This window comes from Zootoca vivipara, chromosome 4 (genome assembly GCF_965207765.1).
Source record: "Zootoca vivipara chromosome 4, rZooViv2.hap1.1, whole genome shotgun sequence".
Lineage (NCBI taxonomy): Eukaryota > Metazoa > Chordata > Lepidosauria > Squamata > Lacertidae > Zootoca > Zootoca vivipara.
This window is the reverse complement of record NC_142587.1, coordinates 26,734,640-26,878,222: the sequence shown is the minus strand read 5'-3', so window position 1 is coordinate 26,878,222 and position 143,583 is coordinate 26,734,640. Positions and strand designations below refer to the sequence as shown.

Genomic DNA, 143,583 nt, shown 5'->3' with positions numbered 1-143,583 from the left:
CCCCAAAATGCTTTTTGCAACTTGCCGTAATATTAGTACTGTAATAAAAAATTGCATCCTGGTTTTGATGTATCCTGAAGGTGGAGGTGCCACCGACATGGTGAAGAGAGGGGACATCTGCAAGACCCTCAAATCAGGAAGCAGGTGGCTCACAGTTTAACCGGGGGAAACGCAGCTGAATTTTCATTTGTGCAGGGTAACGGGTTTCCTATCGCAGGCTTGACTGAAGTCGTTTGGTTTTCCTTCATTTAACTTGTACGCCCTCTGCTGATTCTCTTGCAATAAAGCAAGGGAGAAAGTGCAGGGTTTATGGGTGTGGAGGACTCCCTGGTCCTGAATGGGGTAACTGTGCCCCTGAAAGACCAGGTGCGCAGCCTGGGAGTCATTTTAGACTCACAGCTGTCCATGGAGGCACAGGTCAACTCCGTGTTCAGGGCAGCTGTTTATCAGCTCCATCTGGTACGCAGGCTGAGTCCTTACCTGCCCAGTGACTGTCTCTCCAGAGTGGTGCATGCTCTAGTTATCTCTCGCTTGGACTACTGCAATGCGCTCTATGTGGGGCTACCTTTGAAGGTGACCCGGAAACTACAACTAATCCAGAATGCGGCAGCTAGACTGGTGACTGGGAGCGGCCGCCGAGATCACATAACACCGGTCCTAAAAGACCTACATTGGCTCCCAGTACGTTTCCGAGCACAATTCAAAGTGTTGGTGTTGACCTTTAAAGCCCTAAACGGCCTCGGTCCGGTATACCTGAAGGAGCGTCTCCACCCCCATCGTTCTGCCTGAGGTCCAGCTCCGAGGGCCTTCTGGCGGTTCCCTCATTACGAGAAGCCAAGTTACAGGGAACCAGGCAGAGGGCCTTCTCGGTAGTGGCACCCACCCTGTGGAATGCCCTCCCACTAGAGGTCAAAGAGAACAACAACTACCAGACCTTTAGAAGGCATCTCAAGGCAGCCCTGTTTAGGGAAGCTTTTAATGTTTGATGGATTTCTGTATTTTAGAATTTCTGTTTTTTTGGAAGCCGCCCAGAGTGGCTGGGGGAACCCGGCCAGATGGGCGGGGTATAAATAATAAATTATTATTATTATTATTATTATATATATATAGCAAATAGAGCCTTCAAACAGAATGTGAAAACGTATCACCAGTTCCACATTATGCTATATCTGTATAGTGCACGTAGCCACAATTAGGGCTTTTTTTCAGCTGAAACTCGTGGAAACTCAGTTCCAGCACTTTTCAGCTGGGTGTCACTGCCATTATAAGAGAACAAGGGAGGCGTTCATGGTGAGTTCCAGCACCTCTTTTTCTAGCACCTCTTTTTCTAGAAAGATGCCCTGTGCGTATTTTTTCAGTAGAAAGTCCTTTGTCCTCAGTGGAGATTCCTCCCTAGTAAATACATTTAGGATCACTTGCTGCCCTAACTGTATATGTACTAAAGGGAAAAAGAAAAGAAAAATATAATAATAATTTATTATTTATACCCCGCCCATCTGGCTGGGTTTCCCCAGCCACTCTGGGCGGCTTCCAACAGAAAAATAAAACACAGTGATCTATTAGACATTAAAAGCCTCCCTAAACAGGGCTGCCTTCAGATGTCTTCTAAAAGTCTGGTAGCTGTTTTTCTCTTTGACATCTGATGGGAGGGCGTTCCACAGGGCAGGCACCACTACCGAGAAGGCCCTCTGTTTAGTTCCCTGCAACTTGGCTTCTCGCAATGAGGGAACCGTCAGAAGGCCCTCGGTGCTGGACCTCAGTGTCCGGGCAGAATGATGGAGGTGGAGAAATATGTGTTTGCTTTAGGCAGTAAATTAGCCTGTCGAAAACATGAATATGCAGAAAGTCAGCCTTTGTATAACTACATTATGTTTGATTATGATACCAGATCACCACTTGTTATTTTGAAAAGAAAAAATGGTCAATATGTGTATAATCTAAGGTTGCATCCAGACTGTATCTTGTGCAATGTATTAACTGCCCCACAAGCAACTCCAGGTGAATTCTCACTATGGTATAACCTCCCTGTAAAGGAATCGGAACAAATGATTGACACAGACCAGACGCTGCCTCATAAGCTTTGTGCATGCAAATCAGGATGAATGCTTAATAAACAGATCATCTGGGAGGAACCCTAAGTTGGATATCACGGCATGTATTAAAGATGTAGATACATAGTGCACCCTTTGGCCATGATCCAGGGGTGCATATGGATCTGTCCGCATGTGCTTTGCTGTTTATGGGGCTGTTTATTCCCAGTGAACTTCTGGGCTTTCTCAAAACATGGAATGGCATAAGAAGCTGGTGGATGACAACTAACTTCCATAAACAGTGATGCACTATTGCTTGTGGATCTACACAGCACCCTGTCGGTTTGGGGAGGCCTGACTGCTCAGCAGTGTTGTCGGAAATGACTGAAACCTTGATCTCAGCCTCAGGCTGTCAAAGGCAAGAAGATATTTATATTCTGCAGGTTAAACGGCAAGTGTCATGTATTCCGCATAGCTTTAGGAATTCAGTATCTGAGCCAGGAGTCTTCTCCCATTGATTGATGGCCCTTTGTCACTCCGTTTTCTGGGTTGTGACCCCTAGAGACTCCAAAATGAACTTAGCCAAACGTAACAGCATCCCTTGCTCAGTGAAGCAGGGATGCAGGGCTGGGAAAACCAAGCGGCTCTGTCAAATATAAAGTGCTTTGCTCAGAATGATCTGTCAGAGTTTCAAAGCTTCTGACAGGTTCCATATTCAAACCATAAGCGAGAACTGTTGATGAATGCTGACAAAGCTATCCGGGGGCACTTCATCAGTATTAGAAAACAAATTTACATATTAATACTCTTAAACGCTATTTTATAATAAGCCTCCATCTTCTGAAGTGAACAAAGAGGAAATCCACGAAGCAGCCATATTATCATTACACGGAAAGGCTAGATAAGTATACTCTTATAAGCTTAGTGCCTGCTGTCCTCTGAGCAGCTTTAAAAGAGCAGTTTTAATTGTATATAAATTGCTGCCACGTTGATACAGGATATGATAGCAGCAAAGAATGATGTGGGTTGCATTTCTTAGTATACATTAAACCTGTTTTATATGCCAAAATGATTCATTTATGCAGTGTGGGTTCACTGACCTCCTCTGAGGGTAAACAAAGTGCTACTGTGACATAGTGGTCGCATAAGGAACCTAAGGTACCTAAGGAATAAAGCAAATAGAAGATCTCCTTCTTAACCTTCTTAACCACATTTGTTTTCTGACCTTTCTCCAAAGAGCTTGGTGTATTATTAGCTCCCATTAATATAGCATCTGAACTGGCAACTAAAAAGGCAGGCTTGCTCAAAGGCGAAGGAAAACATGTTGCACCGGTTGAGGAGAAGCTGTCAGAAGAAGAGAGAACCTAGTTGTTGCATCTTGGTGGACATGAACCCAGAGGAGATTATTCATGTGTGCGATACTGTTGCCACAGTGCTAAGAGTCACATCTCTTTGGACTCACTTCAGGGAGCATCCCTTGTTTCGAGGAAGTAGAGATGCATAGCTGCCAAGTACCCTGTTTTCCCCGGGAAACCCCTGATTTTTCATACCATTTGCCGGCGGTCCCCCGTATCACTTCGTCTCCCGTTATTCTCCCTTATATTCTCCTGCCGGTGGCCATTTTTTTTCTGCTTTGCCCATTTATGGGCAACGAAAATGGCCGGCGCCGAAAGTTGCGTCTACGCATGTCCGGAAGTGCGTAGACAGGACTTCCGGTGTCGATGGCGGCCATTTTTTGTGCCCAGAGATGGGCAAAGCGACACCGGAACTTCTACGCAACTTCCGGTGTCACGCGGCTGCCGGTCCCGGATTCTGCAGTCCAGGACTTGGCAGGTATGTGGAGATGTGTAAAAGCAGAGTGCTCTGCTCATTTATGTACTTCCACCTGAACTGTCCAGTTTCACGCGTAAGGACTGGTGAATGAATGATCACTGAATGAATCCTTGCCCCAAAGTCCTGCCCTGACAGCACCACTGCACTCCCGAAATTTCATCCACATATGCAAACCACCACATAATGGTGCACGTAAAGTGGTGGTCTTTACGGGTGAATGAACCATTTCAGATCTGAGAAGTAATTTCACCCAGATGTATTTTCAGGCAAGTGTGTACAGGATTGCCACCTTAAATGTTATGAATCGTTGATCTGATACCACAGCTAAGCTTGCATATGGCCCAAAGTCACTTTTCCATTCACATATTCAGCTGTCTGCCATCCAGCGTTAAAAAATCAAGAGAAGAGGAGGCATGTGCAAACAAGCCTCAACCCATAACAAGCCCAACCCAACTTTTCATGAAAAGACCAATGTTCCTTTTACAAAGTTCCTTTTACAAGTCATGCTCATGCTACTCCGATATTTCTCTCTCAGCTGGAACCCCATTAATATATTTTATGACTAGGTAAACCACTTGGGTTGCTGACTTGTTACACTGTTTTGCTATGTGCTCAAGCCTCTTTGAAAACACATTAATCACAATACTGGAACTGTTGCAGCAAAACTCGCACAACATCTTGAGCCCAAGGATGACATAGTAGGCAATGAACAACACTTCAGCACACATACAAAGAACTCATCAACCTTGACGCACTCAAAATAACTTTCCGTGGAATTTCTCGATTACAGTACTTCTCTAGAACACACAAAAACTTTGCAGGGATGCAGACAGCATCTTTAACCACATATTTCTTGATTTAAACACTGCAGCCTGCCATGCTGTATATACTTGGTGTCAGTTTTTCTTGTGGAGTGATACCTTGGTTTACAACTGTAATCCGTTCCGGAGGTCCCGTTGTAAACCAAAACAGGTTGTAACCAAAGATGCGCTTTCGCCAATGGGGCCTCAAAAAAAAAAATGGTTGGAATAAAAAAAAATGGGTTGTAATACAAAAAAAAATGGGTTGTAATACAAAAGGGGGGGCACACATAACCAAAGTACCACTGTATTTGAAAAATGTAGCCAGGAAGATGAACTCTGACATCTATACTTTAATCCAGAACGACTTCTTCCAGTAAAGCATTTTTGCTCTTATCTTCTGACACACAATGGCAGCATGTTGAACTTTCTGTGATATTCTGAAAATGTTTATTAGCATGTTATTGTTCTACAATAATATGGCATTGAAGCCTGTGATTGATTTGGGGACAGAAACAGCCTTGGTCACTGTTGGATGGATGACATTCTAGGACAGCCTTTCTCAACCTTGAGTTCCCAGATGTTGTTGGACTACCACTTCCATCAGTCCTGACTGTTGCCCCCTGCTGTCTATGGATATTGGACTTGCAGTCCAACAACATCTGGGAACCCAAGGTTGAGAAAGGCTACTCTAGACTTCCTGGTTGGTTGCGAGCGCCGGCGGCTGTGGGAGAGATTCCTCCCGGTCCTTTGAGGGGTTCTGGGGGGTCTGCAGAGCGCGCAGCCCCCCGAAACTTCGGATAGAGAGTTCCGAAGGCTTGGGGAACCCGGCAGTTGTCTTTTTTTTGCCTCCCTTCCCCCCGAAGAGCTATAATAAGAGTGCGAGAGCGGGAAGGTGGAAGGCACGGCACAGCGGGTACAGCGCTTTCCCTTAAAGGAGAAGCTCCGTTTACTGGCGGCGGAACAGCAACCAATCTCCTTCAAAATCTACAATATCAACATGGAACCATCTGGCCATTGTGAGTAATGAATCTAAAAAGCTTTTAACGTCTCTAATTTGGACGGATTTGGTCAAAGGGGAACCTAAAATTTATGGAGGTCGGGTTCTTCCCTCCCCCCTGTGGAAGATTGAAAGCAAAGACAGTGTCCGCAGCACTTTAACCATAAAGCTTTGTAACTTTATTTCTTGGACTTTGTACTATCTAAAAGAGAGCAGGGCTCTGGAAAATACCCTGCAGTGGACAGCAATATTAATACTTGAGACTGCTTGCTCAAACTGGAAGCGGGACTTCGTTCTGATCTCTCTAGCCGTTCGCCATTGTGACGGCATGAAAGAAACTTCTATATGAACTTCTGTTTACCCCTTGACAGGCTTTGATTTACCTGCAACCTTCCTTTGAGGACTTAAGGATGTTTCTTTTTCTATAAGACTATGCTACGTATCGACTTTTGAGCTATAAGTGACTGTATGAAATATTGTTCCTTTGCCTTGAATTATTTTAATGAGCCAGTTCCAGTTTCAATATTTAGGCAAGCATACAGAGACTGTGTTATAAGTTTGGAATTCTCATGCCAGCATTGACCTTGAAAAGACAGCTAGTTTGCACTTGTTTATATTTCTTCACTGATAAAAAGACATCTGGACTACTGGCGGTGAAAGAGCTCCTATTGACTGACTCGAAGTAATCTACTGAGTGGAATTTTCCGCTGAACGGCTTGCTCTTTCACTTGACTGAACGGCTTATATTCTACTTTGTTGTTTTGATTAAAAGACATTTGATTTGCTGGCTGAGACAGAGGGCTTAAGGCCTAAATTGGGATTACCATCTGAGTGGGAATTTTTACTGAACTGTGTGCTCTGAGATTGGATTGACAGGAAGTATGGCTGGAACAGAGACTGGCAAAGAGACTGGCAAAGGGAAGAAAAAATCATCCATCTCTGCTACTTTGGAGGAGCAAATCTTAAATGCTCTTGATCGAAACACGAAAGAACAGCAACGGACCACTCAGGAATTGCGGCAACTGCGGGAGGAAGTGGGAGCAATATCTAAGGATATTGCCCAGGTGAGAGCACAGGTGACTGGTGTGGAGAAGAGACTGGACCATCTCGAGGAAGAAAAAGTACCTGACTTGGAGAAGCAAGCCTATCAGACCCAGGTGGCTTTGGCTTTTGTACAATTACATCAAAGAGAAGGAAATCTCAGGATAAGAGCGTTCCCCAACATTGAGAAGAGTGATCTGAAAGAGGCAATAATTGAAGAATTTGTGAAGGCTTGGAATCTATCAAAGGAGGAGCTGGAAGGACAAATGATAAAAGCATACAGATTTGGAGCAAAACCAAAAGGAGGCAAGAAACTGGTTAGTGATTGCTTGGTGTCATTTCAAACAAGAGAACAAAGAGATAGAATTTTGAGCCTACACTACGAGAAAACCTTAAAGGTGCAAGAAACGCCAATAATAATTTTTAAAGATTTACCAAAATTCTTTTTGGACCTGAGATCCCAATATTCTGATTTGGTAGCTATCTTGAAGAGACAAGGGATCAATTATAACTGGGAGTTACCTGAGGGCTTGAATTTTCAATTCCAACAGAAGAAGATTAAGATCAGGTCAAACCAGCAGAAGAAAGAATTCCTTCAGAACTACGAGAGAGAGCTGTTAAGAGCTGGCTTAGCAACCTCCACCCCAGGCCAACCAGGACATCCGATTGAGTTAGATTCAGATTCTTTCTTGGGAGCAGGAGCTGCGTCAGCAATTTAAAGATGTCACTTAGGATTTTGTCTTGGAATTCGAATGGCTTGAATTCGAAATGGAAAAGGAATGAAGTTTATCATATTTTAGCAAAACAAAGACTAGATATAATATGTCTTCAGGAAACACACATCACAAGAGCACATCAAAGACTTTTACAGAATAATAAGTTTGGTGAAGAATTCATCTCTTCGGATGATGTTAAAAAGAGAGGTGTGGTGATTTACGTGAAAGAAAAACTAAAGCCAAAGTTAATATTTAAAGATGAAGAAGGGAGATACGTCGCTGTGGAAATTTTATCGCAAGGCGAGAAAATCTTAATTCTGGGAGTCTATGCACCAAATGACGGAAAATCGGAGTTTTTTAAGAAGCTATGTAATAAACTCTTGGACTATTTGGATTACAAATTATGCTTAATGGGAGACATGAATGGAGTGGTCTCTACATTAATGGACAGATCACAACGACAGTCCTGTAGTAAAGAAGGAAGACTGCCAAAGTCTTTCTTTGAGTTGATTGAAAATTTTGATCTGATTGATACTTGGAGATTGAAAAATCCTTTGGAAAAAGACCAGACATTTTTCTCAAATTCTCAACAATCGTGGAGTCGTCTCGATTACATATGGATTACAAGAGAGCTAGGACCAAGAATAAATAATGTTGAGATTTGCCCAAGAACTTGCTCTGATCATAATGCTGTACTACTAGATTTAAGGATATCTCTCCAGGGAACTTTCAGATGGAGAATGAATGATGCGTTGTTAAGAAATGAGAAAATAGTGGAGAAAGCCCAGAAAGCATTGAAAGACTATTTTGAGATAAATTTAAGGACTACAACTGAGAAAAAAATTGTTTGGGATGCCAGCAAAGCAGTGATGAGAGGATTTCTAATTCAACAGAATGCAATAAAGAAAAAAGAAGCTAATGCAAATAAAGAAAAGATTCTAAATCAAATGAAAGAAAAAGAAAAGAAATTGAGGGAAAATCCTAAAAATCAACAGATACAGAAAGAAATCAAAGCATTACAAGTTCAATTTTCTAAATTGATGAATCAAGAAATTGAATCCAAAATTAAATGGATGAAACAGAAATCCTTTGAGTCAGCAAATAAATGTGGAAAGCTACTGGCATGGCAATTGAAGAAGAGGCAGAAATTGAACACTATTGTAAGTTTAGTGCAAGATGGGAAACATCTGGAACACCCGGTAGAGATACAAAAATCTTTTCAGAAGTATTTTAAACAATTGTACAAACAAGATAATCAAAATAAAGAGGAAGTGGAGCAGTTTTTGGACAAATTTGGGCTGCATAGAATCCCAGAAGAGAATAAATCCCTACTTTCCCAACAGATATCAATGCAAGAAGTGGAATATGCTATACAACAAATGCAGTCGGGCAAGACCCCAGGACCGGATGGTTTGACTGATGCATATTACAAGATAATGAAAGATTGGTTAGTACAACCATTGAAAGATTTATGCAATGAAATTTTGAATGGAGGAGAGGCCCCCGAATTTTGGAAAGAAGCTTACATCACTCTGATACCAAAACCGGATATGGATAGAACGCAAGTTAAGAACTATCGCCCAATATCCTTACTTAATGTGGATTACAAAATATTTGCAAATATCTTAGCCTCCAGATTGAAAAGGGTTTTGAAAGACTTTATTCATCAAGATCAAGCCGGCTTCCTTCCGGGGAGGCATTTGAAAGACAATATTAGGAATATAGTTGACATTTTGGAAATGCTGGAGCAGAAGATAAACAAAAAAGCCATCTTTATGTTTATAGATGCGGAAAAGGCGTTTGATAATATTTCTTGGCTATTTTTTAAAAAAAAAATTAGGAAAAATGGGAATGGGCAGTGGTTTCTTGAATGGAGTAAAAGCAATATATTCAGATCAAAAAGCCAAGATAATCGTGAATAATATGGTGTCAGATGAGATTAGAATTGAGAAAGGTACAAGACAAGGGTGTCCTCTCTCTCCTTTGCTCTTTATATCGGTCCTGGAAGTCCTGCTTGACAGGATTAGAAAAGATGATGAAATAAAAGGTGTAACTGTAGGGAAGAGACAATATAAACTTAAAGCCTTTGCTGATGACTTGGTGTTAACTTTACAAGATCCAGAGTCCAGTGTACAGAGGGCTCTGGAAGTTATTCAAGAGTTCGGAAGGGTAGCAGGTTTTAAATTGAACAAATCAAAAACTAAAGTATTAGATAAAAATTTGAATAAGGAAGAGAGAGAGAAATTGCAAGAAATAACTGGTTTATCTTTTGTTAAAAAAGTAAGATACCTTGGTGTTGATATGACAGCAAAAAACCTAAACTTGTTTAAAGATAATTATGTGAAATTATGGAATGAAGTTAAGAAGGATTTAGAAACGTGGACCAACCTGAAACTGTCCTTGTTGGGCCGTATAGCAACGATTAAGATGAATGTATTGCCAAAGATGTTGTTTTTATTTCAATCATTGCCAATAATTGAAAAGTTGAGTTGTTTTAAGGAATGGCAAAAGGTGCTTTCAAAGTTTATATGGCAAGGGAAGAAGCCAAGAATTAAATATAAGATATTGACTGATGACAAACAAAGAGGAGGCTTCTCTCTACCTGACCTAAAAATTTATTATGAAGCAGCTGCCTTTTGCTGGTTGAAAGAGTGGTTCACATTGGAAAATGCTAATATTTTGGATTTAGAAGGTTATGATAATGTTCATGGTTGGCATGCATATGTGTGGTATGATAAGGTTAAGGCCCATGGAAGCTTTAAAAGACACATTGTCAGAAATTCATTGTTCAAGGTTTGGTCCAGATATAAAGATTTATTAGAAAGAAAAACGCCAAATTGGCTTTCGCCTCTGGAGGCCAAGGTTCGAAAAAGGTTAAATATGGAGACCGGTTGGCTGAAATATAGAGATTTATTGATTCAAGATGGAGACCAATTTAAATTAAAAACATATGAGGAGTTGAAAGGTAAATTGGATGATTGGCTCCAATACCATCAGATAAATGAAGCGTTTAAAATGGATAGAGAAATTGGTTTTCAAACTGAGAGGTCAAAGGTGGAAACAGAATTGTTAGAACCTAAGACGAAAATACTTTCGAGAATGTATAAATTGCTGCTAGAATGGCATACAAAAGATGAACAAACTAAAAATGCTATGATTTTGTGGGCAAAGGATGTGGGACATAATATTATGATGGAGGATTGGGAGAAGTTGTGGAAGGAAAATATTAAGTTTACTGCGTGTAGCTTATTAAAGGAGAATATAATGAAAATGATGTATAGATGGTACCTTACACCAGAAAAGTTAGCAAAGATTTACCACAACGATAACAAATGTTGGAAATGTAAGAAAGAAATAGGTTCATTTTACCACATGTGGTGGACATGTCCACTAGTGAATGACTTCTGGAATAAGATTTATAATGAACTTAAGAAAGTGCTAAAAGGCACATTTGTGAAGAAACCAGAGGCATTCCTAGTGGGCATTGTAGGGAGGGAGATTCCCAAGAGAAAGGTATCTTTTTTCATGTATGCCACTGCAGCAGCGAGACTTTTGATTGCTAAATATTGGAAGCAGCAAACGTTACCAACGATTGATGAATGGCAGATGAAGATGATGGAATTTATGGAATTGGCAGAGATGACCGGACGAATCCGCAACCAGGGAGAACAAGCAATTGAAGAAGAGTGGAAAGATTTTAAATTGTATTTAAAAAATCATGTTAAAGTAATATTTTAAGAATAGAAATTAGGTGGTAAATAAACCTGTGGATTAAGTGAAGAGGTTATTTTAAATTAGAAAATAAGAAATTTAGTATTAAAAGTGAATAATTAGAGGTAGAATTTGCTAAATTAGAAATGTGTTTGGGATACACAGGGACGGGAACCCAAGGAGGTCCCAATATACACTGTGATAAAGATAAGTTATACAGTTTCTTTTTATTCTCTTATTTTGTGTTGTTTCTTCTATGTTTTTTCTGATTTTTGTATTTTTGCTTTTTGAATTTGTATTTTCCCCACCCTTTCCAATTTTCTGTAACCCTTTTTCTACTGTGAAAATTAATAAATATCTATATACTAAAAAAAAAAGAGAAAGGCTACTCTAGGAATAGGAGGAACACGACACTGTTGGTTCACCTGGACCTCTCAGCAGCTTTCAGTACTGTTGGCCATGGTATCCAACTAAATCATCTCTCTGGGAGAGCCAAAAAGTTACGTTAGTGAGATTGTTTGAACTTGATCTGTGATCTTCATTGGTTAGAAGTGGCACACAAACTATCATTGCCTCATTAGCTTCACTTCACCAGAGAGTTCACGCTTCAACACATGATGCTAAAACAAAAGCTGGCACAGCTCTTGGTTGGGTAAGCAAATGGCTTCCCTATAGAAGCTGGAAGTTTTCATGCAGCGATACAGGAGTATTCCAGAAGGAATAACAGATGTGTTTCTTTTTTTAAAGGAGCATTTAACTGTTCCAGATGAAGTAACAATGTTTGCTAAATAGAGATAATGGAGAAGTCTCATCCTGAATGCTAGGAGCAGGGGAAAACAAATAAATTCCTCTTTTATCCATACGCTTGCTCTTTGCCTGTGCATGGATGAGAGACTTGGATACCGAACAGCCATCATTAGTCACAGTACATAGTGTGAATGTATATCTGGAAAAAGACAGAGAAGTTTTGGAGGACATTAAGCTATGCTATCTGGCCGACAGCCAAATAGCCCATTAATCTGGATCCTTTATTTGGGGTATTTTAAAGCACCTGTTCCAACTGAAGATCAGCATCTGGCATGGAACCTAAAAACAGCAGAGATCTTAATTATGACGGGGGGAGTGGTGTGATTGTTGTCTCTACCACCGAGAGAGCAGTATGAAGCAATTCTGCCCCATCTAATTGTATTTGTAATGCTGGGGGCAGGTGGACAATGACTAGTTACATTTAGAGAATATTCTTCCCCTTTCACTTAATTCCCCCCCCCCCAATTAGGACATTGACAAATATAGATGTTTCTCATATAGATGTAAAACAACAACAACCAGAGAGTAGACAATAATAAGAAAAATTTGAGGGGTTTCCCCCGCACACACTTTTGTGAGGGGTAAGCTAAAGGTAAAGGGGCCCCTGACCATCAGGTCCAGTCGTGTCCGACTCTGGGGTTGCGGCGCTCATCTCGCTCTATAGGCCGAGGGAGCCGGCGTTTGTCCACAGAAAGCTTCTGGGTCATGTGGCCAGCATGACAAAGCTGCTTCTGGCAAACCAGAGCAGCGCACGGAAACGCCGTTTACCTTCCCGCCGGAGCGGTCCCTATTTATCTACTTGCACTTTGATGTGCTTTCAAACTGCTAGGTGGGCAGGAGCTGGGACCGAGCAACGGGAGCTCACCCCGTTGCAGGGATTCGAACCGCCGACCTTCTGATCAGCAAGCCCTAGACTCTGTGGTTTACCCCACAGTGCCACCTGGGTCCAGTTTTGTGAGGGGTACATGGAACGAAAATGTACAGCACATATAATTAGAAACAGGGCCGTCTTAAGCATATCGGGCGCCCGGGCGCCGTGGTGCGAAGATCACTCTGGCGCGCCCCCCCGCCCCGTTTCCCATCGCAGCTGTCTCGCGGGCGCAGCGCGTAGCACCGCTGCAGCAGGTGCAGCCGCGCGGCGCCCCCTGGCGGCCCGGCGGCCCACCCAGCCTTGCCTTAGAACTGGCCCTGATTAGAAAAAAGTTGAGTTTTTGTTCACTTTTGTGAGGGGTGCATGGAACTAAAATGTACAGAACATATAATGATCAACCGAAGTTAGAGATCTCTGATCAATGGACATAAATATATGGGGACACTGGTGACTTATTAACTGTGCATTGCATACTAAATGTTATAAATCTGATCCAGATTTTGTGCCCAGTAATGTTTGGCTCATGGTGGAAGAATGGAAACAGGGAGATTCTTTTCACCTGTTCCTCTTTGCATTCAGCCCACTGTGCCCTTCAAAAATCTGCTCCTGAAACTGCAAGACTCTCCAGAATAGCATGAGCATGGGTGGGAGGCAGAAATGGGATGAGGTCATCATTAAAAATTACTTCCATTCCTGCAAAAGAAAGAAACCACTGGATTTCAGTGGCTTCCATGAACGGGAGGAATATTTCCATTTGCAGGAGAGTCACTTTGGACCCAAAACTTTATATTTATTATGTAGTATTTATATATCTATTTAGATGTATATTATGCATGCTACTAATAATAAAATACTTCAATTAAAATATTTTTAAGAGATGGGAAATCCAGATACCCATTTTTTGCAGGGGGAGTAGAATTTTATATTTAAAAAATGAAATGTGTTATTTTTTTAAAAGCATTTAAATACCTTCCACATTAGGGAAAGAAAAAATTGCACATTTGCCTCTATTTTACCTATCATCGGCTAGTTCTGAGTATGTTATACACACTTTTTATTACATAAACTAATCAGAGGCTTTGCATAATCTGCATTGACTGGTATTTTGTTTCCCTCTTTTATTCCTGAATAATTCTATAATTAAGGTAGAAGGGTTTATGCAACTTTCACGTAACCACCAGTGAGCAAAACCATTAATAAGTATGTTGAGGATATAAGGTACCGTATGTCATTCCTGTTGTCATTTGATAGTGCTTAGGTTCCTGGGAAACTGAGAAGAGCACCTGCTCTGAAAAACCGGTTTTCCTTTATATGATCTTACTGTGCTTCTGCTGACTTTAAATCTATTTCACAGGCTGAAAACCACAGTAGTTTAGGTTCACTCAAGGACCTGTGCATGCCCAGTAGGTTTTTAGACTCTTTCCCCCCTTGGGCAGCCATAGCTGATTAATCCTATCTACAGTGTACTACATCTACCTTTTTAGTCCTAAGGAACCAAAATACCACCTCAATTAAATCCTTAATTGTGAGGGGCAACCTAAGGGAATTATTTTGTAAAACCACATCCTAGAACCTCCAGGCAGATGGTGGTGTTTAGAGGATTGCTGGAGGTGGGGAGCTAACTTTTGGCAAAACCATCCCCCCCCTCTCTGTGTCACATACACACACTCTCAACCTGACCAGCTGCGACTGCTGCAGGCCATCAGGGGCAACAGGATTCCTGAGAGGGCTTTGAGGAAAGTGGGAAGGAATAATCTTATTGCCGTAATGTTTTCCCACAAAGTGGTCCTGGAGGTTTTCATGAAAAACTGCTGGGCAGGGAGGAAGCTAGACTACCTTCCTTCTCCCTCATCTCTTTGCCCAGAAACCCTTCAAGTTCTGCATCCAGCGCTTCCTTTCCACTCAGTGCTGGCAAAATTTGCTTCTGTCCCTTCAAGCTCCAGCACATAATGGGGGCCTGTCACCTGAGGGCTCCCCCGCCCCTCTTGGGGAAGGCACCATATTTGTTACTTTATTAAGGCCAGCACGTTCTGTGAATGTTTTATTACAAACACTCTTTCATTCCCACCCCCGTCTTCCCAGGTTTCAGAAACAAATTTCATTTTACTAATGGAAAACTGTTCTCCTACCTGCAGAAGGCCTGACCTTTCGCTTGGATTGTACATTTTTTCAAGTAACAATACATTACGGAGGCCGTGTACCGCTGAAGGGAGTGTGATGGGGTGCCGTGTTTCAAATGCTTGAGTCCTCAGAGAAAGCATTTGGGAAAGCTGTAGGAGCCTAATGAGGTTTATATCACCTGACCGCCATGCCGCCACCCCTGTTGACTGGAAAGACCGTGTTTTAATGAAGCAGCGCCTCCAACACCTGCAGAGCCGGAGTGAGATTTATTGTGAGTTCTGAGCGCTGACTCTTTATCCTGGCCTAGGAGGTTGCAGGAGGAAAAAGCCTTGGCAGCAGCACATACAGAAGACCAAAACAGCTGCCCTCACCACCAGCGGTGCTGTAAAGGCAGAATGGTGTGTGTGTGTGTGTGTGTGTGTGTGTGTGTGTGTGTTAAAATGTTGATTATATATAAAGTAACAGAGTAGTTTACAGCTAGGAAGCTAAATAACTTCTAGGTGATTTATAACTTTTCTCTGTAAAGACTATACAATGTCCAGACTCTTTATATTCAGAAGAACGTAACTTTCATACACAGGTGGCGCTGTGGGTTAAACCACAGAGCCTAGGGCTTGCCGATCAGAAGGTTCGCGGTTCGAATCCCCTTGATGGAGTGAGCTTCCGTTGCTTGGTCCCAGCTCCTGCCAACCTAGCAGTTCGAAAGCACGTCAAAGTGCAAGTAGATAAATAGGTACCGCTACAGCGGGAAGGTAAACGGCGTTTCCATGTGCTGCTCTGGTTTGCCAGGAGTGGCTTTGTCATGCTGGCCACATGACCTGGAAGCTGTATGCTGGCTCCCTCAGCAATAATGCGAGATGAGCGCCGCAGCCCCAGAGTTGGTCACGACTGGACCTAATGGTCAGGGGCCCCTTAAGCTTTACCTTTCATACACATAACTGAGAAGAATATATTTGCAATCTCATACTTATTCACTTTGTTCCTTATAGAGAGCTACTGCACAGGTTTCGGAATGTTCCTGAGTTTCACCTCCGAGAAACCATGACACAACACGGTCCTCAGCAGCATCCAGAGAAACCTCTCTCAATAGCCATTCTCCCTCACACACACACACACACACAGAGAGAGAGAGAAAAGCAGGAAAACAGTTAAAAATGACAGTCCCTGGAATAAGAGTCACAATAGAATGCCTAATTAATTAATGTCCTTCACCTCAGGCTGCAAAATGTCTTGGGCCAGCCATGCCACTGCCCACTATCCATGTCCCAGCATTTCCTCAAAAAAGGCTCCTCTGTCCTCCAACTGCAATTCAAAAGCCATCTTGTCCTGAGAGAAGAGGGATCCTGATTTAAGAATGTAGCACAAAAAGAATGGATTTTCAAAGATACCCCGCTGCTCTGGCTCATCTTTTCCGACGTAATGTATAATTTTTACTGATGCTTGAAAAGCAGTATATAAACGCATAAAATAAATGTGTTGGATGAGCTCAGTTCATCTTCACATCGAGCTGGGAAATTGCATTTAAAGCAATTAAGGCTGCAATCCTATATAAACTTTACGTCGGAGTAAGTCTCTTTGAACTAAATGGGAATTGACTAAATAGACATGCCAAGGATTGTCTGTGAACCAGTCAATAAGTTAAGGAAATGTTTAAAAGAATCAATGGGGATTTGAGCCTGGTCAACTTGGTCAACTTTGCCCTAAACCCACAACTCTCCATTGCACACACTGGCTTCACTGAGCATAGCTTGCCAAAACTTGGTTCACTGAGCATAGCTGCCAAGTTTTCCCTTTTCTCGCGAGGAAGCCTATTCAGCATAAGGGAATTTCCCTTAAAAAAAGGGAGGACTTGGCAGCTATGACTGAGTGGCTTTGAGCAGATCTTAATCTTTTAGTCTAACCTACCTCACAGGCTTGATGTGAGGATAAAATGACATGGTGCCCCCTGAGTGCTCTGAGCTGCTTGGAAGAAAGGTAGGATACAGATGAAGCGTTGATAACTTAAAATGCCACCACTATCTGGTGCTAACAAGTACCGGTAGTTTAGTGGTGTGATTCCTCCACTGACAATTAATCATGCTTGGCAGTGAAATTCTAGGCAGGTCTGCTCAGAAATAAGTGCCTCTAAATTCAGTGGGGCTTACTCCCATAAAAGGGTTCGATTCCAGGAAAGTAAGAACTTCTGCAGCAGAAATCAACAGAGTGCTTTCAGAAGCAGCCACTAGAGGGAGATTGGATTAGTATAGTACTGATGCTGCGGACAAAACACTGAGTTTGTAGGAAATACTACATCTCAACGTTTTAAACAAAGTAGCTTCTCTTACACGCTGCATACAGTGGAACCTCGGTTTATGAACACCTCGGTTTATGAATTTTCGGTTTATGAACGCCGCGGACCCATCTGGAACGGATTAATTCATTTTCCATTACTTTCAATGGGAAAGTTTGCTTCAGTTTATGAACGCTTCAGTTTATGAAGAGACTTCCGGAACCAATTACACCCATGCTTCAGTTTATGAACGCTTCAGTTTAAGTACTCCGCAGACCCGTCTGGAACGGATTAATCCACTTTCCATTACTTTCAATGGGAAAGTTTGCTTCAGTTTATGAACGTTTACTCCGTGGACCGTCTGGAACGGATTAATTCACTTTCCATTACTTTCAATGGGAAAGTTCGCTTCAGTTTATGAACGCTTCAGTTTATGAACAGACTTCCGGAACCAATTGTGTTCATAAACCGAGGTACCACTGTATTAGTGAAATTTAATAGAAGCAATGCAACAATTACAAAAACAAAACCAGGTAAACGAGTTTAGCAGCTGACCAATCCATAAAGAGGGCAAATCTTTTTTCAAATCAATCCCACGGTTTTAATTTCCTTTTGTTTGCCGAGATCAGAGAATTAAAACTACCGGTACAAGATCCTGGTTTCCCGATACTTCATAAATTGGAAGCCTGCCCAAGAACATTATAATTGAATTCATTTAATAAAGAAATAGAAGGTTCTAAGGTCACCTTTTCCCAGTATGTATTACTTTTAAAAGTTAAATATAGCTGAAACGATATATATATATATATATATATATATATATATATATATATATAGCAGTTTATCAACTTAAACACTGAAAATCAATAGATCTAATTAAAGTAAAAGCTTGCCATGGACGTGATGAGAGCTTTTTGGCATGACAGCACCATCAGTGGCATAATTTTTTTTTGCTCTTTCCTTCTCCTTCTCTTTCCATTATATTTATTGCACTTTTGTACTGACTGTTCTCTACAACCTCTTCTTTGACTATCTAGCTAAAATCCCTGTCAAGCTGTTCTTGTACTTCCACAGAGGTCAACCTGTGCTCAGAATAGCCCCATAGCTGCCAAGTTATCCCTTTTTTAAAGGGATTTTCCCTTATGCTGAATAGGCTTCCTCGTGAGAAAAGGGAAAACTTGGCAGCTATGAATAGCCCTGTCAGAGATCGAGGGTACCAGAGTCTGTTAGTGAATGGTAGAAATTAATAAACAGTAGTATTTAGGACCCAGGTGGCGCTGTGGTTAAACCACTGAGCCTAGGGCTTGCTGATCAGAAGGTCAGCGGTTCGAATCCCTGTGACGGGGTGAGCTCCCGTTGCTTGGTCCCAGCTCCTGCCAACCTAGCAGTTCGAAAGCACATCAAAATGCAAGTAGATAAATAGGAACCGCTATAGCGGGAAGGTAAACGGCGTTTCCATGTGCTGCTCTGGTTTGCCAGAAGCGGCTTTGTCATGCTGGCCACATGACCTGGAAGCTATACGCCGGCTCCCTCGGCCAATAATGTGAGATGAGCGCGCAACCCCAGAGTCGGTCACGACTGGACCTAATGGTCAGGGGTCCTTTACCTTTACCTTTACCTTTAGTATTTAGATAAATTTGGGATATGAGGGGGAAATACAAGCTGCAGAACTGAGCCAGGCAATATATTTCTAGGGTAGCTTGTGTTAGCTATGCTTATATTGTTGAAGCCTTCTGCTATATTTACTGTGATGAAACTGAAAAAAAGAGATACTGGATGGCAGGCTGAAAATCTTCTACAGAAAATGGAAGAATTTGAATTCATTTTCATGCTTCACATTTAGACACATTTGCTAGTCCCATTTCTTAAAGTTGGCAAGGCACTCCAAAGTTCACAACTTTCATTGAGCACATGTGCAAATATTTACATCTCACTGTTGCAGTTTGTATCAAACACTCAGGCATAGCTGCCAAGTTTTCCCTTTTCTCATGAGGAAGCCTATTCAGCATAAGGGAATTTCCCTTTAAAAAAGGGATAACTTGGCAGCTATGCACTCAGGTTAATTTTGACGAAATTGAACAGCAAGCAAAATTTACTTACCGGTAGGATACAAAATTGTCAAAAGAAAGCAGAGTATGAAAAAACAAAGCAATAATAAGACAGGACCTAAGGCCATAGACGAACTTTCTCCAAGAGACAAGTTTAGGGTAAATTCATTTATCCCTGTCATGGATATTCTTGCAGCCAACCTAGACAGAAAAGCAACAGTATATAGAAGTGTCATTGGCAATTTGTCATTTTTGGTGAACCTCCAAGCAACCAAGGAACAGATTCAGAATGGCGTCAAGATGTTGATGCATGTTGGTTATCCAAAGGATGTTGAGCTTAGTCTAGTTGATGAACCCTTGCACTTCCACCTGTACGTCAAACAAGCTAACCCTGAAAAAGAAAATTTCAGCCACAAAGATATGTACAGTGGTACCTCGGTTTATGAACACAATTGGTTCCGGAAGTCTGTTCATAAACTGAAGCGAACTTTCCCATTGAAAGTAATGGAAAGTGGATTAATCTGTTCCAGACGGTCCGCAGAGTACTTAAACTGAAGCGTTCATAAACTGAAGCTAACTTTCCCATTGAAAGTAATGGAAAGTGGATTAATCCATTCCAGACGGGTCCACGGAGTACTCAACCTGAAGCGTACTTAACCCGAAGCATGGGTGTAATTGGTTCCGGAAGTCTGTTCATAAACTGAAGCGTTCATAAACTGAAGCGAACTTTCCCATTGAAAGTAATGGAAAGTGAATTAATCCGTTCCAGATGGGTCCGCGGCGTTCGTAAACTGAAAATTCGTAAACCGAGGTGTTCATAAACCGAGGTTCCACTGTATCAGATAATATTCCAGGAGAAAATTCAGAGAACTTTTTCAAATGTGGACACAATTTTCAGATTGTCCTTGTGTTTAATGGTTACAAAGAGTTTAATGGTTACAAACTCTTCCTGTGTTTAACGGTTACAAACTGTACCGGTGAAAGATCATTTTTCTAGACTAAAAGGGATAAAGAATGTTCTACGGTCAACAATGTCCCAAGATCGATTGTCTTTATCTCTAAGCATTAACTGATAAGTTCACATCCAAAAGAGCTCAAAAAAAACTGTTCTGACTTTGTATACAGTGCAATGTAATAAGATAGCTATGATTGTCCTATGAATGTTCTCTGTGAAGATCTTCATTAATTCTTTTGTAGTTGTATTAAAGGTTATAAATTTACAAACAATCTTTTTATCAATGCTAACATTTCATCAATGTCATACTTTCACTGAGAAGATAAAAAATAGAATGAGGCTTTGTTTCTTGTGATCAGGTGCTATTAAGTCTGGGCCTCCCAAAGTCTTCTAGCTCAGGGCTTCCATTTGCTTTAATCCAGACCTGCTCCCAGGGTATGTGGCGCCGGGTGTGCCTTTCCTCAACATTGAGCAAAAAAACCGACAAGGATATCAAACATTATCTTTCTTTTATATTCACGCATTTCCATTCTGTTTAAACTAGGGATTAACGTATTATCTTGATGGTTGCATAACCAAGCATTGGATTTCCTCTTGAAGGTTCCAGGTAGAGAGAGGCGAACTGGCAGGTAAAGAGGAATGGTTATGTGCAAAAGCAAAATCTGTTGCACCCACAGCACTTACTGGCATTTCATTAGCACAAGTCCTATTTAACTCAATGGAGCTTCATGCATATTTTTCTCTCTCTTCTTTACCCCAGTTCCTTCCCTAATACCTTGAATATCTGATTAATTGCATTCTCCATTAGTTAATCTTTACACTGTGTGAACACTTTATTTGAGCACAGTATTTCGGTTGTCCAGATTAAGAGTTAGGTAAGCAGTATACAAGAGGGTCAATGCAAAATGCTGCAGGTCAATATTCACTGAAAATCTCAACAACTTTCTGAACGGAAGGCTCTTAGAGGAATTCTTATACTGAAATGAGATCCTTTTGCTCAAAATGTTTGTGTGTGTGGAGTTTCTAAGGGTGCATCCTCACAACGGTTTATTGAAGCATGCTGCCACTCATGGATGCAGTAACCCACAGAATTGGTATTTTCTGCCCAATCATAACCACTTTAACTCAGTAAGTTTTGACACATTCAGTGGGACTTACAGTGCAATCCAGCCAAACATAATAATTTTTAAATGGCATTAATTTCAGAGGAAAAATTCTGCACGTGCTTAAATCTCCCTTGCTGAAATCAACCCAACATTAAGGCTGCAGTCTTGATCTCCCTTATTAGTTAGTTCAGACCGTTTAACTTAGTGGGATGTCCGAATAAATATTGCATAGAATTTTGCTGCACAGTGATTGATTTTTGCTGCATCATGCTCTAACCGCCTGATAAGCAGATTTAGGGTTGCCGTTTTTTTAGTTAAGAGCACATAAGTTTAAGAACAGTATGTATATGTTTAAAGTGGGAGTGTAAGTTAATTTGAAATGAGCAAGAATTCAATTTGAAACGAAATAGTGGCAAGAAATGGAGAGGAGTCTGAAGTCACCATTTGTGGGAAATATTTCCATCTGGGGCATTAACCCATGAAGATAAGGTGAAGAGCAAAGTTCAAAAAGCTACAGCACATGACACCTCTGTTGCTATTGGCTCTTTCTGAAACACCTTCTTCTCCACCTCCTGTTCCACCTCCTTTTATTTCCCCATTCACAAGAGAAATTTAAGTTCTATCCAAATCCTCACACTACTCCTGTGTCCCTGTTAGGTGGTAAGAGTACTGTACTCCATCCCACAGTTGTGCCACCAACAGGCAGTTTCCAAGGACGTGGATTTTTCTTGTAGCTCCAAGGTTCAGAACAATACCTCGCTTTGAGAAAAAGACTACATCCCCTTTACAGGGCCAAGACATCCAGCTGAGGGGAAAGTGTACAAGGTATTTAAGAGAAACTCCCAATCCCCCTTCCAATTTGTGTTGTGAGTATCTGGCTGTGGCAGAGATGAGGGCCCATAACGTAGTGTCAGAGCATAAGTCTTGTGTGCAGAATGTTTGCTAGGTTCAATATTTGGCATCTCCAGTTAAAGGGATTAAATAGTAGATGATGGGAGAGGTGATGGAGGGATGCTGCCAGTCAGATCAGGAAATGCTGGGTTCAATGGACCAATAGTTTGGTGTAAGGCAGTTTCATATTGTATTTATGTTGTTTCTACCTATGAGTGGAATTCATTTTCATCATACTATTTCTGTTGCTCCATCAGCACAAGCATTTCTGCTGGAACAATCCACCTCTCCTCCCCTTGTGTGTTGCTCTGGAGGTTCTTCCAGCCCCCCAGAGTGAATAAGAGGGATGTGTTGGGAGGTTAAAGGCCCCATTGCACTAATAGGAGGCATTGGGTTTACTTCCCCTACCACACTGGTTTCAATGAATCCAGCCCAATGCCTCTGAGTTCTATGGAGAAACACGCAAAGTTCTATACCCAACACTATCAGAAATGTCCTGGTCTATTTGATTGGAAAATTAGAAGCGTGGGTGGTGCTTTGAGGCCCAGTGTATGGCTTGAACTTATGTAGTTGGTGTGGTCTTGGGCAATTTACTTGAGCCTCAGCATTATTCTGCAAAACTGACGTTATACTGCAGTAGCAGGTGCAGGTGCAAAGGAGTAACTTGGGGGATAAGATCCCACTGCTGCCTTGTACTCAGTTTGTGGTCTTGGGAAAGTCCCATATGTCTCCACATTAACCAGCCAAATGACTAAAGCAAAGCACAAAGGCCTGACCCTGGGCTTTGTCTCCAGCATCTGGTACTCAGCAATATGTTGCCTCAGAGCATGGAACCCATTTAATATCATGGAGGACAGGTGGGGCTTTGAGGCACAGAATGGCAAGGAGCAAGCAGGAGGAGCTTTGAAGGAGTGGAGCTACAGACAGGAGTGGCTAAATAAGGAAGGAAGGAAGGAAGGAAGGAAGGAAGGAAGGTACATAGCTGTCAAGTTTTCCCTTTTCTCACGAGGAAGCCTATTCAGCATAAGGGAATTTCCCTTAAAAAAAAAGGGAGAACTTGATAGCTATGGGAAGGAATGGTAGGAGGGGCTTAAGTGAGGAACTTGTAGTAGCAACACTTCTTGGCGGTGTTAGCTGCCACTTCAGCTGGTTCTTGGCCCAGGTCCCAGGTATAAAGTAATATTCTTCTTTAAAGGAGAGCAAAGCAATCGCTGAAGTGCACCTTCTCCATGCCCTTGGAAAAGATGAAAGAACTGAAGCTGGACTGGGATGTGAAACGATTTGAAGTTGGTGAGGTGGATGGGATTCCTATGACAAAGGAGATCTGTGACACGTGGCATAAAATCTGGGCTTTCCAAGCCAAGCCTGATGACCTCCTCATAGCAACCTATGCAAAGGCAGGTGAGTATGCAAGCAGGAAACATAAGGAGGCCTAATTAGGCATCTTTGACTTACCAGGCACATAAAGTGACCCAAGACTTGCAGTAGTTTCCGCTAGATCTTTGCATCGATTGGATGCAACACACCAGAAAATTATCCCATAAACATTTTCAAGGAGTTCAGAACCTCCTGGCGAATTGTTCCCATTGTACCATATTTTAAAATCTCTGTTAATGCATTTGTGACTCATGGATTTGCAAACAGGACCTATTGTTTATAATGAATGTGGATGTTGCCTGCTTTCAGTAGATGGTAGTATGATTCATAGTGATACGCCTTGTGATTGCTTGTCACTGAAAGCACATAATGTTGTTGGACCAAAAAAAGGGTTTCAAAAGATAACATTAATGACCCAGACAAATTCAGGCTGAACATGAAAGAGTTGAGGATCTGTAAGCCAATGCATAATGTGGAAGCTTTCAAACTTTATAGCCTATGTACTATTTTTGCAAATGCATGTTTCAAATCCCAACAAAAATCTTCCTTTGCTTCTTTTCCTTCCTCTACCCCATAATCTCTCCCATACAACCTTTTCAACTTTAAAAGGGGGGCTTTGGGCTGCTATTATAAATACAAGTGCGAAATGTGTGGCCTGTCTCTCATGAAGGATATGTGTACATGGACAGTATACACAGGAAAACAGCCAGAACCAATGGCCACTACAAACAGCAGGCATGTGAAGAAGGTCACACCGTCCTGGTGGTAGGTGATAAGGTTCATAAGGCTTTTCTTGTATTATAGGGTGGGGGACATAGCTTTAAAATTAACATATATTCCTTATGCATTCTGCACTCTCAGTTGACAAGTGTACCCCCCCCCCATTTATATTTATCTAAAAGCAACATTTGTTGTTATTTGCTTGACAAAGGTCTGTATAGTTAAAGCTATGGTTTTCCCAGTAGTGATGTATGGAAGTGAGCGCTGGACCATAAAGAAGGCTGATCGCCAAAGAACTGATGCTTTTGAATTATGGTGCTGGAGGAGACTCTTGAGAGTTCCATGGACTGCAAGAAGATCAAACCTATCCATCCTGAAGGACAGATCCTGAAGCTGAGGAGTCAATACTTTGGCCAGCTCATGAGAAGAGAAGACTCCCTGGAAAATACCCTGATGTTGGGAAAGATTGAGGGCACAAGGAGAAGGGGATGACAGAGGACGAGATGGTTGGACAGTGTTCTCGAAGCTAACATGAATTTGACCAAACTGTGGGAGGCAGTGGATGACAGGAGTGCCTGGCATGCTCTGGTCCATGGGGTCACAAAGAGTTGGACACAACTAAATGACTAAACAACAACAACAATCAGCATTGAGCTAGCCAAACCATCCGTTGCTTTTAGATGGGAGATGTGTATAATGTGGACTCGAATATTTTCTGGCTCCAGTCCATGAAAAATTATGAACTCATAAATCTTGTGCCAAAAGGCAAAACTCTTCTTTTGTTTCCGTATATTACCAGGTACAACATGGACACAGGAGATTGTAGACATGATCCAATGTGATGGCGACATTGAGAAATGCAAGCGTGCTTCCACTTACGATCGGCAACCTTTTATTGAATGGGTGCTGCACAAGACTTTGCCCACTGGTAAGCGCCAGATCTGCAGGTCAACTTGTATATAATTATCAGATAAAATATTGCTAAGAAATTCAAAAAAATATCCATATTAAGAAAATGGAGTGGCTAACATGATCCAGGATTATTTGCTGGAATGTCATATTTCATTCTGAAAGAGGCAAAGCGAGTGTCAGAAAAGGACTGTTAGGAAGTCAATGCTTATTTTATTTTCTTGTCACTCGTTTTAACTGCCAAAAGCAGAAAATTGCTCCATCTTCTCCTTCCCAAAGCCGTACTGTTGTTGTTTTTTTGCTTTGAAAAAATTATCAAGAAACAAAATCACCTAAAATATATCATGAAATAGAATAAAGATATGAATGAAAAGAGAAAAATAGAAAAGCAGTGAACAAATTGTCCTAAGAGGAGGGTCAAATTAGCCATGAGGTCATCAGTGGCTCGGATGACGCTGAATGTTCCAGACAACATTCTGAGACTAGATGAAGATATGAGATCATTTTTTTCAACGCCCCTGAAGGCAAAGCCCAAAGGACACTGAAAGGAGATAAACATTTATGTTTTCCACTAGGCTAAGATCTAGCAACACATTAGCATTGCATGTGGGTCTTGGAAAGTCTGGTCTGTAGCCCTACAAAATGGTATTGGATGGATAAAGTTAAAGAATACTGTAGAATAACAATGGCTTGTTTCTCAGCCTTGGATAAAGCTGAAGCCATGCCCTCACCAAGAACACTGAAAACTCATCTTCCTGTACAACTGGTGCCTCCGTCATTTTGGGAACAAAACTGTAAGGTAATGGGTTGGGCACGAAGCTTGGCAAGCATGCCCTGGAGTTGGTTTCCTTTGAATGAAGTCACTGGACACTGATGGTGTTTCTGTAAAATCAGAATTTATTTACAGATACTGTATATACAGATGCTAAGCATAAGAGGGGGGCACATCATTAACACTCCAACATAAAGTGGTACCTCGGGTTACAAACGCTTCAGGTTACAAACTCCACTAACCTAGAAATAGTACCTCAGGTTAAGAACTTTGCTTCAGGATGAGAACAGAAATCGTGTTCCGGCGGCGCGGTGGCAGCAGGGGGCCCCATTAGCTAAAGTGGTGCTTCAGGTTAAGAACAGTTTCAGGTTAAGAACAGACCTCCGGAACGAATTAAGTTCTTAACCAGAGGTACCACTGTATCCTACTTCTCTATTAGGTTTCCTGATATGGCTCCCCAATGCAGGTCAGGTCTCTGTGTCCCTTTCAGTCTCAGTGCTATTGTCCTCTTTTTCTTTCTTTTTCTTTCTCTCATACCCTCCAACATTTCTCCAAGGAATATAGGGATGCCCTATTCAATAACAGCAACAATAACAACAATAAATGTTATTATTTATACCTGCGTATCTGACTGGGTTGCCCCAGCCATTCTGGGCAGCTTTAAACATATACAAAACATAATTAAGCATTTAAAAAAAGAAACTTGCCTATACAGGACTGCCTTCAGATGTCTTCTAAAGGTTGTATAGTTACTTATCTCCTTGGCTCGGGAGTTGCATAACTTCATACCCTCTGATGAAAATAGGGATGTCCTAAGGAAAAGTAGGACATTCCAGGACCAAATGAGAAATTGGGATGGCTTCTGTAAATCCAGAACTGTCCTTGGAAAATAAGGACACTTGGAGGCAATATAGAGGAACATGAGTCAGATACCACTAAAATGATCTAGTTCATGTTTAAGAACATAAGAAGAGTTATGTTGGCTCAAACCAAAGACCTATCTGGTCTAGCATCCTCTTCTCACAGTGGCCAACCAGATGCTTATAGAAGCTCAAGAACAGGATATAAGAACAATAGTCCTCTCCTGCTGTTGTTCCCCAGAGACTAGTATTCAGAGACATACAGCTTCTAATATGGGATACCATCCTGACTAGTAGCCATTGATAGCCTAAACCTCCATGAATTTGTCTAGACCCCTCTTAAAGTTCTCAAAGTTGGCGGCCATCACTGCATCTGGTGGGAGCAACTGTTGTGAAGAGGCAATTTCTTCTGCCTGTCCTCCTGAGTCTTCCAAAATCGAACGTCACCGGACGGTCCTGTGTTCTAGTATTATGAAAGTGCACTTGCGCTTTCTCCACAGGCGAATAATGGTATCTTCTCACTTCTATACCCACCGCAGGTCATCTACGTGGCAAGAAATGCCAAAGACAATCTAGTTTCTTATTATCACTTCCACAGAATGAATCAAATGATGCCTGAGCCAGGAACATGGGAGGAATTTTTTCAGAAATACATAGATGGAAAAGGTGAACGGAATGCTTTGCGCCAAGTTTTCTACATTATTTTTTTTTAAGAACTCAATCATTTATCTTTGTATTTTAAATTCAAGTAGCAAACTGATAATGGGAAGTTAAAAACTTTTTGCCAAACACCGCATGTGGCTCCTTTCTAGTTAGAAGGGGACAAACAAACTCAAGCTTCGTTCAGACAAGGTGCAGCTGCTGCAGCATATAAGGCCAGCTTCTGATCTGGGAATAAAAGCGCAATCTGTTTTAGATGGGATTGATTTATGAGCCAAGGGAGGAAGCTGGGATGAGTGGAGCAGAAGGTATCCTGTTTAGGAAATCTCCTGCCTGTTCCTCATTCCATAAGGGAATGTGCCCCTTGCTCCATTTTGCTACAGTCTTGATGTTGAGGCAATTATCTTTTTTATTTAGGAAAAAGTTGCCAAGCTTGAGCACGTTAAATGTTCTGAGTTTGGGTGTGATTTGACAGTTGTTCCATCATAACAAACTCTGATCATAGAGTTATCCAGCTTAGTCCCCTGAATTGGTGTTGTCTAACCACGACCTGGGAATAAATTAACTGTTTTTGCGTTTGTTTGTTTGTTTTTTAAAATGTATTTCCTGTCATTGTAGTCATGGAACTGTTTGGCCCCAGTGAATTTTCTTCTGCCGTGAACAAGCTGACCTATATTTTGTAAATCCGTAACATCTCCTTGTTTAAGTTTATAGTCTCTTTAGTCTGTGATATGAAATTTTTCCTTAAGACGCTTAATTCATTTTTTATCCCTTAGTGCTCTGGGGTTCCTGGTATGATCATGTAAAAGGCTGGTGGGAGGCGAAAAATAAGAACCGGATTCTTTACCTCTTCTATGAAGATATAAAAGAAGTGAGTGTTTATTTTTAGGCTTCAGACCACAAGCGAGTTAACACTAGACTACAGGGATTGAAACCTAAAATTGATTTAGTATAGTAAACATGTGCAGGATTGCATTGTTGATTAACAATTGTTTTATTTTCCTATTCCTGGTTAATTCCTGGATTTAATTCCCTCCCTTTCCACAGAATCCAAGGTGTGAAATTCAGAAGATCCTGCACTTCCTGGAGAAGGACTTGGAAAAGGAGGTTCTAGATAAGATAATCCATTATACACAATTTGAAGTCATGAAAGATAATCCCATGGCAAACTACACCTTTTTGCCTCAAGAGATACTGGACCATTCAATCTCCCCATTCATGAGAAAAGGTGCTATGGGGGGGGTCATTGTTTTTCTACAGGGGTGCCGCTCAGGGAGCAGAAGGCCTCTATCTCCTGCACTATGGTCCTGGTCTCCTGCTTTTCCCCCTCCTTTTGAAAAACCTTTTTTTTTAAAGCTTGGCTGGGTGCAATTCAGTGGGAGTCCAATCACAGGCCAGCTTTATCTGTTCTCTAGTGGTGTGTTGATCTGTGCTTGCTGGATATTGTGTGTACAGGCAACCCTCTTTTTGCAGGGGGGGTTCTGTTCCAGACCCTAGCACACATCAGCAGAGCATGCGTAAGCCCGTTCCGCCATGCTCCAACCTGTTCTGCCCCTTTTAATTACGTCTTTATGACGTTTGGGGGATACTTTCAGGTTTGGCGCCGTACGCATGTGCTCAATCGCCCATCATTTGGATGCCCCTAAATTGAGAGTTTCCTGTGATGATGGTATTGAATGGGGACAGAAGACTTGTAAGCACATGCAATAGTAGCTGGTTGGTGTGGGGAGGCAGAACTGCACATGAGAGAGAGGAGCTGTATTAGATGTCTGACAAGACTTGCTTTAGTTTTAATATGTACATAAGCAGCAGTTCTCTCCAAGCATATGAAGGTGTGTGTTGGGGACTGTGCCCCGAGTTTTTTTAAAGGCCTAGTAATACTCCTGTTTTCCAGGATTAAACCATTTTTCCTATGTGCTAATGGTAGTTTGTTCCCAATAGTTGTGGGGTTCTTTTGCTAGTATCTTCCAAATTTGTGACCTTTGAACAGTAGAATTAACTTTTTTAAGTGAAACTGAATTTTCTTTGTCTTTTGTTTTCTCTGCTCTAGGAACTGTTGGGGACTGGAAGAACCATTTTACTGTGGCACAAAATGAGAAATTTGATGCAGAGTATAAGAAGAACATGGCAGGAACTTCTCTGACTTTCCGCATGGAACTTTAAGCAGGAACAGTGTAAACTCTATTATCCTATTAGTATGTTACATTATTTAAAAGCACAACCTTATAGAATACACATTTGCCTGAGAGCAAGCCCGATTAAACTCAGTATGGCTTAGTTCTGAGAAGACATGCATAGGATTGCACTGCAAAAGTCTTAACCCATCACACTTTCTTGTACAAATCCTTTTATACTTGCTGGTCTTCATTATCTTCTTCAGTATAAAGTATACTGTAGCAATCATTTCAACCTAAAATGTGAATTGAAGATGGAGCTATGTTGATTGACAAAAGGGGCTTCTGCTTGCCTAGTGGCAGTTTCCCCACCCCCCACTCTCTGTCTCTAACACTGAATTTGGGAAGTAAATTTTGTGTGTGTGTGTGTGTGTGTGTGTGTGTGAAGCAGAAGTTTGGAAAGGTTTGTCCTTGGAGTGAAAAGAGGATCCTTTCATCCCTTCATTCTTTTTCATATTCAAAGTGATTTCTTGTGCCAATTCCTAGGCTTCCCAACTGGGTTATTTTAGGAGAGAGCAGGTGGGGGACTGTCCTGGAAGCAGAATGAAAAAGAATGCTGGAATGGGATCGAGAGTTTCCCAATCCAGCATCTTCTTCTCTTCTGCCTCTGAGGCAGCCCCACCTCTCCCATTTCTCCTTGAAATGATCCATCCATCCATTCTCCACTCCACTCCACTTCAAATGAAATAAATATATCCTCATGTCCAGTACAGTATTCACTCCTGTCTCCCTTGGTCAGTTTTTGTCCTCTCCTCCTCAGACTTGCTCAGGAAGAACAAAAGGCCATACAGGAGTTGCTCTTTGTGGCAGAGGTGGCAGAACATGCTCTGTCTGCTCATCTCGTGCCACATGCACATGCACACTCAACCCACTCTCCTCTTGAGCCCAATCCAGTTGTTTCCCTTTCTCTGCACTCCCAACACTGAACCTTGGAGGTGGAGGTTAAATAGAAGAGGTGGGGAGGTAGGGGAAAACACCTACCACGTCCACCAGTGTCTACACAAACAGTTGCCAAGACAGGTGTGGGAGAGGGGAGCTTGACAGGCACATTTGCAGGACATTGTGGGAACCAGGACCTTTGCAGGCACCATGTCGGCAAAGCTCGGGTAGGCAGTGCTGAGCTAGAGTAGCCTACCCCAAAGGTGTGATGAGGTGTGAGGCAGCATCCTGCATTCCTGCCACAAGGCACCAGGTTCTATCATCTTCAAAAATCAATACATGGAAGAGAAAATATGCTTAGGATGTGAGCAAGCATTAATATTATACTGTGGGACAAAGCTCCTTGTGACACTTAGAGATGCGCTTTGACCCTTCTGTGGTCCCATTATAAGCTTTTGAATCTACTGTGCTATTCACTTTACGTGGGCTCTATTTTTGTTGTTAAGGCGATCATTGTTCCACCTTGTAATCCACTGTGTGATGCAACAGCTCATTGTTTTATTTTTCACCCGCTTTTACCCAAAGAGCAAGCACGGCCACTGCAAAAGTCTCTCTAACTACATGTGAACGAACTGCGGGAAAGGCTCCAGGAGGCGAAATATGCATTTCCCCCCCATTTATTTATTTGTTTTGTTTTGCAGCACAGGAAAATCTTTATTAAAAACTAATAAATAAAAAGTGTGTGTTCGCGGTCTGATCCATTCCAAGAATCAAAAGGACTTTGAAATAAGCAAATATAAGCAACTGAAGATGCTGGTGGGAGATTTATTTATTCTTTAAAAAAACTGTACAGCCAAGTCTTTCAGGGATGGCGTTGATCTCGCCTTTCCGGCCGCCCTCCTCCTCTTCCCCCCTGCTATTATTTCCTCTGCACTGTCATGATGAAAGATAAAAAGAACTCGTGGGGTAAGGGGGCGTGGCTTGAGAGGAGGCAGGCGAGAGGCGGAGGGAGGGAAGAGAGCCAGGCCGGGCCGGTTGCCACGGCGACCCAAGCAGAGAAGGGGAGCCGTCACTCTGGTCAAGCACCTCCTCGTTTCGCTGGCGTCAGAAGCGCGCGCGCTGGGAGAGCCGGTGACGAAGGCGGAAGTGCTGCCAACTGAGGCGCTGAGGGAGCAAACGAGCCTGCTTACCCTCCGCCGCAATGGAGGTAAAACGGGGAGGGGGAGAGGAACTTGGGCGGGGGGGGGGGGAGGGAGACGGAGGACGTGGGCTCTGAGCTTCCCCCTCCTCACCCCTCATTCATAGAGGGGCCTCCGCCTCCGCCACTTGTGGGTTCTCCCCGTTTCCCAAGTGGAGGGTTAGCCCGGGGATAAGGCTAACTCGGGGTTTGTGGTGTGGGCTGCCTGGTTTGGCTTCGTCTCCTGCTTTTGCCAGGAGCGTGGAATCTCATAGAGCCGTAGAGTTGGAAGGGACACCCGAGGGTCATCTAGTCCAACCCTCCTCAACTAGATCTCAGCTAGATCATGCATGATAGGTGGGCATCTTCCCCAAACCATCCCCGTTCAGACAAGTGTCTCCCTCCCTCAACACAGGAGTTGCACAAATAATAATACAGTAATAATAATAAATAAATTATTTATTTATTTATATCCCACCATCTGGCTGGGTTTCCCCAGCCACTCTGGGCAACTCCCAACAGAATATTAAGAACACGATAAAACATCAAACATTAAAAAACTTCCTTAAACAGGGCTGCCTTCAGATGTCTTCTAAAAGTCAGATAGCTTACTTCCTTGACATCTGATGGGAGGGCATTCCACACTACCGAGAAGGCCCTCTGCCTGATTTCCTGTAACCTCACTTCTCGTAGTGAGGGAACCGCCAGAAGGTCCTCGGAAAAGGTAACAATATTGGTCAGATGCTAGGACTGGAATCCTGCGAATTCCAGGAATAAGTTCCACTGAACTGTGCGGGGCTTACCTCTAAGCACACCTGAGTAGAATCGCACCTCTTAATCAGGTTGGACCCCCCCAAAAAAATGTGGTACCGTATATGTAATGTAAGGCCTTCGTATTGGCCTCTGCTGCTTTGCTTTTAAAGCAGCAGCCTGATATACGCAGAAGTTAAATCGGTCAAGGTGTTACTGGTATGGAACAGCGTCTCAGAGAGTGCAAGTAGAGGACCTTGGTTTAGGGTGTGGTGGTTTTTTAAAATTACATTGAACCTTAGCTGATTTTAGGTAAATGTAAAGAATCTCTTAGCAACGAACAAACACACTCCTATAGATCCACAGTATGGAGAAAAGATTACCGAGGAGATTTGTATGAAGCACAGTGAACACCATAAAGCACTGTATGGATGCTGAGTGCAATTCCAATCACTTTACGTCTTTGGTAGGAACATTTATTTGGTAAGCCTCAGTGTGCCAGACTGCTGTTAAAAGACACAGAATGAGGGCTGAAAAGAGATGGCAGCCGTAAACCAGTGTTGGAAACAGAGATGAAAGCTTGGAGCTAAATGGAACCTTGTCTAGGTGCGTTTTTTTATAACAAGAATACAAAGCTGGAAATGAATGAACTGCAGCTGAAATATGTTCATTTTCCACATAGTCTAGTCCAGGCATCCCCAAACTTCGGCCCTCCAGATGTTTTGGACTACAATTCCCATCTTCCCCGACTACTTTTACTGTTAACTAGGGATCATGGGAGTTGTAGGCCAAAACATCTGGAGGGCCACAGTTTGGGGATGCCTGGTCTAGTCCAGTGTTTCTCAACCAGTGTGCTTCCAGATGTTTTGGGACTACAACTCCCATCATCCCTAGCTAGCAAGACCAGTGGTCAGGAATGATGGGAGTTGTAGTCCCAAAACATCTGGAGGCACACTGGTTGAGAAACACTGGTCTAGTCCTTCCCCTGCCCACCCCCCCTAATATTCTTAAGAGGGTCTCTTTTCCAGTCTTCAGAGAGTAGTTGGAAGTGGGGAGGCAGAAAAAGGTCATCCTTTCCTTCCACTCTGTAGTTTTAATCTGAAATCTTAGGCTCAGAAACTGCTTGCGCCAATGAAATTCCCTGTCGCAAAATGTGCCTAGAACAATGGGAGTTTTGAACATTGCCCTAAACCAGGCGTGTCCAAAGCCCGTTTCGTGAGCCTAATCTGGCCCTCCGGTCGATTTAAGCCGGCCCCTGAGTAAGTTTTATTTCCTGGGCAAAATTCCCCCCAAAGCACCACAACTTCAGTCCTAAAAACTTTGGTCGGCCCTCATGTATGTTCACTTCATCAAATCCGGCCCTCTTTGAAAAAGGTTTGGGCACCCCTGCAACATCTGCTGGCACTATGAATTCAGCATTCGAACACTGGAATGAAACAGGGTGGATAAACTACATCTTATTTTAGCAAAGTTAGCTTTGTAATTGTAGTGACTAGGCCTTGGAAACATTTTTATTCTTCGCGTTGTTGTGAAGTATTAGAAAATATGAATGCCATGTTTATATACTGAATGGTTAGCATAAACACACAACTATCTGTGCATTCCAAAGATTAGAAATAAAAAGTATCTCTTTGTGCATGCAAAAATGGATGTTTGTATGTTTTGGAAACAACAATGGTGCTGATTACAAGGTAACAAGATCAGCTGGCGATGAAAATGGTTTAAAACTAGTAGAAGGTTGAGAAGGTGATTAAAGAAGAAGAATGAAGTGGTAACATCAGGAATATAATTGACATATGCTTGCAACGAGAGCGGGAAACCAAATTATTTTTTGAAAAAATGTGTTAAATTTAAATAATTTGGATGGATTTGTTAAAATTTGAAAACTAATAAAAATTAATATTTAAAAAAGAAATAGAAAGTACCCCTTTAGATTAAGTTGCAAACTACAGTGCTACCTCTAGTTACGGACTCGATCCGTTCTGGGGTGCCGTTCACACCCCGAAAAGTCCGCAGCTAGAGCGCCACTTCTGCACGCGGCGCAATAGAGCGCTTCTGCGCACGCACGAGGTGTGCAGAGTGCTTTTGCGCATGCACTTCCGGGTTTGCCGCATTTGTATCCTGAAAAAACGCAACCGGAGACTTGACGTAACAAGAGGTATGACTATATTCTACACATTTTTCTAATAATCCCAAGCTGTTTGACGTGAACATGAAGCCCTGTGTTGTCATCTGGCAATTTAGGGTGGTGTTCCATTAACATACTTTTGACACCCACCCAACTCGCCTCCTTTTCATTTGATCCAGGTGAGGCAGAATACCATACTCCCTGAAGAGACACCTGTCATCTAGCCAATAGCTTATCAGGTCCCAGAAAACTACTAAACACTTAGAAAGGAGTAAGCTGCACTGAAGACTTAATTCTTAATGTATTAAGTTATTGAATTGCTCTTTATGCAATTCTGTGTGTGCTAACCTGGGATTGTGCAGTAGTGGTCTTTTTATTTGCCTTTGCTGTTGACTCTGCTATTTTTTTAATAGTCATTGTATCTGCTTTAATAGTGTTATTGCTTTAAATGGTCTCTTTATTGCTGTAAGCTTTGAATACACTTCGGGGTAGAATGGTAGTGTAGGGTTGGAGAAAGAAATAATAAAATAGTCTGCACACACCAGGCTTTTATCTGTAATTTTGTATGTTTCAGCTGCAAGATAGTGGTCAAGAAATGGCAGCTTCGCCTTCCACATCCACAACAGGCAAGTCAAAGGTAAGGTTTCCTTACAAATATAATTTGTTTCAGTAGTAATAGATGGACAAAAGGAGGTCTGTCTGTAGGTGACATTAAAAAATGCTGCATTTTCAAATGTAAGAATTGGCTCTGCTTTATTTGCAGAAAGTGAAGTCATTGCAGCCATTAAAAAGTAATCTTTGTATGCAGCAAAGGTTTATTTGGCAAGTGCAGCTGGCAGCTATTACAGGAAACAAATACCTTCGAATATTTGGCTTTCATTTTCTTATTGCTCATTCATGTAACAAACCTTGTTAAAGGTTGTGCTTTCTGTAGTGTTCAGCAATTTAGTCTATAGTAACTCCTGAGCTTCATCTGTTTGGCAAGCCTAATATTTTGGTGTATCTGAAGAGGTTCAGCCATTTTTTATTTGGCATCCCTCCAATATGTTTATATGTAGACTCCTTTTGAAATTACTTCAGATAAACTGAAAATGTGTTTGGAAATCATTGTTCTGCCATAATTCAGGTTGCGTTTTCCTAACCTTGAGCCTATGAGAGGCGGCATAGCCCCTTGGCTAAACTGGACTGTTTCTTTGCTTAGCAAATCAGTGCAGGTGGTGCTATTCTCACTGCTTTTCAAGCTGTAAAGAGCCAGAATAGTAATTTGAGATACCATCTTTACAGAATAACATAGCAAGTGCACAGTTACTGTGGTACTGTAGGCTGTGTTACCTAGTGTTTTTCAGGGCTGAGTGCCTAAGTCTCTCTTACTGCTACTATTCTGAAAGGGTTGTCCCACTTTGTAGGTCTGGTGGAGACAAATACATTCAGCCCCTGCTAATGTTGAATCAAACATTTGCAGTATGCTTTGCAAACTGCAGCTTATTTCTCCAGCGTTCTTTGTGAAGCTTCTTCTGGTGGAATGAAATAGGGAAAGCATTAAAAGTTAGCTTGACGTTCTGAAGTTCAATACCCTTAACTGCTATTTAGAACATTATTTATTAATTTTGCAGCTGGATACTTTACCCAGAGAAGATCTTATCAAATTTGCCAAGAAGCAAATGATGCATGTACAGAAAGTGAAATCCCGATGTTCAGGTACCTCCCTACTGATGTTGGTTTTCATTTATTTTAAAACAGCATGGCAGACTGCATGTAGCATCTAGTCTAAAAAAGGCCCACCAGTACAATTAGCTGCAACAAATCAGAGTCATGAGACAAAAAAAAAAAGCTTTCAGAAATCCTGGGGAAATGGCGTGAATATCTGCCAGGCTTGGATCTGCTCCTGCTGATGTTAGGCGTAATAACGACCATGAATAAACCAAATTAGCTGTATAGAATAAACTTTGGGGTTGCAGAAGAGTAGAATAATACATGAAATGAATGAATTATCCTTATTCAGAGAAAACACTGTTTCCCCTTAGAATTGGAGAAAGAGATTGAAGAAATGAAAACAAAACCTGCTGCTGGAGGAACTGATGATATTATTCAGGTGGGAATGCATAACTTAACAAACAATCCTGAGGCTGGTAGGGTGGCAGAACTGTTGCAGCTTCCCAAGCCCTGCCAGCTCACACCGGTTTGAGTGGAATATGGGGGCAGTTTATTCTAACTTTTCACTTAGCCAGCTCCAGGCTGATCTAACTGGGGAGGAGGCTGAGGACCAGAGCCATTGGGGAATCTGCAGTGCTTTCGATCCTGAAAATGCAACACTTTCTTGGGGCTTTCCATTTGCTACCACTGGCAGGAGGATCCCCAGCAGTAGCTTTCTGGATGTCTGGGTTAGCCAAGGCAGAGGCTCCATTGGCAGCAGAGAGACAACTACACACAGTTCTTAATGCCCCCAGCTATCAACACAGACGGTGGTAGGATTGTACTCTTAACGCATCATATATTGTGCAAGGGCTTTTCATTCCCAATAAATACATGTTTTGGTTAAAAGGAAGTAAGTTCTGCCTGTGTCATACCACTGAGACTCCTTTTCTCAGTTGTCTGGCAGGTCATTTACCTATGAGTTAAAGTGCAGGGCATTGTGTTTTATTGAAAATTATCTTTCTTTGGACTTCCTCCTAATGTGGGCTGCTTCTTATCTCATGAGATTTGAAGATCATTTGCTACAAGTGTTCCTCAAACTATAATTGCCTGTTGCCGCATTTACTGGTCACCTTAATGAGAGTGAGCAACTGAAAGCTTGGTCTGATCGTAAGCTTAACTATGGTTTAGCATTACATTCATAAGCCTTGGACTTGTGCATTCCCATCTCCCCTGACCCACACCAGAGGAAGTTGGAAGCTTTTGATTCCATTCCATTACCCACAGTTTAGTGCAATGCTTGAAACTAAACTCAAGCTGGCTTATTTCAGTAAACTACTGTTATGATAAATCACAGTTTAGGGTTTGGACATAACACTAAACTGTAATTAGCTGAAAATGACAGTGACAACTTTTAAGTCTTCTCGTGGTTACACCTGAGAAGAGGGGGAAATGGCAAATCTGATGTTTAGCCTGGAGAAGAGAAGGTTAAGGGGTGATATGATAGCCATGTTCAAATATATGAAAGGATGTCATATGGAGGAGGGAGAAAGATTGTTTTCTGCTGCTCCAGAGAAGCGGACACGGAGCAATGGATTCAAACTTCAAGAAAGAAGATTCCACCTAAACATTAGGAAGAACTTCCTGACAGTAAGAGCTGTTCGGCAGTGGAATTTGCTACCAAGGAGTGTGGTGGAGTCTCCTTCTTTGGAGGTCTTTAAGCAGAGGCTTGACAGGCATATGTCAAGAATGCTTTGATGGTGTTTCCTGCTTGGCAGGGGGTTGGACTGGATGGCCCTTGTGGTCTCTTCCAACTCTATGATTCTATGATTCTATGACTGTAAACATTAAGCACAGCCAAGAAGTAATAACATGATTGTTACAATAATCTCATCCCCATGTCTGTTCCCCTCTGGATCAGTGCAGTAAATTCATTAGTTAAACTTCAGATAAAGAAAATTTCAGAGCATAGTTAGGTTAGCCATGTTGTGTATTCTGATAAGGATGTGTTTTCAAACAATGCTGTTTTTAGATTTTACCAGACTTATTAGTAGCCCCAGAACTGCCCCAAACAGAACCATGAGCATATCCCTGGTCAGGTTCGGATTGATTTAACAATGCTTTCTGTTTAAGGATGACTTTCAATACAAAGAAATTATATCAGAGTTAACTTTAGAGTGAATATCTCTGTGTGGTTTTAAATGTAAATGGAGCCTGAGGATCAAGCCCATGATTCTGACGCATGACCAGACTCTGGGTTTGGTGCTGAAGTGGGTTAATAACTCAGCCCATTGAGTGCAGCTGAAGAACTCTCAGTCTCCATTGATTCTGGGGCACAGGAAACAAATGTCAATGAAAAAAATGAGACCTTTCAGCATCTTAAAAAAATACAATTCCTCTTGTGTTTTTGTTTATAGTGAAGTGGGTTCTTCCTTCTTGTTCTGTCCTTCTTAAAATTAGGCCCTCACAGAGCGGCTGGATGTTGTTCTTCTGGAAAAAGCTGAAATCCAGCAGCAGTGTCTAGCTCTGAAAAAAGAAAATGGGAAAAGGCAACAAGAAGCAGAGGTACTCCCTCAATGCAGTAAAATATGTTTTCTAATTCTAGCTTATTTAATATATTTCTGTCAAAGAGAGCCTTTCCTATCTTTGAATCCCTTTTGTTTCTATTCCAAGTTTACAAGTGTCATGCATTGCCCCTTTCCTTGATCCTAAAACAGGGAGGCACAGAAGATATGAGTGTATTCTCTGGGGAAGAGAGATTCAATAGGCGGGGGGTATCTAATGTGGTGCCCTCCAGATGCTGCGGGACTACTGTACAATTCCCATCAGCCCCAGCCATCACAACCAGTGGCCAGGGATGATAAAGTTGAAGTCCAGCAGCAACCAGAGAGCATAACATTAGCTATCTGTGGGCCAATGGTTCTGTTGCAGTAAGGCTTAATGCCCCCAGCCATCTCTCAACCTTTTATTGGAAACATAAACATCCTTTTAAAAAAACAAAACAAACCAGAGCTCTTGCCAGTGCCTAGACATGTGAGGTGTCACAAAAGTTATTCCCAGCAGACGGAGTATTAAGATATTGCCAAAACATTGAACAATTGAAACACTTCTCATTTATCTGGCCTCTCAAGTTTCCCGTTTTAGAAATCTCTCAGAAGATATCTTGCCACCAAGAACAAAATGTAGTTTGAATTCTTTTCTTCTGTAAAATGTGTTCTGCTGCTTTTTCTGGTATGTATGTCAGTTAAGAGATGGCAACTACCATTGGGTAGAAGGCACACAGTTACTTAAGCTGGAAGTTGCATGCTCAGTTTTGTGAATGGAATAAAATGGAGAGCAATAAAGTAGATTAAATATATATTATTTAAGCAGACTGAGAGTAAATCTTGTGCATCCTTTGAAATTCTATTTTGTAATAGGTCATATTTATATTTTGCTTTTAATTGAATAAATACGTTTTCAGCTCGGATGGGAAGGCAGATGTTGATGAAGTAACGCCAGTTGTGCAGATCTCCTACACATGTTTTTGTGTATGCCTTTATTCCTAAATTGTTCCCTCTGTCAGATGGGGTTGGGGAGTGAGGATGGATATTGGGTGGGTTTCGGTTTGATTTTGATATTTTAAGTGGTGTAAATTGAGTATACACTTAAAAATGATTAAAATATGCATATATGACACTCCTTTGAATATTTTATCAATAGGCTGCTCTCGCTAAGGAAGAAGAATTGCAGAAGAAGTTTGCACAGTTGAACACTGACTACCTGAAAGAAATCGAAGGTCTTAAGAATGAAACCATAGCAACACAGTCCAAATATGATGAAACTATGGCCACGTTGCAAAAGGAACTGCTTGCAGAAAGGAGCAAACAAGAGCAGCTCACAGAACAGCTTGATTGTCAGAGTAATAACCACAAAGAAATTAAAAGGCTACAGGAAGAGGTCCATCAAACTAAGGCTGCCTGTGAGGAACAAATATTGAATCTGAAGAAACAGTTGGATGCTTCCATTGAGGGTAAGGAGGAGGAAACTGCCAAACTGCAAGAGGTCATTGAAAGCAATTCTCAGTGTTACCAAAGGGAAATGGATAGATTAGATGAAGAACTAGAGAAACAGAGGACTACTCACCAAAAGGAAGTGTCTGAGTTGACATGTCAGCTTGAAGCCGCTGTCAGAGCACGTGAAGAGGAGCAAAATAAAGTGGATCAGCTAAAGCAGAACTTAATAGAGCAATACAGGTTAAAAGAGAAGGACATGCAGGATGAATTGCGTGCTTGTAAGGAGAAATATGAGCGTGAACTGGAATACATAAGGCAAACTCTAACGAAAGATGTAGACAGCCTAGAAACTGGAGATGTACAGTTGGAAACGGAAATGGCAGAAAAGACCAGACATTTAGAAAATGCTTTAAAAGAACTGGAATCTCAACACAGCATATTACAAGATGAGTTAACCTACATGAACAATGTTAAGATGAAACTGGAAGTGGAAATCCAGCACGCACAGGATGAATTCTTCCACGAGAAAGAAGATTTGGAGTTCAAAATTAACGAACTGCAGCTTGCCAAAGAGGATCACTGTGGCGTAGTTGAAAAACTAAAATCGGAGTTGAAGGCAGTAACAGAACAACACAGGAAGACTGTAAAAGAAAATAGTCTAGAAACTGAAGAACTGTTAGAAAAGCATAAAAGGGAAATTTGTGAGCTTAAACAATCAGTATCATTAAGTTTAGAGAGAGAAAACCAGTCATTGGCTCTTGAGATAGTGGATCTTAAAGAACAATGTCAGAAGCACCTACAGGAGAAAGAAGATGCAATTGCTAGTTATGAGAGCTTGCGTGAAACGATGGAAACCTTTCAAACTGAATTGGGGGAATCTGCTGGGAAGATAAGCAGAGAATTTGCATCCATGAAGCAGCAGCAGGCTTCAGATGTTGATGAACTACAGAAAAAGCTTAGAGCTGCTTTCAGTGAAAAGGATGTTCTCCTTGAGACCGTAAATGAGCTCCGGGAACATACCGAACAGCTCTCCTTCAAACTCGAGGAGCTGGAAGAACTAAGGCATAAAATAGGCACTCTCCAGGAAGAGAAGGAGAAACTTCTTGCTTCTCTTCATCAAAGAGAGGCTGCAATGAAAGAACTGGAAGAGGAGAAGAGTGAGCTTTCATCACAGAATGATAGTATCCTTGACAAACTGAAATGCTCTGCTGAGACGATAGAAAGCCTCCAGGGAAAATGCAAAGAGGAGAAAGCAGTGGCTGTGGAGCATCAGCAGCGGGTTGAGGCTCTTAGCCTTTGCAACAGTGAATTGGAGCAACAGGTAGAGGAGTTGATGGCGAAACTGAAAGTGGAAAAAGAAGAGAACCAACTAAAGCTGGGGGAATTGGAACAGCAGGTTGAAGCTCTTCAGCAAGATAAAGTGCACCTCTCATCTGAAGTAGCGAGTCTACATGATGAAAATAGCAAGCTCAAGGAAGACAGGGACCAAGCAGGGAAAGAGCTGGAAAGCATTGCATCTGAAAAGCGGGGCTGGATTGTGTCTCAAGAGAAAGCAGATAATTTAGAAACGAAATTGCAAACAGTCTGTGAAGAGAAAGACCATTTGACTAAGGTACATGAGGAGGAAAAGGCTTTCAGATCGCTTGTCGTGAGTCAGCTCTGTAGCCTCCTTGAGCAGATGGGCTCCAGAAACCCAGAAGAAAACGAAGGAGAAGATGTAGCTGGTCTGCTGCAAGCGGCAAATGAATTATTTGCAAAAATGAAGCAAGAGATACAAAGTCTGAACTCACAAAAGGATGAAAACCTGCTTCTACAGGAGGAGATGCAGAGGCTGCAGGAAGAAAATGCAGCTCGTTGCATGGAACTCAGATCTCTTTTGGATGACTATGAAAATGAAAAACTCTTGTTAAGAGACGAGTTGGAAGGGGCTGTTTCTGAAAAAGAAGCCCTGCATCTAGATATCCAGGAGCTGAAACACGCCAGTGAAAAACTCCGGAATGAGAACCAAGATATTTTAGTTTGCATGGAAGATCTATCTGAAAAGCATGCGCTCTGTGAAAGCAAAATAAAAGATCAAGAAGAGGAGCGGAAAAAATTAAGCTTAATCCTTGAGGAAAAAGAGACGGAATTGAGAAACGTGCAGGCTGAGCTTTCTTTGCTGAAGGTTAGGGTTTTATTATTGAATTGCTCTCATTTATCCCCCCCCCAAGCCTCTTGAGAACAGAATTTGGGAAAGTAGTGGGAATTGTGAAATTCTTTGGGTACAATCTTTTGTTCTTACATGCAAAAGAAATACCGCAAAACTTGAACTCTTCATATCTCTTGTGAGGCTGGTGAGGGTGATTTCATACTTTGCGTGATAGACTTGTCTACTGCCTGTCTTAACAGTGTTGTGGTACATGCAGTAAACACAACTCTTGCGTGAAAGTGTGCTTCCTCCTTTCATCCCCAAATAAGCATTTATAGATTTGGAACCTGGGTTACGGGTTGGATTTGTGTTCTGAGGATTAATTATCCCTGAGTTCACAATAACTCATTAAAACCATTCTTTTACAGTGGTTGTTAATTTGGTCTTGTTTGAGTGCCACTAAAATGCATTTTAAGATAGTGTTAAGTAGTCAAGGGTGAAACTTCTAGGTTCTTTATTGTGTCCCCCCAAAATTCTGGAAAATGAAAGTGAGCTAGGGTCTTCCAAGACTTTTAGTATTCTTCACTTTGAGACACTTTAGAGGTGATAAAGCAATGAAGCTAGATGGCTGTTGCAAGTGAATAATGCTTCATGGACGCTCTGTCATTGCCTTATCAAGAAGAAACTTGTTGCCCAAAGAGTTCTGCTCATAGGGCAGTAAAGAAATATGAATACTAAATAAATGAAATAGCTAGTCTGAGGGGGGAAAGGATCAGGGAGAAACCAATGATGCAGTTTTTAATTAGAAAATACATGTATTGCTGAATTTTAAAAAGTGATATCATTCTTACTGGAGCCTTTCCTGTCACGTAACTAGTTTTATCTGCCTGTCTTTATCCTATAGAAACAAATAGCAGATGTAACTAGGAACTCCTGTTAACACTTAGGAGTCCAGTGTTACACTTTCCCACCGAGCAAAGCAGAATGACGGAATCAGCCTCAACAGCTTCCATTGTGATGTCACAATGAGATCACAGGTCACTTTGCTTTGGCTCTGGAAACCCTACCACCAGGCAGCAGCTACCGTTTGGAGAGAAAATTGCATCAATAAGTGCTTCTCAGAAGGCATTTCCGGGACAAGCTCTGTCTCTCTTACTTTAGATGAGTTACATTCAGTGATAGGATCAAGCTAACCATCTAATTTGTTGTGTTTGCAATGCAGGCTTCTGTCGAGGAGTCTTCTGCTAAAGATGACCAGCAGTTATCAGAAGCAGAAAAAATGGGTATATATATATATTTTACCAGGTTTGCTGCTGTGTAAATAATTGTTGAGTATTTAATGTTTGTTTCTATCTCATCTCAAATCTGCAACCTTACTCTGTAAGTAAGTTGCATCTTCTGGAGATACTTTGCTTTCGAATCCTGAAATGTATGGCTTCCATTTTAAAAAGAAAAGAAAACATATTATCAATGTGTGGGTTAATTTGTATGAGGTGGTGTGTAAATAGATCTTGCTATGGGATGTGACCGTTTTTATTGTCGTAATTTTCTTAATTGCTTAACGAATATAATGAAGCTGGTATATATTAATCAATTATTTCTTATTTCAGAAAGATGTTTTTGCATTCACATTTTAAAATAGGTTTTGTTTGTTCATTCAGTGACTTTGGAAAGACAACTGAAAGAGAAAGAAGAAAAAGGAAATAAAATCAAAGCCGTTGCCGTGAAATTAAGGAAAGAACTGGAATGCAGCAGGAAAGAGGTAACTGGAATCAAGTTCCATATGTTTTGTACCAATTCCTTGTGAGATGTTTGGTAATGTGTTTCTGGGGCCACACAGGTCTTTTTAGGCCTGCTTTTAACTTGTTCCCAGTAGCATGGTTCCAAAGTGTTCTCATCTGTGATTGCTAATGGGCTGGTGGCACTTTGGTAGCCTCCATTCTCATCTATCCACAGCCTTTAGTTTCAGTTTTGACCAAATGTCTGGCTGCATATGAGCTGGAGAAGATGGAAGTTATAATGATCAGCAGGCCTTGAACCAGGGCAGGTAGATTCAGCGTTTGACTTGAGAGGTTTTGGTCTTTGCCAAATGGCTGTTTCATACATCTCATGTTTCTCCTGCATGGCAGTACTTGCATGGGGTGAAAGGGACACAATTCTACATGTGGAGTTGCCATGTCTTTTACAGTGAATACACATGTTTGGAAGCCGGTACAACCCACACATTTGGAATTTCTTGTCTGTTCAGTTCTTCCTTGAAAACCAAGCTGCAAGGAAGGTTGGATTTGCGGTTCATCATTCTCTTTATGGCACGAACGACTAACCCACGACCTATGAGCTGCATCTTATCTGCCAAGCCACAGGAAGTGGCCTGATTTAAGCCCCCCACAGCTTTATCTCCTGATCTGAGGGGGTTTTATTTCCTGAGATCTGTTCAGGAGGTAAACTACTCTGTCTGATCTCTAAAGAGCAGTGAGTATACATTAAAGAGTGAAAGGCAGCATTTTATTTTTCCGCACTCCAAACTGGAGTGGGTGAATACATTGTCTTTTGCCCACACAGATCCTTCTGTGCAGAGTTAAAAAAGCAGCGTTTCCAGCCACCCCAACATGGGTCAGGAATACGGGAAGTGCCAATTCTGTATACGTGTGTGTGAAATAGTGTATCTGTGACTAAGGAGACAAATCTGTGACTAAGGAGACAAACTCTGATGTCTCTGTATGTGGTAAATGTCCCTATGTGGTGAGTGTATGTTTGTGTATTCATGCAGCAGCCATGCTCACTGCTGCCATATTGCCCTCAAGGGAGTGGCTGACTGAGGGTCAATACAGCCCTCATGCTGAATGGGGTTGGTCAACCCTTCTCTGTGGCAAAGAGCTTCAAAGCTACAGTACATGGAATTTGGTAGCTTGCTAATGAGGGCTGGGATTTGGTGAGCTCAGGGAGTGGGTCACTCTTGGGTCCTGGCTTCACTGTGAAAATCTGCTCCAGAGGAAACAAGGTAGGAGGTAGCGTGGAAAGTTTCAGAGGAGGCTAGAGTTAGTGAAATGCCCCCCCCCCCTTTTCATTCACAGAAGGTTGTCTTCGGGTCCAATCACTGGTAGAAGTAACGGGTTAATATCTTTCTTTGCGCTTAGGCACAGTCACTTAGAGAAGAGGTGAAGTTATTGCAGTCAGAGAGACAGCAGCTATCAACTTCAATGGGAGACATCATTCAGACAGCAGAGAGCTATAAGGTAAAGGGCAAGTACTTTATCTTCATCACTTCTTGCTGTGCTTGAAGCGCTTAGTCAGGGCTTCTCTGAGCTTGTGCCCACATTGTTTCCAAGCACCTGCGTTTCAGCTGCTGGGGAGTTATAAGCAAGGGCTGTGTTTGCAGCGGACAGCACTGTGCGCCAAAACCCTCTGCTTACAGCTTTGTTAGTGTAGATTTTTCTAAGGTGTTTCGCTTTTAGATCATTTTTTTTACATTTTTGTTTTAATCCCCTTAATTAATTGCACGGAACTCACAGAAAGATCCTGCAGAACCTGTTGTTGCTGTTTATAAGCAGGACAGTTGATTTGTATCCCCAACTCCATTCTGTCTAACAGAATGGAAAAAGCAGAGACAAGGACTCAGTTATAGATCTGCCTACCCATTGCATGGTAACCCTAGTTTCTGTTTGTGAATTGAACTCAGCTGTTAGTCCCCACGTGCTTTTGCGCTTTGTTTTACCAGCAACATTTTGCTCTTTTTAAAAAAGGTTTTAGAATAGAAGTATGCATCTATCTCTGTCTCTTGGATGTTAATGTATCGAATTGAATTCCTTCTCAAATTTTGTTCAAATGATCTTGTTTGACTCACAAGGGCTGTGTGATTTTGCTCAATAGGACCAAGTCCCAAAATTTCATACACCATTCTCAAAATTAATGGAGTTTTTACTTTGGTTCCCCCATTTGGCATATGTAAGACACTGTAATGACAGTTACAGGTAGGTAGCCGTGTTGGTCTGAGTCGAAACAAAATAAAAAAATTCCTTCAGTAGCACCTTAAAAGACTTAGTTGGTCTTTAAGGTGCTACTGTAATGACAGTGTATTACAGAATAGATTCTCTTTATTTGAGAGAGTGGAGTCATTAAAATACTGCCTGGTTCAGACAGTATATTCACTTGCAGGATATTAAGTATTACTGTTATTTTCCTCTAAAATCTTTTTATCTTCTGAAAAAACCACTAACAGTGATAAGAATCAGCCCTCTCTACCCCTTGCTTCCCACAAAGATCTGTCATCATCTTTATACATTTTAGCCAATCTAATTGTACACTGGCATCTAATATTTTAATAGTTTTCTAGTAAGTTGGCTAACGTGGTCTATCTTTTAATCTTTGACCAGGCGTTTTTTTAAAAAAACAAAAAACTTAAGTAGCAATTATTTCATTTTGCCTGTTTTTAAAGCAGTACAATTCCATGCTAAAACACAACTTCCCAGATATTTTCAGCAGAGATGCTGAAGATAGGCTGCTTGTTGAGCCAGCCCAAGTTCATGACATGGAGATAAACATAATGTGGACTTTTAATGCCTTCATCTAGCATGCTATTTTCCTTTGCGGTATATAACAGTATAGTTGCAGTAGGATGCACCAGTGCAGATCTTTCAGAGGGGTATCCAGAAAGTAAAATCTAGGTTTTATTTCCATGTTAAGAAGTAGCTCTGTTTCCTGGTGCTACCCTGACAAAGAATATGGCTGCTTATGCCTACAGAACGTTGTAGGCTCATAAATGAAGGCTTAATAGAATGTTTATGTGCTCCAAGAATCTTTTAACAGAGTTTGACAAGCAAGCGGAGCAGCTGGACATTGAAAAAGAGCGAGCGCGTAAATTGGAACACCAAATAGATGACCTTACGAGACAACTGGAAAACTCTACTCAGCAGGTGCTGGTGGTTATATAAAATCTATACAAATGGAATTTGTTCTTATTGGGGGGGGGGAGAAAAAGTGGGAATTGATGGGAGGAGATTAGGGAGTGAGAAGTCTTAAGACTAGAAAATGAATTTTGCTTTTGCAGGGCTTGAGCCCCTGTTTGTGATCTTGGGCACTTCACTTGTTTTCTAGTTGAGTACTGTTTATTTCCAACAGTGGCTGGCCACATGACTCTGAGAAACCTACTGCAGGTCTTGAGGGTAACAGCATCACCACTCTTCCCCCTGCCCACACCATTTTTAGTTCCCAGCAGTGCTGCCTGGAATGAAGGCTTTATTTCACTATCATAGCTGATTGCTACCAATCCAAAAGACTGGAATTTTTTTTAATACAAAGGTAGAAAAAGTCTATAACAAAATCTGGCTCTTTATTTTCACAGAGGAACATCAAGGTTTAATATTGAGTTTCATTTAAAAAAATGGTTTAGATAGTATTTAGTGCCTCTGAAGGTGGCACAGATTTATTTTTTAAAGTGGAAACAATAAGTTTTGTTAGAGACAGGTGATTCTCCGTCCCCACCCCAATGTATTCTTAAATAATGCAGTTCTTTAAGTACTGTATATTGTGCAGATAAAAAATGAGCCAGCTTATATTAGATATCTTTGTCCTTCAGGAGGAACTATGAGAAAGTTGCTCTGATCATTAATATCTGTTCCAGTTGACTGAAATGTTACATTGCACAGGATTGTCTGCCGTAGTTTTCTTGTGCTGTATCATTGCCACTAGGGACTATTTGCAGAAAGGAACCAGTTAAATCATACATTTGCTTAGAATCAGTCGTATTTAAGCTCTCCTGAGATTGATGTATTCAGGACTCAAGCCATTAAAGTAACAAAAGTGGGTTAAAAGCAATTAATATTTTTCAAGTATGTTTATGTTAGGGCTTGTTTGTTTGTTTTGTAAGAATTCCAGAGCAGTTCAACGTAGAAAATACCAGAATGGTGTATGCCGCCATACTGTAAAGCATATACAAAATAAAATACAGAAAAACAGTATCATGTATTTAGTGGCACACAAAGTATGGCTGTTCACACTACAGGGAAAGCATGTGTGAATTGAAGGCTTTTAAGCAAGTTATTTTAAGCCTCACACTAAGGGGGGAAAGTCTGGCTTTTGAAAATGGTATGTGGTTGAAATCTCCAGTGTTTTAAGTGGTGTAGCTGAATATTTCCCATCCTGACTCTGCTAACGTTGCTACCATCATTTTTAGCAAGACCAGTGGCGTTCTGCTAACGAAGACCTCTTGACTCGAATTCAGACTTTGCAAACTAACACTAAGCTGCTAGAAACACAGCTACTGGAAACTCAGAGGGCCAAAGCAAAAGTTGATAAAGAACTCGAAGCTGAAAAGCTTCTAAAAGAACAAACGATAAAGGTGAGTGGCATGTGTTAGGAGAGCAGAAAATAGGACAGAATAAGATAGCTATTTCTGAATGAGTAGCCCTTACACTATTTTTTTTTTGCAGGACCACACTAATGCTGTAAAAGAAGTTGAAGAACTTCAAACACAACTTCAGAAAGAAAAGAAGCATCTTCAGAAAATTCTAGAAGAGCTGGAGTTGGCAAAGAAGGTAGACTGGTAGTTTATATCTACCTCTCTCTTTTTTAGCTTTGCATATTTGCCATCTTTTCACTCAAGAGGTAGAATCTGGAAAAGAGCATGCAAAATAGGACTCTACTGGGTTTTCCCCTCCCCAAAGTCTCTTCTAAAGGCCAAGGGACCTTCTGACGCAGCATGGGGGCTCCAAGCCGATTCACGAGTATGTTGGTGATTCATATATAGCAGTGATATCCAACCAGTCAATCGCGATTGACAGGTAGATCGCTGCACAATCTTGGTCGATCGCGGACAAGTAATGTCCCCTCCTCCGTCTCCCAGCGCTAGTTTCCTGTATTGGTGGCACAGCATTTGTGAATGTTTTGAAATGCGGAAAGCTAAAGCAAAGTTATCTGTAGCACTTCGTGAAATTGTAAGTGTTTAATTTTCAACCGAGGCCACACACCCCTCAAAAATCTGAACAACTCTGATCACCCCCCCCCACCCCCCAAAAGTTCAACAACTTTGGCTAACCCCCCCCCCCCCCAAAGCTCAACTGTGGGTAGATCACTGCCATTTATTTTATACTGGGAGTAGATCTCAGTCTCTTTGGAATTGGATGTGCCTGATATATAGAATCTTGGTTTTTTTAAATTTCAGTATTCCATGGCATGTTAAACGGGGCTAAATAATAAATGTTTGGTCTACGGGACCAGCCAAAGCAGCGGTAAAAGTTAAAACTTGCAGGTGCCGTGTGTTTGTAAACCTACAGGATGCACATAAGAGTACAGTGATGGACATGGAAATGGCTGATTATGAGCGTTGTGTAAAAGAACTTAATCAAAAGATTACTGACAAAAGCAGCAGAATTGAAGACCTTGAGCAAGAGATTAAAATTCAGAAGCAGAAGCAAGAGACTCTGCAGGAGGAAATCAGTGAGTAGCGCACTCAACTCCTTCTTGTGTCTAAATAAGTTTTTGTGGATGTTTCAGTACAGTAAGAGGGTTTTTTTTTTATAGGTATGCCTCAAAATAGCAGAGAATCTACATCCTCCAAACAGAGGTCAATGGCCTCTTATCTAGTAGATAGGAATAACTTTGCAAGAAAATTATTTTGTTAGGGTTAACAAAGTGTCATAGTATTTACAAATCAGTGGCAGTATATGCCACTTCACAAATGTTTAAAGTTAAGTAGGTTGGAAAAGCTAACAAACCTCAGAAATAATTTTTCACGTCGATGATAAATCTTTATAGCTGTTCATTTACTATATTTTTTCTAAAATGATGTCTAGATTTTTAGTTGGGTTTAAAACGTTTCTTATCTGAAAACAGTATTTTAAAGTGAAAATTGCAACATTCTGGTATAGTTTTAATTCTAGTGGAAAGTTTAAATCAAGGAGCAAGAAGGAAACTTCATTTCTTCTTTCCAAGCCTTTATAGAAAATCTGGAAGAATTTCATTGAAAGTTCTGCTGCTTGCTTTCTTTTTTTTGGGGGGGGGGTTGTCAGCATTGGTTGTGCAGGTTCTTTGTTGTGCATTTGTTTTCCTTTGATGGTGAGAGTTGTTGGGGTTGGCCTAGGATATAGTTTTCTTTTGTGGTTGGCTGTGGTGGTCTGTTTTATGTGAGTAGGGTGGGCGGGTCAGGTTAGCCATATTGATTTGTATGCTGTTGGTGGATTTCTGTCGTTGTCGTGTTGCGCTGTGTATGTGATAAAGGGGAACCATACTGGGGTGAAGCCGTCTTCTTCTATTTGACCCCGTGTCAATTTCAACTTATTGGTTAATTTTTCTAATAGGGCTATTTCCCATACCGTCTGGTACCATTGGTCCATGTTTACTCCTGCCAGGTCTTTCCAGTGTCTGGTTATGGTGTTTCTGGTAGCTGAGAGTAAGTGGGTTATGAGTTCTTTGTGATGTAGGTGGGCATTATTGTCCTGGAAGATGTTTAGCAAGGCCAGTTCTGGGGCCAGTTCTAATGTTTGTTGGGTTATTTTACCTACTTCTCTTACGGTTGTTCTCCAGAATTGTTGGGCTTTGGGGCATTCCCACCACATGTGGAAATATGTGCCTGTTGATGTGCATCCTCTCCAGCATTTTGATGAGGTTCCTGGGCGTATTAGTGCTAGTTTTCGTGGTGTTAGGTACCACCTGTAGATGGTTTTCAGAGTGAGTTCTTTCCTTTTTGCTGATATGGATTTAAATGGGGGTTTAGACCACATTCTGGTCCATTGAGTGGGGTTGATTTCATAGCCTATATCTTCTTCCCATTGTTTTTTTATTGCGTCTGAGTTTGTGGAATTTTGGTGCAGTATTTTATATATTGCAGATACCATCCCTTTGCCGTGACCCTTTGTCGTTAGAAGGAGGTTTTCAAAAGGTGTCAGGGGTCTTGTTGCTGCTGATTTTATTACTGGCTTGTTTAAGAGGGCATGTAATTGGTGTTGTGCTAACCAGGGTATTTGGGTGTCTTCTAGTTTATCCTGTATTTCTCGTGTTGTCAGAGGCTGCTGCTTGCTTTCTGAATAAATTACCTTCAACGCTTACTTTGCTCACTAGAATCATTCCAGAATTCTGTACAAGAGTATGAGGGGAAAAACACAAAGATCAAACAGCTGCTGGTGAAAACGAAAAAGGAACTGGCCGACTCAAAGCAAGCAGTAAGTCCCTATGCTTTCTAATTTGTTCTCTCTTCTGACAAAGTAATAATGATGCAGCTTCATTTTGCTCTTCTGCACCATAGTGCTAAATTATTCAAGATGCTCTTGTTTTGCAGGGAAATGAACTTCTGAGACTTCAAGCATCTTTAAAAGGGGAGTTGGAAGCAAGTCAGCAGCAAGTTGAAGTTTATAAGGCAAGACCTTTCCCCTCCCCCCCCCAAAAAAAGTAGTGAGATGCACAATGTTGCACCTCCCCCAGAGTGGTAGCTAAAGCTGTATGTTAAAAACCGTAACTGCAGTCAATTGCTATCATACATGTTATCTCCTTGAAATACTACATTTTTCAAGATGGCATTCTGCTGTTACGTATTTACAAATAAGTTGCATTAAAATCAATAAAACCTTACTAAGGATGCACTCTTAGACTCAGTTTCCAGAATAAGGACCACCGAGTTTGGTGGTGTTACTTTGGAGTAGTTGTGTACATACTGCTATTACAGTGGTGCCTCGCAAGACAAAAGTAATTCGTTCCGCGAGTCGCTTCGTCTAGCGAGATTTTCATCTTGCGAAGTGTGGCCATAGAAAACTTCGTCTTGCGAAGGGCCGAAAACCGCAAAACGCTTTCATCTTGCGAGTTTTTCGTTGCGCTAGGCATTCGTCTTGCGAGGTACCACTGTACATGCTCTTTTGATCTGGATGTCATTGTAGATGTTTTCTGTACCCAGTCCCACCCCAATGCCTAGGATAGATTTCAAGTCTGAGAATAAAAAAACTGGGCACAATCCAATCAAGACTGAACCTTTTTAAGTCCTGTTGATTTCAGTGAAGAGAGTTATGCGTGTGCGGACAACTATTGAAATCAGTGTGGGGCCCCAAAGTGCTTGACGGGATTGTTCCAAATATATTCCTTTTAATAAAATTAAAAGCAGCTTGTAAATTGGATTGCCAATGCCACGCTGCATCCATTCTCCACTCACGCCATGCCACTAGGTTTAGTGGTCAATGTTGTATCCATTTCATGTTTTCCCTACATGAGTGCAGCGAGAAATATACAATGTCACATACGACTAAAGTCTTTGACCAAAATGGCGTATCTCATTTTTTCTCCACGTGAATACGTTTTTGGGAAGCTGCAGGAATTCCAGGCTATAAATTCCATGACAAAATAGACATACACAGTTTTTACATCCAATGTTCTGTGTAAGGATGTTTTTATAAGAAGTAGCTCTTGGTTAATTGCAACTACTTGAATTCCTCGCTTCATGCCACTTGTTAAACATTTGACTATTTACATAGCTTCAAATTTAGCAACAAAACAGTATCCTCTTTTGCAACAACTAGACCTAAGCCACTAAGTGGAACACTTTTGCTATGGAAAAGAGTGAAAAAGCAAAGTAAAGGTATTCTTGTGCCACCAAAATTGTTCCAGAGGGTTGCTGGAAGCTTCGATTTTTGTCAATTTGATATTGCTTATTACCGTTATTCCTTATTACCAGAATGGAAACTTGTAGCAATAACTTTTCTTTTAATGAGAAAACACCAGTGTCAACAGCTAAATTCAAATCTTTTGGATCTGTGAATGTCCTTTTACAGATTCAGTTGGCTGATATAACCTCAGAAAAGCACAGGATACAGGAACACCTGCGGACTTCACTGGAGCAACACCAGAGGGTTCAGAGTACTTATCAGCAGAAATTAGCAGCTCTTCAAGAGGAATGTAGTACAGCAAAGGTATTTTCTTCTTGTGGGGGAGGGATTCCAATTCCTAAGGAATGGCTCCTCTATGAAAACATTCAGTAAGCATCTTAGCAGTTGCTTAGAGGTTGAGAGGTGCTGTCTGACATTCAGTTCTTTTGAAAAATGAATTATTCAAATGCCTAGCTTTGTTTTATTAAAGTCAATCTTAGTTCAGAAGGCCAAATGCTCACCATGGCATGCAACAGTTCTTTTAGGAGAATTACTTAATTCGTCATCTTTCCCTATGAGCAAAACTGTTTGGTATCTTACTTTTCTTTCTGTTTTGCCATATATCCATGACTGGTAGACTTTCCCAGCGTTGCTATGTCATAGATACAAATGCAGCATAAAAAAAGAAAAGTCTGACTGATTGCAAGGAGGCTACAGTTAGAGATGCTAAGCACCACAGTATGTATATAGATATTATTTTAGGCTTTGCGATATACAGGTTAAATTAATCTGATTGTATAGAAGGCAATTCAGCTGCATTTAGAATACCCAAGCTGGCGAAAGTTGGGATTTGTACTTGGTAACAGATGGAGTGGAGTGGAAAAAGCTGTATTTCCCATAAGGATATTTTGGGGAGCAGGAAGAGGAATCAAGTTACAAAGAGTTTTCACTCAGTTGCAAAGAACATGTGTACTGCTTGCACACACACACACCCCTTTGTGTTTATTGCACAAAGATAAATGATTGATGTTTTTGCTTTCTGGGCAATGTTTTTTGCATGCTCTTCAGCAGACTTCCAAATTGAACGTAGAATTATCTATCTTTTTGGTTGCTTTTACAAAGCAGAATGACTCAGAATCCGTGTCAGTTATAACTAGGTGTGTGATTGATGTGTGTGTAGGAGGGGACTGGGTTGTGATGGCAGGATGTGTCATGGAACAGAAGCGTGGCTTCTGAGGTTTCTGCCCCTGGCTTGCATTGTAATTGTTATTGGTTGTCGTTGGTTACACTTAGATTACAAAATAGCATTGCACTTGGTTGTAACGGATTGACACAGTTTTGAAATAGTTATTCCTACCTGGCTGGAAAAGAGTTAATCCACCTCCAGCCTGACTGACATAACATTCTGATGGGGGCGGGACTGTTCCCAGTTCAAAAGGAGAGAGGAGCGGTTTGGTCAGTTAGGGAGAGGGAGAGGGAGGTGATGAGATGTGAAGAATAAAGTTGAGAGGCCAGGATAGTGGGGGTTTAGATGAGGTTTAGGAAAGCTTGATGTTAAATGTTTGACAGAGTTATTGTACAACTGAAACAAAGCGGATAAACACATGAAACGTTAAAGAAACACCTATGTTTTTAAGATAATAAAATTCATCTCTTTTGTGCCAAGAAGAATCGTCATTATTGTTCCAGCTGGGTATCAGAACTCACAGAAGTGGTGGCTCAATAGAGGACAAAACTTACCTCAGGAATAGAGGCGACAGTTTGTGTCTTAGAGTTACACTGAGGAGGCTTAGGAGGATAACCTGGGGTGCCACAAAGTTGCCAGAGTGGAAAGGGCAAACTTTTGCAGTGGGGAATCAAACTGAGTGAGACCCTTTACTGTAGGCAAGAGGTTATTCCGTCAAACAGCCTAGAGTTTCTCGAGATACCAGGCCACGTAAGCTGGAAGACTCTCTTTACTAAGAAACCCACAAGTAAAAAGGGGTTTATTTTAAGGCGGCAGGAGAAGAGGGAGGGTGGTTTCACCCCTGGATTCCTGTGTCACATTTTTAGTAATAGAGAGGGAGGACATTCGTCACATTGGTCATGCATTAAATTTGTATATTGAAGCTACAAATGATGTGCCTTTGAAACAAAAGTGGTGGTTTGTTTTTTTTACTGTCATGGTTTAAGAACAGATTATCCTGTGAAGCTCGAGAGAGGGGTGTAATATTTCTCTAATTAAAGAAGAAGAAGTGTGTGCATCATAAGTAACTCTTTAGGTTTTGTTCCTTATGCAAATTGAAATAACCTTCAGCCCCCATATGTCATTGCAGGCAGAATACTCTGCTGTAACCTCCGAATTTGAAAGCTACAAAGTCCGCGTTCATAATGTTTTAAAACAGAAGAATAAGTCTTCTCACTCTGAAGCGGATGTGACCAAGCAAGAAAGGTAAGTGTTGCGTGGCTGGAAGGCTTTGGTGGATGCTGGTTTAAATCAAAATTCCATTCTCAGGGCGTTTGTTAATATTAGGGCTCAAAGTTTCTCAGTTCACAGATTGCCTCAGTGTATTTGCAAAGTAGATCTAGAATCTTACTTAGTACCAAGTGGAAATAGAGACAAAAAAAGGTTCATAGTACACTTAATATTTATCTGATTCAGACGTAACTCTAAAATATACCTCTATTTAACTTCCCTCTCCTCTGATGCAGTCATTGTGATCCTGCTTTAATTCTCCAGTCCATTTAGCATCCAGCAGCCATACAATGTGGCAAACTTCCATGCTCTTGTTTGTGGAGTTCCGCTTGTTCCAAAGTACAAAAGTTTGATTTGATTTGGATGTGTATGATGAAATTCAGATCCCTTCATCACTTCTTTCAGCCTGACATTCTTCAATTCTGTTATGGATTTGGAACCATGTAGATACAGTCATAGAAGACTAGCAAAGCACAGAAGAATTCAATTTTTTGTGATTTAGGAAGGTAAACTTGAAGGTTCAGGAAAAGGTACACGCTTGCAGTGTTTAGTAGTGTGTTTTTCTTTTCTTTAGAGAACACATGGAAAATATAATAGACCAACTGAAGATCAAATTGCAAGACACTCAGCATAACTTACAAATGAATATAACTGAGCTTCAGTCACTGCAGTCTGAACATGACACTCTGCTGGAAAGGCACAATAAAATTCTTCAAGAGACTGTGGCAAAGGAAGCAGAGCTCCGAGAAAAGTACGTTTCTACACCTTCTTTCATCTTTGAATTTTGTGCCCAAGTAGATCTTTGGAGCTAAAAGCCTCCATGCCTTAGGTGTTCCTATGGTGGGAAGATGTTTCAATAAATTCTTCCTGTCCCCCCCCCCCCAAGTTTGAGACATCATTAACAGTTCCTTGTTTAGCTGACATGGACATTCTTTGGCTGGGTAGGCTCTGCACAATCCAGTCTGAAAACATGGTGATGAAGTCGGAGCACGCGCAGATTGTCAGCCAGCTGACAGCCCAGAATGAAGCTCTTCGCAACAGTTTCCGCGATCAAGTCCGGCACCTGCAAGAAGAGCACAGGAAGACTGTGGAGACCTTGCAGCAGCAGCTGTCCAAAGTAGAAACCCAGCTTTTTCAACTCAAAAGCGAGCCAAACACCAAAAGTAAGTAATCTGATACTCACTGAAGGAATAATGCTCAGCTGAGCTCACCTAGCAACTGTTTCTGTGCTTGTCGAATAAACTCCACTTAGGACTCTACTCCCCAGCTTCATTTAAGGTGAATTGCCAATTCTGTCACTGACTCAAATCTCTTATTACATAATGTCCTGTAGCAGGACAAGTTTTCCTGTCAGGATGGTAGCAGAGGGGGATTTTGGGGGGGGGGCACCTCTGCAGAGCCAAACCGTTTTGCTCTTACTACTATCAGGGGCGGACTTTGGTATTACGGCACCCTGACCTAGTCCAAAATTTCCCCCTCCTCCAGGCCTCATGCTGTGCGGAGGTGTGAGGGCTCCCACCTCCTTCCTGTAGCTGAGCAAGTGCTTGTAGGAGCTTCCCTAAAACCACCTCTGTTACTGTTTTTGTATCCAGGTGGATAGGGATTAGGTCATGGGTAGGCAAACTAAGGCCCGGGGGGCAGATCCGGCCCAATCACCTTCTAAATCCGGCCCGCGGATGGTCCAGGAATTGGCGTGTTTTTACATGAGTAGAATATGTCCTTTTATTTAAAATGCATCTCTGGGTTATTTGTGGGGCCTGCCTGGTGTTTTTACATGAGTAGAATTAGGGTTGCCAGATTCAATAGTGGACAGGACTTCTGTGCCTTTAATTGCCCTGCTCTCTTTTGAGTCTGGAAACCTTAAAGAGAAACCAGCAGACCCTTTGCTTGGAAATTAAACAAAGGGTCTGCTGGTTTCTCTTTAAGGTTTCCAGACTCAAAAGAGACGAGGGCAATTAAAGGCACAGAAGTCCTGTCCTCTGTTGAGTCTGGCAACCCTAAGTAGAATGTATGCTTTTATTTAAAATGCATCTCTGGGTTATTTGTGGGGCATAGGAATTCGTTCATTTCCCCCCCCCCCCAAAAAAAATATAGTCTGGCCCCCCACAAGGTCTGAGGGACAGTGGACCAGCCCCCTGCTGAAAAGGTTTGCTGACCCTTAGATTAGATACTCTGCTTCAGGAACGAATCAACGTTATATTGGGGCATTTCTATGTTGTACAGCAGTGTGTCTTTTGGTACTTTTAAAAAATATTGGCTGTTAACAATGTTTAGGTAATTTCCTTCCAGATGTTTTGCTTTGCTTTGTCTTGGGATTGCTTTATAATGGCTTATTTTTCCAGGTTCTGCTCCATCCAACCTACCAGCAAAGAACTTGCGAGAGCGGAGGAGCAATGACCTTCCTCTTCTCGATGTCCACGCTATAACCAGGGAGGAGGGCGAAGGAATGGAAACCACTGACACAGAGTCTGTATCTTCTGCCAGCACTTACATGCCATCATTGGAACAGCTTCTTAATACCCCTGATGCAAAATTTGGTAAGGAAGGCTTGGTCATCCATTGGTGCAGTTTCTATTTTAAACTTTTGTTTTGGGCACAATACAGAACTTTGTATGAGTTGTACAACTTTTTAATGTTGCATTGAGGTCTGTCATGCTTTCTTCATGTTTAGCCCTCTTCATGAGCCATGATGATGTGCATAGGGCCTAGGGAATGTCAAATTCAGCCTAGAGATGCACATTCTTCAAGGCCTGTTGAAGATTCTGTGTATTGTGACAGGATCCCATGGCAGCACGTTTACGAAAAACGTATGCGCATGTTCTTCATGAAACCTGGCGAACATGCACTTTCACCGGTTGCCATGCACATAACCTGTTTAACCTGCATTCCTCTTGACATATACACACCTTGCAGCCGTAAGAAATAGTAGAAGCATCAATCACATTTGAAACTGGCTTATTGTCAACCATTTTAGAAGCTCCACACTGGGAAGCAGAACTCACCAAAGAAGAGTTGGTGCAGAAGCTGAACACCACGTCGAAGAGTGCGGATCACTTAAATGGACTGCTGCGCGAATCAGAAGCCACCAACGTAATCCTCATGGAGCAAATAAAGGTTAGCAGGCATACCCTTACCAAGCTCTGGTGAACTGCATGGTGCATCAGTATTTGTTTGCAAAGTCTAAAAATCCTTCTGCGGTTATGTGAACTCAGGGCTATTCTCATTCCCACAACTTGCCAGCTTCTCCCCATCAGCTCATGGAAATACTGTCTTCCCCACCTTTGTGATCGTGAGGACTAACAAATTCTCACAGAATGGAATCTCCTATTAACAGTTTTTGGTTCTTCCGTAGGAAAAGGAGTCAGGCAATGTCAGGCAATGTGAATGAACGTAGGCTAATGGAGTGTTAAAAAGGCAGAATATGAAGTAGGAGGGAGGCCTCCCGAGAGTCTCAAAGGTCTAGGAAAATCAGGAACTGGAAATTAGCAGAATAGAATTTTGACAGCTAAGAATGTCAGTTGCCTGTCAGCGAGAACACAGTGAAATGTGAAGCAGTTGTTGGGAGGAGGGGAGGAGACTCAATCACTGTCGCCGGAGGAAAGCATTTTTACACAGTCAGTTTCCTGGTGCACAGTTCCATAAGTGATTAGAAAGAGTCGGACATGGGACACGCTTGAGTCAAGCTCTGCTTGCAAGCAGAAGCTTGAGAGCTTCAGTGACTGCTATTGACTCAGTGATGAGAAGTGTGAAATACCAAAGAGGAGAGGGACCCTCAAAAAGAGGTTGACTGTGTCCCGTATACCAACAGATACTTTTGAGACTGCTAACCCCTTTAAATTTCCTGAAGCCGGGATGTGGGGAGCCTGTGTTCATAGCTTCCTGACTGCCTATGGGAGTTCCTGCTTGCCCACAACCCCTCAAAACACTGTTGGAAGGGGATGCCACTACTAGGAGAAGCTATAGCAACTACTTTATTGGAGGCTTTCTCCAGCCTCCTCTCTCTCACCCAGATTCTCAGTGTCTTTCTTATGCTGGTTTCAGTGCATCTGAGAGCCAGTTCATGCTGCTGAGTTCCTCCTTGTGGTCTCACACGCGGGTGCATCACTACATGGGAAACGGTTAATCTGAAATAGGGTGTGCCCATGATTGCCACTGCTAGACAGCTAGACTAGTGACTGGGAGCGGCTGATGAGACCATATAACACCTGAAAGACCTACATTGGCTCCCAGTACGTTTCTGTGCACAATTCAAAGTGTTGGTACTGACCTTTAAAACGCTAAACGGCCTCGGCCCAGTATACCTAGAGGAGCAGTTCCACCCCTATCGTTTAGCCCAGACACTGAGGTCCAGCGCCGAGGGCTTTCTGGCGGTTCCTTCACTGCGAGAAGTGAGGTTGCAGGGAACCAGACAGAGGGCCTTCTCAGTAGTGGCACCTGCCCTGTGGAACACCCTCTCATCAGATATCAAGGAAATAAACAACTACAGTATCTAACTTTTTGAAGGCAGCCCTGTTTAGGAAAGTTTTTAATGTTTGATGTTTTATTGTGTTTTTAATACAGTGGTACCTTGGTTTACAACCATAATCCGTTCTGGAGGTCTGGTTGTAAACCAAAACAGGTTGTAACCCAAGGCGTACTTTCACCAGTGGGACCTCCCCCCCAAAATTGGTTGTAATAAAAAAAAAGGGTTGTAATCCAAAAAAAAGGGACACACACTTCCGGGTTTGATGTGGTTGTAATCTAAAACGGTTGCAATCCGAAGCGGTTGCAAACCAAGGTACCACTGTATATTGTTGGTAGCCACCCAAACCCATCCAGATGGGCGGAGTATAAATAATATGTTGTTGTTGTTGTTCTATTATATAGACAAACATGCAGGGGTTGTTCATTCAACCACTTTGCACAACCCAGTCTGTTTGTTTTTTATTGTGTTGGTTAGTTGCTTTTCTTAAGAAGGTAACTCAAAGCGATTTTCATTGAACCAATTACAAACAATGAAAACCTAAGAGCGCAACAATTCAAATAAAATACTAGAAAGCACTGTTAATAAAAAGGCATGTCTGGAAATCCTACCCAGCTAAGAGGCCACAGTATCCTTCAGTTCAAAGTCTAAAGGTGCAGGGTGGGGTAGAGAAATATTTGCTTCATGCCTAAAACTAAACAAGGATGGTGCCAGGCATACCACTCTGTGGAGAGCATTCCACTTGTGTTACCAGCCTCCAAACCTCCTGTGGAGGGTGCACCGAAAGAAGGGCCTCAGATGATGATCGCAAAGTTCAGGGTGGTTCATAAGGTAAGGAAAATATTCTTTCCTTTATTCACTGGTATAACAGCATATGTGATCATGTTGAAGCAATTTAGCAGTGTGAACTGGCATACGTTATATTCTGTTAAGTGTATCACGGCATGCTTTCATGCCACGTTCAGTCTTCCTGGGAACTTAGATCGGTGCAGAAGTGCCCATACCTTTTCCTTGTGCCATTTGTCTTAATGTGTCACAAGGGTGCCCTGTCGGTATCTTAAGAGATCTTTCTTTGATTTTCCTCTCTAGCTTCTTAAAAGTGAAATAAGGCGATTGGAAAGGAACCAAGAGCGAGAAAAATCCGCTGCTAATCTGGAATATCTGAAGAATGTTCTGCTCCAGTTTATTTTCCTAAAATCGGGCAGTGAAAGAGAGAGGCTTCTTCCGGTCATAGACACCATGCTGCAGCTGAGTCCAGAAGAAAAAGGAAGGCTGGTTGCGATAGCTCAGGGTACATTAAGCTTTTGTTTTTGTTTGTATTTTGCTACTGGTGTTATCAGAGGAAGGGACGTGGGACAGTTGCTGTTGGTGGCGAGCTTGCAGCAAGATAGAAATTGAAAGAAATATGGCTCTCCTCCCATCTGCAAGGACATGCATACAGTCAGAACTGCAAGGGCGCAGAGTGGCTTTATAAAATTTAAACTCCCAACATCTAAGAAACAAGTTACCAGTGACCATTTCAATGTAAACTATAACATGTAACTAGAAAATCTATGAGTCATTTTTCTTCCCAGAGCAGGTTTTTTTTGGGGGGGGTTGCATATTCAAGCAATATGCTGAACACGACTTTCAATCTGAAAATAATACTAACATGGCTATACTATACATGGCTGAGTTGGTAGAACATGAGACTCTCAGGGTAGTGGGCTGGAGCTCCACGTTGGGCAGAAGATTCCTGCATTACAGGGGGTGGGACTAGATGACCCTTGGGGACCCCTTCCAACTACAATTCTGTGATTCTACGTCTATGATTCTGTCATTCCTAGAGCCTGCAAAAAAGTGTTCCATGGCCGATTCTTGCTTAACTATACTTTTTGTACGGGTAGCTTCTGACTCAAGTCAGGTTCGAAATCCACATTTTAAGGCACAATTAATACACTGGCCATTTGAATCATGCTTTTAGTTGTGTGATTGAAAACCTGTATTGGCTCATATTTAAAGGATTGATGTGTTGTTGTTTTCTTTCGTAAGGTGAGGAAGAGAGCACATCGCAACCTTCAGGCTGGGCGTCGTACTTGCACAGCTGGTCAGGACTGCGATAAGACTTCTCGTTTGTTCAAACGTTCAGAGTTTGCGATTGCACTGGGAAGAATCTCAACACCGAAGAATGAAGTGTATATATCTGTAGCCAGGGTAGCTTGTGTCGTTTTCTCTTTTGACCATTTTAAGCAGGTAACTGATTTTTGGCTAAGGATTGTAGAAGACATGTGAACAACGAATTCTGTTTTGTTCCCCTTTACAGTCTTTGGCTACAGGTGTGTGAGGCCTTGTACATCTGTTAAGCTCTCCAGTCTGAAAGAGCTGCTCCACATTTTGTGTGTGTGTGTGTGTCTGCCTGTCTGTCTGTCTGTCTGTCTGTCTGTCTGTGTCTGCCTGTCTGTCTGTCTGTCTGTCTGTCTGGAGCTGCCCTCTCCCATTGCGTGGAGAAATACCTTCTGTACACTGGAACTCTGGTTTGGGATGTCCAACTTCAGCAGACATCTTCATTTTTTTATTTATCGGGGGGGGGAGTATCAGTAAGACTCAAGTTGACAGGTCTGACCATGTGATTTCCAGTTTTGCTGTTCAAATCACCACTTCTTTAATGACCAGCAGTATCAGAGGCATGCTTTTTCTCATCAAAGTACTTTAAGACATAGCTTATAAATTGCTTATGTCTCTCAGAAGGAAAGAGGGGGCATACAGAAATTTAAAAAAAAAATCTGGCTGTTTGCCCTACATTCAATTTATTCAATTCTAGGAATCTTGCCAAACTCATTTAGTGATTTCTCAAGCTTAATAAGGTAATATCTAGTGTTCGGGATTTTGCTGTGTGTCATATACCCTCTTGAATTGTGCATTAAAGTCATTAGCTAATGAGCATCAAGAACAAGATGCTTTAAAACGTGACATTTCAAAAACGAAACGAGAAAAACTTCATTAAATTAAGAGACAGGGAAATGCATTGTACTGATTCTTAAGTAGCCACTGACGTCACTGATTATGCTACTCACGAATTTACAGAGAGGGAAGATCCTAAAATAGGATTGAATTTGCTGAAGGTTGTGAATTCTAAATATAATTGTCAGTGGTCATCGAAGATGAGGGCTCTCTGGAAAGGGTCAGGTCTGTGTAATTTCCAGCTAGTTCTTCCAAGGAAAGATGCATTTTTACCACTTAATAAGGGGTCTATACTTCACGTTGCCTTGTACATCTGCTTAACACAATTCTAGAAGCAGTACAATTACTTTCTAAAACTAGGCTCGGTAATTGTGAGAATTTGGGTAACGTGTTCTCCCGCAGTGTTTCTACCCTTCTTCTTTTTTTGCCCTTCAAATGCTTTCAGCTATCATTAAAAACAAGGTTTCTTACAGAACAGCCATGCCAAAATTTGGGGTTCTTTTCTTGGTATGTGAGCCCTGCTTCATTATTCATCTGCTCAACCATCCACTATATGCTACAAGTCCAGTTATTCCCTCTGCTACTAATAAGTGAGAGATGAGTTGAGACTTAAATGTGCAAGGTCTGGAGAAGGTTCCTGCATAAGTTCATGTAAGTTCATTTTAAACTGCTTTGATGTCTGTGTGATGCATTCGATATTCATTGATTATGTGTCAGCTCATTCTGGCGTTACAAAGAATAGAAGCGGCTGACTCCTTGAGGTAGCTAGCTGCTTCTGTCTCAAGTGTAATTGAAGTTAAAAGAGGGCTTCCTGTTTTGTATTCCAGCCTGCAGAAAGGGAAATATGAAGGGGTTATCCGCATGGACAAAAGACCCATCCATATTTCAGTTTATTGAGCCAAGATATGGTTGCCCAAATGTTGTTGTTATGTTCTGTAAAGATAGTAACATGCATTTTCAGACAAAGGAGTAAAACAGATGAGTGCACCTGTTCTTAAAGGGTAATATGAGAACACAGCTACTCTGCTTAGCTTAAGTTATTTTACCACCTACACTGACTGCCATCTTTAATTTAGAAAGCAGTTGGACGGCCAGCTCCGTTGTTAGGCATATGATATACTCGAACCGCTTCTCACCAATAATTACACATAATTTCCATTCACTATAGCTAATTAGAAATACCTTTGCACAGCTTTAGTAACAGTCTGTTTTCAGAGCACAGCCATGCCTTATTTTTTTAAGTTTTAAATCTGTGGACGTTAATTTATTTCACCGCAGCAGTGTAAGTGGTATATCATTTCCCCCCTAATGTGAGCTCCTACAGCGATAGTTAAGAGTTGGATGTCTTGGTTTATGTTCTGCCGTGTATGTTCAGATATTTAAACTGAGCAGGAAATTGTCTCTGCATTTTCTTCACCGTTTTCACATTAGCTTGACTGAATGCTCGCTACTTATTGCAGGTAGGGATACGATTTTCAATGTTATTAACAGCTGTGACAAAACAAACTTCTCCTCTTTTTTGAAGTCATTTGAAATTCTGTTTTTATTGTTTCAGACTGTGAATAAATTATGCATATAGTTCATTATTTTTGAAAATTTCAATTGTATATTAATTAAAATGCTATACTCATGAATGTAACATACTGTTTTCCTGCTCTCAATGTAACCTTTTACTACAAAGAAAGATTGTGGAGGGTGAATGCTGATTAAAATAAGAAGTACAAAACATGACTTTTCAATGTAAATGTGTGTAGTGATTGTGTTTTTATAACCCTTATGCAGTCGTACCTTGGTTTTTGAACAGAATGCGTTCCGGAAGTCCATTCAACTTCCAAAGCATTCAGAAACCAAGGCACGGCTTCAACATCAACTTCGTTGGACTGGTCATGTTGTGCGGATGCCTGATGATTGTCTTCCAAAGCAACTACTCTATTCTGAACTTAAAAATGGAAAGCGTAATGCTGGTGGTCAACAAGAGAGGTTTAAAGACGGTCTCAAGGCAGATCTAAATAAAATGTAGTATAAACACTGACAACTGGGAAACACTAGCCTGCGAGCGCTCCAGTTGGAGAACCGCCTTTGCCAAAGGTGTCATGGGCTTTGAAGACACTCGAACTCAGGATTCAAGGGAGAAACGTGCTAAGAGGAAGGCACGCTTGGCAAACCCACACCGTGATCAACTCCTGCCCGGAAAGAAGATATTGCATTGTTGGCTGTGAGTGGGAGATAGCTGCCAAAAAGGCAGTTCCTGGGCATAGCTGCCAAGTTTTCACTTTTCTCGTGAGGAAGCCTATTCAGCATAAGGGAAAATCCCTGTAAAAAAGGGATAACTTGGCAGCTATGTTCCTGGGTACATTAGGTGTAGCTCAGTTGGTAGAGCTTGAGACTCAATCTCATGGTTGTAGGTTCAAGCCCCAAGTTGGGCAAAAGATTCCTGCATTGCAGGGGGTTGGACTACATGATCCTAGTGGTCCCTTATGATTCCATGAATTCAGCTACAGCCATGGAAGTATTATAATCTTATACAAGGCACCGATGAGGCTTTTACTAAATGCTGTCTCCAGTTTCCAGTCACCAGCGATAAATCCAGAGTACATCAGATGCAAAGAATATCAACTAGTGACTGCAGGAGCAGATAACTCATGAACTGTTCAGAGCCTAAAAAGGATTAGCTTTGTAGCTAAGAGGGAATGTAGTATTTCTACAGTTAGACCAGAGGATATAACTTGTTTGACTTGGGAGACAGTTGGGTACATAATGGTTTCAAGACAAAGATGACTTTATGAAATATGTCTTGGTATTTTCTGCTCTGGTGTGTCAGTTGTGAGCCACTGGGCAGAGGTTTCCTACCCAATTTATTCTGAATTCCTACCCATCACCAGAACATTGGAGGCTGCCATCACGGGACAACTGCATAGCATTTATTTTTGCTTCCTGTACCAGCTTGCAGCCTTGAATGAATACTCTTAAAAGCAAAAGTACTACATTGGAATAACAAAAAGTGTTTTTTTTATTTTGAGTACTGTATGAGGAATTTGCCGTGCTTTACATAGCACATGGTCAGCAAGATAGTAATGTGATTAGTTAGACACTAACCCGGCATTTAAAACAATTTGTTTTAAAATGCGAGTACAGATGGGGGGGAAGCATAGAAGACTATTTAATTACCAGGCTACTTTGGAGAATTCAATTTTCTGGGTAAACACATAATTTGAATGCATAGATCTCAGACTGTGGCATGATAAATCACATCTCTTATGTTCTGGCTATTTCTTAAGCCAGCTGGCTGAATTCAATACATAGGGTCGGTCTCTAATAAGGATCAGATAGAACCTTGGCAATGAATCAAAAAGGAAGTCGAACAGATCACTGACATAACTCTTGTCAATATACTAAATGTAATCTTGCCCTATTTTTGTATAGCCCAGGATAATAAATCATTCTTCAGTACACAGCTTTTATGAGAGCTATTTTTGGAACTCGCAGATGAGTCTGTCTGAAGAAATCAGTTTTTACATATACAATGAGACATATTATACTAAATGTAAATGATGGCATGTCGAAATTTATAGCTGATTCTCTGGAGGTTTAGGTGTTGTTTTCATGCTTTGCAAGGTTTTGCAGGAACCAGAAATGTACCAAATACATGCTGGAAATTTTTCCATATGATTAAAAGCTCTTTAAAATCAACGAGTGTGTCAATATTATATAAATGGGATGTGGATCATGCTTCAAAAGAATAGAATAAAAATCCAAAGAAATATTGGAATCGTATATTTGTGGGGACAGGAGAAAATGACCCCCCCCCTTCAGATTGGATTTTAATTTAAGCTGCAAAAGAGTTGAGGTGTCAGGACGAAGAAGAAGAAGAAGAAGAAGAAGAAGAAGAAGAAGAAGAAGAAGAAGAAGAAGAAGAAGAAGAAGAAGAAGAAGAAGAAGAAGAAGAAGAAGAAGAAGAAGAAGAAGAAGCAAACAGCTGCACAATGGATATTGTTCCCAATCTGAAAAAAAAGCCGTCAAGGGAAATTCTTAAAACTTTATTCATAAGAACTTGGGACCTATTTCTGCGACAACTCTCCTAGAAAAACTGCCCCAAGTACTTTTTATCAAATTGCATTTTTGTTACTGGGTTTTCCTATGCCTGTTTCTGTTCCTCTGTATTTGTGTAACTGTTAGGCAAAGGACCCCTGGATGGTTAAGTCCAGTCAAAGGCGACTACGGGGTGAGGTGCTCATCTCACTTTTCAGACCGAGGAAGCCATTTGTCCACAGACAACTTTCCAGGTCATGTGACCAGCATGACTAAACCGCTACCAGTGCAACAGGGCACCATGACAAGTGCCAGAGCACACGGAAACACCGTTTTCCTTCTCGCTACAGCGGTACCTATTTATCTACTTGCACTGGTGTGCTTTCAAACTGCTAGGTTGGCAGGAGCTGGGATAGAGCGATAAAGCAACGGAGGGGATTCGAACCGCCGACCTTCCATTCGGCAAGCTCAAGAGACTCAGTGTAACTGTTTGGACCTACCATTTCAACTCTGTATCTGCACCAGAAATCTGAAGGCTTCGCTGGCATCTGCATTCACTAACATTACTCCCAATAACTTTATGTCTGTGTGTCAAGATCATTACAGTGGACCCTCCGGATACAAATTAAATTTGTTCCGGGCATCCGTCTGCAACCCAAAAAGTCCATAGGCAGAGGCGCCGCTGCTGTGCATGATTGAGCGTTTCTGTGCATGCATGCACAGTGAAACCCGGAAGTATATACCGCGTTCATAACCCAAAAGTTGCATATCCAGAGTGATACATAACTAGAGAGTCCACTGTAGTTTTGAACCCTGACAGTTTTATCACATATTTTGTATTTCTCATGTTGCATTTTTCTGTTGTGAACCACTCTGGGCTCTTCAGACGAGGAGCGGTATACAAATTCAATCAATCAATGTAAGTTGTGCCATCAGCTTCCCCTGGTATAGGTCCCTTTGTGAACGAGTGGCTTGGTTTCAGCTGAACCTTGCATAAATGCTAAGCTTGAGTGAGCAAGAGCTCAGGCCTGACCTAGCCTGTGCATGCCCTACTAGGAGGCACAGAAGACTCAAACTGCAACACCCATCGCAAAGGCATGCAATTGGCACGCTTCTGGTGCAGCAGGGGAACTCCATGTGTGGTGCAGCTCCCGGAGGCTGATGGGAAATAGCCCTCGGGAGTCCTGTTGTTTGTGTACCAATCTCTGCATACAGGGTTGAGGGAACAACAACAAAAAAAAATTCCTTCCAGTATCACCTTAGAGACCAACTAAGTTTGTTATTGGTATGAGCTTTCGTGTGCATGCACACTTCTTCAGATACAAAGAAGTCATGCACACAAGAGTACAAAACAGTTTTAACTTGTAAATAATGCATACAGGAGCCTTTTGTGTGTTCACACAGAGGAAAGCAAAACCTTAAAATATGCCGGTCCCATTTTAAAGATTAACAAGTCCCTAGGCAAATAGGCACAAAACCCAGTAGAGGGGAAAGAAAGGCTGGGAGGGGGAAGAACTTCACCCTCCTCGCCTTATGCTGAATGTCTCACATTTTGACCCTGCCATCACCAATCTTTGTTCTTTGATGCCATCTCCATCTTCTGTTCTCCTGAACAGGAGAATTGGTGTCAGCCTGTATCTTTACACTTTGCCTGGCATCTCCTCTTATTGCCCCAAATATTAGCTAAATTTGACCATTTAGGAAGTCAAGAATTCATAGCGCTATTAAGGAGACGTGCTGGCTGAGGGGCTGTGGGATATGGTGGAAGCCCCCCGTGTTGCTTGCTGGTGGGACACCACTGCCATGAAAGAGATGCCAGTGGACCACTGCTGGTACATCTGCTATGATGGTGAAAATGTGCCAATGGGATGGCCAAAGTGGGGTGGGACAGCACAGCACAGGGGAGCCCATGATGCAGGAAGGCTTGCTGGGTTGCAACATGGGAGAACACAAAATACTCCCAAAATACTCCATGTCCCCTGTGTTTCCTGTCTGTTGTTGTGGCTGAGTGGATAGGGAATTGCTTCATACAGTATTTACAGTGCGGGTTTGAGTCCTGGGTGCTTCCTCTCTCCTCGTCACATGGCTGTTTTTTGGACAGGCATGCAAAAGGTGAAAGAGGCCATTTCCTCCTTTTCCCTTGAGGCTGGAACTTGTATCTCCTACTTCCCAATACTAGGCCCTGTTTACACAGCAAAAAAAGCATTAGGGATTCTGCCAAGAAAACTGCCTAAATCACTGCAAAGGCTGGTTTAGGAAGCTGTGAATGCATTTATCCCCAAACTAAGAAATGCAAATTAATTTGTTTTGTGTTCTGGGAAAATGCAGTTCTTCCTCCAGGGAGCAAATTCATTATTGTTGCAATTTCTATGCAGTAAGTATCTTACGGTGTTCTGTGATAGTTTTAAAAATCTGGATTCTTTTCCCCATTTTTTAAAGTATTGTTCTTGTTTTGACGTGGTTTAAGTATGGATTTTATGTTTTTATATTTCTATCCCACCTCCAACAATTTAATGTACTAAATGAAGAAATAAATGTAAAACATTTTGTTGCAGGAGTCATGCATATCCATTTGACATTAGCACGTGATTAGAGTGATGAGTGATTCAACTCCCTGACCAGATATCTTTCAGCATTTTTTGACAGGGCATCTGACTTTCCAAATTGTGCCAGGAAGTTTTCAGGCTCTGCAATCAGTGCTGCATATTTTATATTAATCTTGCTAAAAGCTTCATTTTTAGTAAAAATGTGAGCACTTGCCAGAACACTACACAGTTCAGGTCAGGTCATCTTTTTATTCCAATTCCATACTGAGTCTGAAGGTAATCTAGTCCAATCCCTGCAATGTGGGAATTTCAACAAGAGGTTCCCCATTCAATTTGAAACCATATTAGACCCTGCTTAGCTTTGCAAATGTACAGCAGTTTTATTGCTGCACTACTGGTCGCAAAACATACACAGGTCACCCACTATTTATCCTCCCAATATTTAAAAAAATGCAAAAATGATTACCACATGTAAAAAAAAAAAAAGAGACCCACTGATGCTTGCTTGCACTGTTTCGCAATCTCTTTCTTAGCAAAGTCACAAAACACCTTGTGTCGTACCTTGGATCCCGAATGCCTTGCGAGTTGAACATTTTGGCTCCTGGACGCCGCAAAGCGAGTGTTCCAGTTTGCAAATGTTCTTTGGAACCCGAACATCTGATGGGGCGCCCACGGCTTCCGATTGGCTGCAGGAGCTTCCTGCAGCCAATTGGAAGCTGCGCCTTGGTTTCCGAATGTTTTTGAAGTCTAACGGGCTTCCGGAACAGATTCCGTTCGACTTCCAAGGTACCAGTGTAAAGAAAAGGAAGCTGCTTATTGCTTCTTGGCCTTTGGGAAACAGCTCTGTGCATGTTCTGAACCAATGCATGTTCTTCAAAGGCTAATGCTACCACACAGGGATGCTCCTGAAGCAGTCTTGACTCCTCCCACATCTGTTATATGCTAGACAGACTTCATAACAGCAGATGGAGTAAGAGATTTCCTCTTAGGGTTGACATTCTGGCATTCCAATCAGTCACATGGTTTTTCGGCTAGGACACACAAAGGGGATCTCTTTGCTGTAGCTAACATTTGGGTTAGGACTGGCTGAGTGGTGCAGGGAGCCGATTCGCTGGAGGAGAGAATGACAAAAAGTCTTCTGTAAATCCAAGCATAAAATGTGGAGGGGACAAGAAAGAGCACGTGGCTTTGAGATTTTGAGAACAATTTTTAAAAACTGCATTATGTTTTCAGAAGGTGGGCTGGAGCCCTGTAATCCAGCCTCCACTGGGGTCAAGTCTTCTCACAGTTAACAGGTCCAAAACCCAAACAGAGTCCAGAATGAATGTGTGAATAATCTGAGCAAGCAACTGTCAGAATTTCTGCTGTCTTTGAAACACAGCTAAGAGGTAGGAAATGTGAACTGTAAAAGCAGCGCGTGGGGGTCATTCTCCAAGGTCTAGAGCAGTGGATCCCAAACTTTTCGGGCCGCTGCCCCCCTGGTTCCATAAACCGTATAAAAAGCATTATTCAGAGTAGTGGTTTGCATGACCCATTAAGGGGGATAACAACACAATAAAACTCAAAATAATAACAAAGAATAATTGCACATTTACTCAAAATCCATTTAAAACTAGTTTAATTCAATGCTTTTTCTAAAAAAAATGTTTAGGGGTATTCTTATTTTGACTCAAGAAAACCACCGTTTTATAGTTCAAACTGGGAAAAATAAATACAGTAAATGGATGAAAGTACAAAGATTCACAAAACGTTTAGGGGTATGCGTCCCGTGTCCCCCAGACAAAAGCACTGGTTTAATTAAGTAACAAAACTGATGCACTGTCTAGTGATGCCAGCTTTTTAAAGTTTGGTACCGGTAGTTATTTACATCTCCAGCGCCCCCTTGCCTTGCCCTCCTAGGTTATCCCACCCCCACAAGAGATAGTACCGCCCACTTTGGGTAACACTGGACTAGAGAATTGATGGTCACAAGGGGAGGCTACAAACAGAACAGGGCTCAGGGGGGGTCAAGCAGTTGAGGAAAGCGTGCCCTTGAAGCGAGGGTCCTGAGAAAAAAGTGGGGAGCGGGGGAGATTAGGACCAACCCACACAAGGGGAGGCGACCGCTTCAGGCGGCAGAATCCACAGGGGCAGCGTCATGCCGATGTAGATATCCCCCCCGCGCGCCTTGTTTCTGATTTAAATTTCCCCTCACCTTTTCTTCCCTGGCAGGAAGCCATTCTGGGGTCCGCCTCAGGTGTCCAAATGTATTGGGCCGGCCCTTGGGGGGGCGGGCGAGCAAAGTAATTGTTCTGCTGAGCGCTTTTTTGTGTGTGGCCCCTTTCCAAAGCCATTCACCTCTCCCGTTTCTAAAAACAACTTATGGACCACACGGCGACTTCCAGCTGTTGCCCGTTGGCCAGTGCGCTTGCTTTTTTATACATATAAAAAGCACACTGCTTAAAAAAGGGGGGGGGGTCACATTGCGAAAGAAACGGGGCTTTTGGAATAGGAGCCACTGGAGAGCCGGAAGCCCTAGTGGGGCCGAGCGAGCCCGCCCGCGAGCCACCCCCGGCGCGCACCTCTCCCTCTCCTTCCCCGCGGGAGGAAGAGGCGGCGGCGGAGGGGGCTGGAGCAAAGGGTGCTTGGGCCGGTGACGCGCCATTGCCGCCGCCGCCGCCGCCTGCCTGGCTCTCTCGCTCCCTCCCTTTCCCCCCTCGTGGCCTTCCTGTGCTGCCTTGCGGGGGCGGCCCCGCCTGCAGCTGCTGCTGCTGCGCGGAACTCGCCTGCGAGAAGAAGGCAAAGAGCGGAGCGGAGAGACGCGGCGGCGCGCTTTCTGCGAGGTTCGCTGAGTCGGGGACTCCCCTGCCTCCTCGCCGCCGCGATGCTGGGGGTGGCGGCCGGCGTGACGAACAGGTAAGCCGCCGCTGACAGCGAGCGAGCCACAGCCCGGGCTCTTCCCCATTCATTGCAAAAGGACTCGGCTGGGGGGCTCCGTGCGCCCTGCCTGCCCAGTTTCCTTCCCGCTCTGCCTCCTGCCTGCTCTCCCCGAACAACTTCCCCGCAGTCAGGCAAAAGGCATCCCCGCAGGCAGGAAGGAAGCCGGGGATGAGCCCGCCGCGCCCTCCTGCAGCAGCAGCAGCAGCGGCGTCGAGAACGGGACTGTGCGCTCTCTCCAGAGGGCGCGCCGAGGTTGCGGTGGCGGCGGGCTGGCTGGCGCGATTTAAGGGACGGGAACTGGTCGAGGGGGGAGGGGGAGCCACGCGGAAAGAGATGCGGGGTGGGGTGGGGTGGAGAAGAGGGGCTGCCTGGGAAAGAAGCTGCCTGGACTTCAGCGCATCTGGAAGGGAGCAAGCAGGGAAGAGAGTTCTGTTTTGTTTCTGGGCGCAAGGGATCATGGAGGAATGGCGGGATGTTGCAAACTGTGGGGCTGGCAGAACTTTTCCGCGCCGCAGTTGCAGCAGGCGAGTGGAGGTGGGGGGGAAGGGTGGGGACGCTTTTGCATTCGATGAAGGAGCCTCTCGTTGGTCACAAGGGGTGGAGCGGGGACTTTATAAAGTTGAAAAGGAGTTCGGTTAAGGTAGCCTTATCCTGGAAAGTGAGGCGAGGCTTTTCTGGGCTTGTTCTCCCCTCTCCAAATTCTGCACGGCCGGCCACGGATTGCAAGGCGACATCATTGAAGGCAGCCTTGCAAGCAAGTCCCTTAAAACAAGGACTAGCCTGCAGAAGATAGGAGTGCCTGGCATGCTCTGGTCCATGGGGTCACGAAGAGTCGGACACGACTAAACAACAACAACAAAGCCTGCAGAACTTTTTATCTGCTCACCTAAGCTAGGTGATGATGGTCACGTGATTAGACTTGGAGCAAAGGAAGAAAGGAGGATATCTGACATGACATTCCATCACAGACCTTCAGATTAGGGTTGGTGAACAACTGCACACTCAACACTCAGCTTATCTGGGTGCTTTACAAATTTACCTTAAATGATACATATATTTTCCCAAATGCATATTTGTGACACTGAAATAATAAGTCCCAACTGCTTAGGTGTACGTCCAGCCTTGAAGAGTGCCTCAAATAGAGTGCATCTCCCACATAGATAATCATCTACTTCCAATATTTTTATTTTGTTTATTACATCCCATCCTGCCAAATTTCATTGGCTGTTTGTCTACAGAATAAAATACAAGTAATAAGCCACAAAACAGCCAAAACATAAAACTTTCCCTGCTTTCTGGTTAGGGTGGAGGCAGTGCCTTTTCAGGCAAGTGTATTTACAAGCCTGTTTTTCTGCATGTTGCTGCTAATAAGTGGAGAGTTTCACAAAGGGCTTTCTTGTGGAACTGTGGCATCTATTCCTTGAAATGTTCTGAAACAAGTGGGGTCTGTTGGAGCTTGTGGGAGAGTTCATGGCTTGGTTGCTCTTTAAAATAAGGTCACCCTCACCCAGCAGACAGAGACCTCTGACAATTGGTTCCCATTCCGCTTCCTCACATTTTGTGTAGCACTCATGTTTGCTGTGGGCACACTGTCAGAAACATCGGTGCTCCCTGCAGCAAATGTGCAACTTGTTAATGCCCACTGTATGCTCTTAAAACATTTGTATGTGTGCATCATAGAGTCGTGGCCCACCCAATCAGGTCTCCTAAGCACTGGTGCCCAAGTTGTTTTAATAGTTTTGCACCGTGAAAGTGCGTACGACACGTCTCCCTTTCCTCACAAAGTTTACACTTCTGGAAGAAGCTGAAAGGATTGCATACTTTGTGCATTTCTGGATTCCGAAGTTCCCAGGATCCTAAGTAACAGCATGTCCTCTTCTGGAGATGTCATCTGGTCAGGATACTTACCCATAACATCTGTTCCTGCAAATAATAATAATAACCACAGCTGCTTGTGGTGGGTGATGAAACTCTAGACTGCATGGATAGGGTGTGAAATGCCAACTATACAGCCTGAAGTTTTCAATTCCCACTTTTGCCATTGCTCTTCGCACATGCTCCGGGATTTACACACTAACTGGGTTGTTGCCGGTACAGATGATTACAAAGTGCATTCTGTCTTGGTTCTGGCCTTCAGGGCATAATCCAAGATTCTAATTCTTGGATCCTACCAAATTCTAAACAGCTTTGGCCTCCTCCCCTAGGGACTATAATCTATAGTCTTAAAAGATTGGGGATCACTCCATAAACACATACCGTAATTACATAATATTTGCATGTGCAAATATGTACCTATAGATGCAGGTTTAGAATTTAAATCTCAAAGGAGGCAAGCCAATCAATTTCTCATCCAAATCAGTATGGTTACATTCTTAAATTAGTTTGCAACCTACCGCAGGTCAGCCCAAATCAGTAACCTTCCATTGAAACCCTCAGTTCATTTCCTAACAGATCTTACTCCAAATCAGTTGTCCTTCAGTTATCCCCATTCATTACTCTTAAGCTATGGTTACCTTCAATTAACTTGTACCTTCAAATTAATATCCTATCAGTAACCCCAATTCAACCTCCCTCAATTACATTTCACTCAAATACATGTTATGTCAGGTGATCCTTTTCTTATTGCTTGCTGAGGTTGAAATCAAACGGTGTGGCAAAGGAATGCCCCTCAAAGCACCAATGATTAGCTGATGCTTCAGTCATATGAAGCCCCTTGAAAAGTGCTCTGCAAGACCCAATGACCACCTGACACATTAACCCCATGCTCTTGTAATGCTGCATGGTTCAGGTGCATAACAGGGAGGTGGGGAGTATGCAATTCCATAGCCTTCTCTTGATCTCTTAACGGTGGTCAAAATATTGCCCTTGTTATTTTGGCAATAGCCTACTGAATGGGAGACGCTGACTCCAGGGGCAATAATCTCAGTTTTGTAACCCCAGAAGCTTGCTGTGGAATGAAAACATTTACTGAAAGGAGAAAGACAGGATCTTCCCAAATATTGTCCTTGGGAAATATTGGTGGACTAACTTGGTTCATTTTCAGAGTGTGAATGACCACTGTATTTGGTATTGGCAAGACATTTCCATCCTAGTCAAATTGCTTACTCTGGACATGCGAGCTTGTTTCATTGCTGGAGGCATCAGTGACTATTGCTATTGCATAGCACACCTACCATAGCATTTATTTATTTTTTTGCTCTGATTGAACTGTTGGTGAATGATTCAACATCTTGGATGTGCCAGGATAAGTAAGCTAGATTGCTTTTTGGTCCTCTATCATTCTTGCAACAGGAACATAGGGAGCTGCCTCGGATTCACACAATTGTAAAGTTCGAAGGGACTACGAGGATCATCAACCCCAAACTCCTACAACACAGGAATCTTTTGCCCAACGTGGGGCTCGAACACACGACCCTAAGAGTCTCATGATGTACCCAACTGAGCTGTCCTGGCCACCTTAGCCACCTTCTATGGAGTCAGTCACACCACTGGTCCGTCTTGCTCAGTGTTGTCGGTACTGACTGGCAACTGCTCTCCAGGGTTTCGGACAGCAGGCTCTCCCAGACCCCTTACCTGGAGATGTTGAGAATTGAATCGGGGGGGGGGGGGGGCTTCTGCATGCAAGTAGATGATTTATATTACTAATCTATAGTCATATCCCTGTAATTCCTGGTGGAATTGCATTTCTGTAAGTGCGAGTACAATGGTGCTATACCAGAGCTGTGTAAGCATTCCTATAAAGTGATAGTAAAGGTTAATGAGCCAGAGCCTGGGACACAGTGATTCATTCATTCACTCCAGCAGTATTCTAAATTGCATCCTTCACTACTCGTAGAAGCTTCTGGCTTTGTTGTGCTTGCTTTCTTGTGGGGAGAAAATCTGGCAAACGGGTACTAGGCACATGTTTTGAATGTGAATTGATTTGTTTAGAAATCGCTGTCCCTTGAACTGTCCAGTTGAGTCCAGACTTACTTCTGTTAAAGTTAGATAGACTCATATGGGGTGGGGGACTGTGGTTCTGTGGCCCAATAAGCTAAACGCACTAGCTTTGTGTGGCTCAACCTGGTAAAGCAGGGGTGGGGAAACCGATTTCAGCCAGAGGGCCACATTGCCCTTTGGGCAGCCTTATAGGGGCCACATGCCAGCTCCAGGGGCAAAAAGCGAGTGGATTTTATCTTTGTACAGGAGGCGAGTTTCTACGCAAAGTCACATGCCCCTCAGCACAGTGGGTCAGTACATCTTGCTGTTAACCAGAAGGTTGGTGGTTCAAGCCCAACCAGGGATGCCTCTGGGCCGGATTCCTGCATTGCAGGGGGTTGGACTAGATGACCCTTGAGGTACCTCCCAACCCTACAATTCCTCTATGATTCTAAGTCATATTCTGTCTGTAGAATTTCAGAGGACGAGCTTCACTTGTGCAGACTGGTTGTGTGTGATGTGTTCAGAATCCTGTGCAACAATGTTCTTTGGTAAACACTCAGAACAGGCTATAATAAAGATATCTCAAAGAAAGGAGGTTGCGTGCCGCCTTGTCTAACATGCAGTTAACAGGAATTGCATGTATGCTTGCCAGTTGCCAAGCCTTTCGCCTCAGTTCTTTGTCGGTTGTTTGTTTCACTTGAATTGAAAGTTGGGGGCAGTGTAGGATGCCTCAAAGTGCGCAGCCAGCTTCAGTCCACCAGGGTCATGTTGGGACCGTGAGAATGACCAGAAAGGGGGAGTGGGAATTCCTTGTCACTGATGTTGGAGCTAAACATTTATCCCCCGCTCCCCTCCCCAATTGGAGAACAGGCCAGTCCTCATGAATACAGTGGTTGTGAATTCAGGCAATGTGAACTCAATGGGTGGGAGAGCTATTGTCCATTTGCTGGGAAAAAATAGAAGCTGTGGTTTTATTTTATTTTAAGAATGGAACTAGGAATATCTCCTAAGGAATTACCTTCTCAGAGCTGTAGTTCCTGGCCAGTTCAGATGGCAACACCTGAGAGTTGGCCATTCTATGTTTGGATATGAGATGGTATGGCCAATTTATGTGGTAATTTACCTGAGTGGGTGGCATCTGAAGCTGCTGTCACTACTTTGGCTACCCTGGCCCTGAGGCAACATGCAGACCATTCAATATAGTATAAAGTTCCCCTATCCAAATCAGTGCATATAGGGTGAAGGCAAGAAGATAACATTCCAAAATAATGAGTTCTATAGAATCTTCAAGAATAACACACGTATTGCGATTTTCCTGTCGTGGTTTCAACACTCACGTGTGTCCCCCACCCCTGCCCCACAATGGATCTTGTCTGTTTTTATGAATTACAGTCTTAACTTGGTTCCCGAACACATTGCGAGTCAAATGTTTTGACTCCTGGACGCCACAAACCTGGAAATGAGTGTTCTGGTTTGCAAACGTTCTTTGGAAGCCGAATGCCCAACGTGGCTTCCGATTGGCTGCAGGAGCTTCCTGCAGCCAATCAAAGCCGCACCTTGGTTTTGGAAGCCGAACGGACTTCCAAAACGGACTCCGTTCAACTCCCGAGGTACCACTGTACTTTGATTAGACTCTAAACTTACATGTTTTTGATCTGTTATTATTGAGATATTTATACATGAACAGTCGTTTTCTTATGATCGCAGTTCTCAAAAGTACCTTTGGCGGGGAAGATACCAGATAATATTTGTCTCTAGTACCTTTCCTAGGCATGGAGAACCTTAACACTGATTCAGATGTTGATTATTGACGAAGTAAGAATCCCCCTGGCAGTGAACCAAGTCAGTTAATAATGTTTGTGGGATAGCATATTTGAATGCATCTTCCTGAATGGGCGAGGTTAGCACATCAAAGGAGAAAGCTGGACCAAAAGCTTTTCTACCTTGGTGGCCTAAGTTCATTCACACAAAGAGATTTTAATGTGCAGCGCCTTCACACTTGCGATCCTAACATGCATGTTGGAGATGAAGCCTGATGCCCATGTTTCATTTCTCGGTCCCTGGAACCGGCTGTTGCTTAAAACCTTCCCTGCAAGAAACGATTGCACTTTTCTTAAATGTAGTGTTACTATATTGCCTAATTGGAAGGATGAAATATGGAGTCCCGATCAGAAACTGTAACCCCGAGACGCCCCAAAATTGAAAAATCTAGAATTGTAAGTCAAATACAAAGGCTAGCTCATCATTGCTGAGTTGTGGTATGCAGCACTGGAGAATAGGTAAATACCGGTAATGGATTTGCGGTTAGACGTAGCCAAAAGGAAGCCAGTAATAAAACAGTCTAATTGGTAACACATGGCACCCACATACCTGAGAGCTTTCCAGTTCTGATGCACATCTATAATGGACCTGTAGTAGATAATTTTCCTCCATATGGAAGATCTCTAAATATTTCGTATGGATCTATTGTGTAGTGTTTATATATATATAAGAAGAATTGCTGTGTCTCAGCCAATATAGCTATTGCGTTGGAAGGACACCAGAGAAGCTTCCAGAGCAGTTGAGAAGGATATCCCTGCATGTTAGAATAGCAAATATTAACACTGAAGTCTTGCTGATAGTTGGCTGCAGCCACTATTGTTTTAAATGATGAAGTGGAAGTTCTTTATTTGGGGCTTGAAAAAGGATTTGTGAGTAGTGAAGCATTAGCTGAGATTGGATCTCTGCAACCTGGCATTTGCAGAGGAATTTGTTTTAAAACAGCACTTTCATTCTTTATGTGCTTGTGCTTCGTTTCTTGATTACCTCATGCTTGTCTGGTTTACACCATTTATGGTGATTATTGGAAAGCAGTTGCAAGACTTGTTTGCAGCTTACTGATTGGAGGGTGAGGGTGTGTGTGTGTGTGTGTGTGTGTGTGTGTGTGTGTGTGTTGCACACAGCTGGTGGGCAGAGATTGTATGCACTCATCCCTTGTTAACCTTGCTTCTTCTCTCTTTGCTGTATGCCCCTGACTAATGATCTCTGGATTGTAAACTCCTTGGGGCAGGGATCTATCTCCCTTCATGTAAGTTGAAAATAGCATTGCCAATGACCAAATTAATGGGATGTTCCCATAATGCTTTCCCAGCTTGTTGGAAGTCAAGTTTGGGGAAAGGGGAGAGAAATAGATTCGGCTTTTATGTCTGTAAGACCAGGTTTGCCACTTGCTTGCCCCCTTGAGCAACAGTTTTGACCACCCCACCCCCCGTTTAGCTATACAGTGGTACCTCGGTTTATGAACACAATTGGTTCTGGAAGTCTGTTCATAAACTGAAGCGTTCATAAACTGAAGCAAACTTTCCCATTGAAAGTAATGGAAAGTGGATTAATCTGTTCCAGACGGTCCGCGGGGTACTTAAACTGAAGCATTCGTAAACTGAAGCGAACTTTCCCATTGAAAGTAATGGAAAGTGGATTAATCCGTTCCAGATGGGTCCGCGGAGTACTTAAACTGAAGCGTTCATAAACTGAAGCATGGGTGTATTTGGTTCCGAAAGTCTGTTCATAAACTGAAGCGTTCATAAACTGAAGCGAACTTTCCCATTGAAAGTAATGGAAAATGAATTAATCCGTTCCAGATGGGTCCGCGGTGTTCATAAACCGAAAATTCATAAACTGAGGTGTTCATAAACCGAGGTTCCACTGTATGTAGGAATACAGTACAATGTTGCCTCCATTTTAATTGAATTGTACTTGCAAGAGGGTGTTGGGGAGATCAATATATTGTTGCTACCACTCAGAAGATGGATAAACATTGTGGCTGAGAGCTTCCCCTTTGTGTTTGTGGTGCTCTTGGGAACAATTGCCGTTTACACAGACACATTACCATACACTTAAAGCTAAGCTGAGATACGGGAAGAACAGTACTTTGTTCAAGGCTCAAGCTGCATGGTGATGTTTTTCTAAGATGCTTTTAAAAATTTTATTTCTCTTAGGCTTAACCCCACCCCACCCCACCCCCATGAGCTCTAAAGTTTGTAGAGTATATTGTCAGAAGAGTGTTAAACAGTTGGTGATTTTAGTGCCAATCTGTAGAGTTGGAACAATTCGCTCCAGTTCATTCCAGCATATTTGCCTCCTGTATTCAAGATTTAACTGTGTACTCAGATGCACTTAATCTGTGTTCAGGACCGTATCCAGGATCCTTTTTACCGGTTTGGTAAGTGAGAAACCCGGTTAGTTTTCACCAGATCACAGCTAATGTAAGAACATGCGCTGCTTAACTTTAGCTAAAGCAGGAACAGTGAATTCGCTCCGGGGAGGGGACAAACTGTGGGGAGGACACAGGCAAATCCAGTGGCTGGCTTCTGCTTTCTTATTCAGAATTAAGAGATTAGCCACTGTGTGCCTGTGCTGGCCATTGCAGTAGTGGATCAATAGGTTGTGGGTGGGGTTGTTTTTTTTGTTTTGGTGCTGTAGCCTTTTTTTAAAAAATGCAAATTGTTCTTAAGATATATTGAAAAGATAGGTAGCCATAAAGAACTTCATTTTGAAATTTAACTCGCTGTTCCTGAGTCGCTGTGCAAAACTGGTTCCTTTCTAGTCCGCTGCGATTCCTCCTATCGCCCAAACACGCAGCAACTAAACAAGAACTTCTTAGCTGCAGGCTTTGCTCATTTTCAGCTCTTAAACCTCATGCAAATAGTTGATGTGGCAGCATCTCAGCATGGTGTGGCTTGTGACTAATGGGGGCGAGGTGATGGCGGACCTCTTGCAGACTTCCTCTTCGAAGTAGATATGTCATTTGCTAGGGTGGTGCTAGTTGCTATGGGTCTTCAGTGTTTTTATGTTTTAAAAGGAGAAGTACAAGAAGCGTTCTCTGCCCTAGAAGAACCCATTAGTGCAGGAATGAGTTATGCTTACTTAGTGATAAGAGATACCTCCTGCACTCATAGAGGCCGTATCTTTTTGTTATTACTTAACCTGTTTCACAGCTGAAGTGGTAGCCCTGTGTCAAGACTATACCACTTCAGCCCCCTTGAATGCTTCTCCGTGCAACAAGAATTGCACACAGCGAAAGCTAAGCTAGAGCTCTTCTTCCTGACACCTAGTTAACAGGTAGGTAGCTGTGTTGGTCTGACATAGTCGAAACAAAAAATAAAAAATAAAAAAAATCCTTCCAGTATCACCTTAGAGACCAACTAAGTTTGTCATAGGTATGAGCTTTCGTGTGCATGAGCGTTCGTGTGCATGGTATCTGAAGAAGTGTGCATGCACACGAAAGCTCATACCTATGACAAACTTAGTTGGTCTCTAAGGTGCTACTGGAAGGAATTTTTATTTTATTTTTTGTTCCTGACACCTAGTTTTCTCTGGAAGATTTTCCTCTTTTGAATGTGCGCTCAGTCAATGTGAACTCTTGCCTGAATTGGTATGCCCAGATACATCTTCAGTTTGATGAAAACCAAGCTGGAGAGAGGTTTGGGGAATATGCCTAGGCTTAAGAACTACAGAGTTTGCAGCTCAAGAAGCTGGAAACTGTATGTTTTGATCTCCTGATCTCCAAAATGGTTTTTGCCACCGGTGTGGTGTCAGTTGCTGCTTAACTCTACTTTTATCGGAGACATTCTCTCTGTCCTCTGACTCTGCAAGGAAAGCTGTTTCATATTTAAATATAAGGATTCTAAGAACATGTTGTCTTTCTCCACCCTCTTCATTCAAGAATTCCTTCCATTGCTACTGTCCAGGGCCTGTTGCTAATACAATGCCAAAAAGAAGGGAGCAGCAAAATAGGACCACTCCTTCCTTTTTCTGTTGGTTGTTCTTAAGTATTCCTCTTCAGCAAATTCCAGAGTGGGTGTTCCCTTCAGGAATGGGTTTTCTCTTTCTTCCAGTACTAGAAGAGATTTTTATACAGTGCCAACAGCCCTGGCTGCCTTCTGAAACACATTGCTGTCCTGAAACTGATCATGGGCAACACTAGTAGGAGCAAACAGACTCATGGCTGACTGGCTTTAATTTATTTCCAAATTCCAGACTATGTGATAATGATAGAAACAGATTTTGTTTGCTGCTGCTATTTGGTGTCAGGTGTTTCTCTTTTAAAACAAATAGATCACATGAAGCCATCTGGCATTATAGGTTTTGCGCAAGGCTCCCCAGAATTACTTGCTGTGAAAATTCTAAGTCTTGGGCTTTTGTGACAGCATCATTCCACAGAAACTGGACCTCTCTGGAGCTTTAGAGATGAAGCTGAGAGTTGCTAGTAAGTTTAGCCTCATTGCATGCACACCCTGCAAGCAGACAAGATACCCACCTGCATCTGAGCAAAGAGCTTAGCACTTATGTTCTCATCCTGCATTGTTGCAGGACAGGGGTTTTTCCATTTGGATAAACCTAAGTTTTCATTTCATACGTTTATCTGGGGCCTGCACAATGTACCAGCCCGCCGGCAAAACATGGCAACCCAACAGGGTCTTTCCTGTTTATACTGTCTGCCTAGGGCTGCAAAAAGCAGCTGCTGTAATATCATAATACTCTGGTTGTAGTTTGCATTTGACTTGGCAGGTTGCAAGTCTGCAGGCCTGATTTATCTGCCTGCAGCTCATTTTAAGGATTATCTCTTTGGAAGACACTTTGCAATTCTTCCAGGTGTCCTCATAGCCCTTCTCCACTGCCCAGAGGTGCCACATCACTTTGAAAACAAGTCATCTTTTGATTTTGACAAAAAGAATGTTAGTTTGTGTGACGAAGCTGGGAAAGTATCCCTTCATCACTCCCCTTTTTTAAAAATTGGGATGCTTACAGTTCCTTCTCTTCATCTCCCAATCGGGAAAGTTGCTATGCAGAGCATCAGACTACTTGTCTGCTTTTAGGCGAATGTGCACTGTCAGTTAGATAGAATTTGAAAGAAATCCAAGCTACCAAATTGCTGCTTGGGTTAGTGCCATGTGTTTGTTTTTTAAATTTCTACCTGCATATCTTGGAAGTACAAAGACACACTGAACGCAAAAGAGGTGGTATCTCCTTAAGAGGTTAACCACTGTAAAACATTTCTTGCATTTTTTTTTAGCAGCCGCTGAAGGTGTCTCCTGGCTGCGTCTATGGCCATTTCAAATCTGTTTGTTAATTCCCTTCCTTTTCAAGCTTTATCCTGTTCTCTTTCTTCTGATCGGTTGCTTTGTCGTTCGTATTTTTGCTACTTGGTGGAAGTGCAGGCCTTAGCTTTGGAAAGCTTTCGCGATTTCTCTTGCTGGAGCTCACGGCTGAAGAGTGCAGAAGGAATTGGTCCTCTGCATTGATGTTTGTAGTGTTGCGTAATGCAGCATTATACTATAAAGGATATTCTTTCCAAAACCATATTTTAATGGAGACACAGTAGGTAGGAACTTAATGATTTTAGGGTTTTCTTGAAAACGGATTAAGGTTACAGAACGATCGAGTGGGTGCTGCAAAGACATCATGAGAGAGCTTGCCTTTTGTACATGTTTTCATATATTAAATATTTAAAATCTATAACTGTACGACTTGTATAACAGGTGTGTGTGTGTGTGTGTGTGGAGAAGTGGCCTAGGCGGATATGTGGCCTCCAAAGCTAATTCCCTACCCACACTTCCTTTAAATTATGACTGATCTTGAGCTGGGGGATTGGGCCCAGTTCAAGCACCTGGGGGCAAATATCCCCTAGACCAGTGTTTCCCAAGCTTAGGTTTCCAGCTGTTTTCAGACTACAATTCCCATCACCCCTGACCACTGGTCTTGCTAGCTAGGGATGATGGGGGTTGTAGTCCCAAAACAGCTAGAGCCAAGTTTGGGGAAACACTGCTCTAGACCCAGTTCCGATTCCCAAGGACCCAAGGTTGAAGGGAAACAAGGGGCAAATGTTTTGCTTTTCTTTAGCCTCCCAGACCTAGTAAACCCCCACATATATCCTGCAACCTGCCCTCCCTGCAATTTGAGGCCCTACACCTAACACACCCGTTTTACGATCAGAAGAAGTGATGTGCTACCGGATGTCGTTGCAGGTAGTGCAATCACATTGCATCTTTTACGAAAATTAAAATCGTTGTGCATGTGCTTTCATAGGAGCAATGCTGCTTCCTTTCCACTGATGTGATAACACACTACCGCTATAACACAGTTCTGTCCACCAGCTAGTTAACAACTAACATGGCATAATAATAATAATAATAATAATAATAATAATAATAATAATAATAATAATTTATTATTTATACCCCGCCCATCTGGCCGGGTTCCCCCAGCCACTCTGGGCGGCTTCCAAAAAAACAGAAATTCTAAAATACAGAAATCCATCAAACATTAAAAGCTTCCCTAAACAGGGCTGCCTTGAGATGCCTTCTAAAGGTCTGGTAATTGTTCTCTTTGACCTCTAGTGGGAGGGCATTCCACAGGGTGGGTGCCACTACCGAGAAGGCACTAGGTTGTCTGTAGGCATTTCAACAGTGTGTATGAGGCTCTGGTGACATACCATTGACCTTATGGCTTCCAGGCACCCTGTTTGATGCTGGGGCAAGTCATTTCTTCCAACTTAAATCTTCCTCTCTTGGGTACTTATGCAATTCAATACCCAGCTCAATTCAATACTTCTTGCATAAGGTTTCATTTTTCTGAAATCACCCCATTTCTCATCATTTGGGTTTCTTCTCTGTTACATTATAAACACAATCAATTCCAAACCCTGAAATAGTCTAGCATGTAATCTTGATTAATTAATTTTATCTACGTAAAACTGTATATCCTGTCCTTTCTGTTGCCTGCTTACCACTCAGGGCTAACAACAATTGAAATCGGCTATAACATACAGTACAGTGTGATGCAGGAGTGGGGAGCAGATTGAAAGCATTGGATGAAAACCTATAAATCTATTAAAACAAGCACCTCTCCAAACAGTAAGGGTCTTGCCATTCTGCAACACACCATAAAAGAGGAAGCCAACTTGACTTCCCAGGGTAAAGAGTCCCACGATTTAGGTGCAGCTACCGTGTGGTGTAGTGGTTAAGAGCGGTAGACTCATAATCTGGGGAGCCGGGTTCGCGTCTCTGCTCCTCCACGTGCAGCTGCTGGGTGACCTTGGGCTAGTCACACTTCTTTGAAGTCTCTCAGCCCCACCCACCTCACAGAGTGTTTGTTGTGGGGGAGGAAGGGAAAGGAGATTGTTAGCCGCTTTGAGACTCCTTCAGGTAGTGATAAAGCGGGATATCAAATCCAAACTCCTCCTTTCTCTGTTCCCTGGCAACTGAGCCTCCACCATAGATGAGAAATAGAGAAAGTCTTCTCCATAAATCTCCAGATATGGACAGGTGGTGGCCCCTAAACTATCCTGAACCTAAGGGTTTCAGGCCTTTAAAAGGTCTTCATCAACACCTTCAGTGATGCCCAGAAGCAAGTTGGTACCAAGTGTAACCCTTGCAGGACAGGGGTGATATGATTTCATAAGGAAGTTCCCATCAGTCTTGCTGTTGCATTCTGGATCAGTTGTGCTTTGTGAAGTCTCTTCAAAGGTGCTGTGTTACTTACTCTGGGGATTTCACAGTGGCTTAAATGATGCTCCCAAGCAGTCTTCCATCCAGATTGACATCAGCTTAGCTATAACAGCATTGTTTGCACTTGGAGCTGTTCAGGATTTTTCATCATGGGCATCTCAATAGCTCAGAAGCAGGATTGCAAGTTGTAACAAATGAAGAGTGGCAGGATCTGCCTAGAGAACACACTCTTTAAAAAGCCTTTGCCCCACCTTCCTTGCGCTTAGGGAGTTTTTCTGCCAAGCTGGCATGTTGCTGGCATGGCTGTTCTGCTGTTATGATACCACATTGCTACTTGGGTGGGACCTTTAGTGGAATTGCATGTTTGGCTGAAGAAAACCACCAGCAAGTCATTGCTTTCCTAAGCGCCTGGAGTCTCAAAAACACTCATGCATTTTGTGGATAGGAATAAATGTGGTTGTATTTTCTGCTTGGATTTATGGTCGCATAAGGAGTTAGAAGTGTGCAAATAAAACCTTTCTCCCTTGGTGGTGGTGGTGGTGGTTGTTGTTGTTGTTGTATTGGTAGTTAAATGAGCTGTGTTCACAGAGAGAGAAATTCTTTGCGGATTATGTATCTTTCCTGTAGTAATTAACTTTCCTTTCCTTTTTGCAATTAGCTTTCAGTGCACAGGAAACAGCTTCCCATAAAGGGAGATTATATACACACACACACATACACACACACACACTCTGATGTGGAAATGCATTTATTAGGAATACGGTATTAGAATAAATGGGTGTGATTAAGGATGAAAAATGTTATAGCCCAAAGGAACGGCATGACTAAGAGAGCATTTACTCATATTAAAGAACTAAATCTATTTTGTTTTGACATTGTAAAGTGAGAAAGGTTTGGGTAGCAGCAGTATAATAGAAGCAAGTTTTCAAGAATAATTGAGTCATACCGTGAAGTTTTAGTTGCACAATCCAAATCTCTTATGGGCAGACAGCTTTGGATTCGCCTCTTTCCCATGGAAAATAACCCTTTACCAGCACTGTGGCATTTTAAAAAGAAGATTACTAAGGTTTACAGCCCGCTAAAGAAATTTTCATTTCTAAGTTATAACCAATTGATCGATTAAATCTCACATAACACTTTTGTCCTTCAAAATATTTCTGCACGAATGGTTATTTGGGCACAAGGCAAGGAAAGTGTTTCCTTTTTTTGTGGTATATTGTGTGAAGCCACTTCTGTAAATACCGTGTTTCTCATAAAATAAGACGTACCTATAAAATAAGCTATGACAGGATTTTCATGCATTGACAAAATATAAGACATACCCCAAAAATAAGCCGTAGTGGTGGGAGCAGGTCTGGATGGCGCCATGGAAGAGGAAGATGCCTGTCAGCACCCGGAACCGGATGCTGCTGCCCCTCCAAAACGCCCAGCAGCGTGTGCCACGTGGAGCCCCGACTCTGCGGGACCCGGCAAGAGGCGCCGCGTGGAGACCCGAGCCAGCGGGACCCAGCAGCGCCCCCCGCTGAAGCACCAACAAAGCGCCCACCAGCACCACGCGGAGCGCCCCGAGCCAGTGGGACCCAGCAGTGCTCTGTAGCACTTTGAATCCTCTTCCTGCTGTGGCTCGGGGCACTCTACGCAGCACTGCTGGGCGCTTTGTCGACACTTCAGCTGGGTCCTGCTGGCTCAGGGCTCCACGCGGCAGGAGGAGGACGCCTGCCGGGTCGGCGCCCAGCAGCGGAGCACCCTGAGCCTCCGGGAGCTGGCAGGAGGAGCAGGAAGCCTGCCGGTTCAGTGCCCGACAGCGCCACGTGCCCCGAGCCAGCAGGACCCAGCAGCAACAACGCCGGCCGCGGCAGGAGGAGGCAGGCGCCTAGAACCATACGGTACTTACAAGTCGGTGTCTTATTTTAGGAGAAACATGGTACTAGGCAGGTAACCAGAGTGAAGACTGACTCTTGATATTCACAAAATATTGTTATGGCAGGGAGTAACTGTCAGAGCTCCAGCTATAACTTTGCACAGAGAAAAGGCTGACTCCTGGGCAGAGGGGGCCCTCAGCAACAGGACACTTGGTGCCCCCCCCAGTACACCATTTGACACCTTCATGTCGGCCATATACAGTGGTACCTCTACTTACAAATTTAATGTGTTCCGAACGCACATTTGTAAGTCGAAAAAATTTGTAAGTCGAATCCCATAGGAATGCATTGGGATAAAAAATTCGTAAGTCGAAGCAACCCTATCTAAAAATTCGTAGGTAGAAAAAATCCTATCTAAACCGCATCCAAGATGGCAGACGGAGCTCCATTCGTAAGTAGAAACATTCGTAAGTAGAGTTATTCGTAAGTAGAGGTATCACTTTACCTGATGGCAGCTGAGAGTCTGCCAGATCCTGAGGCTGGATCTTCAGAGAATGCATACTCTTGAGTTCTAGGCTCTCGCAAATCCTTTTAACTGCAATATCCCCCAAGGGCAGGAAACGGGGCAGTCCTAAAATCTCAGAATTGTAAAGTTGGAAGGGACTCTGAATGCCATCTAGTCCAACCTGCAATGCAGGAATCTCAGCTAAATCATACATGACCAGGGGCACCAACACTCTGGGGCCGAGGTATCTTTGCCCCCCCTAATACCTGTTGGGAGGAGGCCTGATCCCCTCAATGTTGAGGGGGAGGAAAAGGCTGAGCATGGAACTGAGTACAGTGTGGCTTCAGGGGCCAGCTCCTCCTGAGTGCAAGAGAGGAGGAGCCGCCAGACCGCTGGGCCCCGTGCTCAGCCTCTTCCCGATGACGCACTTGCGCTGCAAACATGACATCCCATGCATTTGACAGCTGCGTGATGTCACACGCGTGTCACACATGTCAAACCGCACTAACCGCCAGGTGTTCTCCCTGATTTGTTTAGCAGCTCCCCGTTTGTGGAATGCTCTCCCCAGGGAGCTTCGCCTGGTGCCTTCACTATATATATATATTAGGTGCCAGGCGAAAACGTTCCTCTTCCACCAGTCCTTGGGCTGATTCGCATCCTACAGCTTTCTAAATGTGTCTGTGAGTGGGGTGTGGGTGTGTCATTGTTTTGTTGTTTTGGTTTAATGATTTGCTTGTGTTTTATCCTGCGAACCACCCTGCGAGGAAGGGAAGAATATAAAATAAATACTCAGAATCTACTTTCTTGTTCTAAGTTTGTGAGAGCAGAGAGCATCCTGTGCTATACCTCAGCTGTAAGGTCTCTCTTCCCTAACCTGACAGAGGCTGTGAGAGGCTTTGATTGCCCAGTGGCAGTCAAGACCCCAGATATTAGCCAGAACTGCAGTGAAGCGGCCTCAGGAGAAGTAGTCAGGAGATAAAGAAATGAGGAAACTGTAGGCTGCTAAGCTAGTGGGAAGAGCGTTGGACTAGGAAGCTGTGTCTCTGGGCTTTGGGAGTCCAGCCAGCAAGCCTTTGGGCACAAGGAAGGAAGGACTCTAGTGAACCAAATAATCTGCTCTTGGCATGGCAGTAAGGAAATGGGGCAAAGAAGACTATTATTGTCTTCCATAAGGTGAAGCTTTTTAAGGTTTAGTGTTTTTATAAATGCTGGAAGCTGCTCAGAGTGGTTGGGGCAACCCAGCCAGATAGGCGGGGTATAAATAATAAGTTGTTGTTAAGTTGTTGTTGTTGTTGTTGTTGTTGTTGTTGCTTGGATGGAGAAGAACTAGGATTAGGAGAGAGGGAGCATTTTGCCAATGCTGCAAGCCCATCTGTGGGGAACAAAGTATTCCAGAGAATTTAACCCCTCCCCTCCCCTGCTGAAGCCCTGCCAAAAATCACCCTCCTGCAGCTGCTGTTGTGCCTGGGAGGGAAGCATAGCTGCCAAGTTTTCCCTTTTCTCGCGAGGAAGCCTATTCAGCATAAGGGAAAATCCCTTTAAAAAAGGGATAACTTGGCAGCTATGGAGGGAAGCCCCCATTTGTGCCAGTGGACACTTCCATTAGCAGGGAGGTTAGGATCTGCGGTTTTGTTCACGCCTGTGGTGGAGGAGGAAGGGGTTAACTTGTTGTATCGGGTCCCTTCATTCCCCTTTAACTGGGTAAATAAATGCCCTCATTTCTGTCATTAGGAAAAGTAGGGATTCTGCAGAGTGTTGTTCTAATGAGAGGCTTCTTTTTTATTTAGAAAGAGAAACTGCACAAAATTGAGAGGGGGGAGGTGAGTGTGGGTCTCTTCTTTCCTAGGCTTGACCCTTACTCCAAAAACGCCACCACTCTAGAGAACAGAAAAGGAAACGCTGATTTTGTACTCCGCAAATGAATTGTTTCTTGTTTTGAAATCTTAAAAGTGGCAAAATGGGTATGACAGAGATGGGGAGAAGGAGCTTAACGACAAGCTATATAAACCACACACTATATAAAGCTCCCACTTTTTGTAGCTTAAATAAAACAGTAATGTACTTGCTGGAAAATAGAATTCAGTGCATTTTAAACTTCCTGTTGAGTGCTGAAAAGAAGTGATGCTGTCTGTGGTGGGATGTATACAGTAATCCTAGACTGGCAACACTTCACATTTCTGCTATAATTCTGTCAGTGACTTCAATGGTTTTCTTAAAATTTGCTTCTGGAAAGATGGTGGTGATGTAATTTAATTTTGTTTTGTTATATGGGTGTCTAGACTTCCAGTTGAGTATGTGTCTCTTGAGCAAACATGTTGGGCCTTAAGGCATACACGTATTATTGTTCTTAATATAGGTCGATCAGCTGGGGGGGGGAATATGACAAGCTATATCTGCTGAAATCCCCTTTCTCCCCGTGTTGGAGCCCTGTCCTCTTGTGTAATTTGGCCACCCTACCTTAAAGAGGGATGCGGGTGGCACTGTGGGTTAACCCACAGAGTTTAGAGCTTGCCGATCAGAAGGTCGGTGGTTCGAATCCCCGCGACAGGGTGAGCTCCTGTTGTTCAGTCCCAGCTCCTGCCAACCTAGCAGTTCGAAAGCACGCAATTCAAATAGATAAATAAGTGCTGCTCCGGCGGGAAGGTAAACGGCGTTTCCGTGTGCTGCTCTGGTTCGCCAGAAGTGGCTTTGTCATGCTGACCACATGACCTGGAAGCTGTACGCCGGCTCCCTCTGCCAGTAAAGCGAGATGTGCGCCGCAACCCCAGAGTCGTCCGCGACTGGACCTAATGGTCAGGGATCCCTTCACCTTTACCTTTACCTTTAAGAACTGCAAGGCAAAAAAAAAAAGACCCAGATTTGAGAATCAAATTATTAGTTAGCATGATCGTAAGCTATCTAAATTCAGAAGTAAGCCCCATTCAGTGAAATTGACACTCTAGCAAGTGTGTTTAAGATTGCAGGCTAAATTTCTGAAGTAGTATAAAGGCAACAGATATGATAGACCTCTGGTTCCACCTGCTGGAGAGAGAAGTGCTAGCAAGAAGTAATAGGTTTTACTTGTTTTGATGTAGAGATGTTTGACCCCAGAGAAGCTCTTTGGTACTCACACATAGCAATTTCCTACACAGATACCACAACCATGTAAGAAAGCCAGATATCACCCCCCGGCCCAGCATCAAGATTTGACACCACTGGGCAACTGGTTATGGCTTGGAGCAAGCTCTTAATAAGTCATGAACGATATCTTATTTCTGACCTGAACAAAATAGGATTCGGCAAAAGAATGGAACATACAAACTGGCTGGAAAGTGCCACTTTCCAAGGATGGCAATTGAAAAGGGGGAAATTGAGCCTGACCAGACTTCAGCAGTGAGGAGAGTAGTGACTAGTGGGGTGCCACAGGGTTTTGTCTTGGGCCCATTCTTATTCAACATCTTTATCAATGACTTGGATGATGGGCTTGAGGGCATCCTGAGCAAGTTTGCAGATGACACCAAATTAGGAGGGGTGGCTAATACCCCAGAGGACAGAATCACACCTTAATAGATTAGACAACTGGGCCAAAGCAAACAAGATGAATTTTAACAAGGAGAAATGTAAAGTACTACACTTGGGCAAAAAAAAAAAAAAAATGAAAGGCACAAATACAGGATGGGTGACACCTGGCTTGAGAGCAGTACATGTGAAAAGGATCTAGGAGTCCTGGTAGACCACAAACTTGTCATGAGTCAACAGTGTGATGCAGCAGCTAAAAAAGCCAATGCAATTCTGGGCTGCATCAATAGGAGTACAGCGTCTAGATCAAGAGAAGTAATAGTACCACTGTATTCTGCTCTGGTCAGACCTCACCTGGAGTACTGTGTCCAGTTCTGGGCACCACAGTTCAAGAAGGATACTGACAAGCTGGAACGTGTCCAGAGGAGGGCAACCAAAATGGTTAAAGGCCTGGAAACGATGCCTTATGAGGAACGGCTTAGGGAGCTGGGTATGTTTAGCCTGGAGAAGAGAAGGTTAAGGGGTGATATGATAGCCATGTTCAAATATATTAAAGGATGCCATATAGAGGAGGGAGAAAGGTTGTTTTCTGCTGCTCCAGAGAAGCAGACACAGAGCAATGGATTCAAACTACAAGAAAAAAGATTCCACCTAAACATTAGGAAGAACTTCCTGACAGTAAGAGCTGTTCGACAGTGGAATTTGCTGCCAAGAAGTGTGGTGGAGTCTCCTTCTTTGGAGGTCTTTGAGCAGAGGCTTGACAGGCATATGTCAAGAATGCTTTGATGGTGTTTCCTGCTTGGCAGGGGGTTGGACTGGATGGCCCTTTGTGGTCTCTTCCAACTCTATGATTCTAGGCCAATATGATATGCATTCTTCACACACCAAGTGAGACAGTGTCTTTGTCCTGGCTAACATCTCTTTATAACAGACAGATTCTGCAACCTTTCGAATTGTTAAGGGAGAACAGGAAGGTGGTTGCAGATGCCGCACGTGATTACGGAATATACAAGTTATTAATGTATATCTGTTGTGATATACATTTAGCGTTTACGACACACACGGTATACTTATTGACAGATATTACAAACTAGCATGACAGATCACTATTCATTATGCTTCCTTCCCATTTAGCAAAGTTATAATCTTAAAATTCCCAGGCCTATAGAAGAGATGCTAATTCTGAGCCACATGCAAAACTTGGCTATTCAACAAATACATATAGTTGCAGTCAATGCAGGTAATGTCTTAATCAATTAGCACTTAATTCATTCTATACAGTTTGATTTCTAGATTCTTGTAAGAACTTAAGAAGCTGAGGCTATTATTTATCTCATTGCTCTTTGTATTTTGTAAGGTTAAAGCTAGAGGTAAAGGGACCCCCCTGACCATTAGGTCCAGTCATGACCGACTCTGGGGTTGCGGCACTCACCTCGTGTTACTGGCCGAGGGAGCCGGCGTACAGCTTCCAGGTCATGTGGTGAACCAGAGCAGCACACAGAAATGCCGTTTACCTTCCCACCGGAGAGGTACCTATTTATCTACTTGCACTTTGACATGCTTTCGAACTGCTAGGTTGGCAGGAGCTGGGACCGAGCAACGGGAGCTCACCCCGTCACAGGGATTCGAACCGCCGTCCTTCTGATCAGCAAGCCCTGGTTAGTCAGCTTTAATTTACATTTGCATCTTTTGAAAGCGTTAACAGTACTTTCCTTATAGACTAGAACTAAAAGGTGATACAGGAAGTATGTCCCCAAACATAATGCTTTTTGAATGTATGAGTCTTTTGCTTTATCCCCTACATTTGCAAAAGTGCAAATAAGCGATCTACAGCTTGGTGCCTCATAACACAGTTTCAAAGGGGATTTAGAAATATACTATGCAGGAAGTAGATAAGATTTCTAAGTTTTTGTAGACTTCAGCCGTGTTTCTGATAGCAGCTGTTTCATTACAAAATACCAAGGCTTTAATCTGCCTCATATATCAGCTGTTGTTGATATATGATGAACAGAGAGCATTTGTGTGGCATGGAGTTAACTAGGCCATGATCTGAGGAACACATATTATGCTTGTTGATTCACCAGACCTTAGGATGCTATCAGAGAGCTGTGACATTCTCAGTCAGGCCTCTTTCCATTGCATTCCTTTTCATAGCTTCTGCTGTGATGGCACCCAGTGGCAAGATTGTGGAAGCTAAAGTATAAGTGGATCTACCTGGCAGCACAGATTATTTTATCTGTACCTGTGGAAAGACAGCTTTGTTGCAGCAATGCCTTACCATACCTTCAGGGTGATTATCACTTTCCCTTTCCTTCTTGGGCGTGCGTACCTCGGTAGTACAAAATATTCAAATATTGGGAGGGGGAATCTGTGTAGAATTGGCCTCGTATCTCTTTTAGAAACTCAGGAGTAACATCTGAGAAAGAACCGGGCCATTGCTTCCAAGGGAAGTTTTTAAAAGGGAAGAGTGCCTTTCAAATCATCGAGAGATGCCTGAATTTTACTTTTTATTAAAAGTAAAGTAAGAATTCACCCTTGCCTATCATGCCAGACATGTGGCTTTCTCCCAAGATTCTGCCAAGATTCTCCTTATTCAGTAGTACAAATCTTTTTCCTGTTGACCTCTGAACTCTATCTGCTCATCATCTGCATGTGTTTATGGGCTGTAAAAGATGCTATATTTCATAACAAAGAGCCAGTTCTATAGTAGGGCACTCCTTATAACCTACATACAGGTGAAACTCGGAAAATTAGAATATCGTCGAAAAGTGCATTTATTTCAGTAATGCAACTTAAAAGATGAAACCAATATATGAGATAGATGCATGACATGCAAAGCAAGATATGTCAAGCCTCTGTTTATTGTAATTGTAATTATTTGTTGTTAGGCAGGTCAATTATAAATGGAATGTAATTAATGAAATGTAATAGCGATGTTTATTTTTGTATTATTGTAACTATTTGTTTGATTACTGTGGAATTTCCAAAAGAAAGCATTTGTGAAAGATAAAAAATAATAAGTTGCATTACTGAAATAAATGCAGTTTTTGACAATATTCTTAATTTGCTGAGTTTCACCTGTACTCAGAGCTCTTCAGCAAATGTGCAGAAGATACCACAGGCTGGGCTGGCCACACAATCAAAAGTATGTAGTTGGTGTGAGATTCCTCATGCTGAAATGTATATTGTAGTGGTAGTGGCGGAGCTTTGCCAAGCATCCCCCGCCAGCCACATCATGGCACCCAAATGAGACGCATGACTTGCCACATCCTTTGTGTGTCTAAAACTCCATCGCCACACCAGTTTGCATCTCCAGCACAGCTCTGGCAGATGCCATTGTGGATGGCTTAAAAGTGTTTCAGCAGTACAGTGCTCCCGAAGAGTGTTAAAATAAAGCAAACAATTTTGATTCAAGTGGTGGCTAACTATGTGGCCTCACCCTTCTCTGGGTGATAAGGAATTCATGTCCTTAAGGCAAAGGAAATTTCCCGCATGGGTTGAGTAAGAGCACTATGCATTTACCAAGAAGAAATACGCTAGCGCAGCCAAGCATATAATTGAGGGGTGGTGTTGCGAAATATGGCTCTTTCCAGTTCTCAGTATGATGTTTTGACAGACTCCTGTTATAAAGAAAAGAGACATGAGTGAGAGCCTCTGTTTGCTGCTGATTTCGCTGCACAAGGCCCTGCTGCAGAAGAAACAAGCTGCTTTTTCAGTTGAGTGGTGGCTTGTCTCTTCAGCAGAGGGAACTCCTCTAAGGTGAAAACCACAAGTTGCTAGAGTTCTCCTTTGGGTTCTGCTTCAGGCTATGTTGTGTTCTGGTCTGATGCAGGAACTCATGGGGTGGGTGGGTGGCAACCCCAAGGCTGGACCTCTGGCATCTCTTGAGTGAGCAACTAGCTTAAACGAAAGCAGGCACAGGTGTTTAATGCATCTGTTTCTGAGGTAATGCCTCCAAGTCGCACTCCCTTGAGAAAACTTTGGGAGTTCTTGTCCAACCACTGCTGGCACAATGGGCTCCACATACAGTTCTTAGTATCCATTTCCTGACTTTGCATACTAATGCTGGATGCAGGGGTCATGACAGGCTGTGGATGATGGGAATTGTAGTTCAGCAACATCTGGAGGGCTAAAGGTTCCCCACACCTGCCTTAAGCCAACATAGCAATGCCAATATGCCCTGTGTGAGCTGCTTCATTCATGCATTTTTGGCAAAGAGATATTCTGAGACAGAGTTGAGGCAGCCGAACTTTGTACTGTCTTAGCAGGCTAAATATTTGCCCTTTCCTGTCTCATACTGCAAAACCAGTCTCGGAGAGCTTGACTTTGTTAGTCTACTGCATAATCAGCACTGTGATCCTTGAACTTCTTACCGATTATTCCACTGGCTTTAAGGGTGACTCCAAAGCAAATGGCTTGAAGGCTGCCATCTACGAAGCTTTGCAGAACTTGCTCCAGACAGGGTGGGTAAAAAATTAATAAGAAATAAAATTGAACAGCCTTAGTGCCATAGTTGCCTTGCAGTGTAAATTTATCTCCGTTTTCCTTGAAACCACAGAAAAACATTAGTGTCATTGTGAAGCAACATCCTGTCTTTCCTGCCTGCTTCTGCTGAAACAATCAAAATGGGGCTGGCTTATAAAGTTTAGGCACAACAGAACTTTGTATGTTAAAGGAATAGGTTTCTCTAAATAGGTAGCATGTTTGTAGAATTGTGTCTTATGAATTAGGGGGGGAATGCAACCAAAGTAAGGCTGCTTTTAGTCTTGCTGGTTTCAAAAGTGAAAAGCATATACCAGTAATTAATTATCCCATGAAAACTAATAGGATTATATAATTTTTTTTAAAGCTGCATCACGCCCAAAGATTTTAAAAGTATTGAGTGTTTCCATTGAGGGACTGTTCAAGTCCTTATTTAATTTATATTCAGTTAACTTTGTTATTCTGAGTATAGAAGAGCAATACAGTTCAAAAAGCAAGCTTTCAAACTAACTTAACAAATAAACACAGTCCCTGCTTCCTCCACCTAAAAAAACCCCCAAACTCTTTAAAAGCACCTCATAATCTTAAATGAGTTTGACCAAACTGCGGGAGGCAGTGGAAGACAGGAGTGTCTGGCGTGCTATGGTCCATGGGGTCACCAAGAGTCGGACACGACTAAACGACTAAACAACAACAACAATCTTAAATTAAAAGAATGACAGGGGGCTGTGAAATGCAGCAGAAGCATGATCTATGAAGGACCTCGCAGAGGAGTGTCACCATAATTGTTGTGTTTTGGTGTTGCCAACATGGTCCTATGCTTGCGGTAGTGTCCTTGGGGACTTTCCCTGCTGCTTGTGAGAAGCCTCTTGAGCAGGCATCCTCAAACTGCAGCCCTCCAGATGTTTTGGCCTACAACTCCCATGATCCCTAGCTAACAGGACCAGTGGTCGGGGAAGATGGGAATTGTAGTCCAAAACATCCGGAGGGCCGACGTTTGGGGAGCTCCCCAGTCACTGCTGCCTTTGTCATGACAGTTGCTGTCCTCTCTCCCCTTCTCCTTGAAAAGAACATAGAGCTGAAAGAGGAAGTGGGAAGACTGTTGCTCTTTCCCATATCCTCTTTCAGCTCTGTGGTTTTCAAGACTCATATCTGCACCTGTACAGAAAGCAGAATAACCAAGAGGGTAGAAAGGGAGGGGGTTATCTGGGAGACTAGAGGAAGGAAAACAGAGTCACTGGGGAGAGGGAGATAAGGGGGGGGGGAAAGAAACTGATGGATCCTTCTGAATTGTCACAATTCTTACAAGGGATCTCTTCAAAACCATCATCAAAGCATAGGTCATATATTTGATGCATACCCACCAGCTCTCACTTGTACAAGGTTGTCTATAGGATCTTCGCATAATGAAATATAGAAGATAGCCTTGTGGATGTTGGTTTTCTCCACTTGGTCAATCCCAAAAATTAGGCTTGATGGGGTATTCTGAGGAGTGGGCTAGTCTTAAAAAAATTGCTGCCTCACTCAGCTGCAATGCACAGTCAAAAGAGATGTGCCCCTTTCACTGCAAAAGATGTAGGGGACTTAAGATATGAGAACATCCACCGAGACCTACGTTTGGGGCTTCTGGGTCACATGTGGCTTCAGTGGAGCTGACCTTGGCTCCCCCTGCATTTGGCGCTTTGGTTCCTTCTGCCATATTACAAAAGCCTCTACCACTTCAGGTCCAGGGGGACCTTTCGCCACTGTTCATTTTATATATATAACACCTATATCATTCAAGGAACTTAGGGTGGCTGCTGTACATGAAGTTCTCATGTACAAGATGTGGATCCCCAAGCAAGAATACGAAGAAGGAGGCAAACATTTCCGAGCACAATTCAAAGTGTTGGTGGTGACCTTTAAAGCCCTAAATGGCCTTGGCCCGGTATACCTGAAGGCGCGTTTCCACCTCCATCATTCAGCCCAGACACTGTTTTGAAAACATTTCCAATACTACAATAGGCACATTTTGCATCTTTCTTTTAAATAAAGAAGCTTTTGATGCATATCCACATTAAAAAAAAATAGGAAGTGGTTTGTCAAGTCATGCTGCCTTTTATCACCACTGCCAGTAATGACCACAGAGAAGCTGTGGAAGGCAGCATATTCGGCACAAAACTATATGTGGCACTGGTCCATTTGACAGGTCTTGTGCTGCTGGCAAAGCGACGGCGTAAGTATCGTCACATTTTATTTATTTCTTTTCATTCAGGGGTGCCATCAGTTTGTTTGCAAACTCTGTACTTGTAAGCTAAATCTTCTTTCAGCCTGCATGGCTGCCGTGTCGTTTAGTAATTTCAGAAATAACCGTTAACGCGGCTACACAGGCACACAGTTCTAGAGAGAAGTGAGACCAGTAGTTGAATAATGTCCCATTTGAGAGACTTGCTGCCGTTAAGCCCTTTGGGGACTGGAAAGGGAGCTGTTCAATCAACTGCTTTTGTTGGATCTTGTGTCGCTTAGGAATATTATTCAGTTTGCAGGATAGCTTGTGGGGTTGGGATTACTTGGGCTGCCCATAGGCCATCACTTCTGAAGAGCGATGGTATTTACATCTCCTTCCATACCATGCTGGCCATGGGCTTCCATTCAGCCAGTGGTGTGTTTTGATAACTACAAATGCAATTGGGAGGTGGAGGAGCAGAGGGTGCTGTTAGGGTAGCATTAAGCCCTGTGCACAGCCTTTTCTAGTCCCACACAAGTTTACTCAGTTTCAATAATAAGGGAAAATAAAGTTGGCTGTTTTTCACAGAACGGGAATTGGGGACGTATCTATGCACTGCTTTTTGGTGTAGTTCTTTTTTTTAAGGGCTCCATATGGGCACATGCTTTTCTCCCCCATGTACTTCTGAAGTTTTTTTTTAATTATATATATAAAAAATCATATTCAAAACTACTCCAGGCATTGGGGGTGTGCTACCTACCTTGGGCATGTCAGCCATTGTCCACTCTAGGCCTCTGAGTCATGCCATATATACATGATTATTTCAGCAGTGTGGGTTGTTGTTTCTTCTAGGAAGCCAGTTTTGGCTTTTCTCTAGTTCTGTTTGAAATAATCTTGTGCCCAGAGATTCGGTGGAACTTTTCATGTAAGTATATTGCTAATCAACCGTAGTCTTAAGATGGTCTATAATTTCCTCGTGACTTTGAGGACACAGCAGATTCAGGATAGAAGGGACTTGCCGCTAAGATAAATTCTCACAGGCAAGCAGCTTGTGAAGCGGAAGAAAACCCATTCCTGGAGCAATTGCAAAAGGGCATAAATTAAACCGGTTTGGGTTTTCCATGCTGTTGAAATGAAGTGCCGCAGAGCATTGTGGGGCAGCACTTTCTGTCATGTGCTCGCTGTGACTTGAAGGAGTGACTTGAAGGAGTTAGCCCAGGTCCAGGTCCAGGTTTCCCTCGACGGAGGCAGCTTCGCTGCTGCTGCTGCCGTTTCGCTTCAGCCGAGCAGGCCGAGGCAGAGCACACCTGGCAGCGTCCCTGCCTGTCGTGCTGTGCTCTCACTTTTTTGCTTCTGGGGGGGGCAGCTGCCCCCCCTGCCCCGCGCTGGGTACGCCCATGCCTGAGTGTCCTTTTGACTTTACTGATATAACCTTCCCAGCCCTCTCATCTGTCCTAGGAAGAATCGCTTCCTGTTTCACCCCGTACTTACTCCAAAGGGGGGTGGGGAGAGAGAATGTTGTTCACATTAAACAAAATAGACCAGTCTTTCTCTCTAATTTACTCTTAGGAAGATGAGTAAACGTAGACCAACAAAGAAGCCTCTCTGCCCCTCGGCACTGAAAATTAAATCTTTATAACAGTGCGAAAAGTCTCCCTTTGTTAGTGCAGGAGCATTTTGGATCAGGGATGAGAACTTGTGGCCACCTAGAAAATGTGGCAGGGCAGAACTGCAATTCCCAGCAGCCCCAGCCAGCATGCCCAATGGTCAGGGATGATGGGCGATTAATTTGTTTAATCTCTACTGTGTTGTTCTTGCTTGTATATGTTAAACTTGTTTTTTTTATAATTGTATATAAACTCTCTTGTTTTTATTTTGTTTACGCAAATATTTATAAACTCTACCTTCATTTAAAAAAAAATACAGCAAGGAGGTGTGTACTTCATACAAAATTGCACAAAGTGCAATAATAATGATCTGGTTATATTGCTGCCACCCTTCCTGGGACCTTAAAGTGGGTAAGATACCTTATAGATAGCTATTAATTTATAAATGTATCTTATCAGGCTCGCATGCCGATCTATGCTAGAAAGAAAGTCGGCACGTTTTAATGGGAGGAGGGAAATGGCAAGCTTACATCTTCCCTCATTCCCTGGTATGCAGAAATAGTAGTTCTGTGAGCGAGTGAATCTCTTAGTCAGTCTGTATTCCTCCCTCCCTCAACCTGTCGGAGTTAAAATTAAGGTTGTCTAATACAAAGCAACGTTATCTTTATAAAAAAGAGCAGTAGAAATAGGGAAGGCCTCTGCTGGCCAGTTTCTAAATATATTCAACAAACACACAAGACGTAACCGACTGTGCATTCACATAAACAATACTCTTCTATATATTCTTATCACTGTATCAAATGTTTATCTTGCACATAAACAACACATAAAGTGCAATAATATAGATGGAAGTCCCAATAGATCAGTTCATTCATAAAGACCAAATATCTGCTAGTTTCTGTTCCACATATGTCCAAATTGGAGCCTACTACAATTCCCCAGTTGACAAGGATTTCCGGAATAATGCCTTGTTTCGCTCTCGTGGGCTTCATCAGTGGTGCATATTCTAAGGAATATAATGTCGTAATTCAACATATTTTAACAAATTGAAATTATATAAACAATTGTGCTATAGAAGTGCACAGCATATATGAAGTATCAAAATAATAAAACTTAAAACATAGTGGTTTCTGCCGGGAACAACAACTGTTGCAATGTAAGATTATATAGACGCGTAACGCAAGGTTTGATGTTGTTTGGCAAGTTACTAAATATACACATGAAATAAACCTTTATTCAAAGATGACCAACATGCAAGGTTTTATACAGGCTGGTGAGAATAAGAAAGGAAGCAAATCGGACTGTGTTGAATAACCAGAGGATAATGTTGACATAGAAAGACAGCACATTAGGCACTCTATCAGCAGAGGGAGATGTTGCAAAGCTGATTGCCTGATAGGTAACAGTATGAGCTTTTATTGCAAGTAAAAAAACCGACAACCTAGGTGGGCTAGTGTTGGGATCTGTGTCCAGCTTTATGCAGTGGTAAAATCCTATTCAGGTATAGTTCTAGCATAGAAGAAGTCACACGGGAGAATTTATGTGCACTGCTATAAGGGAAGTAGAATTTCCAGTACTGTAGTCTTTTGGCAAACATGGGTTTTTGAACCATGCAAGGGAGAGGAAGTCATATGAGAGGGTGATTTGGAGTGGGGAAATGGTTCGGTTTCACCATGCCCTATGGACATCTCTGCTCTAAATTCCCCTCTCTCACCACGCCCTGCTATATTTCTCTTTCCAAAAGAGACTGGGTTAAATAAAATAAAAACCCACACACGGGGGCATTATAACATACGTCAAGGCATTATAACATACGTTAGAGTATAACATGCAGTTAGTTTTTAGTCTTCCCCTTCTATTTGCCAGGAGGTGATGGGACCAGTGGCCATGATCTTGGTTTTTTTGATGTTGAGTTTCAGACCATATTTTGCGCTCACCTCTTTCACCCTCATTAAAAGGTTCTTTAATTCCTCCTCACTTTCTGCCATCAAGGTTGTGTCCTCGGCATATCTTCCGAATTATGTTTAAGATCTCCAAATCGAGTCTTCACTTTTGTTGAATGGCTCTGTCACTGGATTGCTCAGAAGTTTTTGCTTAGCCCCACAACGGATTCTAGCTACGTAAACATACCATTTGAATGCACAGGAAAAGTGAATGGTAGTTTGAAAAGCCACCTTTTTATTTATTCCAGCTTGAAGAGTCTCTTTCTGCTTGGATGTCAAGAAAGTAACTGGGTGTTGTCAGTGGAAAATCTACTTAGTCCCCATTCATTGGTCACCCCAAAAGCAGAAGGGCAAGTGTCTGGGTCACCTAGAGCAATTTCTAAGATGGTGACAGGGGGGCATTATGTTTAGCAAAGGTGCTAGTGCATTATGAATGCTGGCTAAGCCACTGTTTCTGGTCATGCCTGGGGGCCGGATGCGGCCCAATCGTCTTCTAAATCCGGCCCCCGGACGGTCCAGGAATCAGCATGTTTTTACATGAGTAGAATGTGTCCTTTTATTTAAAATGCATCTCTGGGTTATTTGTGGGGCATAGGAATTTGTTCAATTTCCCCCCCACAAAATATAGTCCGGGCCCCCCACAAGGTCTGAGGGACAGTGGACCGGCCCCCTGCTGAAAAAGTTTGCTGACCCCTGGAAGAGCCTAACTGCTTTCACATATGATTTGGTAGTTGGTGCTGAGTTTGCAAGTCTTTCCCTGAAGCCAAGGAAAGCAGTCTGTTCTGGATTATATTTCCTTCTGTTGAACATTGCCCTTCTCACCTGGATGCTAGACTTGCCTGCTGTTGCATCCTGTACACACCAGGCTGGCTGTAAAAAACATTTGGGCTGATTCTGAAAAGTTCTAGCTATACTTCTGTGTAGTGATTGAAATGCGCAGACGTGGATAATGTGTTGTGTGTCGAGGTCCCCAAGCCACCCTTAAAAAAAAAAACACAATTCACACAGAATTTTTGGCATAATTTTTTGGCCAAAACTTTATGGATTACAGAATGTGAGTGATTGCTTAGGCATTGGTTCATGACTGTATCTGTTCCCACCTAGAGGTAGGAACAGAACCGACGTCTGCAAGCCTGTGAAAGTCAATAAGGGAAAACATTTTGGGGAAAGAATAGAGCTGGGTGCCAGGCTCTCACCTCTCCCCAAATGCTCCCAGGGGCTCTTGCCCCTTGACAGGGGTTCGGACAACATTATGGCGAGCCCCTGGATTCCTTTAACAGAATACCCTTGCAGCAGCAGCATTGGAGGGCCAGGCACAGCCAACCATACCCCCCCCCACCAACCAAATTTAACCAATGCCTAACCGCAACCTTACAAGTTGTGACGATTTTGCCACGCAGTAGGCAAAAAAACCAAATGGCACTGTCCAATCAGCCAAATGGAAAAATTCCTACCAGGCCCCTACCCCAAAGCAGACAACCCCATGACAGGCATAGCAAGGTCAATGTGAACAGACCTAAGTATAGGGAGGGTGGGAGGGTGATCTGATGCAAGCAGCGACAAGTGGCAGCTCAACGCTGCGCGCAGGGAATAAATAGCCCCTTGGCCGTCAATCATAAATTGCAACATCAAATTCTCCCCAATGACCAAAAGGTGCCCAGTAAGATTCGTGGCCATCCAAACCAACCCGCCCAGCAACAGAGGGATGTCTTGTTTGCCCCCACCGCAACACGTGCTCCCCATGAAGGAGAATACACTTTACATTTCAGGCACTAGGTGGAAGTTCATTGAAAGCTGACTAGGGAAACGACAAGTTAAATATTACTGCCATATAAGTGTTGCCTGATGCCCAGAATTTCTCCCAAATTGAGCAAGCGCTGACGATTTTCACGCAGTGCGAAGGAATCTTGATCTGTTCATCATGTTTATTTTGAAACTGCTTGACAGAGTGGCCAGCCGTTTCAGTGATTGTTTCGTATTGTAAAGTGTTTTTTGTTGCCGTGCGTTGCCCTGATGTTTTGAGAGAAGGTGGTATATAAATACTTTTATAAACAAAAGAAGGTGGCTGAACCACTACAAGTCTGCTAAAGATGGTTTGTACGAAATGCTCATTTACACAACCAGTAATTTTTATAATAACACCTTCGCTTCAGTCTCTGACTTGTTTACACACTTAAGAGGTGGTGAATCCCAAGGCTGAAGCAAAATGAAAGTCAGCAAATCTCCCCCTATGTAATTAAGCGGCTATGGATCATTTCTCTATCATTTCAGAATAAATGGCCATTTAAACAATAGCACAACCATCATCTTGTGGATATGCAGAGGTGGGTGCAAGCAAAGAACTAGCTGAGACTATGCACAAGAGAGCTTAAAAATAATGAGATTTCCTGTCTGTGTTTACAAAGATTGTTGGCTCAGGAGAAAAACCCTGACTAAATACCCTGTTTCCCCTTTTTTAATACGTAGTCATAAAGTAAGCCATGGCAGGGTTTTTAAGCATTTGAGAAATATAAGACATACCCCCAAAATAAGCCATACTTCCACGCCGCGGAAACCAACCCCCACAGGCACCTCCACTCACAGAGTTACTCCATGCGGCCAGCACTGCAGGAGCGCGATCAGCTGTGAAGCGGCGCTCCAAGAGCTCCGCTTAACAGCTGATCGCGCTCCCGCCTTGCTGGCTGCATCCCCGCACTCCGCCTTCTCGTCCACCGCCATCCCTGCTGCTTCCATGCTTGCCGCCACCGCTGGGCTCACTGCTTCTTCCTTGCCTGGCCCGGCCAAGGAGCTTGGAGCGCCCTGCAGTGGCCTCCGCCTGGCCCGGCCAAGGATGCCTGCCGCCCCACCACCCGGAACCAGTGGCTGCTGCAGCGCCAACCACTCAAGACAGCCCAGCAGCACCCTGAGCCGTAAAAACCGTACCAGTAATAAAAAATAATACATCCCACCGAAAGTAAGCCACCCTGTGTTTTTTTGAGGCAAAAAAGTTATAAGACAGTGTCTTAAAAAAGGGGAAACACGGTAGCCTCAGGTCCCTAGTTTATATAAACAAACCAAGGGTTAAGAGGCTTATTCACCTACAGTTAGGTGTTACAGAAAAGGAGAAGAAAACCTTTTGTAGAGAATTACAAAGCTGCAGAATTTAGACGTGAAGAACAACCTATTTATACAGGGTTCTAAATTGAAGAACATATTGCAAAACTTACTTGGAAGTAACTAAATCTTCCGTAAAAAGTTGTCTTCCCTCTCCTCCTGCCAGCTCCTCAAGTGTCCATTTCTGGCCTACGTTATTTCATTGTTTTAGTTTTCCAAACCAATCTTGCTATATGATAAGTAAATCTCCCCATCAGTTGTAACCTCTGCCTGTGACTAGCTGACCTGCCCCACAGGTGAGAGACAGTCCGATGGTTTTCTAGCTGCTATTGAGATGCTACAGAAGAGAAGAGCCTATGAGAAGAGAAATTAAAGAGCAGGGTCCTAGAAAAGAAATCGGCTGGGGCCTGAGGGGGCAGCAGGCTAAGGCAGTGGTTTTCCACCAGTGTGCTGTGGCACCCTGGGGTGCCTTGAAAGATGGTCAGGGATGTTGTGGGCAACACAGGCCTCTGTCCCTCTTTCTTTCCTTCCCTCCCTCCTCTGATGCCCTCGTGCGTCTCTGCTTCCTGAAGGCTTGCACAGCTGTTTGTTTGCAGCAGCCCTGACTATAAGCTCCGTGCCTCTGGGAGGCACCTCTCTTTGGGGCGAGGGGGGTGCAGCTCAGGGACGGAAGCAGCAGCTGCCCAGAGGACCCTCATGGGGAGGGCAGAGGAGAGGAGCCTGAGGAAACACTCCACAAGGGAGGGTGTTCAAAAAAGGCTGAGAGGCCATTACTGCATATTGAATTTGTGGGGCGGAAACCCAACATGCTTGTAACTCAACAATATTACTACTACTGACAACACAATGTTGTTGTTGTTTAGTCGTGTCCGACTCTTCGTGACCCCATGGACCATAGCACGCCAGGCACTCCTGTTTTGCACTGCCTCCCGTAGTTTGGTCAAACTCATGTTCGTAGCTTCGAGAACACTGTCCAACCATCTCGTCCTCTGTCGTCCCCTTCTCCTACCGTGTTTCTCATATTATAAGACATGTCTTATATTTATTTTTCTCTCAAAAATACACACTATGGCTTATTTTCAAGGGATGTCTTCTTTTTTTCCTCCTCCTCCTGCCGCGGCCGGCATTGCTGCTGCGCCTATCACTATGTCTTATTTTCGGGGTATGGCTTATATTCCTTGAATGCTTAAAAATCCTGCTATGGCTTATTTTATGGGTATGTCTTAAAATATGAGAAACAGGGTAGTGCCCTCAATCTTTCCCAACATCAGGGTCTTTTCCAAGGATTCTTCTCTTCTCATGAGGTGGCCAAAGTATTGATCCCCTTCATGGATCAATGCCTTGTTGTGGCGAAGGGGCTTGAATAACTCAGAGAAGCTATGAGCTATGCCACGGGTGTCAAACACAAGGCCCGGGGGCCAAATCCGGCCCGCCAGACCTCATCATGTGGCCCGCCGAGTGCCCCAGCCAGTGGGACCCAGCCAGTGGGACCTTGCTGCTGAAGCGCCGCGCAAACAAAGCGCCGACAAACAGCTGGGGCCGGGGAAATGCTTTTTGCCCCTGGGTCCCTTCGCACTCTTTTCTGGAGCTGAATCAAGGCGGTGACCCCCCCCTTCCCTTTCTTTCTTCCTCTCTCTCGTTCTTTTTCTTTCTTTCCCTCTCCTTCCTTCCTTCTTTATCTCTGTCTTCTCTCCCTCTTTCTTTTTCTTTCCTTCTTTATTCCTTCTTTCCTACTCTTCTTTCTCTCACCTCTTTCCTTCCTCTCTCCCTCCTGCTCCCTCTTTTCTTCCTTCCTTCCTTCCTTCCTTCCTTCCTTCCTTCCTTCCTTCCGTCCTTCCCAACTTTCTTCCTCTCCCTCATTCTTATTCTTTCTTTCCCTCTACTTCCTTCCTTCTTTCTCCCTTTCCGTCTTCTCTCCCTCTTTTTCTTTCCGCTTCTCTTCCTTATTTCCTACTCTTCTTTCTCTCCCCTCTTTCCTTCCTTCCTTCCTCTCTCCCTCCCACTCCCTCTTTTCTTCCTTCCTTCCTTCCTCCCCTCCCCTCCCTCTCCCTCTCCTCAGAAACATAGGATGCTGCTTTATACTTCTGGCCCTTAAACCCTGGAACCAGGAGAGCAGCTTCAGTGAGTCAACCTCAGCCAGTCCCTTTGGTGAAGGGTGGTGGCTCACTGGCAGAACATCTGTCCTGCATGCAGAAGGACCCCAGCATCTCCAGGTACTAGTAGCTCTGCAAAGGTCCTGCATGAAACCCTAGCGAGCCTCCACCACCCAGTGCAGTTACCAAAAATCATTTTTCAATAAATTGTACAATAATTGTACATTTGAATATCTACTTGCCATTATTCTGGCTATGTTTCTGCTTTCAGAGCTAGTTATTACTTACATTATTACAAAAAACAGTAATAATTGAATGCACTGACAATAATTTATGATAATAAAGAGTGGACACATAGTCCTACAGATACAACCGGCCCTTTGAGGGTGACCAAACTGCTGATGCGGCCCCCGATGAATTTGAGTTTGACACCCCTGAGCTATGCCATGCAGGGCCACCCAAGATGGACAGGTCATAGTGGAGAGTTTTGACTAAACGTGATCCACCTGGAGAAGGAACTGGCAAGCCACTCCAGTATCCCTGCCAAGAAAGACAACAGACAACACAATACTATACATATATACTCAGAAGTAAGTCCAGTTGATTTCACGGAGGCGTACTATCAAAAGAGTATAGGATTGTACCCTAAGTCTCTCTCTCTCTCTCTCTCTCTCTCTCTGTGTGTGTGTGTGAGAGAGAGAGAGAGAGAGAGAGAGAGAGACGTAGATAGATTTCCACACACACACACACAAAATGCTACTAGCAGTTCACTTATCTCTAGTTGGGAAATCCTTTCCCAGTTCCATTTAAGACTTCATAAATTTGGTTGTTAAAATAAAGCCACTGAAAAGATGGCTGAATTGGTGGAATGGCTTTAGGAACCGTACAAAATGTGTGGTGTTATATGGCAAAAGGAGATTGTGCCATGTTGATTGTCACCGGGAGATTAGGCTTCAAACAAGTTCATGCCTGGATCTGTTTGTAAATTCTTCTACAAGTGCATTGCAACCAGGATTTTGACCTTGGAAGAAGCCGTACTGCTAGATTGGGGCAGATATGGCTACACAAACATCTGCTGACCTCCATTTGGCAGCTATTCATGCAAACAAGCTGTAGGTTCACATCATTTACTTTGGAGCCAGCAAAATACACTCTCATTTGCAACAGAAAGGGTGAGTGGTAGCATTTCTCCTGTTTGGATTTTGCCTTATTAGTTTTAAATAGCAAACATGAAGGATAACCGCAAACGACTCTTATTTGAGCAAAACCTCTCTATTTCTCCCGTCACACCCACAACTTTTAAATGTTGCCCTAGTTTTCTCTTTAATAGGTATCTCCTGTGGGTTCACTTTTTTCCTACGACAGAAATGGCAATCCTGACACGTGTACTGATTACGTTCTTATAAGAGTTATTCCTGCTGATTTATTTAAAAACAAAAGCCAAGAGCCCTGAGACATGAATTGTTAACTCCGAGGCTGACTGTAATTGTCGGAGTACTAATTGCCTCTTAAAAGACCGCTAATGAAAGATTTTAGGAAGCTGTTGCTTACTTATTTTTCACCTGCTGCATGTTGAGAGAGTTAGCTGAAGTTTTCCCACTTGAAAATGGAATGTTGCATGTTTAGGCAAATATCAGGATCTTCCTCTCCCGCACCCCCACCCCCACCCCAAATTTCTTACTCTCCAGATGTGCATTCTAAGTAAGGGCTGATTTGGAATTTGTCTCTACTTCTTAAAGTGGGTGTGAACATCATCCTGCCCCTTCTAAGCAGGTGTGCAAGGACACACTGTGAATAGAAAATTTGTTCCTCAAGCACAGTGGGAGCCATGCTTGGGCAATACGTGGGTTTGTCAGCACACAGCAACTGGACCCAGCAAGACAAGCAGCTCTCTGCGTGTTCAGCGAATCAGCCCACCGCATGCGATGTTCTTAGCAGAAGCATATTCTTCATGGCTGGGTCCAAGAAGCCATAACCTACTTACTGGAAACTGAGGGAAGGGAAGGGTTGGGTGGTTTGAAGAGGCCCTTGCAATGAATAAATTAGGTGTCTTGGTTGCTGGTTATAGTGCAGGCTGCTATATTCCACCTGTTCATTTTGTTCTCCTTATTTTAATTCTTGTGGGTGGTATGATATGTTATCATTTTTGGTTATACTGCAAATCATTTTATTATGCCTAATGCAAATCACACTAGGCTTTTATCGCAAGGTTAAATGAGGCATGCATGACTTAGAAATCTCCGGTTTGCCAGCTTCCTCTTTTGCAGGAAAGCCTTTTATATACCCTCCTTGTTTCCCTAGTTTCCAGTGGACCTTGTCCCAAAGCACATTGGAAAGGTGATGAGTGATGAATGACGTAACCTTTGGTGCTTGCAATCTGGACAGAAAAATACTCAGAATTTTGGACTTTTCTATAGAAGTGATTTTTGCTCGTGAACTTAAGTCCTCCTACAGCATTGTGTTTCAAAGTTAAGGGAAACTTCCGTCTGTTTTTCCTGTCTTACTGTCTTTCATTACTTTTCATTTTTTAGATATATACGTATATATAACCACCTTAAACACCAAATTAATTCTTAGGTAGAAAGCCACAGGCCTTCCTTCCCTCATCAATGAAGTGCTAATAGGTTTTGCTTTTGTTAAGACTTCATGGTGGTGTAACCTTTTAGTTGGTCCTTAGCTGAAGATTTTCAGCTTCTTGAAACTGGCAGGAAGAGGTTTCTTGTTGTTGTTTGTGGCAGTTTTGTTGCACAGTGAGTGGTTCCATTTGCTTCTGGGCGCAGAAACAGTTGAAGCCCTGGCTTCTCACAGAAGCACCCCTTACTTAGGTAGGAGGCTTAACTCGCTAAAGGAAACACAGTGCCGTCGTCCGTTCTGGAGGGTGTGTACCTATGAGAAACAGGAAGCAGAGCAGCAAACTGCCTGTGAGGAGAGAGACTTGCAGTTCTGATCAGCGCAGGTGTGCAGCCTCTCTGCGAGAGCCGTCTTCCCTCCGAGCATCTTGGCAGTTGTGCTGTTCAACAAGAGCTCTTGTGTGCTCTGGGAGGGGAGCAGCGCTTGTGGGTAGAGCAAAAATGACTGCCTTACAGCTGAAAGAATTATCGCATTCAGGTCTGTACAGGAGGCGACGGGACCGTCCAGATAGCCTGGGTCTTCAAGGGTTACCTGAGCAGAAGCTGAGGTGAGTGGTGGTGAGGAAATTAATGGTTAACTTAAGACAGCTCTGGGTGTCTCTTGAGTTTAACACTGACGCCCTGACAGAATCAGTTGCAGAAACAGAATGCAGGGTGGTGGAAGTGTAATAACGCTAATTATAAAATGTGCCCAGTTGGAAATAGTCCAGAGTTGCCAGGATAATATAGGAGGAGCTGAGAGGAAGCAGCTGCTTTCCATTTACTTCATTTCTCAGATGTTTGACTTGCTATCCTAAATGCTGCAGCAGCACGAAGAGTGACCGTAAGAAGTGTCAATCATTCCCCTTCCCCAATATTTTTGATCCCTGCTTAATTTCCCCCAGAACTAATCAATCTCCAGATTACATCTTAAAAATAAGTTTTAGTTTCCAGCACACTTGCATTCGAAGAGAACCCCATTGCCTTATAGGAGTCCTGGGCTGTTCTATAGGGTTTTTCTTTTCATTAAAAAAAAAAAGTTGTGATGTGAGACATATCAGATCTTGATTTTGTAATAAGCAAAAATCTGCTCTTATTCCCCCCCCCAATAGATTTCTACTTATTATTATTGAAATGCCTTGCAACAAAAGAATGCAGTAGAACCACTTTATATGAACTTACGAAGGGAAAGTAACCAAAGAAGAATCTTAAACATTAATGACACTGGTTAGTTTCCAAAAGTTGAGCTCCTTTTAAAATATTGATTTTATAAAAGTGCAGCTCAGTAGAGGATTTCATGTCGCTTTTCAAAAGAGGAACTAAACTTTTTGAAACAGAATGGTGTAATGATAATAGTAATTAGTGTAGATCTGGTAACCAATAACACATTTTTGTACAGAACTGTTAAAAATAATAATCCCTGAGCAAATGTCAAAAGTGTTAGTGAAGGGGTAGAGTTTCCTGTCATGCTATGACTAGTGAATGACTAGCTTTTTTAATGATTCCATTAGGTATTTACTGTTTTAACATAACAATCTAAACCTCCTGTGGAACTCTGGGCTGCTCGCTGGCTGGTGCTGCTGGATAAGAATCTTGGAAATAAGAGAGCAGAAATAAGCCTGAGCTTCTGCCTGCCCCTGGGCACCTGGATCTCTGGGCAGATCTTTGGATAATCTGTAATAGATGGACAAGGACTTCTCACTTCAATTGTTTAACAATAGCACCAGCAAAATGTCTCTTCTCCCTGAAAGTGGGGTAGTAGTAAACCAGGAGCAAATTTTTTGTTTCTAAGGACTGTGAGCTGTGTTCAGTTCTGATTTTCAGAAACTTGACTCCTGGCTCAGAATACTTAAAATTCATAAGTGTATAGCTTTTTTTGCAGCAGAACCTGGCTTTCAGTTAAAAAAGAAATCATGCAAGCCTGCCCACCTCTGCTCTGGAACAGTCAACACCCTTTGAAAACAAAGCATACTCTCTATGAAAAAGGGCCCCTGCCAAGTCAGATAAAGGGTAGAAAAGAACAGTTTACTACCAGTGAAGTCTTGCTTAGCATTCTTCATAATTCCCGGTTTGCCAAAGAAGTGGGCAATAGTCATTTCCTTTGTTAAAGCAATGGACCTCACCTGTTAACTTAGTGGTCCATTTGCCCAGTGTTGAAATTTTGTTAGAACGGTGACCAAAATCCCCGATCCCTTCAAGCTTTAATAGCTAACCTCTAAAGAAATTACCACGAGGCCGCTTTGCTTTCCCGTTCCTGATAATGCCATGCCATCACTATGGGGGTGAAATGCAGCTCAGGACTTTTATATGTTTACAGCCAGCATAATGCAGTTGTCAAGAGTGCTGCACAAACCAGAATTCAAATTGCCACTCAGCTGTGAAGCTCACTAATAATAATAATAATAATAATAATAATAATAATAATAATAATAATAATAATTTATTTATACCCCGCCCATCTGTCCGGGTTCCCCCAGCCACTCTGGGCGGCTTCCAACAAAATATTAAAATACAGAAATCCATCAAACATTAAAAGCTTCCCTAAACAGGGCTGCCTTGAGATGCCTTCTAAAGGTCTGGTAGTTGTTGTTCTCTTTGACCTCTGGTGGGAGGGCATTCCACAGGGTGGGTGCCACTACCGAGAAGGCCCTCTACCTGGTTCCCTATAACTTGGCTTCTCGTAGCGAGGGAACCGCCAGAAGGCCCTCGCCGCTGGACCTCAGTGTCCGGGCAGAACGATGGGGGAGGAGATGCTCCTTCAGGTATACTGGACCGAGGCTGTTTAGGGCTTTAAAGGTCAGCACCAACACTTTGAATTGTGCTCGGAAACGTACTGGGAGCCAATGTAGGTCTTTCAGGACCGGTGTTATGTGGTCTCGGCGGCCGCTCCCACTAGGTGACTTTGCGGCCATCACTCCTTCTCAGCCTACACTAAAGGATAAAACTTTAGTGGGACATGGGATAAAAGAAAAGAAGGAAAAGTAACTACTTAAATCTGGGGCTGCCAAGACATGGCACCCCCAAGGTATGTGTGCGCCCACAGAAGCTTTCCTCTGGTGCACACAGGTTCCCTTCTCCCTGCTGAAATTAAGGCTTGGAAGAAAGACGTCACTGGAGCCAATAGAACAGGCTGCGGTGGGTGGGTGGTTGCAGTGGGTGGGGGTGGCCATGACAGCTTCTCTAGCTTGGAAATGTGCCGACAGGTAGGTGACCCCTGGCATCAATAAAGAAAGCGTGCGGAAGGTGAGCGAGAATCAAACTATAATTTTTGACAGTGCTAATCAGAATTCTCAGTTGCTGGTGATATTTAAAAGTTCCCATTCCTGGTGCACCTTGGAAGTCGTCTCTAGTCATATTGGCAATATTTTTATTAATTTGGCGCTGCCTTTCCAAGCTCTCTTCGCTTTACATTATAGGTAAAATGTCAAAGAAAGCTGGAAGTCAGTACTGGACGAGGTTATCCGCTTTACCCTTTCCGCTGTTTTAAGGTCTAAGTTCAGGTTCTAATCCAGATAGCCTGTGTGCTTTCAGATTCCTTACATCCTTGTTCATAAAGAGATTTGTTTGGACCTTGGTCTTGTTGGGCAAAATGCTTTCCAAAGAAGACTGAGGCTGCAATCCTGCGCAGACTCTGGTTTGAGTAAGTCCCACTCCACTTGGTAGGAGAAATAAACTTGCATGGGATTGCTCTGCACAGGAGTTTTGGATTGCAGCTTTGCATGCTGATCCTACCGTACATATCTGTGTTCAAAGAGTGGGGAAGAAACCTATAACTACCGGTAGCAGGCTGAGCAGCTTCCTGAGAAGTTAAAGCAGGGGTCAGCAACCTTTTTCAGCCATGGGCCGGTCCACCGTCCCCCAGACCATGTGGTGGGCCAGACTATATTTTGGGGGGGGGGGGAATGAACAAATTCCTATGCCTCACAAATAACCCAGAGATGCATTTTAAATAAAAGCACACATTCTACTCACGTAAAAACACCAGGCAGGCCCCACAAATAACCCAGAGATGCTTTTTTTTATAAAAAAGGACACATTCTACTCATGTAAAAACACGCTGATTCCCAGACCGTCCACGGGCTGGATTGAGAAGGCGATTGGGCCGCATCTGGCCCACGGGCCTTAGGTTGCCTACCCCTGAGTTAAAGGCTCAGTTCAAAACATCTCCAGGTAAAAAGCATGGCTCTGTTGGATCAATCCATCAACCTCTGATGGATGATTTAGAAGGAAAAGCTTCAAGGGGGAAGCTCCACGAGGAAAAGCTTCAAGGGATGGATTTGGGGCATCATTATAGGAATGCCACTTATTTAATTTAGGCTGCTTTTTTAAAAAAAAACAAATGCTGTTGGGGTGCCATTGACATGAGGCAACTATCTCTCTTGAGCTACAAGATCTTTGAGATGATGCTTGATAGATGACAGCTGTCAAAATGCCCCCACCCATCTCCAGCCAATATACATTCTGCAGTCATTCTGGCTTTGTCCAGAAACCTGTTGAGCAGCTGTGCATCGCATTGGGTCTGTGTAGATCAGTAGTGCCAACAGGGACAGCTGCTTTGCTGCACCATCCCATGCCTTGTTGCTGCGCTTCCAGGCAGCGCTTAGAAGTCACCATCTCTACACCCTAGGCGCTTTGAAGTAACAGTCTCTAAAATGGGTCTGTTGGTGCATCATCCTCAAACACTAGTCTCACTAATGGCTTTGGGCCTGGGTTTCAGTAAATCGCTGGTTTTTTTCTTCTTCTTTTTAAGAAAGCTTTAATGAGATCTTTAATATTACATATTTCCTCTTATCTCATAAGAAGAACTCCTGTACCTCCCCTTCTGACATACATTTATGGCACAACATGAAGGCATTACGTCTCCTTTCCTGCCCCCCTCAATAGTGTTGCTCCGCTGCAAATTGAATTATCCCTTTTTGAAGTTCCAATACGAGTTGCCACTAGCTCTGGAGTTCAAAGTTAAGGCAGTTTTAATGTAGCTTCACCCTGTTATTATTCTTTGAATTATAGCAGTGCCTTCGGGGCCCCAGCCAGGACGCCTCCATTTTAGATGGAATACGTTCGAAAAAAGATTCTGCGTAGACAGTTGCTACTGTTGTGGATGTTTCTTCCTCTCCATTTCGGGGAGGGGGGCCCCCACGTAGAATAATTGCCACCTCTTATTTTATTAGGAAACTTATTACTCACATTTTGTCGAACTGTGATATTGCATAAGATGTGGGATATTTCCATTGCTCAAAGCTTTGAATATCTTCAGCACGACACACCCTGCTTCTCTCCCCCTTTGCCCTCGCCTTTACCCTTAACGCTTTTTTTTGGCGTGCGTGTTGCTTAATCATCCTTCAAGAAATGCCTTTTGATTTACTCACTAGCCCTAGAGTGCAGAATTACTGGATGGGAATGTGCAACAGGCAGTGCTATCTCTGGCTACGGGCGCTGCTGTGTACCGGTGCAACAGATTCTCTGGCTTGTGTTTTGTTTGGCCACGCTTAATGGGGGAAAGTAAGCAGGCAATAACTCACTTTTTTATTGCAAATGTGAGAGCATATAAGTAAATGTGTGGCAATAACCATTCGATTGGAACCTACTTATCTCTTCTGTTACATCTGGCTAGTACATTCCATGCGGGGAGCAGAGAGTGACAGGTAGATCTAGCCAAAGACAACTTTTCAGTACAGGGTAGGAATAAGTACATACATACCTGCCTGGCAACCCACTGTACTTACATAATTGTTCGAGTATTGCTCCCCATGGAAGCAACTCAGTGCCAGATTCTGGTTTTGAGTTCTATACATCACAGCCAACATCTCACTGGCAGGAGCTCAACATACTTTAGACCAGCACTGCTATTATTTTTTTTATAAAGGAAATAAGGGCTTGCCTATTAACATCTCTTTGCATCTTTATCTTGTCCCCATCCCTCCCAGAGAACAAGTCTCTTGCTGTTGCCACTGTCCTTGAAAGAGTTTAACCTGTTATCTGTCATCTGTATCTGATAAGAATAGTTCTCAACTGGCCTTTTTACATCTTGTTCCTGTGTAAACAGTTGAGTTTCCCCATTTATTTCTGCCTATAAATGGGGCATCTCGGATCACGCTCTCATTTCAGTAGTTGACATGATGTTAAAATTACAATGCAAATTCTTTAGTCGTTTTTTGCAGGTGCAGAGGCTAATCTTTTAGGTTATAATCCTAATCCCATTTACCTGTGAGTAAGATACATCATGTTCAGCGGAATTTACCTCATGACTAGGCATGGTTTGGATTGCAGCCTTAGTCTGTCATGATGAAGAATACATGGTGCATTGACATTACAACTACTACTAAATTCTGTTATTGGGTGAATGTATTTCAATGTCTTCATTTTGAAATTTTGTGCCAGCAGCACAAGGGTAGACCTGCAGCTTGTGATCATGGTTCAGCAGATTTCCAGTATTGTATGTGAGCAGGACTGACATTTTAAAAATGCTTACTTTAAAAAAAAAAATCTCTGCAAACAGTAATTTAGCACATCAAGAGTAAGATGAAGCCTTTGATCTGATTGTTTCCTACATACGGGACGTTTTTACATACTGAATATTTATACATTCATAAATGGAATGCAACCGGTAAACCGAAATCTGGTGATTTTGTAAATTAGGTGTAGATTTGACTAGAATCGATAAATGAACCTACTCAGGTTATATCTTTCTACTAGGGGCAATGGCTAAAGGAATGTCCCGTCCATACTGAAAGCAGATACAAGCTGCATCACATGGCACCTCTGAAGTGGAAAAGATGCATACATAATATGCATTCAATTAAAGGGGCCAAGCACTTGTGCAGAGTCCCTTGCTACTCATATATAGAATTTTGGGGCAGAGATTAAAAATCCGGTGGTGTGCCGCCCAATCTCAAACCTTCTAGTTGGATGCAAGTTCCTTAGACTTCAGTAAGGTTTGCTCTCTTTTAAGAACATAAAGAATGGCAGCTGTGCAGTGCACTCCTATGCATGTCTACTCGGAAGTAAGCTCTGCTGCGTTCATTGGGGGCTTATGCCCTAGTTAGTGAATATTTAGGATTGCACACTTAATGTATCTTTGAACACACTAAAATAGGGTGACAGTTGGCCCTAACTTCCAGAGTGGCTGGGTACCCATCTTAGTTTTTCTCAACAAAACAACAAAAGTCTTGCAGTGCAATACATGCTAACTGGTTTGTTTTGGCACAGGTTTCTGCCTTTATCTGCTGCAGTGGATTAGTTTTCAGGAGTTTGTGCCATAATGCATTTGTTGGACTTTATAAAGTGCTACAAAACTCTTAACATGGGCACTGTGTCTCAGAAAAGAGTCTTCAACTGTCCATTCTTCTAAGACTACTTTTCAATGATGAAGCCTTTCAAATCTAATTTTACCGGCAGGGTTGTGCAATTTTTATTTTTATTTTTTGAAGAAAGAAAAATCTAAAATTGAAATAAGATGGAAGTGGTGCTCTGATCCCTGTCTCCGTGTCATTAAAAATGTGCTAAATTCAGATAAATCACAGTCTTTAATCCTGTTAATGTAAATGTGAACCTCTTTGTTTACTTGAGAATGGAACCCTGTGGGACTGACATGCTTGCCTAGCAAAGAAATCCACACCAGTTCCGCCACCTTAGCTGAAGGTCAGTCTTCAGTGTGGTATCTGTGATGGAGTCGTTACTATAATAAGAATGTAGTTTCGAGCCAGAAAGTCTGGTGTTGACAGTTACCCTAACCGTATAAGGAACTTCATGAACATACGAGAAGTCTTTCATGGCAGTCTGGATGTTTGGTCTGGTCTGGTTAGGGTATTAATTATAGCTACTGCTCGGCTCATTGTCTTAAAGTAATAATGAAAAGTTAATGTAGTCAGCTGAAGCAAATTCACTTCTACAGTTTCTTCATGTTTAATATGAACCAACCTTTATTACAGCAAGTGTGGGAAGTATATTTAGATGTGAGGAACATTTGGTCCTCTAGTTATGGCAGAACTACAACTCCCATGTTCCCTGGCCATTGGCCATACTGGCTGGGGCTGATGGGATTTATAGTTCAGCAACATCTGGATGGCCAAAAGTCTCACACACCTGATTTAGTGTGAGGGTTCCGGTAATCTCTCTTTGAGACTTCTTCTACCTTATAAAGTTTCAGCAGTGCTGCAACATTGAACCTCCCAAGTCCTTTCAGTGGACTCACAAAGTTCATGACTGAACTGCATATTATGTTAGCTACTTAACAATATGATTAGGGCCTGCTACTTACCTTAGCAAAAGAGGGGAAGATCCAGATTGAGATAGAAGGAAGGGAATTAACCCTCTCCATGCCCCCAGTGTCTTTTTTCCTGCTGACAATCACCTTGAAAATGCATCTTCCCCCCTGTCAATAGTGTTGTTGTATATTTGTCCCATTGCTTTCTGCAAAACTTCTCAAAGCAACTTACAAAATATTTTAAAACACGGTACAACATATCAGATATTTAAAATCCAAAATGCCATGGAATACACAGGTCACGTAAACACGTTAAAAGTGTTTACCTACCAGCAAGAATGAAAAGGATGAACCCTGCCCCCCCCAGTCCACTAAAAATGAACACTGAAACAAGCTATAAATCATACCACACTGTAATCTACACAAAAATGAAAAGCCTGAGTAAACAGAAATGTCTTCGCCTGGCACCTGAAAGTTGATCATGTTGGCACCAGGCAAGTTTGCCTCAGCAGGGAGTTCCACAATTAGGAAGTCGCCACTGAAAAGTATGGGTTTCTTTGCCTCTCTCTCCCCACTTCCTTCAGAGAAGGGACATGGAGAAAGGGCTTTTGATGATAATTGTAGGGTGTGGGTAGGTTCATAGGGGTAGAGGCAGTCCCTGATGTAGTTGAGTCCCAACCCAAGCTGTGTAAAACTTTCTAGATCAAAACGAACAGTGGTTGGGGATTTGCAGGGAATGGGGGAAATGTTCCAGGGGATGGATTGAATTGACTCACCCTTGCACCACAGTCCTCATTCAGATTCCTCCCACAGTGTGGCTGCTTTTGCTTAAACGTGGAGAACCCAAATCACGTTTTTAACGGGCTTATTAACATTATGTGTTGGTTGGCCCTCAGTGTAGCAGACGTAAAAATCAATGCATAAACCCCTGTTTGGGCATTCAGCCAAATGTGTGAGTGAGTGCACAAATTGTGTTTGGGGGCATGGTGCCCCACATGCTGGCTCATGCCACCCCCCTCCACTGTGCCAACTTTCATGCATTTAGAGTGAAGGTCTAGGGCATCTTCTAAGCAATCTCTGCACATGCTCCCCTTGGGCGTTCACACTGAAGTTCAGGAATGGAGAAGCGAAGTGCCGTGGCAATGGTGGTGATGCCCAGTGCCCCGTACACAATTTGTGCCATTAGGCATTCGGCTGAATAAATAACTATTGCAAGCAAAGTTTAAATATGGGACGTGGATCAAGCCGATGGAGTACATCTTGTGCTTGCCGATGAAAACAAACATCTGTCAACATTATCTAGTCACATCTCTCATTTCTCCTTTCAAGTCTTGGAATATCCCTGGCACAAACAACCATGCCAGCTTTGCTTTATCTGTGGAAAGATACCTTTGTGCTAGTAACAGTGTGTTGAGGAGGCATTTCCTATGCAGACATATGCAGGAGAAGGGGCTTGGATTCCCATTCTTTGGGCAACAGCAAATAGTTTTAAAAACCCAGGATTTTAAAATGTTGTTTGCCTTTCTTCTGGGTGATGTGATTTGCACCTCATTTCTAAATGTATTGGCCTCAATCCACCTGAGTGTGCATCTAGTGTTCCCTATGGGAAGGAAGCACTGTGAGAATTAGGGAATGCATTGTCCATATTGATTTGCAGGCTAGTGCTGGGATTTGCTGCAAGTTTCCTTCCTCCTAGGATCTTTTACAAGCTGCCAGAAGATGTGAACGTGCCTTGAGAGCAAAGCAAGATGTTCCACTGAAAACGATTCACTTGAATACGTTTAATTGAATTCCATAGCATAGTTTCAAACAGCAGCTCCTTCTGTATAAGGAAATTTTAAGAAGCCCGCAGAGCGCCTTTGGGAGCAAGAGCCTTCTCTATTCCCCAGAGTCTGGCGGACAATGTATAAGAAGCTGTAGATTATTATGCTGGGTATGTTTACCCTGGAGAAGAGAAGGTTAAGGGGTGATATGATATGATAGCCATGTTCAAATATATAAAAGGATGTCATATAGAGGAGGGAGAAAGGTTGTTTTCTGCTGCTCCAGAGAAGTGGACACGGAGCAATGGATTCAAACTACAAGAAAGAAGATTCCACCTAAACATTAGGAAGAGCTTCCTGACAGTAAGAGCTGTTCGGCAGTGGAATTTGCTGCCAAGAAGTGTGGTGGAGTCTCCTTCTTTGGAGGTCTTTAAGCAGAGGCTTGACAGCCATATGTCAAGAATGCTTTGAAGGTGTTTCCTGCTTGGACTGGGTGGCCCTTGTGGTCTCTTCCAATTCTATGATTCTATGTGAAGTACCATGCAGACATTTGAATTTGGGTGGGGGATTGCTCTAGAGCCCTATGGGGGCACCAGGCACACGAAAGGAAGAGAGACCTTAATCCTGCTGGCCCTTTTATCCCAACTGTGCTGCCCCTCTCCACTGTACAGAGGACATCCATAGAGGGGAGCCTGCTTTATGTACATATGCTTCCCCCCCCCTAATTGCATCATTGTTCAAAATTTGCCATGCACATTTTGCCCCTGGCTATAGGCCACTTGCGATCAAGTGAAGATGCCCAGGTGCCAGGACAGCACCCGACGTCTCCACCATCTGGAGGTGCATGCCTTGGATTCGGACTGTTTTCACACGTTTAGCAACACACCCTTTAGAATTTGATCTGTTATACAGTGGTACCTCGGTTTAAGTACACAATTGGTTCCGGAAGTCTGTACTTAACCTGAAGCGAACTTTCCCATTGAAAGTAATGGAAAGTGGATTAATCCGTTCCAGACGGGTCAGCGGAGTACTTAAACTGAAAGTACGCAAACCGAAGCGTACTTAAACCGAGGTATGACTGTATTTTATCCGCACAATCAGAATGAATTTCAGGAACCAAAAAGTCGTATCGGGGAAAATACGACTTTTGAACTGCCTGTCCCCAAAATGGCAACTTAAGGCATTCCATTATGCCGAGTGGTTTTTGCCAAGCAGTGTTGTCACTGGTGTTTTGAAACAAAAGACAGAACAGCCTAGTCAGCCATGGAAGTGTCCATTCTTGAGTGTGCGCGTGCTCACCAGCTGCTCCAAATTCCATGACATAGGAATCAAATTGGGAGCATTATTTGTAAAAGGGCATTCTTACTATTTTTACAGTTTGGTTTTTTGTGTGAACAAGATGTTCCTAGCAGGGTATTTCCTTGTTATCTTTGCAAAGGCGTTAACGTGTTGTTTCACACACACACACACACACACACACGGCACAGTAAGTTTTTCCACATTAAACCCCTTGCGACAGCTAGCCTGCCCTAGCTTACATTTACCCTAAGAGAACACTGCTTCAGTGGAACTCTTGCTAAGGACAGCAGATAGCAGAGATCGCATGTTCCACCCAAGTTGGCGTTACCACCTTGCAATGGAATGTGTTGCTTTGCTTCCAGTGAATCTCTCCCAGCCTCGCTCTGACATTCAAGCTGCTCTGTGGCTGACGCTTTTAAACTTGGAAGCTCTTTACCCAGCACGCAGCTAAAGTCCTGCGGATTGTTTTCTCTCTCCTTACCGCTGCTCCCTGGAGCGTTCTGTTGCTGCTGCTGGGCTGTTGTGTTTTTTAATACATATATATATGGAATTCCAAAGCAGGGGGCACTCCTATGCCATTCCAGAGAACGAAGAAATCTCGCACACCCATCAGAATGTGCACAACGACCACGAAAATGAAGGCGAGAGAGCTGTGTCAAAATTGCAACGCAGGCACAGTGACGTAAAAGTATACAAAGAAATATGTGACTTTTATGCAAGATTGTAAGTTCACTCCGCCGGAGTCGGTTTGTTACTTGGTCTGCTTGCCTTACTCTAACACAATCTTGCTTGCTGTTCTCATGACTGGGGAACTTGCAATTTATTATGATCTGCACAATAACAGGATGCTTTGTAGTTAACTGTATTTTAATCATGGGGTGTGTGTATGTGTTAGTTAATGTGTGCATTCATTTCTGGTTCAACAGCAGAATAAACGCTTTGTGGGATTTCTGACTGTGGATTCCACATTCTTCCAATACTTTGCGGTACATAGGTATAAAATGGCAACACCTCCGTTTTCCATATTGACATGAAATACTAGTTTGCCGTGGAGAAGATAAAAGATGTGAATATAAGATTTTGTATAAAAGATTGGTTTTGTTAATTTGTTGAATTTGGAAAATGGAATAAAATGTATTTAAAAAAATAAAAATAAAAATTACTTTTCTTAAGTTCCATCAGTATAAGCTTGGAGACGTTTTTTCATTTTATTCGCTGATATCTCAGCTGGAATTCTGATGTAGGCAGCCACACATCCATGTTTGCCCAGACATAAGTCCCAAAGATTTCAATTGGGCTTACTTCCAAGTAATTGTACATAGGCTTGCATCCCCACAGCATTATCCTGTACATAGCTATTCAAAAAAAGTCAAGTTTAATTCAGTAAGACTTCCAAGTGTGTATATATACCTGTAGCTTTAAACTGCAATCTTGAACACATTTAACATAGTGGGACTTACTTGATTAAAAATAGATAGGATTGCTCTTTTGAGTGCTGTCATTTGCAGATAATATATTTAGGGATAGGGACATGCACACCAATATTGCGTTCAGAGCTTGATTCTAAGACTTTTCTGTTGCAATAACAAGTGACTTGGTTGCAGGGTGCATCTTGGTGGCTGTTGGCACATTTCTTTGGAATTGCAGTTGGGGGGGGGGGTGAAGGAGACCTGGCTCCTTTCTGTGTAGTATCATGGCGGCAATTCCGTACTTCGCTTGTAAGATGCCTTTCATGGGTTTGCAGCTGCTCAGAAGAGTGTAGCCTGAGGGGGTGTGGATGTCGGTGTCCCATTCCAGAATGTTGTCTGCTGCCATGTTCTTGCAAGCAGAACTGTTACTTTGGATTGAGGCCCATGTGAACAGAACAAGATTAAGGAGAAAGGTCACTTGAACTGTTCTGGCTTGTACGTTTTGTATGACTGGGTGGAAACTGGTGAGGCAGAGGATTCTGCCTCTTCGTTCTGAACAGCTAAGAGATACTCATGCAATTGTCTCTTGGGGGGACTGGGGTTATACGGGGAGCTACATTGGGAGCTACTCAGCACAATCCAAAGCAAATGAGGAGCTGCTTCATACGAGACACTTAAATTGAATCTGACAACACGTACTCTAATGAAAGCTTATGCTCAAATAAATGTGTTAGGCTTCAAAGTGACACAGGATTGCTGCTGCAACGGACTGATGTGGCTTTCCCTCTCTAAATTGCCGTGAATTAAAGGAGACTTCAGGCTACTTCAAATTTGACACTCTTACCATTTTTTGGTTGACTCATATACTCTGCAGAAGTCTAGGTCCTACATATAGTGGAATGTGGGAGTGTTTCAGGCTTGTGCATGCACTTCTACCTCCCCCCCCACAAAAAAGTACAAAAGTTGTAGGTTTCCAGGTCATAAATGCAGCCCTGTTTTCACCCCAGAAGAGATCAGCTGCTCTCTTGCCAGGTATACTGTGATGTTCATAAGAGGAAAGGGGGCATGTGATCACATGACCTCCCAGCATTCTGTTGCATCCTCCTGCCTGCAGAGTCTTATGTGTTGTGGGATGATGTGAACCAGGCCAGCGTCTCACACGTCACATTGAAATAAATGCATCTGGGATGGGGAACTCATGGCCTTCCAAATGTTGTTGCTCCAGCTCCCATCAGCCTCAGCCATTATGACCCATGGAGTTGGGAGTCCAGCAATATCTGGAAGGCTCCACAAAGATGGAGGATGCCCAATAGCAGAGTGGACAGAGGTGCTTTGGGGTCCCACATGAGAGTGTGGGGGCAGAGACATTTGCCTGGACCCTGAGGCCAGAGTAGCATCCTTGTCGGCTTTCCCTCTGCCTCCCCCAAGCTACTCTTAACAGTGCAACATAAAGAAAAACTGGGAAATTGGCTCACCAACAATAAACCACACAGCCCCCAAGAGTCTTTTTAGAGAAGGGGAAGCTTCCCTTCAACCAGAGTCCCTTAGTGGAGGCAAAGTATCTCTTCACCTGCTTGGAGGATGCTTGTGGCAGATCTTGTCCGCTGCTGCCACTGCTATTCCTTTCGCTTTTGCCTTCCTCTTCCACCTCCTCCCAGCAAGTTCCCACAATAGGAAACAGTCTTGATTGACAAGGGTGATGGTATTTCCTGTCTCTCTTTCTCAAGCTAACCCACCTCACAGGGTTGTTGTGAGGATAAAATGAAAGTGAGGGGCAAGCGTGTACACCGCTATGAGCTCCTTGGTGGAAAGATGGGAAATCAATCAATCAATTAAATAGCAACATTGCAGAAGTGGGAGCTGCATTTGCCACTGGTCCCTGGACAGGAGGGCCAGGAAGGCAGTAAAGTAAGTAGGAAAAAGTGTGTGTTTTCCTGCTGAATTGGGACAGCTGCCTATTGAAAAAGAAGCACGGTCGGCAAATCTACCTTACTTGTGTGCTTAACCCCTTTGCTCTTTGTTATCGTTACAGCAACATGGCCAACGCTCTGGCCAATGCCATGTGTGAGCGCTGCCGGGGAGGTTTCGCACCTGCGGAGAAGATTGTGAACAGCAATGGCGAGCTGTATCACGAACAGTGTTTCGTGTGTGCCCAGTGCTTCCAGCAGTTCCCCGAAGGGCTTTTTTATGAGGTTGGTTCCCCGTGGTCTTTTCACTTCTCCGTTAACTATTCCCAAACCCGTGCTGCGCCGCTTGTGTACGTTGGTCAAGGACTTGCCACAGAAATTGCTTCCTTCCCTGCAGTGTCGTTTGGGAGGCAGTTAACACAGGGTCATTTCTTTATGACTGATGCAGGTTCATTTTTCTTTACGACTGACTCCAGGCCACTGCAGTGCTTGACTTGGGATCAACCCATCTCCTATAACCTGTTTTTTAAGTGCCAGAACCTACCTCCATGTAGAAGATAGCATCTTTTGACCACCTGCAGAGTTCAGCTTAACTACAGACCCCACAGTAGCTGTGGGGGACCTTTGGCCCTAGCCGTCAGCCACACTTGCTGAGGCTGATGGGAGCTGTAGTTCCTCAACATCTGGAGGGCCGCAGCTGCTCTACAGCATAACCACAAGCTGGTCCAATACAGCAGTTATTAGAAAACAAAGCTTTTCAATCAGCCCCAACATACATGTTTAGACACTAAGCACCAGGCAACAGAATTCAACTTTAAAAAGCAGCACTGTGTTGGGTAAATAAAGATGTCCATTTGCGGAGTGATGACTTACCTATCTATGATTTTAACTTTCTGTTTTAATTATGATCTAGAGTTTTGCCCTATGCTTCCCCCAGAGAGCTAAAAATTGCCTCTCTGTTTAACCTTGTAACAACCCATTGAGATCAATTAGACCGAGAGATTGTGACTGACTCAGTGCGGGTTCATGGCCCAAGTTTGACAATCTTATCTGCTACATCGCGTACAACCACTTGGGGTTAGAACTCAGTCACCTGTAGCTTCCAGCTGTTTGCCATAGCATGCTGCAGCACAGAGAGCTAGCAACACTCGTAAGAGCTTTCTAAAATTAGGAGTGCCAATGCCAAGATGTCCAGAGGAATAATGAAACCAGATACGTATTTGCTATGTAAATGAGGAAGTCTAAGGAAATGTTGGCACGTGGTTAAGAGATGCCTGTGGAATGATGGGAGTTGTAGTTCAGGAGCATCTGTAGGGTACCACATTGCCTATCTCCATTGTGGGTTCAATCCTTGGGGATTTTACAGCTCATTTTTCTAAGGCTGAGGGTATGATTTTGAATTAGGGTTTGGTTGAATGGGATCTTTCTTTTGACTTAGTCCTCCTCAGCCCTTATCTTATCTTGTGTAGGTAAGTATCATTACTATCTTGTGTTGATACCCCAACACATTATAATTTGAAAGGCTGCCTATTTCACTATCGGAAGTTACCATATATCCTAGTCCAACTATTGGTCCATCTAGCTTAGTACTGTCTACACAGAGGCAGCGGCTCTCCAAGGGGACATTCACAGACCACAGGGATTTAACCTGCAAGTTTCTACATGCAAACCAGGTGCTCTATTACATTTTCAATTAATGCCATTATCTGTCATTTTGTACTTTTTTTTATCTCCTTTCTCATCCATGAGACTGAAGAACCAAGAGAGCCTGCTTTATGCCAGAACCCCTCTTTCTTTTGTGTTCGACTTTAGTAAACCAAGATCTCAATCCTAAACACTCTTACCAGGAAGTAAATTCTGCTAAAATCCATTGGACTTGCTTCTGAGCAAATCTTGGTAGGGTGTAATTACTTGCTGCTTCTATGAATACTGTCAGTGTATTTGTTTTATCTGTTGGAATAATAGTCCCCAAGATGCCCCCAAGGAATCGTTCAACACATTCAGCTAGGGAGGGTGGGAATTTCCAAAAAGTTAGCAAAGTGTATAGAGATTAGCAACTAGCTTACGGGCCACTTGAGACAAAATTCCCCCTTCGAAGCCTTTAATACTAGGAACTTAGGCATACGTCACCGTCAAACAAACTTCACTTCAAAGTATGGATTTGTTACAGGTCTTTGAAGCTTTCACCAATAGATCAAGAGGAAGATGAAAGTAGACTTGGCCAGAAAAATCAGGCATAATGAGCCAGAAAAACTAGAATGTAATTATAAAAGTTATTGAGAATAACTGGGCTCTATTTGCCATTGAGCAGCTGGATGAACTTGTTCAGTATATGCCTTGTGTCACATGGTGCTATGGATCTGCAGGGCCCAGCATAATATTTAGACCCCTGGTTGGAGGAACTCCTGTGATCCCAGGCTAGACAAACAGTGTATGGCAGGCATGGAGAAATTTCAGCCTGTGGGCCAAATTAAGCAAACCAGGGGTCCCTGTTCGTTTTGAGCAATCCACACTCACTTGCCTTACACTTGGTGTTACGTACGATGTCAAGTATTGGTTAGCTGAAGACACCTTTGTGCCTCATGGAGTTTGCATATGGAACTATGTGAGTCCATTGATCAGCTGATTGCCCATGCAAACAAAAGGAGGCCACCTGATGTCATTGTGACACCAGGACGTTGGCTGTGAGCACCTGGCAAACTTTGCCCACACACTCTTCTGCATCCCCTAAAACATTTTTACCATCTCCTTCCTTAATCCTGTCACCTTTGCAGGTCCAACTGGGTCTACTAAGCTGTCTAGTGTTTTAACCTTCTCTTTCCCTGGGAGCAGGATCCAGATCCACCCGGGGTCCTGATCTGGCTGCGGTTTTGTCACAGAGAGAAACCTGAAATATTTAACTTTCTGTAATAAACGTTGCAGTCTGTCTCATTGGTACCTGCCCACCCCACGCACATACTTGGAAGTTAATCTGAATGACATAATAAGTCATACACTGAAGTGGGGGTTGCAATCTCTGGAATAATGATTTGTATGCCCATTTATATAGATGGTTGGTATGAATATTCCCGTCTTTACAGACGTGTTTCCTGCAATACAGTAGAGTGCGGTTTCAGGAAATGTAGGGGACAGAAAGGATCTAATGAGCCAGCAGAAAGTGCTTCCTGTTCTGAATACCAGCACAGGTGTTTATTATTTTGATCCAGTTAAGCAAATGTGACTACGAGCTGATTCCGTGCCCAGATTGTTTTAGCATCCTGTCAGAATCCAGCCATCTAACATAAACTCCACCACAGCCTGCCAGATTTCTTGTGCAAATCATTCCCTGTGGCATAATAATATACAAGCAAAACTTGTTAAACAATCCGATGGATTAGCAGAGCTTCAGTTCCTTTCTGCCATAAAATCAGGCTGAATCCTCTTTTTACAACAACAACAAAACAAAAAAACAGTTGAAAGAACCCAGAAATTGTCCGGCCATTTATATGTATGAAACTTGAAGTGCTATACTTTTCAGTATTCCTCTTAATTCCTTTGTGTCTTGCTTTTTCTAGTTTGAAGGAAGGAAATATTGTGAACATGACTTTCAGATGCTTTTTGCTCCTTGCTGCCATCAGTGTGGTAAGTTCTAGAATATATATATATTAAATTTTAGAATGTTTTATAAAGATAATGTGGACATCCAAACGTGGAAGGAGAGGGACATATGCTGTTTAAAGAAAACAAAGCAGGTCTTGAACACAAGCAAGATTTTGTTACATATCTGCCAGGATGATGACTGTCTACAGCTGTACACCCAGATGGTATTCATCTGAACATAAGCCTGCTTAGGGCATTTGTTTGTTTCCCCCCGCGATTAACACAGAGAAGGAAGCATGGGCAAAGGTGCTTGTTCTCCGCCATCCTCCATGAATTGGGAGGCGAAAGTTTGTAGTGGGAAGACTGCTGTACTCCTGTAGGGTTCAGTGTCTGATTTAGAAGCTACCACATACCTCAGTGGCAATGTATTTGTTTGAGTGCAGAAGGTCCCAGATTCAATCCCTAGCACAGACATCCCCAGCCTTCGGCCCTCCAGATGTTTTGGAGTACAATTCCCATAATCCCTGACCACTGGTCCTGTTAGCTAGGGATCATGGGAGTTGTAGGCCAAAACATCTGGAGGGCCGCAGGTTGGGGATGCCTGCCCTAGCATCTCAAGTAGGGTTGGGTGTGACTCTTGACTCAAATCCTAGAGAGACACACAGACAGTGAGTGCAAATAATCCTGAGCTAGATGGTCTGACTTAAGGCAGCTTCCTGTTATGTATATAAATAAAATTTTGATGATATGCAAAGGAGCAGAGTAGCTTACAGCTAGGAAGCTAAATAACTTCTAGGTGATTGATAGCTTCTTTGTAAAGACTATACAGTCATACCCTGGATCTCAAACAAGTTGGCTCCCAAACAAATTGGCTCCCAAACGATCAAAACCCGGAAGTGAGTATTCCGGTTCTCAAATGTTCTTTTGGAAGCCGAACATCTGACAGGGTTTCCGCAGCTTCCGATTGGCTGCAGGATCTTCCTGCAGCCAATCAGAAGCTGTGCTTTGGTTTCAAAACGTTTTGGAAGTCAAACGGACTTGCGGAACGGATTCCGTTAGACTTCGAAGATACATCTGTACAATGTCCAGACTTTATATTCAAAAGAACTTCACTTTCATAAACATAGAATTGAGAAGAATATATTTACAGCAGGCATCCCCAAACTTCGTCCCTCCAGATGTTTTGCACTACAGTTCCCATCATCCCTGACCACTGGTCTTGTTAGCTAGGGATCATGGGAGTTGTAGGCCAAAACATCTGGAGGGCCGCAGTTTGGAGATGCCTGATTTACAGTCTCGTGCTTATTCAAACATGGGTATGTTCTCACTAGAATTGTAGATTTAAGTCTTTTTACTTGGACTTACAAGCAAAACTGTTGAGAATTGCACCACAGTTTTACCTCATTCAGGCCTTACAGTTTCTTATGAAGAGTTTTGGGGTTTTTTTACTTTCACTTGCAGCAATATTCTCTTTGCTCCTTTCAGAGAGTTCCTGCACAGGTTTCTCCCTATTAACGTTTAGGGATCCTCCTCTGTTTCACTTCAGACAGATCACACTGACACAACACTGTCCTCAGCAGTATCCTGAAAAACCTCTCTCAGCAGCCATTCTCCTTACACAGAGAAAGATAAGCAGCAGAAAGCAGTTAAAAAACAACAGTTACTGGAATAACAATCACAACAGAAATGGAATGCCTCTCTTGCATGACTCACAATCAGCCAATCACAAGAGAACTACTGTCAGAGGGGGGGGGGAACCCATGTTAAAAGTACACAGTAATTTAACATAAGTAAACATTCCCATTTCAGGAAATTGAATCATTATCCTTAACACTTCCTTAGTTCCTAAACACTTTTTAAACCTACAGCCTATTGAATACTCAAAAGAAAATGCTTTTAACTGTGGTATTTTTTGTGGCATCTATGCCTGAGAGCCTCCCTACTATTCCACAGACAATTAAGGCCCACCCCCACGGCAGGCTAAACTGGGTCTCTAGATTGTGGCATGTACTGAATCCCACTTAAGCCTCCCTAAGTTTGTTTCACTTAAAAGCAAAGTGAGGGCTATTAAATAGGAATTTCAACCTTCAAAAGTAACCAGACCAAAATATCTTGTTTCCCCCACTTGCTGTGCCCTTTGGCAAGAGCAACAGGTCAAATAACTTAATTAGAATGAGATAATATTCTGTTTATCAGGCACAGGAATGCTATTTCTGGAACTAACTGGGAGATTCCTAAAGTAACCTATCAAAAAAAAAAAAGGTCAGCAGAAAGAAACCGAGAGTTGTCTCGGTAATACTGTAGACAGAATTGAGTAGGATTTTTTTTCCCCAGGAGTGTCAGAGCTCTGCCTTATTGTGAGGAGTGGAATTAGATAGGAAGCAAGAGTTTGGAGCTTGCTTTGCATACTGCACTGAGGCAGCTGCATTTTCCAAGTGGATCTTGCCCATTTTGGAAGGAGAAAGTGTTCCATATACTCACAGCTCTCCGTCTTCCACACCCAATAAAGCCCCCTGGACTATGGCAATTGTGTTTAGATGCCTAGAAGGAGGAATCTCCAGGCCAATTAACCCCGGGGCGAAACCTGATATGAATTGCCTGCAGGCAGCAGTGAAATCTGGAAAGGTAAAAGGAAGTTTTATGACAGAGCTGGAAAAGGAGAGGTGGCTCCCAAAACTGAGGGAAATTGCAGCATCTTAAAAATATATGAGAACTAAAACACTTCATTATTATTATTGTTGTTGTTGTTGTTGTTGTTGTTATCCATTACAATCCAGTCCTTTCTGCACATGTCCACTATCATCTTGTTGTCAGCCCTCTTAATAGCTTTATTGGCACCCTGTTTTTGAGGGGGAGGAAAGGACCATGAGCATTAAATTATTGGAAGCCCAAATTACAAGATACTGTATTTAGACACAGTTTTCCACAATACTTAGGTTTTCAGATTAAGAGCTTCTTTAGCAGCCGTTGACTGATCTCCAGTGTTAAGTCACATTTGGAAAAGACACATTGAAATTAATGAGCTGAACTCTACTCCTAAGTATGACAGACACTCATTGTATTTCTGTGTTTCATTTTTGCTTTGTACTCCTATTATTTCAGGAACTCAGCCTGACCAAAATTTCATTGGGTAACATAAATTTCATTGGGTAAAATTATCTGAATTTGCTCGTTGAGGTTGAAACATGGCAGTAGACAGGGATATAAAAATATTGTTGCTATTTTGCTTTGTTTACTTCCGGGAGGACACAGATATTTTGGGAGGAATTCAGCAAAGTGCTAAGCAGATCCTGGTGGAACGACCTGCCCTCTCATTAGTTATATCCCACACCATATTATTATCTCCAGCACCATAGCATTTAAAATTTAACTCTTTTTAAAACATCCTGGTATGTTATTGACTTGCAGGAGAGTTCATTATTGGTCGTGTTATTAAAGCTATGAACAACAGCTGGCATCCAGAATGTTTCTGCTGTGATATCTGCCAACAGGTATTGGCAGACATTGGATTTGTGAAGAATGCTGGCAGGTATTGTTCAACTTCTTTTGTCTTGACTCTTGACACTGAGCATTGTCAATTGATGGCAAGGTCATAATGATTTCAGGATTTTGTCCTATCAAAAATAACGCAGCAGCTTTTTAAATGGTGGCCGGCTTTTTGGCATTTTGGAAGTATAGCATTAAACATACTTTCAAAACTATAACCAAGACAGCAGTTGCAAACGGGGTTTCATGGAATCATGGATGTTGTAGTTGCATTCAACTTTGTGGAGATGAAACATGCTAGACCCCCACCCCACCCCCACTGGCCCTACCACCTTTCGTTGAGGGTGTGGCTGTCAATGAGTGACATTTGTATCCTGGAAGTATAGGGCTGGAACCAAAGAACGATGCATGGAAGATAATTGCCACAGTTGCTCTGCAAATTTCTGCAGTGCTATATAAGTAAGTCCCATGCTTCTGTGTGTGCAAAAGGTTGTGCAGCCAGAACATCGTCCTTGGATTTAGTTTTGCTTTTCTTAAGCAACAGTTTTGTGTGAGATATGAAACAGCTCTTGGGTAAGAAGATGCCTTCTGCATGTGGAAGAGCAGAACCCAGCTCCTATGCTCCCTCCATTCTAAAGGTTCTACAACCAGAAGCACTATGCTCACATTACAGCCATACCTCGGTTTAAGTACGCTTCGGTTTGAGTACTTTCAGTTTTAGTACTCCGCGGACCCGTCTGGAATGGATTAATCCACTTCCCATTACTTTCAATGGGAAAGTTCGCTTCAGGTTAAGTACGCTTCAGGTTAAGTACAGACTTCTGGAACCAATTGTGTACTTAAACCAAGGTACCACTGTATATCTAAGAGCTACAATATACTTTTAATATATTTAATCTGATCATGATATTAGAAGATCATAACTCGCTGCAGGCTATAAGCCTAACTGACCTTCAGCTCTATAATGGCATTCTGAGACAGTTTTCATAGGCTATAATACCGGGTCAGAGCCTATATCATTGTTCTGCACCAAAATAGTTTTAGAGCAGTTTTTTTTATTGGCAAAATTTATACTTGCACATTAGATTTGAGAAATTTAGGGGCAGAGAATGACTTTCTGCTGGAAGACCAGTAAAATAACTGTTTTATGGTAAGGTTTGTGGTTTTCTTTTCTTTCTTTCTTTTTGTTATGGATTATTACTTGTTTCTTTTCTAAAAAGCTGAAGCAAAAGCCCTTGTTACATTTTTGTGGGTTAAAAACAAAACAAAACCCAGTTCTAGGAAGATGGTTTCTTTTCATTGCTGTTTCTCCTTTGATCTCTCTTAGACACCTTTGCCGTCCTTGCCACAATCGTGAGAAAGCCAGGGGCATGGGCAAATACATTTGCCAAAAGTGCCATGCTATCATCGAAGAACAACCCCTCATCTTCAAAAATGACCCTTACCACCCTGATCACTTCAACTGTGCCAATTGCGGGTAACAGGAACTTGGTCTTTTTGTTTTTTAAATCTTTACAATGGAAACTTTAGTATCAGAGTGTTTGATAATTAAGCGTGAATGCAAATACACAATCCTACCACACATTTACCAGTGAATAAGATATTTATAAACCTCTTGCAGCCTGGTCCCAAATAATTTCCATTGTGTTCAGTTGGAGTGAGTGTGTGTAGGACCCATTCTGCACATACTTTCACAGAAGTAAGTCCCCAGGTCATATGTATACATATGACCACTTTACTTTCCTCAGCAAGGCCTTTTTAGCTGGGAAGAACTTGGTCTAGCTGAGGCTCTGTCTACAGTAGTATAAACTATTCAGGTTTCTACACTCAACTTGTAAAATAGCCTATTGAGATGAGAGGAATTTGGCTGAGGCACGGCACAGTTTATAGGCCCTGCTTCTTTAATTCTCTAAGCAGGTTGTTACTTTTACTTTTGAGAAGGGTTGTATTAATTTTGCCCCAGATGTATTTTACCTCAGCAGGAGTTCCGTGATATCACTTTGAACAGCCTGCCTTCTGTTGAGTGGACCATCTACAAATTTTCACTGGTGCTCCTACAGACCAAAAGCATTATTGGCTATTCTCATTTTGTGCAACACGAATCCCCACTTGAAATGGATGCCATGGGGCTTAAATCTGAAAAAAATGGTTTGTTTTCCCAAGGATCATTTCATATGACACCTTTCATGCCGTTGTATTTGGTTTTCAGCTGCTGGCCCAACAGTTCCCAAATATTTTGCTGCGGGTATTCATTCCAGTTTGTAACCAAATATATAATAATAATAATAAAATCATGTTTTCTTTTGCCACTGTATCCACCAGTTGAAATGCATGCCTGTGTTTTCCTTTGCTGTGTCTTCACATTTCTTTTGGTACCTCATGAACAGAAAGGAACTAACTGCTGACGCCCGAGAACTGAAGGGGGAACTGTACTGCTTGCCTTGCCATGACAAAATGGGCGTCCCCATCTGTGGAGCATGCAGGAGGCCAATTGAAGGACGAGTGGTGAATGCAATGGGCAAACAGTGGCATGTGGAGGTGAGCCTTGCGTGTTGCTTGCTACTGTAAGGATGGGTGCAACAACCTAGATAATAATAGGTCAGAGAAAGGAGTCCTCAAAATAGGGAATTCTGTGTAACTTCATAGGTTGCGGTAAAGGGACCCCTGACGGTTAAGTCCAGTCGTGGATGACTCTGGGGTTGCGGCGCTCATCTCGCGTTACTGGCCGAGGGAGCTGGTGTACAGCTTCCAGGTCATGTGGCCAGCATGACTAAGCTGCTTCTGGCAAACCAGAGCAGCACACAAAAACGCCGTTTACCTTCCCGCCGGAGCGGTACCTATTTATCTACTTGCACTTTGACGTGCTTTCAAACAAAAGAGGACCAAAAAAAAGGGAAGTACAAAGGAAAACACCAGAATAATAACTCTTGTCTAATCATTTTAATAGCAATACTTAAGGTTTTGTCCAGAGTTCTGCTTTGTGCAATGGGATTCTCCTTCCTTTCATTTCCTCACATGCCCTCAGAATTAGCTCCAGCTTTCTGGAGCAAACACTTAACTTGCTCCAGTACAGTGAGTTAAGAAGCAAAAATTACGTAAATTATTTGCTCAAGATCACATAGGGATTAATGCAGATGAATTATCACTACATAAAACTGAAGGTAACCCATACTTCTTCCCACCCCGCCCCCCCTTGCAGCATTTTGTTTGTGCGAAGTGTGAGAAGCCATTCCTAGGCCACCGTCACTACGAGAGGAAGGGGCTGGCGTATTGTGAGACCCACTACAACCAGGTATGGCTGCGTCTTGGATTTTGTACATTCAGCCAGAGACTTTTAGTATGTTAACTCTGAAACTTCGCTCTGTCCACATTTTTTGTCTCGTAGCAAGTGCTGGTATGTGTCAAACCATGTAGATTTGACATTCAATGGATATGCAGCATTTAATGAGGTCAAAAAAAAAAAAGAACAACAATTTGCTTGTAAAGCTTCTAATTCAATGATGGCCTACCTTTAATAGGCAAACTTTTAGATTGGAATATCTGCCTTTTTTATTGGTTCTTCACCTCAAAAACACATTTGGAGAACTGGTTTAAATTTGAAGCTGGAAAACTATATTGCACATTTGCAATATTTTGCAGTGTAGCAATCCAATCTATGAATTCAAATGCATTTGTGTCTGTGTGTGTTTTCATTTCAGCTTTCGTTACACATAGAAATTATTATTTTTCCTGTTAATTACTGAATTAGAAGAATCATATAAAATATGGTCTAAAATATTCAGAATATAGTCATTTCTTTATTTTAGCCTGTTTAAAACTTTTCCATCTGAGGTTTGTGTGTGTGTGTTTATCGTGTTCATAGGTCCTATTGATCCTTTCACATTTCCAATGATCTCTAATAAATTATTACTGAGTTTAAGTTTAAAGACTCCTTTCCCCTATTAATAGCTTTTTGTGTGTGCGCTTGTTTTTAACAGCTGCCATCATACAGATGTGGACCACTGCACGAAAACCTATTGTGAAATCCTAGACCATGCAGTGTGCTCACTTTAAACTGGGCAGTGTTTAAGAGTGCACCCCCAAGTGGTCACTTGGGGTTATAGCTCAGACCACACACTTAAGCTGCCAGGTCCAACCTTTGGCGTCTCCAGATCAGGCTCAGAAAGACATTTGTCTTGTTGGAGAGCCAATGGCAGTCAGTATAGTAGACAGCACTGAGCTAGAGGTCTTACTTGGTGTAAAACAGCTGCTTGTATTCCTAGCTCAGTTGGCAGAGCAGGAGACTCTTAATCTCAGGGTCATGGGTTCAGGCCCCATAGAATCATAGAGTTGGAGGAGACCACAAGGGCCATCCAGTCCAACCCCCTGCCAAGCAGGAAACACCATCAAAGCATTCTTGACATATCCCTGTCAAGCCCCCGCTTAAAGACCTCCAAAGAAGGAGACTCCACCACACTCCTTGGTAGCAAATTCCACTGCCGAACAGCTCTTACTGTCAGGAAGTTCATCCTAATGTTTAGGTGGAATCTTCTTTCTTTTGTAGTTTGAATCCATTGCTCCGTGTCCGCTTCTCTAGAGCAGCAGAAAACAATCTTTCTCCCTCCTCCATATGGCATCCTTTCATATATTTGAACATGGCTATCATATCACCCCTGACCATCACCCATGATGGTTAAAAGATCATGCATTGCAGGGGGTTTGACCAGATGACCCTCGTGGTCCCGTCCAACTCTACAGTTCTCTTTCTATATCTGAATGTGTTGGCTCCAGTTCCTGGCCCCCTTCTTCCCTAGCTCCCCTGGGGGTTGAAGGATCCTGCTGAATGGGGCGGGCTATGACACAAGGGCCCAAGAGGAGCCCTGAATATTTGGTAGAGGGGGAAATGGGGATTTCACCTTAGCCTTCTGCACCACAGCCCACTTCACTCATCAGGGTCCCTCAAGGGAGCATTGGGGGGGCAGGCTGCAGGGGGGGGCAGCTTCCACAAACACCATTAAATACATATTTCTCTCAATCCAAACTAGTGTGTGTAGCTTCCTTTTTAAAAAATCAATTCATAATTACTTAAGAGATTTTTTCCTACTTAATCTGTTGTGCTAATGAGAAAGCATATGTTTTTAATATGTCCCAACTGCTGATTTTCATTTTCCAAAGTTTTATGAATACTTGCATGACTATGCAATATTTTCCCATTTCCACAGCTCTTTGGTGATGTTTGCTTCCACTGTAATCGTGTGATTGAAGGAGATGGTGAGTCTCTGTGCTGATGTGCTTGTGTCTTCATTTCAGCGTTGTTGCTTTTTTTTTTTTTAAAAAAAAAAACCCACTTAATACAAGTGATTTAAGAAAGGAGACGCACACTGCAGGATAACAGTTGAAGTTCAGTTCAAAATAAAATACTCAAAATGCACATAAAATACACATGATGCTAAGCATGAGCCTGAAATATTATTTCACGAAACTGTTTAGGCATTGATAGTGGGTTTCCAAGTCAGCTTATAGTCAAAAAACAGCAATCACAAAATATAGTGAGGCAAATGAAAGTGGGCTTGATTTGAAAGTTCTCAGATTCATTCATTCATTCATTCATTCATTAAATTTCTCATACTGCCCTTCATCCAAAGCTCATGGGTGGTTTACAGTTTAGCAACACAAAAATACATACCATAATAACAAATAAAAACACAATTTGTGGTTTAGACCACAGAGCCACCCGTGTCCCTATTGTGTAAATAATACGCAGTTTCAAACAACGCAATAGTGATTTCAAAGACTTTGTGTAACTCTCTTAAACATTGCTGTGGAATATATATATATAGGGACGCGGGTGGCTTTGACCACTGAGCCTCATGGGCTTGCTGATCGGAAGGTCAGCGGTTTGAATCTGCGTGATGGAGTGAGCTCCCATTGCTCTGTCCCAGCTCCTGCCAACCTAGCAGTTCAAAAGCATGCCAGTGAGTGCAAGTAGATAAATAAGTACCACTGCGGCGGGAAGGTAAACGCCATTTCCGTGCACTCTGGTTTCCATCACAGTGTCCCCTTGTGCCAGAAGCAGTTTAGTCATGCTGGCCACATGACCCGGAAAGCTGTCCACATGACCCGGAAAGCTGTCTGTGGACAAACACCGGCTCCCTTGGCCTGAAAGTGAGATGAGAGCCGCAACCCCATAGTCACCTTTAACTGGACTTAAACATCCAGGGGTCCTTTACCTTTTTTACCTTACCTGCCATGGAATTCCGATGATAAATATCTACTCTGCCACTGGTAAACAGATGGCTAATCCTGTCATTTCTCCCCTTTCTCAGTTGTGTCGGCATTGAACAAGGCATGGTGCGTGAACTGCTTCGCGTGCTCTACTTGCAACACTAAGCTAACACTCAAGTAAGTTTATCAGATGTTCATGATAATACATGAAGCGGTGATGTGGCCATGTTTGTACATGTCAAACCATGGTTTGTTTAGCCGCAGCGTGGCTTGTATCTGCAGGTTCACACGCCCTGGATAACCATGGTTTGTTTGGTGCCGGCGATGTTGCTGAACTCCCATCATCCCCGAACATTGGCTATGTTAGCTGGGCCTGATGGGAATTGGAGCACAGGGTTCCTTCATTGTAGCACACATGCAGTATGCTTTTTGTCTTTTGTGAGTTGCCATTAACGATGCAGCCCTTGCCAAGTGTCAGAGACATCTTTTCCTATTAGTATATTTACTACTTTAACTCCCTCTCTGTTTCCTGCTGAATTCTCCTTGATTTTGCTTCACCTGGATCTTGATTCTATCCTGTTCTCTCCTCCATTCCTTCTTTCCCCACCCGTGAAGGGACAAGTTTGTTGAAATCGATCTCAAACCTGTCTGCAAACACTGTTACGAGAAAATGCCGGAAGAATTTAAGAGGAGGCTCGCCAAACGGGAGCGAGAAGCAAAGGATAAAGACAAACAGAAAAAGAAAAAGCCTGTCTGCCTGTAAACATGCTTTCTTCCTACCTCCCAGCAACTGCGCTCCTTCCTTTCTTCCTTTCGGTCAGTTTTAGGGAGTTCTCTTCTTTTTAGCTTTTAGGGGCAAGAAACCTTTTGCTGCACCTTCCCTCCTGGGCAGTTTTCCAAGGGGCGCATATCAGTGGTGGGTGGCCCAAGAGACAAAAGTAGGTGGGATATGAATGCATACTTTACTTTTATACAGCAGGTGTGGCCCTCCAATGAGCACCACACAAAAAGGGCAACTTCATTCTGAGTAACTGGACTAATTTACATGCGAGTCCTTTGTCCCCAAAACACACGTGGAGCTCTCTAGGTGACATACTCTTCTAGCGCTGATGTTTGTTTTGTATTTGTGTCTGTTAGAACATAGCTATTGAGGTGAGAGGCAACGTGAACATATCTATCCCAAGGCATTTGAAAATATTTATCCCAAGGAAGTTCCCTGGGAACAAAGATAGTGGGTGGTAGTCAACAAAGTTTTACTTGTAGTAGACCTCTGGAAAGTAATGGACCTAACTCAGTCATATTCCTTAATTCCAGTGAGCCTGCCCTGCGTAAAATTTAGTTGAAATACCACCCTGTGCACCCACAAAGCAAAGCTTTGCCACCCCTCTCATAGGATACTGCTAGACCGGGGAGATTCTTGTAGAAGCACCTCCACCAAGACTGGGAAAGAGTCTTCCATCATTGTGGACCTGATAAGAAATAATGGCAATCTTCGGATTCAAGATTTCCCCAACATCATTTTAAATGGATTCATAATAATGATTTTATTTTATTTAAAAAAAACCACAGTTCATCCTTACGAGTGACTTCAGGTGTGCATTTTGGGGCTCAGAGCCATAGCCTTTACAAGGAACATAACATGTCTGATTTTTAAAGTCACCATCTGTGTGAATGCTGCAGAACACTATTCTGTGCTGCACATCATATAATGATAAGTGAGGTGGCGATCACTCTTTTGCCTGCACTTCTTTATGGTGGGAGAGCATGATGCCTAGAAACATAAACTAATAAATGTGTATGTGTAAAACCGCCCTAAGACCACCCACTTTCCCCTCAGATGTGGGGATTTAAATTATGAATCCTTAGAGGACTAGTACAAATCCTTGTCTTTATAAAATTGTAAAAAAAAAAGAGAAGAAGTAAAAATAGTGTAACCTACACTCAGTTTGGGGTGGTGGTGGTAATTTATATATAAAATTAGTTTCCAGCGAAACCTATGAAAAGGTTATTATTTGCATTAAGACTTTGTTCTTTCCCCACCACTCTTTTTTTGTGTGCTCATTTTAGAAACAAGTTTGTGGAATTTGATATGAAGCCTGTCTGCAAGAAGTGCTATGAGAAGTTTCCACTGGAGCTCAAGAAGCGACTGAAGAAATTGGCTGAGACGTTGGGAAGAAAGTGAGGTCCTCCTCTCCAGATCTCATCTTGCTGTGCAAAGTTTAGGAAGTGATATTACAGACTTATTTTTGTTGAGTCTATGAAACCTAAGTGCAAAAAAGAGAGAGTATTCCTCTGCATGACTAGCTTCATATTAAAATGTTTGCCTCGCTACCTTGACAGTATACCTCTAAAAAACTCTTTACATGTTATGTAACCTCATATCCAACCATTTAAAAAAATCTGTATTTTACACGTATATAAATTTGTAGATATATACATTGTATATTTGCTTAGTAAGGGGCAACTGAAAAAGACCCAAATTGGTGCTGAATAGCCTAATTTAACATATCTAGCAGATCCCCTCACCAAGTAGACCAAACCTCATTTTACACTAAACTCTGGCATTGTTTGTTCTGCCATGCAAGCGAAGCACATGGTCTGTTCAAGCAAATACCCTGAGGCTGCAATTCTATACAGACTTACCCAGGAGTATGTACCATTAAATTCTGTGGGACTTCTTAGTAGACATATGTAGGATTGATTGCACAGCCAAACCCCAACAAAGGTGTTTGGCTGGATCGTGGCAGTAGAATTGAATTGCTTCCGACACATAGACATTCTTGGTCTTGAGCTCAATGTCTTCTACCAGTGTTCTTGTGGCATAAGTGAGGGATTAGAGGATTCTAGCTGCTAAAGTACCTTTTCCTTTGCTGTGAGCCCTGATACAGTATACAGTGGTGCCTTGACTTACAAATTTAATCCGTTCCGAAGGCACCTTCGTAGGTCGAAAAATTCCTAAGTCGATTTCCCATAGGAATGCATTGGAAGTTGAAAAATTCGTAAGTTGAAGCAACCCCATCTAAAAATTTGTAAGCTGAAAAAACCCTATCTAAAACCGCCGCTTCCGTTCGGGTGTCGAGAAATTCGTAAGTGTGCGGCCATTTGCCCCATTCGTAAGTTGAAAAATTCGGTTGCCGAATCGTCCGTAAGTCGAGGTACCACTGTACGTTAAAAATTAGGAGTCCAATGCACACACTTCATGTTACTGAAGCAAGGAGTTATTGTTGCTTGAAGTCTGTTTGCAAACTATTGCTGTTGCCCTGAGGAAAACTTTAAAAAACGAAACGAACTAGCATTCTCAACATTAGAAGTCCATATTCTGCCAGGAAGCCTTGTTGATCATGCCTGCTAACTTACCAGAAAGAACTCTAAATGTCCAAGACTGCAGTCTTATATCCACTCATCTGGAAGCAAGCCCTAGTGAACTGAGTGGGTTTACTTTTGAGTAGACACATCTAGAATTGCATTGTAAATTACAGAGATTCCATTCTTCACAGCTCCTTGGATGCGAATCATAGCGAAGCCTATACAACAAATGCTTTGTTCAGAGATTAATAGTGTTTGTAATTAATTGGTGTGAGCAGAGTCTTGGCTGTCGTTCTCAAAGAACTACAGAAAGACAACTCTGGGATGCGTCGTTAGAAGACTGCGGCTCAGAGCTGGAAACGGCAGCATAATAGTTCTATATCATGAGAAATATGTCTACGCAGAGCTACTTGAATTTTGTGGATTCCTTCTATGTAACAGAGATATTCCTCTGTGCTTTTGTATTTCATTTCCTTGTCGTGCCTTATTCTGCCATACTTAAAGCAATATTAGTCAAAATATGTACCCTTTGTATACTGTTATTTTGTATTTTTATGCAGAAAATATATGCCCAGTATTTGAAAAGGTTAAGCATTTTTAAGATTTGGTTTTTTTCCCTAATGATGGAAGATGCTTGAGTTTTTCAAAAACACATTTTCCGACTCAGCTTGGTTATTTTTAAATAGTATCTGAAATAGAAATCTGAAAGCACCCTTGTTCCCACTGAATGCCTCTTGTGCCACTAGGTCAATAAAATACACTGTTAACGACTTGCAATTTCTAGCCTCTATGCCATGCTGTGCCTCCGGCACACCTCCCTGCATCCCATTGCCATGGTGCCCGTTAGCCCCAGCAGCATAGACAGCAGCAACTGCACACCTGCCAGAGCGCAGGTATCCTTATCAGCACTGGTTAGGAGGAGCAAAGCCTATATAAAGAAGAGGAAGGTTGAGTTCACAGCTCCTGAGGATTGCAGCCTTCTTAGGACAAAGGTTTGAGATCCCCCTAGGGCAGGCATAGGCAACCTTGGCTCTCCAGATGTTTTGGAACTGCAACTCCCATGATCCCTAGCTAACAGGGCCAGTGGTCAGGGATCATGGGAGTTGTAGTTCCAAAACATCTGGAGAGCCAAGGTTGCCTATGCCTGCCCTAGGGTGAAAAGAACTCAATCCGTGTGGAGAAGTCTGTGAGCAGTTTGGTACCACAGTCCCCAATTGATGGGCATTAGTGGTTTTTCCAAGGATACTGGAGCATGTCTGTTATTTTTCTGCTTTTTTGTTTGTAAGTTGATATTCTTCCCTCCTGGGCTAAGTAAACATTGGAAACTGTTCCATAGGCATGGGGTCTGAGACAACAATCCCACCCCTGTTTCCTGGGTAGGATTGCCCTGCCTGTTAGAAAAATCATATTTAGTAGAGGAAAGTACATTGTCAATAAACTAGGTCACACATGTTGTGGAGTTAACAGGTTTGGTGGAACCCTGGTTTTGACCCATTTACGAAAAACACACCTTTAAAAATAACTGTATCATATTCTCTTATCTCACACCCCATTTTTATTGGTAACAGATGTGACCAGTATCTTTTTGTCACCTTAAATGGACCCTAGAACTTCACCCTTCTATACATGCCCCCAACTCTTCCTGGAATAAGGAGAGAACTGACTTCCCTCAAATCTGCATTTGCCTTCCAGTAACATAGTCACATTTCTTATCAGCATACTTTCAAAAACAACCAAAGTATGTTACTGTTTCACTATCTGCTGTGTTGCCTGATTAGGACTGTTTTTGTCATCCTTATCGTCGGTCCAGCTGCCAAGGTCTCACACCGACTGCTCCGTTACTTCAGCGAAAGATGAAATCTGCTTGCACAAAGCTGGACCTTTTCATTGCTGTCATCTATTTGATTATATCACAGCTGTTCTAGTTTCTGAATTCAGTGGTTCCTTAGTCCCATTTTATTCATTCAAATATTTTTTAAAAACACTTCCATATAAAATACCACAAGGCAGCGCGCAACCTAAAAACAGTGTTACAGCAAAAACAATAGAAGAAGAAGAGTTTGGATTTGATATCCTGCTTTTTCACTACCCAAAGGAGTCTCAAAGCGGGTAACATTCTCCTTTCCCTTCCTCCCCCACAACAAACACTCTGTGAGGTGAGTGGGGCTGAGAGACTTCAGAGAAGTGTGACTAGCCCAAGGTCACCCAGCAGCTGCATGTGGAGGAGCGGAGATGAGAAACCGGTTCCCCAGATTACGAGTCTACTGCTCTTAACACTACACCACTGGCTGGCTAGAAATGTCAAACACATCAGTAAAAGCTGGTTGGCAAAGAATCTCGGGTTTGAAAGGGAATAGTAAGTTTTTTAAAGACATCTAAAAGCCAGCAGGGATGACTCATGATGAACCGCTATTGGCAAGCAGGGCCTGCCACACTAAAAGCTCAGTCCCTGGTAATGGCCAGCTGAACCTCGGGGGCATGTGGAAGCACTAAAGGGCCTCATCAGAAGGTATCAGTGATCGTGGCAGAGCATATGGAATAAGGCAGTCCATAAGTTACTTCGGCTCCAGATTTTTTTAGGGCTCTCTGAATTTACACAAGAACCATGAACCTGGCCAGGTAGCAAATTGGTAACCCATGTGGCTCTCCCAGTGGCAGAGTAACATGGTACTAAGAGCTTTCTCCTGTGAACAGTCTGGCTGCTGCATTACTCACTAGCTGCACCTTCTGGACCAGATGCAAGACAGTCATCGGGTCTTGAGGTTACCAGTGTGGTGAGACCCTCCTGGTCCAGGAATGTTGGCAGCTGGTTTACCAGCTGAAGCTGATAGAAGGCACTCCTAG

The 143,583-nt window shown here is 42.8% G+C and overlaps 3 protein-coding genes and 1 long non-coding RNA gene across 10 annotated transcripts; 3 read left to right on the top strand and 1 right to left on the bottom strand.

The window, feature by feature from the left end:
- The first annotated feature begins 21,999 nt into the window (after positions 1-21,999).
- On the top strand, positions 22,000-31,269 carry SULT1C4 (sulfotransferase family 1C member 4). Its single transcript, XM_035114840.3, has 8 exons — positions 22,000-22,133; positions 23,395-23,600; positions 25,096-25,224; positions 25,907-26,004; positions 27,377-27,503; positions 28,274-28,368; positions 28,545-28,725; positions 29,548-31,269. Exons 2-8 carry the CDS (start codon positions 23,429-23,431, stop codon positions 29,658-29,660), a joined length of 915 nt encoding a protein of 304 aa, XP_034970731.3. The 5' UTR covers positions 22,000-22,133; positions 23,395-23,428; the 3' UTR covers positions 29,661-31,269.
- Positions 31,270-31,671: 402 nt separating this feature from the next.
- GCC2 (GRIP and coiled-coil domain containing 2) lies at positions 31,672-64,510 on the top strand. The gene is made up of 23 exons (XM_035114839.3): positions 31,672-31,757; positions 35,180-35,242; positions 36,219-36,303; positions 36,630-36,697; positions 38,698-38,802; positions 39,940-42,396; positions 43,583-43,643; positions 44,022-44,122; positions 45,498-45,596; positions 47,154-47,273; positions 48,533-48,697; positions 48,789-48,893; positions 49,632-49,794; positions 51,415-51,515; positions 51,632-51,709; positions 53,109-53,246; positions 55,238-55,353; positions 55,952-56,128; positions 56,323-56,540; positions 57,720-57,914; positions 58,352-58,491; positions 60,929-61,130; positions 61,871-64,510. The coding sequence occupies exons 1-23, from the start codon at positions 31,752-31,754 to the stop codon at positions 61,939-61,941; spliced, it is 5,034 nt and encodes a 1,677-aa protein (XP_034970730.3). The 5' UTR covers positions 31,672-31,751; the 3' UTR covers positions 61,942-64,510.
- Positions 56,302-71,691, bottom strand: LOC148685875 (uncharacterized). The gene is made up of 3 exons (XR_015949487.1): positions 71,549-71,691; positions 69,569-69,647; positions 56,302-56,440 (listed from the first exon to the last, which is right to left on the bottom strand). It is a non-coding gene; the product is annotated as an uncharacterized LOC148685875 (long non-coding RNA).
- Positions 71,692-72,097: 406 nt separating this feature from the next.
- LIMS1 (LIM zinc finger domain containing 1) lies at positions 72,098-141,516 on the top strand. 7 transcript variants are annotated; one of them, XR_004692558.3, is made up of 11 exons: positions 72,098-72,249; positions 124,290-124,449; positions 127,719-127,785; positions 131,152-131,272; positions 132,557-132,706; positions 133,617-133,767; positions 134,429-134,521; positions 136,431-136,479; positions 137,535-137,610; positions 138,049-138,249; positions 139,501-141,516. XR_004692558.3 is itself a non-coding variant. In XM_088667578.1 (10 exons), the coding sequence occupies exons 1-10, from the start codon at positions 72,218-72,220 to the stop codon at positions 139,613-139,615; spliced, it is 1,014 nt and encodes a 337-aa protein (XP_088523704.1). In that variant the 5' UTR covers positions 72,098-72,217; the 3' UTR covers positions 139,616-141,516. The 7 variants fall into 7 exon arrangements, 4 of the variants coding, with proteins under 4 accessions (XP_088523704.1, XP_088523705.1, XP_034970459.2 ...); XR_004692556.3 differs by lacking the exon at positions 72,098-72,249 and adding an exon at positions 109,888-110,149; XR_004692557.3 differs by lacking the exon at positions 72,098-72,249 and adding an exon at positions 121,028-121,571.
- Positions 141,517-143,583: the final 2,067 nt, after the last annotated feature.

Bases quoted from the DNA above. Each gene is read 5' to 3' on its own strand.
- SULT1C4 (XM_035114840.3), top strand. From the start codon at position 23,429: ATGCCCTTGGAAAAGATGAAAGAACTGAAGCTGGACTGGGATGTGAAA. The intron at 23,601-25,095 runs GTGAGTATGCAA...GTATATTACCAG, and splicing joins AGCAACCTATGCAAAGGCAG to GTACAACATGGACACAGGAG. The intron at 27,504-28,273 runs GTGAACGGAATG...TTTATCCCTTAG, and splicing joins GAAATACATAGATGGAAAAG to TGCTCTGGGGTTCCTGGTAT.
- GCC2 (XM_035114839.3), top strand. The intron at 55,354-55,951 runs GTAAGTGTTGCG...TCTTTTCTTTAG, and splicing joins GATGTGACCAAGCAAGAAAG to AGAACACATGGAAAATATAA. The intron at 61,131-61,870 runs GTACATTAAGCT...TTCTTTCGTAAG, and splicing joins GCTGGTTGCGATAGCTCAGG to GTGAGGAAGAGAGCACATCG.
- LIMS1 (XM_035114569.3), top strand. From the start codon at position 121,393: ATGGAATTCCAAAGCAGGGGGCACTCCTATGCCATTCCAGAGAACGAA. The intron at 121,572-124,289 runs GTAAGTTCACTC...TTATCGTTACAG, and splicing joins TGTGACTTTTATGCAAGATT to CAACATGGCCAACGCTCTGG. The intron at 131,273-132,556 runs GTATTGTTCAAC...GATCTCTCTTAG, and splicing joins TTTGTGAAGAATGCTGGCAG to ACACCTTTGCCGTCCTTGCC.